This window comes from Musca autumnalis, unplaced genomic scaffold (assembly GCF_047663935.1).
Source record: "Musca autumnalis isolate F117 unplaced genomic scaffold, ASM4766393v1 scaffold_5, whole genome shotgun sequence".
NCBI classification, from domain to species: domain Eukaryota; kingdom Metazoa; phylum Arthropoda; class Insecta; order Diptera; family Muscidae; genus Musca; species Musca autumnalis.
In genome coordinates, this window is record NW_027412088.1 from 170,383,825 (window position 1) to 170,526,975 (window position 143,151).

A 143,151-nucleotide genomic window follows, 5' to 3' on the forward strand; every position below is an offset into this window, starting at 1 on the left:
TTGAATATGATCTCTGATGTTTTTTCAAGAAGGTCTGTAATCTTCTTGAGGAACACCCGTGATCTTCTAAAGGAATAATGGTGATCTTCTTGATAAAGACATGTGAAAAAATGAGTGATCTATTGAGGAAGATCGCTGATTCTCTTGAGGAAGGTCGTTGATCTGTTAAAGTTTTGTGATCTTCTTGAGGCAGATCTGTGATCTGATGACGATCTTCAAAAGAAGATCTGATATCTTCTTGAGGACGATCGATCTTTTTCTTGAGATCTCTGATCTTTTTAAGGAAGATCTATGATCTTCAGGGAGATCTGTGATCTTCTAGATCACTGAATTTCTTTATGAAGGTCTGTGATGTTCTTTAAAAAGATCATGTTCTTGAGAAAGATCAACGATCTTCTTGAGGAAGATTTCTAATCTTATTGAGGAATATTTCTGATCTTCTTGAGGAAAATCTGTTACCTTCTTGTAGAAGATCTGTGAACTTCTTTAGGAACATCTATGATTTCCAGAGAAAGATCGGTGGTCTTCTTATGGAAATCTCCGATCTTCTTCAGGAAGATCTGTTATCTTTTTGAGGAATATCAGCGATCTTCTTGAGGAACATCAATGATTTTCTTTAGGAAGTTTTTTGATCTTCTTATGAGAAGATCAGAGAATCTGCTTAAGAAAGATATGTGATCTTATTGAGTAGCACCGCCGATCTTGTTAAGGAAGATTGGTGATCTTCCAGAGCACGACTTGTGATCTTCTTAATGAAAATTTGTGATCCTATTGAGGAAGATCGGTGATTCTCTTCGTTGATCTTCTTGTTAAAGATCTGTGATCTTCTTGAGGAAGATAGTTGATATTCTCTAGGAAGATCGGCGATCTTCTTTAGGAAAATCGGTGATCTTCTTTATGAAAACGTGTGTTCTTATTGAGGGAGATCGGTGATTCTCTTGAGAAAGGTTGTTGATCTTATTGTTAAAGATCTGTGATCTTCTTGAGGAAGATAGTTGATCCTCTCTGGGAAGACCTATGATCTTCTTGAGGAAGATCTGTGATCTTCATAAGGAAGATATTTGAATTTCCGGGAGAAGCTCTCTTTTGTTAGTTCTCTGACCTTCTAGAGCAAAATCAATGATGTTCTTGAGAGAGATCTATTATCTTCTTGAGAAAGATCTGTGATTTTCTTCAAAGAAGATTTTTGAGAAAGATCGGTGATCTTTCTGAGGAAAAACTCTGATCTTCTTGTTGAAGATCTGTCCTCTTCTTGATGAAGATACATTATCTTTTTGGGGAACAACTCTGTTCATATTAAGGAAGATTTGTGATCTTTTTGCGAAAGACCTGTGATTTTCTTGAGGAAGATCTGTTATCTTCTCCAGGAAGATTTGTTGTCAGGAAGATTTGTTACCTTCTATAGGAATATCTGATATCTTCTTCAAGAAAATCTTTGGTAAGAAGATATCTTGTATTTTTTTAAGGTCTTCTCACGAACGATTGAAGTTTAAAATTTGATATTTTTGCAGGGTTCGTAAACACCGTGATGAAGCAAAGCAGACTGGTGTTCCTGTTCTCTTCATGAATGCTGGAGATACCTCAACGGGAACTCCATGGTTTTATTTATTCAAGGATGATATTGCAACGGCTTTCCTCAATGCACTGCAACCAGATGTCGCTGTAAGTGAACATTTTTCGATATAACCTCAAAACCTCTTACAATTCTCCATATTTGCAGTCACTGGGTAATCATGAATTTGATGCCGGTATCTCGGGAGTAATTCCATTCCTCAACAAAGTGGAATTTCCAATTGTGGCAGCTAATTTGGATCTATCATCTGTTCCTGAACTAATGGAGACGAAAAATTTATCCAACTCTACCATACTGGAGATTAATGGTACCAAGATAGGTGTAATCGGCTACATTACCCCAGATACCATGAAACTGACGAATTGCAAGCAGAAACTGTTCACCGATGAAATTGAAGCCATAAAGTAAGTAGAGGTCAGGTCATGAATTGTAATTTGATGCAATAGATTTTATGTTGCAGCCGAGAATCAGCCTTTTTAAGGGAACAGGGAGTTAACATTATTGTAGCCTTGGGCCACTCGGGTTATGACAAGGATATGGAAATTGCTGCCATGTGTCCCGATGTAGATTTGGTTATTGGTGGCCACACCAATACTTTTTTATATAATGGCCAACAACCGGATTTGGAGAGCATTGATGGTGCCTATCCCACTGTGGTAAATCAAACAAGTGGCAAACAAGTTCCAGTGATTCAGGCCTATGCCTACACCAAATATATGGGGAAGTTATATGTTAAGGTATGGGGATCCCAAGACACTCAATTTCCTAAATACTTAAAGCTAGATTTCTTCTTCTTTCAGTTCGACCATGAGGGCAATCTGTTGGACTTCCATGGATCGCCCATACTTTTGGATTCGCAAATACCTCAAGAGGAAGATGTCTTGCAATTATTGGAGGTTTATCGTCCCAAAGTCAAGGAGTTGGAGGATGATACTGTTGGCCACACCAAGGTACATTTGGAGGGCATTCGAAAGGTTTGCCGCCATCAAGAATGCAATTTGGGCAATTTGATAACCGATGCAATGGTCTATGCTAGGATTTTGGAAGATTTTGGAGGGGCATATTGGACAGATGCTGCCATAGCCTTTATGCAGGGTGGGAGTAAGTATGGAATAACAGTTTTAGGAACTATTTCTTACTAAAAAAATCTCCTCTATTTCTTATAGGTATTCGCAGTTCAATTGAAAAACGTTCCGATGGCTCAATCTTGGCAATAGACGTCGCAAGTGTATTGCCCTTCAAAAATGATTTATATGTCTGTCAAATTAGTGGCCGCACCCTAATGGGCGTTTTGGAACATTCAGCTTCAATGCATGAAACAGAATCGAAAGGAGGTTTCCTACAAATGGCCGGCATACACACCACCTATGATTACAATAATCCAGTGGGTAGTCGTGTGGTCAGCACTGAAGTCCTTTATACAATGTTATTGTTCCCTCGTACTTAGCAAATGGTGGTGATGGTTATACTTTTGTAGAGTCAAATGGTCCGAAACCACAACGTATGCAAGTGAAGGATGCTGCCGCCTTAAGTCAATATCTGAAAAAGCATGAATTCGTCTATCCCGTTGTAGAGGATCGTATTACGATAATTAAGAAAACTGCGGAAAATGGAAATGGGAATTAGTTCTAAGTAATTCTAGTCACGTTCAGAAATAAATATTAGAAAAATGTATAAAAAAAACAAAACCAAAAATAAAAAATAATAATCAATAGAAGACGATTCTTCTGGAAGATCAAGGATCTTCTCCTAGTTCTATTAAACGGTCGTGAATTTTCTCCTAGAAGATTATGAATTTACTTATAAAAAACTCGTGCATCTTCTCGTGGTTCTTCTCCTAGGCGACGGTGGGTGTTCTCCCTAAAAGATGGCGAATCTTCTCATAGAAAAATCTTTGGTCTCTTAAAAGATCGGGGATATTTTTCACGAAAAAGATCATAGATCTTCTCGTAGCAAAAACTTGATTTTCTCCTCGAAGATCGTGAATCTTTCCTCAGACGGTAGTGGATTATAAAAGATAGTGTATATTCCCTTAGGAGATCCATACCAAATCATGGATGTTCTCACACAAGATAAGATCGTGAATCTTCTCCTAGAAGATCGAGGTGCTCTCCTAACAGATCGCAAAACTTCTAATACAAGGGATAGATCTTCCCCCAGAGGATCGTGGATGTTCTTTTATTGGGCATCTTTTTGTAGAAAACCGAAGTTCTTTTCTTAGAAGATCGTGGATCTTCTCATAGAAGTGGAGATCTCCTCATAGAATATAGTTGTTGTTGTAACAGTGTTTTTATTATGTTTATATGTTCATTCCTCTGTTCAATCTGACTCTGGGTCTATCACCAGTTCCAGGAAAGTGGCTGCTTCGATTGGATGTAACCAAAGATCCACTGTTAGATGGGTAGGTTTGGCGGGGCAGTTAAAAAGGTGTTGTGTGTCGTGCGGGCCCATGCCGCATACTGGGCATATGTCTTGCACGGCGCGATTGATTTCCGCCCAATACGAATTTAGGCGACTGCAATATCCCGAGCATATTTGAGCCAAAACTTCTCTGGTTTGTCGTCGCGGCTGACGCTCCTCAGCTGCGATAGATGGAGGATGTACTCCGAGTACTTTATTCACACTATAATTGCTTAAGGCCTTGGCAACTGCGTCCGTGTGAATGCTATTCAATCCTGCTTGATATGCTTGTTGATCTAGGGGTTCTCTCCTGTATCGTTGGACCTCTCCCTCTAGAGCATGGTTATCATTCCTGATCTCCCTGAATAGGTCGGGCCTACCCACAAGATGGTGATTGGGATGGCTCACCCTATAACATCCAAGCAGGTACTGAAACGAAAGCATCTCATTGTGTTGCTTTACAGGAAGAATTTTTGCCTCCTCATGTAGATGGTCCACTGAAGATTTGAGGAGGCACCCTGTCGCTGTTCCCAGGGCGGCATTCTGGCAAGTTTGAATCTTTTTACAGTTCGTATCACACAATCTCGGGGACCAGACTGGAGCCGCATAGCTTACCACAGACCGACCTATCGCGTTATACGTGGCCAACAAGGTTTCTTTATCTGCAACCCAAGTGCTGACGGCCAGGGACTTGAGGACCTTGTTCATACTTTTCAACTTGTCGCAGATAGCTGTGGCGTGTGCGTACGACGTGAATGTAGTGTCGAATGTGACCCCTAAAATTTTAGGGCAGTTTGTGGTCGGAATTCTGCTACCGTCGACCACGACATTCAACTCACGTCCAAACTGCGCTGTCCATGTTGTGAACAGAGTGGCTGTAGATTTTGTGGCGGAAATCTGCATATTCCTCGAATGGAAAAAGGTGGTAAGATCGGTTAAATAGTTGTTCAGTCTCTCACAGATGTCATCAGGATAGGTACCCGACGCCAGGATCGTGCAATCATCAATGCCGTCTGAAGGGGGTGGAATACAGGAGAGGTAGAGGTTAAACAGTTCCGGGGATATCACCCCACCTTGGGGAACTCCCTGTTTCACTCTACGGGGTTTGGACTTCTTATTCCTGAATTCCACGTACGACTGGCGTCCACACATATAGTTGACTATCCACCGTTTCAAGCTTGGCCGGAGGGTTGTCTGCTCAATGTCCTCAAACAGCGTGGAGTGCCTGACTGTATCAAAGGCTTTTGATAAGTCAAGCGCCACCATCACTGTTCTATCGCACGGCTCTGGTTGAGTCCTTTACAGATATATGTGGTAATGGCGTGCAGCGCTGTTGTCGTGCTGTGCTGCTTACGGAATCCATGCTGATGTTCGGCAACTTGATAGCTATTTCTGATACTGGGGAGGGGCAAGGCCTCAAGTGTCTTTGCTACGGGCGACAAAAGCGAAATCGGTCTGTACGATTCACTTTTGCTGGCATCCTGCCTGGCTTCCGTAGTGGGACCGCCCTGCCTATTTTCCAGACTTCGGGAACAATGAGGGTGGCTAGCGACAAGTTGAAGATTTTGGTGAGATACTCGACTCCCGGCTCATCCAGCTGCTTCAACATTACCATGAAGATTCCATCAGGGCCCAACGCTTTGGATGATTTAGCGTTCCTGATGGCATTGGCAACATCATCCATTGTAAATTGTGGTGGTTCATCCTCGGCAGGAAGAGATCTGATGCGACGTAATACTCTTCTCTTCGCCCTGTCACTCTCGGGATGCTCGACAAACTGTCGATTGAAATTACTTGCGCACCTCTTCGGGTCGGTCAACGTAACGTCGCCAAACCTGACTGAGGCCCTATCTTCCCTTCTTCCAGGGTTCGAGAGTGACTTAACTGTTGCCCACAATTCACCTATACCGGCTGCAATGTTGCAGCTCTTCAGATGATTTAACCATTTGTACCGCTGATGCTCGCCGACCAGCCTGTTAACTTCCAGTGTCAGCTCCCTGACTCTGGGGTCATTGAGGTTGATACGACGAAGCTCATCACGCTCATTTGCTAATCCCGTCGCCTCTGCTGGGAAATTTGGTCTTACTTCGGGTATTCGACCAGCTGGGATATGGCGAGTAGCTGCAGCAGTGAATATAGTGGATCTTCTCATTGAAGATCGTGAATCTTCATCAAGTAGATCACGGATATTCTCATAGAAGGTCGTAGATATTCTGCTAGAAGATCGTGAGTCTTCTTCATAAAGATTGAAGTATTTTTCTTGAAGATCGTGGATCTCCTCTTAGAAGATCGAATATTTTCTCCCAGAAGATCATGGATCTTCACCTAGAATATCGGAGATCTTCTAGAAGATCGAGGATCTTATTCTAGATGATCGGGGATCTTATTCTAGAAGATCGGGGATCTTATTCTAGGATATCGTGGATCTTCTTCTAGAAGATCTGGGATCTTCTACCAGGAGATCGCGGATCTTTTCATAGAAGATCGTGGATTTCCCTCTAAAAGATGGTGGAAGTTGCCATAAAGATCGTGGGTCTTCCCATAGAAGATCGTGGATCTTCTCACAGAAGATCGATGATCTTCCCATAGAATACCTTGGATTTTCTCATAGTAGCTCGTGGATCTCCTCCTAAAAGTTCGAGAATCTCCTAGAATATCGGAGATCTTCTAGAAGATCGAGGATCTTATTCTAGAAGATCGAGGATCTTATTCTAGATGATCAGGGATATTATTCTAGAAGATCAGGGATCTTATTCTAGGAGATCGCGGATCTTATGATAGATGATCGTGGATCTCCCTCTAGAAGATGGTGGAAGTTCCCATAAAGATCGTGGGTCTTTCCATAGAAGATCGTGGACCTTCTCACAGAAGATGGATGATCTTCCATAGAATACCTTGGATTTTTTCATAGAAGCTCGTGGATCTCCTCCTAACAGTTCGAGAATATTCTCTTAGAACATCGAATATCTTCTCAAAGAAGATCGTAGGTCTTTTTCCTGAAGATTGTGTGTCTTCTCCAAGTAGGTCGTATATCTTCTCCTAGAAGATACAGGACCTTGCCATCGGGAAATCTTTCCCTAAAGATCGAGTATATTCTCATAGAATATCCACTTGTGGACCTTCCTCTAAAAGATCGTGGATCTTCTCCTAGAAGATAGTGAATCTTCTCGTAGAAGATCGTGGATCTTAATAAAGAAGACTGTGGATATTCTCCTAGAAGATCGTGGACCTTCTCGTAGAAGGTCGAGGATTTTAGTCTTGAATATCGTGCATCTTCCTTGGAAGATCGTGGATCTTCTCCTAGAAGATCGTGGATCTTCTTTTAGAAGGTTGCTGATCTTCCCCCAAAAGATCGAGAATTTTCTCTCAAAAGATCGCGGATCTTCTCTTAGAAGAACGAGGATATTCTCTTAGATGATCGAGGATGTTATTCTTGAATATCATGCATTTTCCCTTGGAAATTCTTATAGAAGATCGTGGATCTTCTCAAAGAAGATCGTGGATCTTCTCAAAGAAGATCGTGGATCTTTTCAAAAAAGATTGTGGATCTTTTCATAAAAGGTCGTGGACCTTCTCATAGAAGATTGTGGATCTTCTCATAGAAAATTGGAATCTTCTTCTGGAAGATCTCCATCATCTTCTTGGAGAAGATCTACAACCATGGTGGATCTTCTCATAGAACATCGTGGATCTTTTTTAAAAAGATCGTGTATCTTCAATCAGAAAATCGGGGATCTTCTCATAGAAGATAGTGGATCTTCCAACATAAAATCGTTGATCTTCTTATAGAAGACCGCTGACCTTCTCACAGAAATTCGGGATCTTCTCCTTGTAAGTCGGGTTTTTCCATGACGATTTTGGATAATCCTCTAGAAGATGTTGGATCTTTGCCTAGAAGATCGCGGATCTTCTCTTAGAAGATGCAAGATTTTTTCTAAGAAGGTCATGAATCTTCTTCTAGAAGATCAAGGAACTTCTCCTGAAAAATCGTGGATGTTCTCCTTGAAAGTCATGGATCTTCTGTTAGAGGATTGCTGATCTTCACCTGGAGGACTGCTGATCTTCTCCTGAAAAACCGAAGATCTTTTCTTAGTAGATTCTGGATCTTTTCATAGAAGATGGTTGATCTGCTTATAAAATAGAGTGGCTCTTCTTGAAAGGATCGTGGATCTTCTTACAGAAAATCGAGCTTCTGCTTATAGAAGATTGGGGTTCTTCTTATAGAAAATCGTGAATCTTCAAATGGAAGATCTTAGATCTTCATATAGAAGATCGTGGATATTCTCATGGAAAATCGTGGTTATTTTCCTAGAAGATGGTGAATTTTCTCATAGATGATAGTGGATATTCTTGGATTGTGGACCATCTCACAGAAAATCGGGCATCTTCCCTTTGAAGATGGTGTACTTCCTCACAGAAATGGACGATTGAGGATAAACCCCTGGAAGATTTTGTATCTTCAGAAAATCGTGGGTTCTCTCTTAGAAGGTCAATAATCTTCTCCTAGAAGATCAGGGATCTTCTACTAGAAGTTCGGGGATCTTCCCGTGGAAGATCAGGGATCTTTCCGTGAATCTTCTCATAGAAGATTGTGGATCTTCACCTAGGAGATAGCATGTCTTCTTCTAGGTGATCGTGGATCCTCTTATCGAAGTTCTTGGAGTTTATGCTCTTCTGTTAGGATATTGTGGATCTTCTTCCACAACAAATGGATTATATGAATATCGATGATATACTTACAGAAGAACAAATGAAGGCAAGGAATAAATGGAACGTCATCTATCCTCTCTTAGCATTGTATAAAAAATATACATATCTCTTAATAATAATCGTATTTGTTGTTGCCATTTGTAAATGTCAAAACAGATCAATTCCAATTTGTTAATGATGAAAACACGCACAATGGAAAAATAGAACTGCACAACTCAATTCAATGTTATTGTCAGACATCTTTATCAGTTTATCGTGATGGTGAATTATGTTTGTTTGTTTTTCATTTATAACAAAGTTTCGATTTTAATTAACAGCAAAATGGACATGAAATGTCAGAGATACTTGATGAAGATAAAACGATAAGCTGTCAACGTCAATAAAAGGAAGAAATTTGGAATTCGAACTAATTAAATTGTATAATGTGTTTATTTGTTTTTATGCGAAATTATTTATTGGATATTATGCGGACAGTACATGGCTGTGAAGTTAGAGAGCATTTAAGTTAAATGGGATTTAGGAAAACTCGGGGTTAAAATTGTCGATTCATTTCTGAACATATTAAAAAGTCTCATATTTTTCGAAAATTCAAGTTTTAGGGGGCAGATTTTAGAAACCCCGCCTAGTGGTCAGTTATTTTCTTCACCTGAGTGTACAGTACATTGTAAATACAGTACATATTTCCCATTCTTGTATAACAATACTATAAGCTTCTTTATGCTATGCCCACTGTTTTCCGCCAAACAAAATAATCTCAGCAATTAATTTGTAGACAATTGTCCAAAAAATATTGTATTATCAAAAATTTGAAAATGATGATGATGGTCTGAGGTTAAGGTTTAAGCGGCCCATAAAAATTTAACAAATGTTGTTCTCTTTTCGTTGTTGCTATTATGTTCTGTTTTTTCAAATGTTGAATTAGCCTCATTAAATTTTTTCATAATCAAACGTATCAGTCGAATTAAAGTCGCAGATCGATTTATAAGTGAAATTATTTCTGAAATTAAGAGTAGGAAATTGTATAATATTAAAAAAATATAATGAAAACCTATTTTACATTAACCGTGCTGGGTTTAATCCTGTGTTGTCTTTTGTTTGGCCAACTGCATGCCTTTCCAACCAAGGCACCTGCCGAAGTAGCTACAGAATTCATTATTCTACACAACAATGATATGCATTCACGTTTCGAACAGACCAATGCAAACAGTGGTAAATGTTCGGAAGAGTTGGCCAAGGAGAATAAATGTTATGGTGGATTTGCAAGAGTGGCACATTTGTAAGTTTGAAAAAAAAGAAAATGAAAACAAATTTAAAGGTGATAATGGATCTGCCAGAATACTTGTAAAAAAGGGACTATAGACAAGGAGAAGGAATGAAAGTAGAAAAAGAGGAAGGAGGAGAATCATTATAGGCATTCTGAAGGGGGTCTATGAAACAAAGTGGAAGGGTTCTTTATAGGCGTACTGAAGAGGAACTGGCGAGATTCGTTATAGACGATCTGAAAGGAAGCTTTTATAGGTGAGCTGAGGACAGTTTTGATGAACCTCATGGAGAGTGCAGACCGTCTATCTTAAACAAGCTGTAAGATACATCATTAGCAGCAGATTAGACAACACCTATGTTGACAGTTCGGTAGAAGTTATCACCAATTTCAAAAGTACGTTTTTACTTGATGTCGCAGTGGATAGTCTTAAAAAAACAAAGGCAGAGTGTCTTTATAAATGAGCTGGAGTAGATTGTATTTACACACAGCTTAAACAAAGTGTATGTTGACCGTTGAATATGAGTTATCACAAATTTTGGAAGTATGTTTTTCGTAACTTCATCGATTTTAAGATTTGATGACCTGAAGACAGTAGAGAATCTTTATTGGCAACCTAATGATTGCAAGGAGCCCTTATAAACCACCTGATATGATGAACCGCGAAAGTATATTGTACAGAATAGATAACTCGAAGGGTCATTTATGGTGTAAATCCGGGAAAGGGTTTTATATGGTATAACTGATCCACCGAAGGTTATGCTATAGTATACATGATCCACCGACGGGTCTTCTTTGTCATAGAAGACTCGTGGAAGGGCCTTCTAAAGTGTAGTTGACCCGCGGAAGTGTTTTATATGGTATATTGGACACGCGGAAGGATATTCTTAGGAATAGATGGCCCGCGGAAAGGTTTTCTATACAATAGATGAAACGTGTAAAGGTCTTCTATATCGAAGATGATACGCAGAAGGGTCTTCTATATCGAAGATGATACGCAGAAGGATCTAATGTAGCATAGATGACCCGCGGAAGGGTTTTTTATGGAATAGAAGACCCACGGAAGTGTCTTTTATGGTACATATGACCCGCGGAATTGTCTTCTATGATACAGGCGATCCACGGAATTGTCTTCTATGGTATAGATGATTCGCGAAGTGTTTTTTTAGTATATATGACCCGCGGAGATGTGTATTTCATGGTATATATGACCCGCGGTAAGGTTTATTATAGCATGGATCAACCGAGCAATTATCTGTTATGGTATACATGAGTACGGAATCTCAATGAAAGTCCTAAGTAAAAGGAGAGTCTTTACAGGCGAACTAATACGCTCATAAAGTTTTTATAGACTACCTGGTATGAGCGAAACTTTTTAGACGACCTGAAGAAAACATGGAATATATATAGGGGTCCAAAGCAATCAGGTAGCATAAAATCATGGAAACTTTATAGAGGTCCGAAGCATGCTGAAGGTCTTTATAGACGACCTAAAACACAAGAATCTTTAAGGAGTCCCGAAGCAAACAGAGCGTCTTAATAGACGACCTGAAGTCAGGATAAAATCTTTATATAGGCTCGAAGAAAGCAGATAGAGAGTAGAGGTGACCTGAAGCATAAGATTAAAATTTTTATAGATGCTCGAAGCGAGTATTTATAGACGACCTGAAGAAAGTATGAACTTCTTATGGAGGCCTGAAACAAACTGGTAGTCCTTATAGACGACCTTCAGCGAATATGGAATCATTTTAGTGGCCCGAATCAAGCAGGGAGTCTTTTTAAAGACCTAAAGCAATCGTCGAATCCTAAAAGAGATCTGTTGAAAGCAGGATTTTTTATAGACCCAAAGCAAGCAGGGAGTCATTATAGAAGACATGAAGCAACCATGGAATCTTTAAAGGTGACCTATTATGAGTGGGAAGTTTTTATAGGCGACCTGATACAAATGTGCAATCTAAAGTCGGCAGGTAGTCTATATAGTGGAGCTTAGGAAAACAGGGAGGCCTTAAAAGGACCTAGATAAAACAGGGAGTTTTAATAGAAGTGTGAAGCATGGTTGCCGTGTTTATTGGCGGCCTGAAGGCAGCACGTGGAAGTGTATTTCGTGGTATATATGACCCGCGGTAAGGTTTATTATAGCATGGATCACCCGAGAAATGATCTGTTATGGTACACATGAGTACGGAATCTCAATGAAAGTCCTAAGCAAAAGGAGAGTCTTTACAGGCGAACTAATACGCTCATAAATATTTTATAGACTACCTGGTGTGAGCAAAACTTTTTAGACGATCTGAAGAAAACATGGAATATATGAAGAGGTCCAAAGCAATCAGGTAGGATGGATACATGGAATCTTTATAGAGGTCCGAAGCATGCTGGGGGGTCTTTATAGACGACCTGAAACACTAGAATCTTTAAGGAGTCCCGAAGCAAACAGAGAGTCTTTATAGACGACCTGAAGTCAGGATAGAATCTTTATGTAGTCTCGAAGAAAGCAGAGAGTTTTTAAAGGTGACCTGAAGCATAACAATAGAATTTTTATAGACGCCCGAAGCGAGAAGCGAGTCTTTATAGACGACCTGAAGCAAATGTGGAGTCTTTGTAGACGATTTAAAGCCGGCAGGTAGTCTATATAGTCGACCTTAGGAAAACAGGGAGGCCTTAAATGCAGCTGGATCAAACAGGGAATCTTAATAGAAGTCTGAAGCATGGCTGGCGTGTTTATAGGCGGCCTGACGGCAGCAGGTAGTGTACATTGTCATGATTATGCAATCAGAGGATTTTGACTTATAGACGGCCTGAAGCAAACATGTAATCTTTACAGAGGTCCGAAGCAAGCAGTTAGTCTTTATAGATGACCTGAAGCAAAATTAGAATCTTAACAGACGATCGAAGCGAGCATGGAGTTTTTACAGGGGGCCTGAAGTAAACATGGAATCTTTATAGAGGCCCAAAGGACGCAGGTGATCTTTATAGACGACCTGAAGCAATTATGTTAACTTCAAAGCAAGTAGGCAGCCTTTATAGATGAACTGAAGCAAGCGTGGGATATTTATAGAGCTCTGGAGCAAGCAAGGATACTTTATATGTGACGTGAAGTAAGTATTCTATCTTTATAGAGCTCCGAAGGAAGCAGGATGTCTTTATAGGCGTCCTGAAGCAAACATGGAATCATTATAGAGGTCCAAAGCAGGCAGGGAATCTTTATACGTGACCTGAAGCAAGATTAGAAACTTTATAGAAGCCCGAATCTATTAGGGAGTCTTTATAGAAGACCTGAAGCAAGCAAGGAATCTTTATAAAAAAGTCCGAAGCAAGAAGGGGGTCTTTATAGAAGACCTAAAGCAATGAGGGAGTCTTTATAGAAGACCTGAAGCAAGCAAGGAATCTTTATTAAGGGCCGAAGCAAGAAGAAGAAACAGAATCAAGAAAAAAGTCGACCTGAAGCAGTCACGGAATCTTTATAAGGGTCAAAAGCCGGTAGGGAGTTTTTATAGGGGAGCTGAAGCAAACTTCAAATCTTTATAGAGGCCCGGAGGACGCAGAGGTCTTTATAGACGACCAGAAGCAAGAACGTCATCTTCGAAGCAAGTGGCAGTCTTTATGGACGAACTGAAGCAAGCATTGAATATTTATAGAGCTCCGGATTAAGCAGGGACACTTTATATGTGACCTAAAGCAAGTATTCCATCTTCATAGAGCTTCAAATCAAGCGGGAGGTCTATATAGGCGATTATCTTTATAGAGTCCCAAAGCAAACAGAGAGTCTTTATAGACGACCTAAGAAAGGTTCCATGAAAGGCCCGAAATAAACAGAGAGTCTTTATAGGCGACCTAAAGCAAGCATAAAATCAATAGGACGATCCGAAACAAGCAGGAAGTCTTTATAGACGTCCTAAAGCAATGATAGAATCTATATAGAGGCCCGAACCAAGCAAGGAGAATTTAAAGCAATGCCGTTCTTTGGTATTGTTGAAGTTACGAAGGTTTTCGGCAATTCACACACACACGACCCGAAGGCAACGAAAGAGCACACAAAAGAGAGCAAATGTTTTGATTTGTTTCTGTTTTGCAGCGTGCGTGCATACAACCTTACTAACACACTGTCAAAATATGTCAATATTCAGAATTTTTTGTGTCCTCTACTTGGTCGGCAGTGATTTAAAGGTGAACTGATACGAGTAGGAAATCTTTATAGAAGATCTGGAGCAAGCATGGAATCATCATAGAGGCCTAAAGCAAGCAGGAAGTCTTATAGATGAACTGAATAGAATAGAGCATGGATTCTTTATGGAAGACCTAAAGCAAGCGTGGAGAATGTATAGAGGCTCAAAACAAGTAGGAATTATTTATAGGTGATCTATTATTAGTATGGTCCACCAAAAGCAGGCAGGCAGTCTATATAGTCGAGCTTAATCAAACAGGTAGTTTTTTATAGACACCTAGATTCAACAGGTAGAATTAGTGGATGCCTGAACCATGCATGGAGTCTTAAGGTAACCTAAAGTAAATAAAGAGTCTTTTTACACCAACTTTAGCAAGAACTTTGTCTATATAGTAGAGCTTATCTAAGAAGGAGTCCTTAAAGAAAATTGGATCAAACAGGAAGTCCTAATAGACGCCTGAAGCCTACATGGAGTCTTTATAGAGGCCCTGAAGGAAATTAGGAGTCTTTATAGACGACATAAAGCCAACAGGTCACTTATATAAATTACGCAAGAAGGAAGACCTCCTGGATACCTTACGGCAAACAGGGAGTCCTAATGGAAGTAAAAAGTCTTTACAGGCTTCTTTATAAGAGGTAGTCGGTATAATCGAGCATAGAAAAACAATAAGTCTTAATGGATCAAACAAGAAGTCTTAATAAAAGTCTGAAGCATGAATGGAGTCCTCATAGGCGACCTGAAGGAAGGAATCTTTACAGACGACCTGAAGCCAGTTGGTAACATATATAGTCGATCTTAAGCAAGCTGAGGGGATTTCTATATAACTGAAGCACACAGAGAGTCTTTTTAGACACTTGGATGAAACAGGTAGTCTTAGTGGATACCTGATGCATGCATGGAGTCTTTATGGGCGACCTAAAAGATGAAATGACTCCTTATAGACGACGTGAAACAAGCAGGGAGCCTCTATAGAGACATCTGGACACCTGAATTAAGCAAGGAGTCTTTATAAGCCACCTACAGAGAGTATTTGAAGGGAGTCTTTGTAGATATCTGAAGTAAGTAGGAAATCTTTATAGGCATCTAGATAATACAGAGAGTCTTAAGGGATTCCAGAAGCTTGCAAGGATTATATATGCGATCTTAAGGAAGCAAAGAGGCTTTATAGAGGACTTGAAGAAATCAGGAAGTCTTTATAGACCATTGAAGGAAGCAGTGAGTATTTACAGACGAGCTGAAATAGAGAGTTTTCTTTTTCAATTCAATTTCAATTTATTTATAACAGGAACCTAGCCCATAGGGCCATGAGCGGTTCCAAAAACATCTATACATTAACAGAGGTTTTATAGGAATTATCACCAATTTCAAAAAGTACGTTTTTGCTTGTGGAGGAGCTAAGCTAAAGAGGATCTATTTACACTTATATATTTTTATTCCCTCTTATGTATTTTAATTTTAGAGTCCGCAAATATCGTGACGAGGCCAAGCATGGTGGCATGCCTGTAGTTTACTTGAATGCCGGCGATACTTCTGCGGGTACAGCATGGTATTTTAGATTCAAAGATGATATAGCAACGGCTTTTCTTAACAAATTATTACCCGATGCTGCTGTAAGTTTTTTCTCTCCCTCTGTTCCTTTTTTGGTTCGCATAAAAATTGTGTTTGTTTTCTTTCAGTCTTTGGGTAATCACGAATTTGATTCTGGTGTTCCCGGGTTATTGCCATTCTTGGATAAAGTAGATTTTCCCATTGTTGCCGCCAATTTGGATCTATCCAGCTCGCCCAAATTAAGGCATAGCAAACATTTACAAAATTCCACAGTTTTAGAAGTGAATGGAGCTAAAGTTGGTGTTATCGGTTATATTACGCCAGATACTTTGGATCTTACAATGACCAAGGAGGACCTTTTCACTGATGAAATCGAAGCAATTAAGTAAGTACATTATGAGACACGACCTTAATTTGTTATTATCTGATTTTCTTTTCTCCATCAGTCGTGAAGCAGAGAATCTAAAAGCCCAAGGTATAAATATCATCATTGCACTGGGTCACTCCGGTTATGAAAAGGATCAAGAAATTGCTGCCAAGTGTCCCGAGGTGGATCTTGTTATTGGTGGCCACACCAATACATTTTTATATAATGATCAACAACCCGATACGGAAAGTGTTGATGGACCCTATCCCACATTGGTGAATCAAACCAGCGGTAAGCAGGTGCCGGTGGTTCAGGCGTATGCCTATACCAAATACCTGGGGAAATTGCATGTCCAGGTAAGTGACACCTTTAAAGTTTAGGTACATATCAGAAAGGAAGCGGAGCGAGAAAACCAGCTGCATATGTACCTAGGCTTAGAATTACAGAAAAGAAGGGAGACTAAAAGAAAGCTTACCCCTTTTTAGTTCGACAAAGATGGCAATCTAATCAAATTCGATGGCACACCAATTCTCTTAAATTCCGAGGTGCCAAGAGAATCGGATGTTTTGGAACTATTGGAAGTTTATCGCCCGGAAGTGGCCAAATTGGAAAATGATGTTGTGGGCCACAGTAAGGTGTTCATTGATGGTCGCCGGGAGATATGTAATTCCAGAGAATGCAATCTGGGTAACTTGGTTGCCGATGCCATGGTACATGCACGAGTTATGGAAGATTTGGGTGGTACCTATTGGACAGATGCCGCTGTGGCTTTTGTACAGGCGGGAGGTAAGTTTTTCCCCAGAATGTAAAACATTATCTTCTATTAAATTTGTTTTTTGGTTCGTTTTAGGCATGCGCAATGGCATTGAACCCCGTTCGGATGGCACCATAACCGCCAAAGATGTTACCAGTGTCTTGTCGCACAACAATGATTTATATGTCTCGAAAATAAGTGGTAAAACTTTACTCGCCGCCTTAGAACACTCTGCCTCCATGATTGATCAAAAGGAACCCAATGGGTTCCTACAAATGTCCGGTGTCCATGTCACCTATGATTACAACAATCCAATTGGCAGTCGGGTTGTCAATGCTGAAATACGCTGTGCTGCCTGTACCATACCGGTGTATGAACCACTTGATGAAGATAAACATTACAATGTTATTGTTTCCCATTTCCTGCTACACAATGGTGATGGCTACACCTTCCACGAAGAGAATGGCAGTGAACCTCAACACATGAAAAATAAGGAAGTTGATGTCTTGACATTGTATTTGAGAAATCATGATTTTATTTATCCTGGCGTTGAAGATAGAATAACGATTATACCTAGGATGGAAGGTGAGCGCCGCAAGAGAGAACACGAATGAGATGTGTAAAATATAATGAGGTTAATTATGGAAGGAATAAAGAGAAGTTAAATATTGAGTAGATGTTTGTTAAAAGGCGATTATTTTTCCATGAAAGGTGGTCATTATCTATGGGAAAGTCGAAAAGAGTCTCCGCAGCCGACCTGAACGAATACAAGTACACTTTATAGACACTTGAAGCAAGCTGGTACTCTTTATTGACGCCTGAAGCCAGCAGGGAATCTTTATAATCGGACTGAAGCCAGCATGGGGGCTTTAATAGTCGATCTGAAGCACGCAGGGATTCTTTACAGACACATAAAGTCACATAAAGCTTGAAAGGCGTCTTTATAGGCACCAGAAAGAAGCATGTAATCTTTATGGTCGATCTGAAGTAAGCAGAGAACCTTAAAAGACGACTGAAAGAAGTAGGAAGTGTTTATAAGCAACCCGAAGGAAGAACGGAGTCTTTATAAACACCTGAAACAAACAGGAAGTTCTTATGGAGACCTGAAGGATGATGGAAGTCTTTACTAGAGACCAGAAGCTAACGGGGAGCCTTATAGACACAGACACCAGAAGCAAGCATAGAGTCTTTATAGACGTCCTGAAGTTAGTAGAGAGTATATATAGTCGAGCTGAAACAAGCATGGAGGCTTTCAGGTACCGGAAGCAAGTAGGAAGTCTTTATAGTCGATCTAACGGATGTTTAAAGCCTTTATAGACGCTAGAAGCAAGCGTGGGGTCTTTATAGACCCCTGAAGTACGCAGAGATTCTTTATAGCCAATCTGAAGGAATGGGGGTCGAGAAATGTGTCGATCTGAAGCATGCATGGAAGATTTATAGTTACCAGATGCAGTACGGAGTATTTATAGTGGATCTGAAGCAGGCAAGGAGTCTTTATAGTTTCCTGAAGCAGGTAGGAAATCTTTATAACCTACCGGAAGGAATGAGGTAGTTTTTATAGCCGACCTGAAGTAGGGGAAGCATGTATGGAGTCTTTCTAATCGATCTGACGCAAGCAGGGAATCTTTATAGACACCTGGAGCATGTAGGGAGTCTTTAGAGTCTACCAGAAGCAAGCAGAGATTCTCTATAGACACCTGCAGCATGTAGGGAATCTTAATAGACACCCGAAGAATGGAGGTAGTCTATATAGGCCACCAGAAGCAAGCACGGAGTCTTAATAGTCGATCTGAATCAATCAAGGAGACTTTGTAAAGGCCTGAAAGACGTAGCGTTGATCTGAAGCAAGCAGGGATTCTTTATAGACGTCTGAAGCAAGTATGGGGTTTCTATTGCCGCCCACAATCAAGCACGCAGTTTTTAGAATCGATCTGAAGCAATCCAGTAGACTTTGTGGAGGCCTAAGACATGTAGTGGGCGTTTACAGCCGATCAGAAGCAATCAGGGAGAATTTTTTGATGCCTAAAACAAGCACGGGGAATCGATCTTTGTAGGGTCTTTGTAGGGTCTAAGGCATGTAGTGAGCTTTTTTAGCCTATCATGGTCATGAGGGTCGAGGAATGTGTCGATCTGAAGCATGCATGGAAGATATATAGTTACCAGATGCAGTACGGAGTATTTATAGTGGATCTGAAGCAGGCAAGGAGTCTTTATAGTTTCCTGAAACATGTAGGGAATCTTTATAACCTACCGGAAGGAATGAGGGAGTTTTTATAGCCGACCTGAAGTAGGGGAAGCATGTATGGAGTCTTTATAATCGATCTGAAGCAAGCAGGGAATCTTTACAGACACCTGAAGCATGTACGGAGTCTTTAGAGTCTACCAGAAGCAAGCAGAGATTCTCTACAGTCACCTGAAGCATGTAGTGAATCTTTATAGATACCCGAAGAATGGAGGTAGTCTATATAGGCCACCAGAAGCAAGCACGGAGACTTATTAGTCGATCTCAATCAATCAAGGAGACTTTGTTAAGGCCTGAAAGACGTAGCGTCGATCTGAAGCAAGCAAGGATTCTTTATAGACGTCTGAAGCAAGTATGGGGTCTCTATTGCCGGCCAGAATCAAGCACGGAGGTTTTACAATCGATCTGAAGCAATTCGGTAGACTTTGTGGAGGCCTAAGTCATGTATTGAGCGTTTACAGCCGATCCGAAGCAAGCGGGGAGTAGTTTTAGGTGCCTAAAAAAATGTAGGGAGTCTTTAAAGGCGACCAGAATCAAACACGGAGTTTTAGAATCGATCTGAAGCAATCCGAGAGTCTATATAGCCCACCAGAAGCAAGCACGGAGTCTTAATAGTCGATCTGAATCAATCGAGGAGACTATGTAAAGGCCTCAAAGACGTAGCGTCGATCTGAAGCACGTAGTGATTCTTTACAGACGTCTAAAGCAAGTATGGGATCTCTATTGCCGTCCACAATCAAGCACGGAGTTTTTACAATCGATCTGAAGCAATCCGGTAGACTTTGTGGAGGCCTGTGGAGAAGCAAGCAGGGAGTATTTTTAGATGCCTAAAACTAGCACGGAGTTTTTAGAATCGATCTGAAGCAATCCGAGAGACTTTGTAGGGTCTAAGGCATGTAGTGAGCGTTTATAACATATCAGAAGCAAGCAGGTAGTATTTTTAGATGACTGAAACATGTATGGATCTTTATAGCCGACCAGAATCAAGTACGGAGTTTTTAAAATCGATCTGAAGCAATCAGGGAGTCCTTGTAGAGGCCTGAAGCATGTAGTGAGTCTTTAATCCTGCCCAGAAGCAAGCACGTAGTTTTTATAGTCGATCTAAAGCAAGCTGTAAGTCTTTATAGATGTCTGAAGCATGTAGGTTGTCGACCAGAAGCAAGCACGTAGTTTTTATAGTCGATCTGAACCAAAGAAGGAATTCTCAATGACGCCTGAAGCTGACCAAAAGCAAGCACAGAGTCTTTATTGTCGATCTAAAGAAAGCAGGTGTCCTTATAGGAGATCTGTAGGAAGTTAGGGTTTTTACAGTTACCTGAAACAACTAGGATGTCTTTATAAACATCGGAAGCAACCCCGCCGTGCTTCCAACGTTTAGTCTACTTAAAGCAAGCAATAAGCCTTCATAGACGACCTGAAGTTAACAGGGAGTCTTGATGAACGAACTAAAGGTAGAAACACAATGAAATACGCCGCTATTTTCACGCCCAGTTTCATGTAAAAGATTAAAGGTCAAGTACTACATAAGGTAGCAATTGAATTAGGTGGTACTTGGCCTTTAATCCTTTACATAAAACTGAGCGTGAAAAAAGCGGCGTATTTCATTGTGTTTCTACCTTAAAAGTTTCGTTTGTCATTCTCGCCCCCGATGGTCGCAGGTTAGACTATATCAGTATGTTGATTGTTGTATAAAAGAGGCTTTATGTTCGAATCACTACCCATATCCGTCCAAAATACCTAACAAAAGATTTACCAAATTATCACCATTTTCAAAAAGTACATTTTGCAGTTGAAATCACTTAAGAGATCGACGGGAAGTCTTTATAGCTCTTCTAGAGTTATAGGCCATCCTATAAAAACTCAAACTCTCCATTCGAACACTTCTTCCCAACATTTTTCTTCGAGTGCACAGTGTTTGTATCTCCAATTGTCCAGATGTTAGTGAGAGTTGTCTTGTTGTTGTTCTTATTGTCATCGTTATGCCATTGTATTTATTAGGAAAAACACTTGTTAATTGTAACAAACACAAATGCCGGACAGTTATCTTCCTCAGATCTGTCTTATTTATCTTCTAAATGGGGGCCACAAGTGTGTCAAGTAAGGCCATCAAACTGAGCAGAGCGAAAAAAAACGAAACCAATTTGTTTTGGTTTAGCTCTCCACCACCACCACCACCACCTTGTGAGGCTTGAAGAGACCGATAAATATCGCTCTAAATGGAATTGTTGTAGTTCATTTGCATTAATGTACTACCATTGTTGTTGTTCTTCCAGTTTGGCCTATCTTTTAAAGCGTATATCGTCTATTACTACAACGCTGAGCAATCTTCATGTGAGTAAATAAATGCTTCTTGAAAGTCGCCAGACGCCAACGTGACATTTGAAATAAACGAAATGCAATGCAACAACAATCAGAAGAAAAATTGTACATCAATGATAAGTCGTCGGCATTCCACGCAATTGCCAAGAAAAATAAAACGCCTACAATCCAGCATTCAACTTCGACGGCAATGGCAGTGATAAAGCCGAACTTGTAGTTTGGCTTGATAACACAACTATGCAACGCAATCATTGCCGCTATTATTTGTAAAGCGGGTCCATTATGGTTCCCATCATTTATTCATCTTACCAAACGTAGCTGAAGATAGATGAGTTTTCTTCAGGGCATTCGGTTATGTTTGGCATCTGATGTGTCTGGCAATTTGATGACAACATAAAAACACATTGAAGCAATAACAACAACAACAATAAAGCGAAAGGCATGTCAAACACTCCAAATGAACAACAAATAACTTAAAGTAGTTTTCGATAAAAAGCGGCAACAGGCCTCGGTCAGTGAATTACGAAGAAGTTTTGCGCAGAAAAATATTTTATAGTCAAGCAGAAAAGAGTATAGTCGATCTGAAAGAAGCAGAGAGTCTTCAAAAACGCATGAGGCCACCATAAAGTTTTTATACGCACCAGAATCGAGCACGGAATCTTTGTAGTCTATCCCAAGCATGCAACGAATATTTATAGTCATACTTACAGCCAACCTAAAGGAAGGAGGGAGTCGTTATAGTCGAGATGAAGCAAGCATAGAGGCTTTATAGGAACCAGAAGCAATTACGAAGTCTTTACAGACGATCCGAAAGAAACAGATGGTCTTGAAAAACGCCTGAATCAATGCCAAAGGCTTTATAGATACCGGAAGCGAGCAACGAATCCTTATATTCGATCTGAAGCAAGCAGGGTGTCTAACACAGGGAAGCTAACACCGAGTCATTGTAGTCGATTTGAAACAAGCAGGAACTCTATATAGCCACCAGAAGCTAACACGGAGTATTTATAGAAAATTTGAAGCAAACAGGGAGTCTTTATAGATATTCGAAGCTACCAAGGATCCCCTATAAGTGATCTGAAGCGAGCAGGGAGCCTTTATAGACACCAGAAGCTTACACGGATTCTTTATAAGTGATCTAAAGCGAGCAGGGAGTCTTTATAGACACTAGAAGCTAACACGGGGTGCATATAGTTGATCTGAAGCCAGAAGCTAACACGGAGTCTTTATAGTCGATCTGAAGCATGCAGGGAGCCTCTATAGACACCAGAACCTAACACGGATTTTTTATATGTGATCTGAAGCGAGCAAGGAGTCTTTATAGACACCAGAAACTAACACGGAGTCATTATAGTCGATCTGAAGCAAGCACGGAGTCCTTATAGACGATCTGAAGCATATAGGGAGTCGTTTTAGGGGACTTGAAAGAAATAAAGTGACTTTACATACACCAGAAGCAACACCGTATCCTTTAAGTTGATCTGAAGCAAGCAGGGAGTCTTCATAGACGCCTGAAACAGGTAAGGAGGTTTAATGGCCGAACTGAATGAAGGTGGGACTCTTTATAGTCCAGCTGATGGAAGCTGGGAGTCTTCAATGATGCCTGAAGCAACTAGGAAATGAAGGCAGGATTTCGACTTTATAGACACCAATATGAAACATGGCGTCTTTATAGTCGATCTGAAGCATACTGGAAGGCTTTAGAAATGCTTGAAGCCAGCAGGGTATATTTTTAGTGAATCATGTATTGTGTCTTTATAGACGCCTGAAAGAAGAATGGAGAATGGAGTTGAATCAACTCTTTATAGCCGACTTGAAGTCATTATTGCTAAACCGAAGAAAGCTCAAAGACTGCATAGTCGATTTGAAGCATGTGGGGAGTCTTTATAGCCAACCTGAAGGAGGAAGGGAGTCTTTGCAGTTGAGCTATATAGCGCGGAGTGTTTATAGTCGATAGAAGCAAGCAGGAAGTCCTAATAGACGACCTACATGAAAGAAGGACGGAGTCTTTACAGTCGATCTTAATTAAGCGCGGAGACTTTATAGTAGATCTGAAGCATTCAGGGAGTTTTAATAGACACCTAAAGCATTTAGGAAGCCTTTATAGCTGACCTGAAAGAAGGACGGAGTCTTTTTAATCGATCTGAAGCAATCAGACAGTCTTTACAGACGCCTGAAGCATGTATTGAGTCTTTATAGCCGACCTGAATGAAGAATGAAGTCTTTATAATCACTCTGAAGCAAGCGCCTATAGTTTATAGTCGATCTGAATCAAGCAGGGAGTCTTTATAGGAGCCTGAAGCATTTAGGGAGTCTTCATAACCTACATGAAGGAAGGAGGGAGTCTTTACAGTCGATCTTAAGTAAGCGCGATGTCATTACAGTAAGTCTGAAGCAAGCAGGCAGTTTTTACAGACGCCTGAAGCATGTATGGAGTCTTTATAGCCGACCTGAAGGAAAAATTAAAGACGTCTTTACTTTTCAACGATCGCACAACGAATGGCGTCTCTTTATTTTCTGCACATCAACTTAGCCTAGCGTACATTATTTTTATCTCATCTTATCTACTATGTTTATCTAAGTGTAATGCAACTATGTGTTAAAATACAACTATGCGTGTAAATACGACTGTGTGTTTCATTAAATATATTGGGTGTGTTCCTTATTCTGCTACAAAATGGAGTCTTTATAATCGCTCTGAAGCAAGCGCTTATAGTTTATAGTCGATTTGAATCAAGTAGTGTGTCTTTATAAGGGCCTAAAGCATGTAGGGAGTCTTCATAACCTACATGAAGGAAGAAGGGAGTCTTTACAGTTGATCTTAAGTAAGCGCGTAGTCTTTACAGTAGGTCTGAAGCAATCAAGCAGTCCTTACTGACGCCTGAAGCATGTAGGGAGTGTTTATAGCCGACCTGAAAGAAAAAGAGAATTTTTACGGCCGATTTGAAGCGAGCGCGGAGTCTTTATATTGGATCTGAATCAAGCAGGGAGTCTTTATAGGCGCCTGAAGCATGTAGGGAGTCTTCATAATCTACACGAAGGAAGGAGGGAGTCTTTACAGACGATCTTAAGTAAGCGCGAAGTCTTTAAAGTAAGTCTGAAGCAATTAGGCAGTCTTTACAGACGCCTGAAGCTTGCACGGAGTCTTTATAGCCGACCTGAAGGAAGAAGAGAGTTTTTACGGCCGATCTGAAGTGAGCGCGGAGTCTTTATAGTCGATCTGAAGCAGTGACTCTTTATAGCTGACCAGAAGGAAGGAAGGAGTCTTTATAATCGATCTGAAGCAAGCAGGCAGTCTTTACAGACGCCTGAAGCATGTATTGAGTCTTTATAGCCGACCTGAAGGAAGAATGGAGTCCTAAAATCGCTCTGAAGCAAGCGCCTATAGTTTATAGTCGATTTGAATCAAGTAGTGTGTCTTTATAAGGGCCTAAAGCATGTAGGGAGTTTTCATAACCTACATGATGGAAGGAGGGAGTCTTTACAGTTGATCTTAAGTAAGCGCGAAGTCTTTACAGTAGGTCTGAAGCAATCAAGCAGTCCTTACTGACGCCTGAAGCATGTAGGGAGTCTTTATAGCCGACCTGAAAGAAGAAGAGAGTTTTTACGGCCGATCTGAAGCGAGCGCGGAGTCTTTATATTGGATCTGAATCAAGCAGGGAGTCTTTATAGGCGCCTGAAGCATGTAGGGAGCCTTTATAATCTACACGAAGGAAGGAGGGAGTCTTAACTAAGCGCGAAGTCTTTACAGTAAGTCTGAAGCAATTAGGCAGTCTTTACAGACGCCTGAAGCTTGTACTGAGTCTTTATAACCGACCTAAAGGAAGAAGGGAGTCTTTACGGTCTATCTGAAGTGCGCTCGTTGTCTTTATATTCGATGTGAGGGAATCTTTATAGATGCTTGAAGCATGCATGGAGTCTTTATAGCCGGCCTGAAGGAAGAAGGTAGTCTTTATAGACGACTGATACATATAGGGAGTTTGTATAGCTGACCTGAGGGAAGAAGGGAGTCTTTACAGTTGAGATGAAGTAAGCGCGAATTGTTTATAGTCGATCTGAAGCAATCAGGAGTCTTTATAGACGACCTGAGTGTAGAGGGGAGTCTTTACAGCTGAGCTAAAGTATGTACGGAATTTTTATAGTCGATCTGAAGCAAAGCAGACAGTCCTTATAGGCGTCTGTAACATGTAGGGAGCCTTATAACCGACATAAAGGAAGGAGGGGGGTCTTTACAATCGAGCTGAAGCAAACGCGTAGTCTTTATAGTCGATCTGAAGCAAGCAGGAAGCCTCTATAGACGCCAGAAGCATGTATCGAGTCTCTATAGCTGACTTGAAGGAAGGAGGGTGCCTTTATAGCTGAGCTGAAACATACATAGAGGCTTTATAGACGACCGGAGGCGAGGACAGAGTCTTTTTAGGCGATCTAAAGCAAGCAAGGAATCTTCATAGGGAACCTGACTCAAACAGGGAGTCTTCATTGAAACAGAGAGCCTTTTTTGATACCCTGAAGTAGGTAATCTTTATAGATGAGTAGTTATAGTAGTTGAGTTATAGTGTATCTGAAGGAAGCAAGGAGTCATTATAGACACCTTAAATAAACAGAGAGAGTAGCTATGTGCGCAAGAAGCTTGCCAGGTGTTTTACGGACGACGTGAATGTCAATCTGAAACAGGGAATACGACTCTGGGTCAATCGACATTTTTTCTGTCCGTTAGTCACAGATTAGACCACGCGTATATTGTCACTTGAATCGAGAGACAATGTGCGTCAGTAGGTCGTCTTTATAGAAGATCGGAAGGAAGTTTTTTATAGCCAGTCAAAAGGGATTAATATAGAGGTGTAGAAGAAAGTTTTTAAAGACAGGGAAAATTGAGTCCTATAGACGTGATAAGGGGACACCATCACAGACCAGTAGTAAGATTCCCTAACGCATTTTTTAGTTACCGACAAAATCGGTATAATTAAAATACTTATAATTTCGGTAATTAACGAAATTTGTCGGTAAGATAAGCAGCCAGAATGAAGTTGTCACTAAGTCCTACCCATAGCAACAGTGTTGCCCACTTTTATTTATAATTTTCACTCATAATTTTGAGTTTTAATTTGACCGAATTTTATCGGTAACCAAAAAATGCATTAGAGAATCCTATCACAGATGTTGCAAGAAATCTTTTAATGTATCACCATTTTCGAAAGTACGTTTTTGTTTCTTGTATTGCCTATTTAGATCGACAAGTTGCCTTTATTGTATTGTTCTTTTCCAGGCGCTTCTTGCTAACTTGTGTTCCCTTCTTTGTGGAATATGGTTCCAAGTGCTAATATATATCCACGTTTTTCTATTGTTTTGAACTAAAATTTTTGTTTTGCTAGTGTGTTCCTGGTTGTATTGTTTTTTTTTTTTTTTTTGGATATTTCAATTTTGTTTCGAGTGTTCCACGGCTAGAATCAGTGCCTGTTTCTTTTCTAACGTCTGTCAGAGATCATTCTCGGATATGTTATCTATCCGCTTGCATGAGTTGCTGTCTTCTGATGTCTAGGTGTATTTATGAATCCTCTTGTGCGGCAGGATGATGACTGAAGACTGTCCACATTCCATTCCTATTGCGTGTGACAAGGGTCATTGTCCTAAAATCTTGTTGTTTTTAATTTTGTATTCTTAGAAGTCTTCATTCACCAAACCATGGCTGTAAATACAACAACCAAAACCACCACACATTCATATACCCTCATACGTACTTCACAGTTCATTCTGTCATTCATTCAATACTCTCGTTACTCTACTCTACTCACTATTTTTGCTCGGCGTTTTTATTGTTTACGAATGCCGATGTTTTGGATGTTGTTGATCTAGCTGAGGCTGCTGGTTGTCGGTGGCTGAGTTCCTGACCAACAAATAATTTACCGTCAGTTTGATTTGAGACATCGAACGCGCGCCATTCATATCGAAATCGAAAGTTTTCTTTATTTGGGAGATCGGAAATTGAAGTTTTGCGTGTAACGGAACGGAAAAAGAACTCGTGAGAATTATAACGAGGGTATTTGTCAATAGATGTGTTTTATGTTTATCTTTTAAGTAGTTTTTTTGTTTATATTTTCTCAACAAGAACTTTGTCGTCGTCACTAAACTTAAGAGAAGTGAGCCAAAATGGCTGAGTGATCTTCGAGTGTCTGGTCTATTTCAGCCGTTAATTAGCGTCTAATTTGCAAAGAATGCAAATCGTTTTTGTTTTGGATGTTTTGTGTAAAATTTAACACATAAAAATTAAAGAAGAAAAACCTAAAATTAGAAAAATGCACTGGGGAATTATTTTAGTTTATGGAAACTGATAAGTGGATAATGATTGAAAATTGCAGAAAATTTCTTAAGAAACTTTTCCCAACTGAAGTTGCGTGTCTATCACATTTGTTTTTTAAAGTCACATGTCACATGCAACCAAACAACAACAAAAGCAATTAGTTTTTAATAAATATACATACACTCTTACCAATTTAAAAAAAAAATCTAATCTGATGTTAACGAACTGACATTCTATTATCGCCTTTATTGCTGATTTACAATATCAGTTATTCAAGGTTTATTCGGATAACCGTAATATATATTCGATTAGGGGTGAGGGCTTATCAAAACTAAATTTAATTGAAATCTGATAAAGCTGATTACGTTTGAAAGAATTTTTTTATGGCAATGTGAAAAAAGAAATGTGTATTTAACGCATCTGCTGGATATTCGCTAAACGTGTCATTGACGAGCTTAAACTAGTTATCTTTGTAGATGAAAAAATTTCCTACAACACGAGTTTGGTAGTAGTTCGAACGAATTTGTATTCGAATCATCTTAGAGAAACAGGCTATTAAGCTGAAAGAAGTGCTTAAACTTGTCAGGCTCGGGCTAGACAACTTATCCGCTGCGACAATACATATATCCGCGTCGTAACATTTATTTGCTAAATATTCTGTAATCGCTTATGAGATTGACGAGCTGCAGTAGGAAATTATTTTAGACGAACTGAAGAACAAATATTGTTATGATGGATTTGCAACAGGTAGTCTTATATAGGCGGGCTGCAGCCGAAAATTGTTTATATGCAAACTGCAGCAGTGAGGATTTTATTGGCTAGCTGCAGCAGGAGCGCTTTAAACTGCGAACTGCAGTTTTTTATATGGAGTCTTTTATAGGAGAGCTGCAGCAGAGAGTATTAAGGTGAGCTGCAGCTAGGGGTCTGCAATAGGAAGTCTTTAATCGACGAGCTGCAGCAGGAAGACGCTAATCTGCCAGCTGCATCAGAAACTCTTTAATAGGCGAGCTGCAGCACGAAGTTTTTTTATGAAATCTTTTTAGGAGAGCTGCAGCAGAGAATCTTTTATAGAGAGTCTCTTAAGCAGGTGAACTGCTGCAAGAAGTTGCTTGTATGAGAGCTGTTGCAGGAAGTCTCAAGCGAGATGCAGGAGGAAATTTCTTATATGCGAGCAGCAGCAGGGAGTCTTTACAGACAATAGTAAAAATGTCTTTATAGATGAGTAGAAGGAAATCTTAAGAGACGGTCATAAGGTATAGACGAGCAGAAGATTATCCTTAGAGACGACCATGAGGGATCAGAAGTAGACACCTGAAGTAAACAGGGAGTCTTTATGACCACCTGTAGGAAGTAAGGGATCAGTATAGACACCAAGGATGATCATAAGGTAGTCCTTTTAGACGATCATAAGGGAACAGAAAGAGAAGAAGCAAACAAGTAGACTTCAGAAGCAGCTGAACAAGTGAACAGTCTTTATCGACACTTGAAGCAAACATGGAGGCCTTATAATCGGGATAACTAAAGGACAAGACTTCTAGACATCTGAAGGAAGTAAGGGATCTGTATGGACACCAGAAACATGTATATAGTCTATATCGACACCTGAAGCAAGTAGGGGGTGGAGCAAATAACAAGCAGGTAGTCTATATATTCCTGGAGACGACCCACATCGAGGTAAGGAATCTGTGTAGTTACCAGAAGCAAACGGAATGTCTTTATAGGACATCTACAGGGAGTATTTATAGACACGTGACGCAAGTAGAGTTTCTTTTGCTAAAGCAAGCAGGCGGTCTTTATAGATGGCATGAAGCAAATAAGGAGTCTTAGTAGACACCTGAAGCAAGTAGATAGTCTTTAAAAACAGCCGAAGCATGCCGGGCATGCCGGTTTTGGCTCTGAGCGCCTCATATATCTTTTATATTGTTCAACGCTTTCAAAAGTACGTTTTTTGTTTTATAATAATCAAGCATGGTGGAATAAGAAGGTGTTACATCAAATCATGCAAAACGTCATATTTGCTCACAATAATGCGTTTCTGTGAATTGCTTGTTTACATTTGGTATGTTCCAGAACTGCAAGAATCTACTAATTTTTACTATTTTTTCCGATAACATAAAGGAAAAAATGTTATCGTAGTAAAAAATAGTAGCTTCTTGCAGGTTCTGGAACAGAGCAATTTTTATGTAACTTTATTCACCATAATGCATTTTGACAACTGGTATGAAGATCAGCTGTTTTTGCCGTTGTATCTGTATTATTGTGCCATGTATGTAATCAAGGTTAATTTAGTAACTAGGTGTTTACAGCAGACAGTTTAACTGTTTTGGGACAACGCGTGTCCCAACGTGTCACTAAACGGACCGTATGTGCCGAGGGCTTTAAGCCCTCGTTGGGACACGCGTTGTCCCAAAACAGTTAAGCTGAAAACAGATACAACGTTTGATTAAAGTTTTGCGTTGGGCGTCGAGAAAAAAACAACAACAACAGGGCGACGATGCGTCAGCCACTTTGTTGTTTTTCAAAAAACTTGGCATCACTTACACTCTTTTAATGTGGTTGTTGTACCGCGACGCTCAACGCATCGTATGTGCCGAGCGCTTTAAGCTGAAAACAGATACAACGTTTGATTAAAGTTTTGCGTTGGGCGTCGAGAAAACAACAACAGGGCGACGACGATACCAAAGTCCAGCGTTTATCTGTTTGCCGGCATATATTTCAAATGAATTTGAATTTTTCGGCATCATGCCCAACAGTGTAAAAACGGCCAAAACGACACAAAACTTTACCCAAACGTTGTATCTGTTTACAGCTTTATAATAAGTTTTCATTTACGAAATCCACTCGATTTCAACTGTCAATTTCATAGCTTAATACTATGTTTACATTTACGAAATCCACTCGATTTCAACTGTCAATTCCTTTACGTATATGTACGTCAAATGAAAACTCATCTGAAATCGATTGGATTTCATTTGACGTTTAAGCAATGGAATGACAGTTGAAATCGAGTGGATTTCGTAAATGTAAACATAGTATAAAGGTCAAATGAAATCCAATGGATTTCAGATGAGTTTTCAGTTCAGGTATACGCAAAGGAATTGACAGTTGAAATCGAGTGGATTTCGTAAATGTAAACCAAGCATTAATTTTCTTTGGATGTCAAACGATTTTGTAGCGAGGAATGCACAAAAAATCTATCTGGTAATTTGTAATAATTATTAAATGAGAGAACAATTTTGATAGTTGTTTGCTGAGAACTTGCTATAGGTTGCTACAATTTTTTCCAGCAACATTTAGCAAGTTCGATCAGCTGTTTTTCAATCATCTGTTAATGGTCAGCTCTTCAATGTTTATTTCCTCAACCATATGGAGGGTATAATTAAATTTATTATTGATTTATTATTGATCAGCATAAAATTCTATGTCGATTTAACCATGTCCGTCCGTCCGTCTGTCTGTTGAAATCAAGATACAGCTCGCAATTTTAAAGATAGAGAGTCAATATTTGGAACATAAGTTTTTATTACTTGCAGGATGGTTGGTATTGAAAATGGGATATATCGGTCCACGTTTTGATGTAGCCCCCATAGAACGGTACTTTCCGATTTTCGGTATTTTTTAGGTTTTATCTTCATTATCCGACCAAAATGGCTGAAATTTGGTATTTAGTTATCGTTGGGTGTACAAAACTTTCCACCTGAAAATTGTTGGTATTGGTCCACGCCTTCATATAGCCCCCATAGAACGGGGCATGGTACAATAAAGTAGAGGTAGGCCAGGTATGAAAATCACTGAGAAATGCCACCCTGCAGCCATGGCTTAAAACGTCAAATGGCATGGTACAATAATAATGGTAGATGTACCTGCATAGCTATCCCGTATTACAAAAACATATGGAACTTAGAGCTTCACTTTTTATATGTTAAAAGTGCCATATAGTGTAAAAACATTTCTTTAGCTAGGCTCCAGAATATTCTTGTTGGAAAAGTGTTCCAAAAATAGCAAAAGTTCTTCACAAACTTATGACAGTGAAAAAATGTCATTCATTTATTTTCTACTTGGCAAGTTTGGCTAATCTGACATCGTGATTGCTGGTATCCGATTTGCAGATAAATGTCAGCAGAATTTTTGCAAAAATTGTAATTTTTACATTTCCGTACTTTTGGAACAAATTTATATTAATATCAATATTTGATAAATTGTTCATTCGTAAGTTTTGCTAAAAAAATCAACAATTTTATTTTGCCTCGCGAATACACATATTTTGTCCTTGTTTTCAATTTTAAGATATAGTGTTACTGCAGAAGTTTTTTGTTGGAACAATTCAGCGATACATCTACCTTTATGATTGCATAATGTCAAAAACAGTACAAATGTCATGTTGACAGATTAGGCCATAAAAAGAAAAAAATTGTAATCAGCTGTTAGCTGTGGCCTACCTTTACTTATTTCTACCATGGAACGGGGGCTCTGTCTGTTGAAATCAAGATACAGCTCGCAATTTTAAAGATAGAGAGTCAATATTTGGTACATAAGTTTTTATTACTAGCAGGATGGTTGGTATTGAAAACGAACTTAACGTTTTCTTACTTGTTGATTATTATTATTATTGTTTTTTATTTATTCTACTTAAAATTAGAGAACGTATTCACTACTTTGGATTTAATTTTCCTTTCACATATAGGCGCCAATTTTTTTTTTTTTTTTTTGGTAATTCGGTATTATACTGCTAAAGTTTGTTTCTAACATATGAGTAACCAGACAGACCAATTACATATTTGCACAATTCTAATAAAGAAGTTTTAGATGTATACTTTTGGGTAAACTGATATATTTCTTATTATTTTTCAAAACAAAAATGTATTTTGACAGCAAGAGAAGACATCAGCCGGGCTTACAGGGTCACTTGTTATGCATCATGATAATAATGGTCTGTTCCCGTACTTTATAAAGTGGTAAAAGTCGTAAAGGTCGTAAACGATTTTCATTTAAATCTTGCGTACGAGAACGCAAAATGTGTAAAAGTGGTAAAAATTGTAAAAACCTTTTAGTTCTGGAACAGAGCTAAGCTATGAGATTGTTCTATGCTCTACTTTCATCTGTTTCTCATAAACCAAACAGCTGTTTTCTTTGTTTGACGTACATATGTCAACAAATAGTTGTGAGAACTAAATAAATTAAAATAAATAATGCTGGACACTAGTTTCACTTTATCTGAATATTTTAAAATTGTTTTCGTCTTTTGTTTCAATATTTTTTGTAATTTCAGCAGACCTAAATTATTTTAATGCCTGTCAGCAACAGCTGACTAGGAAGTTTTTGTTTACTTTTATAGGTTATGTCATATGAAAAACCATACCATGGTGTGAATGCAAATAATATAAATATAATATTTTTTATACCCTCAGCCTTTAGGCTAAAGAGGGTATTTACACTTTGATACGACCGAAAATGTGCCTCATCGAAATAATGGTTTTAGACCCCAAGTATGTTTGTACGATATCCGTTTCAGACAATTTTGAGTAGATCTAGCAATGTCCGTCCGTCTGTCTGTCTGTCCGTCTGTCTGTCTGGCTGGCTGGTGCGCACGATAACTCTCGAACGAATCAATCGATTCGGTTCAAATTTTGGGTATCGAAATATTTTGTCCAGATTCGATTTAAGTTCGAAGATGGGCCATATAGGTCCACTCCTTCAGGTACCTCCCCCACAAATGTTCAAAAATCGTCGCAAAACTTGTGCGCACGATAACTCTTGTAGGGAATAACCGATTTGGTCCATACTTTGCACATCGTGTAATTCCTACCAAACTTAGATGAGGTTCCAATATGGACTCAATCGGTCCACTCCTTCGGGTACCTCCCACACAAAATTTCGGAAAAGTTCAGTTTAGGACCTGGTCTCGAATCGCTTTGATTTTTGTTTACTCAAGTTGTATTCGCTGTCCTCTATACGACGCTGTAAGTTTCATTAGGGGCAAGTCCATACTTCCTCAGAAAATAGCCTGAAAGTTACAAAAAACCCTATGACACCGTGGTAGTGGTTGGAGCGCATGATATCGAACGGACCTGCCGATTCGGTCCAAAATTTGGCTTTCGTAATATTTTGTCCAAACTTAGTTCAAGTTTAAAGATGGATTATATCGGTCCACTCCTTCCGGTACCTCCCCCCCAAAAGTTCGAAAATGTTCGGAAAATTTGTGCGTGCGATAACTCTTGAAGGACGTAACCGATTTGGTCCATACATTGCACATTACGAAATTTCTACCAGACTAAGATGAGGTTCCAATATGGACTCAATCGGTAAACACCTTCGAGTACCTCCCACACAAAATTTCGGAAAAGTTCAGTTTAGGATCTGCTCTCGAAACGCCTTGGTTTTTGTTATAACATTTTGTATTCACTGTCCCCTATACGAAGGTACAAGTTTCCTCAGGGGCAAGCCCATACTTCCTGAAAAAATAGCCTGAAAGTTGAAAAACAAACCCTTTGACACCATGTTTATGGGTGGAAGCGCAAGATAATTCTCGAACGAAAATGCCGATTCCGGCCAAAATTTGGCCTTCGTAATATTGTTTCCAAACTTAGTTTAAGTTCGTAGATGCCATATCGGTCCACTCCTTCAGGTACCTACCCCCACAAAAGTTCAAAAATATTCGGAAAAATTGTGCGCACGATAACTCTTGATGGGAGTGACAGATTTGGTCCATACTTTACACATTCTCATAATATCTACCAGATATAGATCAGGTTCGAATATGGAGTGGACAAATATACACTCCATCCCGTACCTCCCACACAAAATTTTTGATAAGTTCACTTTAAGACCTGCTATTAAATCACTTTGATTTTTGTTGAAGCAACTTACATTCGCTGCCTCAATTACGATGGTAAAAGTTGTTTTAGGGGCAAGTCCATACTTCTTGAGAAAACAGTCCGAAGGGTGTAAAAACTCCCTATGGCACCCCCATGGTCTATGTCGGTCCATTCCTTTAAGTACCTTTTCCGCAAAATTTTTGAACTTTAATCCTAATCAACATTTTTGTCGGTTCATACGACCAAAATTTTGAAACCCCCTAAATACATAAGTTTTTTTTTTGTGAAAAAAGTGTTTCAATTTGCACAGGCTGAGGGTATATCTCTGTCGGCAAAGCCGACTGATACTTTTTAACTTGTTGTTTATTTGAACATTACACGTAAGACCTCGTTACATTAGAAGCATTACATACTTGCTTAAGTCATTTCTCATAAAAGAAAAAAGAACGGTCGAGCCAAATTCGAACTAACAGTACGTTTAGACTATCCTCGATTTAGCAAATCCAGTGGATTTATGTTGTCACTTTCATACAATATATATCAAATAAATCGAGATAATGCACTTAGTCATCGTATAAGTGTATAGTCTAACCAAGCTTACGCAGCATCCTTGAGTAAGGTTTATGGAACATTTGGACCATTATAGAGAGAAGTATGTTGAAGTGTTGCAGCCAGGACAACAAACTTTATTGCATGATGTGTATAAACGAGTGGCCCTAAATATTGCGTCCCAGATCTCTGGAAGTATTAAAACTATAGCTACAATGGAAATCCTGGAACAGACCTTGAATGACCCTTATGCTTGGTTTACATTTACGAAATCCACTGGATTTCAACTGTCAATTCCTTTGCGTATACGTCAAATGAAAACTCATCCAAAATCCATTGGATTTCATTTGACGTTTAAGCAATGGAATTGACAGTTGAAATCTAGTGGATTTCGTAAATGTAAACCAAGCATTATAGTACGTATATGTCAAATCAAATCGAGTGGATTTAAAACTATGGTTTATTTGACGTGTACACTATGAAATTGACATTTGAAATCGAGCGGATTTATAAATGTAAACGTATTACTAAGCGAAAATGTTGCACTGTAGTGAGGAAAGTACCGTAATACTATGTTTACATTTATGTAAATGTAAACGAAGCATAAGGTGTTGTACGATAAAGTTCATCTTCGAACTTGATTTAAGTTTGAGAGAAATATTGCGACGTGCAAAAGTTGGGGCAATGTCCACTATCATTTCTATATAGCCCACTAACAAAATTATATCGTAAAGCTGGGTACACATTGTCAGTTTTGAATGTCGATATTTCGCAATTATCGATAACTGTCAAACCGTCCAGCAACCACAAAACATTTTGTGGTTGCATGATGAATGGCAAAAATGAAAGGCCACACTAGCAAGCAACAACAAAGCTGTCATTCAAAACTGACAATGTGTACCCAGCTTAAGAGTATGATTAGTATTTTCTCTCAGTCACTTCATGGTAGAACAATAAAAGGTAACAGCAATACGCAGCTGACTGAAGTGGGTTGTAACGTTAGTGTCAAATTCCATACGACATTTTATATATTTATACCCCGGTTACACTTAACCGAATTAACCCAGTGGGTTTGGATTTCAAGTGTCAGTTCCATAGCGCAAACGTCATCCTCTCAAAGTGGGTTAACCCGGCAAAAAACTAGTATAACCGCACTATTATTTCAATTTCGATGTACATTAAGTAAAAAATATATCATTCCGAAAAAAACTATTTTCCAGAAAGACTCCTTCATATCAATGATATGTAACCTCATCCAAGTCCGAACGACGAGCCGCACAATAAAATACCGCTTATAGAGGCGGTACAACGTTTGTTGATATGTGAGGTATTTTAAATTTGGAAAAAATAAAGCCCTAATAAACATGTTCTTCTTTGATTTCTAAAACAAAACATTGAACCAGCTTCTCCTTTTTCAATGAATTTCCAGCGACCCCAAACATTTTTGCAAGAATTCTACTTTCTGTGAGAAATTATGCATTTAGTGGAATGATGTGGAAATATTCAAATTGAAAATGTAACGAATTTTCACTCACGTTTCCCAAAATATTTAATCAAATGTGAAAAAATATTAGTTTTTTTTAAATTCAAATAATTTATTTCCTTATTTTGTTTACGTATACCTTTGACACTAACATTACAAACAAAAACAAATTTCTATGTGGTCGTTGTTGAGTTGTATTTACTTTACCTTGTATTTGTTCTACCTAGAGTTGGGCAATCTAGTTCCGATCGATCTTCCTAGTTCATTTTTCCAAAAGGAACTAATTCCTTAATATAGTTCCATAGTTCCAAATAGTTCTGAGAGCGATATAGTTCAATGAATCTTTCTCTTTCATCGTTCTTTCTATTTCCCTCATTCCAAATAGTTCCGAGAGCGATATAGTTCAATGAATCTTTTGACTTATATGCACGGTTGGAACTATGTGAACTTAAGGAACTATTTAAATGCAAAAGCCGGACATAGTTCCAATAGTTCCTTATCCGGAATAGTTCGTTCCGGAACTACACAACTCTAGTTCTACCATGCATTCACTTCTTATGTCATGTTCACACGAGCGTTTCAATTACGTTGTTCGCCTGTCGAACGACGTACACGAATAAACCCGTTTCCACGACACCATTCGTAATTAACAGACAAAATTTCCTTCATTTTTGTTTCCTTGTTTTCACGAAAATTTTAACCGAAAACACATAAAATATACATTAAATGAATAGGAAAATCAATAGACTTTCCTTCAAATATATCTTCTATATTTAACTACACACATTTCATTCATTTTTTCATAAATTCTGAATAATTTTGTATTTTCAATATATTTTTATATGTTTCTATTTCTAAAATTGAAGAGAGAGAGAGAGACATGTCAAAACAATATTTGTGTATACAGACTTTCAGGTATTTGTTTCCTGTTTGTTTCTGATTTTTTACGCGATTTTGAACTAATGGACAAGAAATGTGTGGAATTAAGAAGGAAACACAACCATCTTTCTTCTGCATCTATATAAAATGTTTAGTCCATTAATTTTCATTAATCTTTTTCCTTTTTTCTAAAAATTTTTGTGTTTTCAACAAATTTTTCAATTTTGAATTTAGACATGTCATAATTATTTTTTCCGACAAATTCTCTCATTTGTTAGGGATGGGACATACCTATTCGTCGTTCAGAGAGTATTTCTAATCGAACAACGTAGAAAAATCGTCGTTCGTTCGTAGAATTTTGTGTGGGGAAATAAGTAATTAATTCGTAGTTATGGGTCGAACAACGAATAGAGAACGAACGACGTACCGTGGAAACGGGCTATTACCCCCAGTTTTTGTAACTTATTTTTGTTCGTTCGTCTATATTCGTAATAATTTAAGAATTCATAGCTCAGCCCCCAGATGACATACACATCTAATTTTTCGTATACCCGTTCCATATATCGTTAAGGATTCCTCATTTAAAAATCAGCGCTCTACATTTGCGCTAAAGCGAGTAAATCGATCTACAAAATTTGACAATTCGTGTGAGAAGAATAAATGTTTTTACAAAAACTGGGGGTTAAACGTCGTACACAATAAGACAATACATTTATAGGACGATTAAGGGCATTGTCTCGATTTATTTGATATACATTGTATGAAAACTACAACTTAAATCCACCGGATTTGCTAAATGGAGCATAGTCGAAATGGGATATAAAGCTCTTAAGGCCTGCGTACATAAGCTGCTCTGCCTGATTGCCTTGCTTTGCTGCTTCAATAAAAAATAAAAGAACAAAGAAGGCCGACCCAATTTCCAACTGATGGCAACCCAGTTCGAAATTTCGTCTTTATTCTATTATTTTTATTACGTCAGAAATGAAGCAGGTAAGCAAGGCAATCAGGCAGAGCAGCTTATGTAGCGAGGCCTTAAAGGCCTGAGTACATAAGCTGCCATGCCTGATTGCCTTGCTTTTCTGCTTCATTTCTGACATAATAAAAATAAAAGATTAAATAAGGCCGAGCAAATTTCGAACTGGGTTGCCCTTTTCGTTTTTATTCTTTTATCAGAAGCAAGCAAGGTAAGCAGGCAAGGCAGTTTATGTACTCAGCTCTTTAAGGCCTGCGTACATAAGCTGCCTCGCCTGGCTGCCTTGCTTTCCTGCTTCATTTTTGACATAACAAAAATAAAAGAATAGAGAAGAAAAGGGCAACCTAACTCGAGATTGGTTCGACCTTCTTTATTCTTTAATGTTATGTCAGAAATGAAGCAGGAAAGCAAGGCAACCAGACGAGGCAGCTTATGTACGTAGGCCTTTAAAGGGCTGAGTGCATAAGCTGCCTTGCCTGCTTACCTTGCTTGCTTCTGATAAAAGAATAAAAAAGAAAGGGGCAACCCAGTTCGAAAATTGCTCGGCCTTTTGTATTCTTTTATTTTTATTATGTCAGAAATGAAGCAGGAAAGCAAGGCAATCAGGCAAGGCAGCTTATGTACTCAGGCCTTCAGAGCTTCATATCCCATTTCGACTATGCTCCATTTAGCAAATCCGGCGGATTTAAGTTGTAATTTTCATACAATATATTTCAAATAAATCGAGATAATGCCCTTAATGGTCCTATAAATGTATAGTCTAAACCTAGCTCCCACTTTCTTTATGGGGATTTATTTGACGTACACACAATGAAATCCAGTGGATGTTTTAAACCCGGTTATGTGTAAAAGTACTAATACTGAGTAAACCTAACAGGAAAGGTAAACGAACATACGTAATGCAATTTCATTTACCGTTTTCTGTCACCTGGGGCTGGATTCTTGTTCTATGAAAATTTGAAATGAAAAATATTCTCTTTATAATTTTTTTCATTTAACAGTTTTCTCCTTTATAATGGCCCCGGCACATACGGTCCGTTTTGTGACACGTTGCGCGTTGAAAACAACAACCACATGAAAAATGTGTAAGTGATGCCAAGTTTGTTATCTGATTTTTCATGTGGTTGTTGTAGCGCGACGCTCAATGCGCCGTATGTGCCGAGGCCTTAAAAGTTTTCATTTCACATTTTCATAGCCCCTGCTCTTGATTTGTATTATTTCAACGTCTTTAAATTTCCTCTCCTACCCTCGAATACGATTTTTTGTTCAATCCGGTTAATATAAATCACAATAAATTATTTGCAATTGTTATTATTTATACTGTGTGACAAAATTACAATTGTTAATTATTTTTAAAGACATAACATTTATTATTATTATCGTGAAGCCCCCAACAAAGGGGAATTCAATTACAAACAGATATAACGGCTACAATTGAAAAAAAAAAACTTTTCGGAAAAATAATAGAACACATGTGAATTATTTATGACATTATTATGGGGAATTTTACATGAACAATTAACAGTTCAAAGCTTGGCGTTTTTAAATTGTTTGTACACAAACTAATAAATGTAGTAGTGAATGAATTTTTTACGAAGATGAAACAATTATGCCTTACAATGTAACCAGAGTCTAAAATTTTCTATCATAAAACAGGAATTTTTCCGAAATATTTTTAAAATGGCAAAAGCGAATACAGTGTAAAGATTCCAAAAAAAAAAAATTAACTGAAAATTGTCAAGTCAGCACAATGAACTGTTTTATTTGACGTAATCATTATGGAATTGACATTTGAAATCGAGTGGATTTTGTAAATTTAATACCCAGTTTAGACTATGCTTGGTTTAGCAAATCCAGTGGATTTAAGTTGTCATTTTCATATAATATATTCAAAGAATCGGGATAATGCACTTAATCATCGTATAAATGCACAGTCTAAACCAAGTATAAACATAGTATAACGTTGAACAAATGGGAAGAACATTTTCGCTTTTAAACGCCGTTTACATCAGGTTTAACTGTCTTTATGAGGATTTATTTGACGTATGCGCTATAATTTCATGAAATTAGATCGAGTTTCCCACTACAGCAACTTCATAAAATTACTTTATTATGGAACTCGATCTAAGAACGCCTTTAGTGTGGACCGGGACTATGTAATTGACATTTGAAACCCAGTAGTGTTATTATTTATGTAAATAAATGTTCTTTCAAACTTCACTAAATTACTTGTCTTTTAAGAAGTAATTATGTATTTGCAATAATTTTACCACTTCAAATAATGAATATGTCTAGTTATTTGTCCTCTTTTTCTCACACAACAAATGTCAAGATAATGTCCAATTCTGGCAACTGGTTCGTTACCATTAGCCGCCCCAAAATGGAATATACCACATTTATACAAACCAACATCTTTTTTTCTGAAATCTCAACAAGAACAACTATCAGTTGTCAATAATATTGCGATAACGCATTTCAAAATTGCTATTTTTCTCAGTTTATCGTCATTTTATATTGTTTATTTGACATATGGACAAACATGTGTAGCTGTATGGGTGCTGAATACTTTTTATTGGGTTTTAAATTGAGTGTTTACACTTGTCACGCACGGCAACCCCTACTTAAAATCCATGTATGGCATCCCTAGCACCCTTCGCCCTTTTCTAATGTTCGATGCTGTAAGCGAAGGAGAGAAGAAGAAGTTAGTCTGTAAAAGTCCGTCGAGAGATTCGGTAACCATCGCACACAAGATGCTCAAGCACCACGGTCGTCGTTAAATAAACTATTTACTTTTGTGTTTTTAATATTCTTAATTTGTTTTTTTAATATTCAATAAATATTATTTCTTTTTAAACTGTAACAAAAGTCTTTTCGTGAGGAAGGCCTACAAACATTCGACATCCAGACTGTCTTTGACATTTATTTTCAGAAGTGGCATAGTCTTGCATGACGTATTTTTTTTTTGCAAGAAAAGAATTCGCCTCGTAAAGAAATCATTATGTGTTCGTATGTGTGTTGTATGTAAAAAAAAACTCCTCGTGTGTGCTGTGCGAAAAGAAAGAAAACGAAAAAGAGATCTAGAACATTCGGACGTTACAAAAAGTAAATGATCATCACCATACAGAAGAAGTTGGTGACGAATGTGTTTATGATGGTTAGACGTTTCAAACCAGCGAGAACATCATAGGTTTGATCAAACAGACTCGACGATGCATGTTATGTGTTATATGTTGTTAGTGTAAATGTTTTTTTTGTATCGACGTCAACGCAACAACGACGGTTATGTTGCAGTTTTTTGTGCAAAAAATAATAAGCTCGGTAAATAAGAAATAGAAAGACGAAATAAGAAAAAGACGTAAAAAAAATTCTGTGACGAGGGCAGAATAAAAATTATAAGAAATACGACATAAACGAAAGTGAAAATGATTAAAATAAACGATTTAAGAGTTGAACAATTAAAAGACCTTTTAAAAGAACGAGAATTACCGCATACGGGATTAAAAGCTGAATTGGCTCAACGTTTAACCGAAGCAGTAAAAAGTGACGAAATATTTCTTTCTGCTGGAAGTTCGGAATATAATTCTGCAACATCTGACGTAATGGCTGACGATAGTGCCAAGATGTTGCAAAATCAAATGGAAATGTTAACAAATATGATGAAACAATTAATTTCAGTTGTTCAAACGAATGTGACAAATCAAAGTAATGTAAATAAGAATGAGTGTCAATCGACACAATCGTTGAATAATGTTGTTCAAGTTCAAAACAGTACGGTCGAAAACTCTAATGACAATATTCGTGATGTTGCCTCTTTATTACCGGAATTTAACCCATTAGCTGATACCTCACTAAACGCGAAACAGTTTATAAATCGCATAGAAATGTTAAAAGCAGCCTATAAGTGGTCAGATAAGACAATATTATTTGTGGTACAACAAAAGCTGTTAGGTTCGGCTAAACTGTGGATTGACTCACAGGAAATCTTTGTGTCGTGGGAACAGTTTAAGAACAAATTTTTGATAGATTTTCCTTGTGATGAAAATGCGGCAAGTGTGCATATTAAACTATCAAATTCGTATAGGCTTGCAAACGAAACTCCACAAGAATATTTTTATAAAATGATGGCTATCGGAAACAGAGGAAGTCTGCGGGAAGAAGACATAGCTCATCATATAATTAACGGTATAAACGACAACGATTTGAGAAAAGTGATTTCTAAGAACTACCAAAAATTAAATGATTTGTTGCGAGACATAAATATGTACTGTGAATATAATGGTGTTAAAAACGAACACACATACAATCGGAATAGAAACACAGATGTAAACGCGAAATTCAAAAACGAACATAGAAACACAACGAATTACCAAAGTAATAAGGAAAACAAACCGAAAATAGAAAAACCGAGTGCTCGTGATATTGAATGTTATAACTGTCGTCAGAAAGGGCACATTTCAATCAAATGTCCCGAAGCCCAAAGAAAAGAGAGATGTGTTCATTGCAACAAAACAAATCATAAGAGCGAAAATTGTTATAGAAAACGACAAAACGAAGCAAAATTGAATGTGAATAAAATAACGGACAAAAACCAAAATGAGAACGTTGTTAAAATAATTAAAGTCAACGGTAAAGAACATTCTTCGTTTATTGATTCGGGTAGTCCAATAACTTTGATTCGTGCATCTCTGATTGAAAATATGGACAATGTAGAAAAGTGCTTTAGGCCTTTAACCGGTTTTGCGGGAGGAAAATATGTGTGTACCGCGAAAGTAAATACATCACTAGATATCGATGGTCGCGTTCTAAATTCGGATCTTTTTGTTGTAAAAGATGAACTCTTACCCGAAGATATTTTGCTCGGACGAGATATATTGTGCCGCGAGGGAAATAAATTCGTAATTAAAGGTGATGAATGCTGGTTGGAAGCCGATGATAAAATCAACATAAGTGATGAGGTAAAGCCAGACGAATTATCAGAGCTGAAAACGATAATCTCCAGTAACCGTAAGTGTTTTGCTTTCAATATTTCCGAATTGGGTAGATGTACCATAGCAAAGATGACGATACAGCTAAAAACGGACGAGCCAATAAATCTGAAACCATATCGTATACCCTTCGCAAAACGAGCTATTGTATCTGACATTGTAAACGATTTGTTAAAATGCGAAATTATTCGACCATCAAATTCTCCGTACGCCTCTCCAGTTGTTTTGGTGGAGAAAAAGAATGGCGAAAGTAGACTATGCGTGGACTACCGGCTTTTAAATAGTAATACAGTAAAGACGCCATATCCTATGCCCATTTTGGAAGAGCAATTTGCTCAGCTAGCCGGAAATAAGATATTCACTATACTCGATATGAAAATGGGTTATCATCAACTGGAAATTGACGAATCTTCGAAAAAGTATACCGCATTTGTAACGACGGACGGTCACTACGAATACAATCGCATGCCATTTGGATTGGTTAATGCTCCAGCGTGTTTCCAAAGGATGATTGACCAGATTAAAAAGGAAATGAATAGAGGGGAAATGTTAGCGTATTTAGACGATCTTATACTTCCAAGTAAAACGATAGCTGAAAATCTGAAATTAGTCGACAAATTTTTGAAGATATTGGGAAAATATGGATTGACATTGCGACTCGATAAATGTAGTTTCCTGCAGAGAGAAATAAATTACCTAGGGCACATCGTAAATGGTGACGGCATTAGGCCAGGAGAACAAAAGATAAGAGCCATCAAAAATTTTAAAGAGCCTACTAATGTGACCGAAGTAAGACGATTCCTGGGACTTACAGGATTTTTCCGTAAATTTGTACCGGATTATTCAATGATTTCGAAACCTCTCACATTATTGACGCATAAAGCTGAAAGGAACAAATTTAGATGGGAAAAATCACAACGAACGGCGTTTGAAACCTTGAAGGAAAAGTTGATTAACGCGCCAGTGTTGGTATTATATGATCCGAATGCAACTCATGAATTACATACAGACGCAAGTTCAATAGGCTTAGCCGGAATCTTACTTCAATCAACGGATGATAAGCAGTTTCAACCCGTCTTCTATTTTAGTCGACATTGTACGGAAGATGAACAACTATATCATAGTTATGAACTCGAAGTGTTAGCAGTCGTTGAATCGTTAGAGCGTTTTAGAGTATATTTGCTAGGAAAACATTTCCGACTTGTAACAGATTGTTCAGCAGTAGCAAAAGTACGCGAAAAGAAGGAGCTGAAATCAAGAATTGCGAGATGGTGGATGAAACTATTGGAATTTGATTTTGAAGCCGTACATCGGAAAGGCAGCCGTTTAGCTCATGTAGATGCTTTAAGCAGGTCACCAGATGAACCATCGAAGGACGTGGAACCAGCCGGATTTGTTTTTATGGTCGACGAAGACGTTAATGATTGGGTTTTGACAATGCAATTGCAAGATACGAGAATAAATCATATCATGGCCGTTTTAGCAGGAAAATTGACATCGCCGGAAAAGAATCAGTTGCGGGCCGACTATGAAATATGTAATCATCGATTGTATCGTAAAGTGGGTACAGAATTGCGGTTCGTTGTCCCAAAAGCAGTAAGATGGAGAATAGTTAAATATTTCCATGACGAATTAGGACATTTTGCAACCGAGAAGACGATCCAGCGTATTCAAAAGCTATTTTGGTTCCCTAAAATGAGGAAGTACGTAAAGGAATATATACAGTCATGCATAACCTGTTGTTATAACCGTAATCAAGGAGGAAAACCGGAAGGACGTATGCATTTTGAGCCGCCAGAGCCGATACCGTTTTATACGATCCACATAGACCACTTAGGACCTTTCGTACGTTCTAAAAGAGGAAATACTCATATTTTGGCAATATCAGACGCGTTTTCTAAATTTTTAATTGTAAAGGCCGTTAAAAGTACAAAAACCGCTCCCGTGATAAACGTTTTAAATGAGATGACTGGATATTTTGGAACTCCTAAGAAAATTATAAGCGATAGAGGGACAGCGTTCACCTCAAAAGTTTTTGAAGGTTATTGCAGCGAACATAATATTCAACATATAAAAAATGCTGTACGTACTCCACGCGCAAACGGCCAAGTGGAAAGGGCAAACGCTATTATACTGAATTACCTGAGAACGACAACAGATGATCCGAAAAATTGGGACACTAAATTAAACGAATTTCAATGGATATCAAATTCCCAATCAAACTCAACAACCGGTTTTACCCCGAACGAATTAGTCTTCAACTTTGAAATAAACGACGTAGTCCAAAATCATTTAGTTAATGCTATTCAAAACGACGTAGATAAAAATGATGACGAAGTATCACCCGAAGAAAAACGAATTATCGCTCAGGAGAACATTGCAAAGCAACGAGAGAAATGGAAAGTCCGATTTGATAGTAAACACTCTACTCCACGTAAATATGCCGAAAATGATATTGTAGTAATCCAAAATGAACCAGGAGCCACAGGCGAATCACGAAAACTTGAACCAAAGTATAAAGGACCGTATATAATATCAAAAGTACTACCGAATGATCGATACTTAATTGAAGATATACCTGGACTCCTGACGACGACGAGAAAGTTTTGTTCTGTCTACGCCTCCGAAAAACTCAAGCCTTGGTGTAGATTGTATCCAGAAATTGATGCTACAGACAGCGACGACGAAACTCAAATCGAGGACGATTTGCTGTCAGGATTGGCCGAGTTGTCACGCACGGCAACCCCTACTTAAAATCCATGTATGGCATCCCTAGCACCCTTCGCCCTTTTCTAATGTTCGATGCTGTAAGCGAAGGAGAGAAGAAGAAGTTAGTCTGTAAAAGTCCGTCGAGAGATTCGGTAACCATCGCACACAAGATGCTCAAGCACCACGGTCGTCGTTAAATAAACTATTTACTTTTGTGTTTTTAATATTCTTAATTTGTTTTTTTAATATTCAATAAATATTATTTCTTTTTAAACTGTAACAAAAGTCTTTTCGTGAGGAAGGCCTACAAACATTCGACATCCAGACTGTCTTTGACACACTTTATTTAGATTAGATTAGTTTTAAATGAAGTTTATCAGTTATAATTTCTGTGTATTTTTGTTGTTGTTTTTTTAACTTGTCTTTCCCACCTTTTTGCGAAATATATAGTTGATATTGTTTTTTGAAAAATCATTTTATTAACTACAATACATTGTATATTGCTGTTCAACGTTAAATGTCTAGAATTCAGAAAACATGTGTTTTAACAATTAGACATATTTGTTTGATTATGTTTAACATAAGGGATAATCGAGCATGTTGACAATGAAGGCTAAACAAAATAAAAACACATGCTGGTTTGTTTTTAATCTGCAAGGTCAAAATTGAGACATTTTGAATTTCATGTCACATATTTTTAAAGCCTGTCATTTAAAATGCCCAATTTTATTGAATACCCATATGTCAAATAAAACACAACAGGTGTTTCAGGTTCCGGTGGAAATGTACCCTAATACATGTCATTAAAAAACAGCTGTTTTTTATTGGACAAAAACAATTTGTTTACCATGGCGCCTAAAACATTTGTTTTGGTCAAATAGATCATTTATTTTACAGATATTTAGTGGAGTTGACAACTTAAATGGTGCGTTTTTGAAACATGCTTGGTGTAAATTCGCTATAAATGTTACTATTTGTCATTGAAGAAAATTTCCGCTCACATATTTCATGATTGCCTTTGTAGAATAGTAAAAAAAGGAAGACAGAAACATAGCAAATATGACAACCATCAATAAATGTCATGTTCGGCGTTTTAATATGTCCCATTAAATACGACATATTTTGCATATATTGCATGTTTTGCAAACACAATGACACATACATAAATTTTAACATACATATATGGAACCCAATTTTCTTGGCGATGTTTTTTTGCAAATAAATTAAAGCACTTATTTTTTGGAAAGATTTTTATATAGACGAACTTATGGAAAAAAACTCTATGCAGATGATCTGAAGAACGGGAAATATTTCAAGATTATTATTAGCTATATTCCTTTACGAGCAAAAATCTTCAAGTTTTACCACTTTTTACTCGAAAAGCGTTCCTTTACTTTAGACACACTACAATTCATATGGGAGCAATTTACAACTTTTACTACTTTTGCCGGTTTTACTATTTTTAAATGTAATGGGTACTTTAGACGATATGTATTTTACATATGTGTTGTCACTTTCTATATACAAAATGTATACGCAAAGTGACAACCCATATGTAAAATACATATCGTGTAAAGTACCCATAAAGTAACAGACCAATTATAGGTCTTTACGATAACCCAAAAATTTGTACAAATTCGTACAAATACTGAATGCTGTTCGATAACAAAATTATCCAGCAAAAGAGAGCGAGTTTTTGGAGAGTTTTGTGACTGAGAACTTGCAAATTTTTGCTCGGAAAATTTGTCCCGCAAAAATTTGCAAGTCTGATCAGCTGTCTTTTAATCACCTGTTCAATGTAAACAATGCTAAGTTTACATTTACGAAATCCACTCGATTTCAACTGTCAATTCCATAGCTCAAACGTCAAATGAAATCTCATCTGGATTTCATTTGACGTTTAACCTATGGATTTGACAGTTGAAATCGAGTGGATTTCGTAAATGTAAACCAAGCATAACTCCAAATGATAACATTTTTGACCAAGAAAATTTCACAATTGCACATTTTTTTAGATTCTAAAGCGTTGTGGATAGGATTAAAGCACTAAATAAGTAAACTGAAATTTTAAAATTTATGTTTTTGTTCCGTTTGGTTTAAAATATCAAAAGAAACAAAAACAAATTTCATACGTTTTCGGAAACAGCTGACTTTCTTGCAAGTTTTTGCAAAATGCTGTTCGATAACTTTCTGCAATTTTTCTTGCTTGAGAGATTAAAATTCACTGAGAGAGATTGCTGGAACTGATTGAGTAATTATTGCTGGGAAAGTTATCGTACACACCTTATTATTATAAATTATTCGGGTTTCGTCTAAAACATAAAACTCGATTTTCGAAATCGACTTTACTTATCCCAAGCCGACTTTACTTATCCCTAAAGGCATGGGTACATAACAATTACAAAGGTAAATGCCTCAGCCCAGCTGATCGAATCTAAAACGTCAAAAAACTAGGAATTCGCCATGAAAAATCAAAACAAAAAACCATATGATTCGGTAAGTAAAAGATAGCATGTCTACACTTTATAGACAAACACAAACGATAAAAAGAGACAACAAGAGACCATTTGGCGAAAATTTTGACAGTTTAGATTGCAAAAAAAAGTTGCTTTGTTGTAGCAATTCGCCGATGCATCTACCTTTGTAAGTGTACCATGGTACATAAGCACTCTCATTGCCTGGCTTGATTTCTGATATTATAAAAAAAATAAAGAAGGTTGAGCAAATTTCGATCTAGGCTGACCTTTTCTTCTTTATTCTCTTATTTTTAGTATGTCGGAAATGAAGCAAGACAATGGAGTCAGGCAACGAGGCTGCTTGTCTACCCAGGCCTCGGCACATACGGTCCGTTGACTGACACGTTACAACAATTACATGAAAAATTCTAGAACGAAGTTGGCATCACCTACACATTTTTCATGTGGTTGTTGTTTTTAAAGCGTGACGCGACTCACAACGGACAGTATGTGCCGGAGCCATAATCCATGATTCAGAGAATTCCACAACCAACGCTTCAGAGAACTGCCCAATCCCTCTGATGTCTGGGAAGGAGTAAAGAATTTCAGTAACATTCCTGCTGGTCGAATACCTGAAATAAAATCCAATTTCCCAGCCGAGACGACGAGACTAGAACAGGAAGCCGAAAACGTTTCAGTAAAGTTGGGCGGCAATTCTGGCAAAAAGAATAAAAGAGCAAGGGCAAAATAGACCGAATTTGTCTTTATTCTTTTATCAGAAATTATGTGTTTACGGCTTGAGCGTGACGAGCTTCGTCGTACGAACCCTGAAAACCCAAGACTTAGGGAACTCACTCTTGAAGTCAAAATGCCAGTAGGTGAACAAAATTGGAATCATTTGGTCTAGCCACTCTAACCTGAAGCCATATAACATTGGTAGAGAATTAAGGAAATTGTGGACAACGATTAAATCACTCTCAAACCCGGAAAGAAAGGATTATTAGAACGGCGTTGTAATAACAGATCCGGCAGCTCATAAAGCACCCAGACAGTGAAAGGGCTGACTTTCTTGTTCCGGAAAAGGGTCTAGTTCGAAACTGGCTCAGCCTTCTTTATTCTTTTCTCAGAAATGAAGCGGAGTAGGGAACTCACTCTTGAAGTCAAAATGCCAGTAGGTGAACAAAATTGGAATCATTTGGTCTAGCCACTCTAACCTGAAGCCATATAACATTGGTAGAGAATTAAGGAAATTGTGGACAACGATTAAATCACTCTCAAACCCGGAAAGAAAGGATTATTAGAACGACGTTGTAATAACAGATCCGGCAGCTCATAAAGCACCCAGACAGTGAAAGGGCTGACTTTCTTGTTCCGGAAAAGGGTCTAGTTCGAAACTGGCTCAGCCTTCTTTATTCTTTTCTCAGAAATGAAGCGGAGTAAAAAATCCAGCAGCTTATGTACCTAGACCTTAGGATGTTGCAGACGTCATCCGAACGGTGTCGCAAGAAGAATGCTTAAACAACTGGATAAACTCGGAGTTGAGTATTTGACAAGTGTCCTCAATCTATCGTTAGCCAACCATATTGTACCAGAAGCCCGAAAAGTAGCCAGACAAGGATGCCAACAGATGCGGACAGTCGCCAGTAACGAAAATTTAGAGCTACTAGAGGCTCTCGCCCTATTGAAGGCCTTTGATACCGTCAACCATGCCAAACTATTCGAGGACATAGATAAGACTTTTCTTCAGACGCGTTTGAAACGTTAAAAAACACCAACTATTCATTTGATCGCCAGTCGCTTGTTGAATTCCGAAATTAGAAGTCTTAAGGGGTGATTACATAAGCTAGCTTGCTTTCCTGCTTCATTTCTGACATAATAAAAATAAAAGAATAAAGAAGGCCGAACAAATTTCGAACTGGGTTATTCTTTTCTTTTTTATTCTTTCATCAGAAGCAAGCAAGGTAAAAAGGCAAGGCAGCTTATGTACTCACCCCTTTAAGGCCCCGGCAGGCTTTCTTGTTACACTTCATTTCTGATAAAAGAATAAAGAAGGCCGCGGCAATTTCGAACTAGGTTGACCTTTTTGAGATAGTCCTCTTTATCGTTTTATAAAGCCGTATTTATATCAACCTGTGTAAACAATTGTATAGACAGAGTGTAAATTTGGTTTGAGGTTATCAAGGCATATTCAACTATCAAATTTACAAAAACAACTTTGTTGTTATAGAAAATTAAATGTCAAAGAAAATATTGAATAATGGGGTCGTTCTAAAAAATTTCGCAGGAAAAACATAAATACATTTTGAAAATCCTCTAACATAGAATAAATTTGAATTAAAATATAAATATAAAGCATTCAGAACTGTCGTAGGTCATTGTTATTACACGTTTACTTTAAAAAAGAAGTATTTTATGGTAGCAAATTTCGAAGTTTCAAATTTCATGAGTATACCCTATTACACTTTGAAAACCAAATTTACAAAAAAGGTAAAAAATAGAGCTGATTGTCACTTCTACCTTATATAAAAATTCCTTGGAGCTTATAATCCAATGGCACCTTTACCCTGCGTTTACAAAAGACAGGACAGTTGACTTCATGTATTGATTGTCTAAAACCCAAAACTTGCCTCTGTGACGTAGGCGTCCAGACAACTGCTTCCAGCTGTCCATCATTCTCTCACAGACAGTCGTGTTAAAACATTTTTGTAAAATAAGTGAGATAAAAATTGAAATGTGTTGAAAACAAATATAGCTTTGTTCCAGAACTAAAGAGTTTTTAAAATTTTTACCAATAAAATCACGACACGGCTGCTATAAAATTAAAGCTTACTGTTGTCCACACTGTAAACGATATAATAATATGCAAAACTAATTGTTCTCATGATTTATTAATTTTGGATAATTATTTATGGAGTTGTTAAATATTTTAAACAGAAACAAATCAGTCATCAATTATAATTATGCAATTATTTATAATTTCAATATGCTGACGTTATAGTTTACAAATAAAGAAACCACCAACACACATTGTTTGTATTGCCAATTTTGGAAATTAAATCTGGAATCAATCATCTGACAATGGAGAATAATAAACAAACACAGAGAGAGGTAATGTATTATACAACAAATTGCAATGAATCGTCAACGAGTAACGTCATGTTTACATTAGAGCATTTTGCCGGGTTAACTTCCTTTATTGGGATTTATTTGACGTATACGCAATGGAATTGGCATTTGAAATGCAGTGGTTATATTAAATCCAGTTATATGTAAATGTACTATAACGTTCCTTATAAATAGAAAGAAACGTTAAGTCTAAGGTTACATTTACATCGGGCAATAAAAATCTGTTTAAAAGGACATGTGTTTTATTTGATGTATGGTTTTGCTAAAAGATCTGTATGGTGTAAATGCACTATAAGCTGCAACTTTCCATTAAAATATCACTTTAGAAAATGAAAGAACACTTCCTGGAGATATCCTTTTTTCAACAACTCACAAAAGTTGTTGTATTGGTTTAACCAGGACAGGTATTTAAACAGTTACCTGTGTGTTTTATAAGAGGATTTCCCCGAAGGGAATTCCCCCTTCCACGACAACTGTTCTGGGTAACACTTGAAATGCCGCACATGAGTATCGTTATTCTAGATTTAATCTCCTAGACTAAATTGGATAACGGTTAACATCATCATCATCAACATATTTCGATACTCATTAACATTCATTCGTCTACAACATTCTGTGTTTAACGGTCAGTCGCGTCATCAGATTTGATCTTACCTTCAAAAAATTCATATAAAACAAAAATAAAATCAAGACCAAACTGTTGTTGCCGTTGTGAAGTATTTTAGTGAGTGTGCGTTCATTATGAGATAATATTCAATTAAAAATAATTATTTTTAATGCCTAATTTAAACAAAACCGCTTATCTAAAGTAATCTTCGTTGACGACTTCAAAGAGAAAATTTTCGTTTTGCAATTGAATATTAATAATCAAAATCTATTGATTCCGAAATATATGTATGTAGGTGGATGATGTCAAATTTTATTGTTCATAAAACACTTAAGCATAAAAATAAACTATTATTAATCAATTTTTAATGGGATAGACTCGTTTTGGTTTTACCCTATTGAGCCAAAGCGTGACATAAACTGAAATCAAATGCATCACAGCCATCAACCGGTTTTATGGTAAAATTATGATAAAGATTTTTGGGTTTCAAGTTTCAAATTTAAGATCATTAAATAATGTGTTGTTTATTAAAATCAAAGATTTAAACAAATACTAGATTATTTGAAATCCCATAACAGTATAATAGGTTGGGTAGAAACAAATGATAAACTGATAAATAAGTGAAATCTCGCTGGGAAAATCTCTATTCCCTATGGAAACCTCTATTCAGCCAGGCTGAATTGACGAACTCCTATTGAAACCTCTATTCAGCCAGGTTTAATTGAAGATTTCCTATGCAAACCTCTGTTCAGCCAGGCTGAATTGAAGATTTCCTATGGAAACCTCTATTCAGCCAGGCTGATCTCTATTTCCAAGGGAAACCTCTATTCAGCCAAGCTGAATTGAAGATTTCCTATGGAATAGCCAGGCTGAATTGAAGACTTCCTATAGAAATCTCTATTCAGCCAGGCTGAATTGAAGATTTCCTATAGAAATCTCTATTCAGACAGGCTGAATTGAAGATTTCCTGTGGAAATCTCTATTCAGCCAAGCTGAATTGAAGATTTCCTATGGAAATCTCTATTCAGCCAGGCTGAATTGAAGATTTCCTATGGAAATCTCTATTCAGCCAGGCTGAATTGAAGATTTCCTATGGAAATCTCTATTCAGCCAGGCTGAATTGAAGATTTCCAATGGAAATCTCTATTCAGCCAGGCTGAATTGAAGATTTCCAATGGAAATCTCTATTCAGCCAGGCTGAATTGAAGATTTCCAATGGAAATCTCTATTCAGCCAGGCTGAATTGAAGATTTCCTATGGAAATCTCTATTCAGCCAGGCTGAATTGAAGATTTCCTATGGAAATCTCTATTCAGCCAGGCTGAATTGAAGATTTCCTATGGAAATCTCTATTCAGCCAGGCTGAATTGAAGATTTCCTATGGAAATCTCTATTCAGCCAGGCTGAATTGAAGATTTCCTATGGAAATCTCTATTCAGCCAGGCTGAATTGAAGATTTCCTATGGAAATCTCTATTCAGCCAGGCTGAATTGAAGATGTCCTATGGAAATCTCTATTCAGCCAGGCTGAATTGAAGATTTCCTATGGAAATCTCTAGTCAGCCAGGCTGAATTGAAGATTTCCTATGAAAACCTCTATTCAGCCAGGCTGAATTGAAGATTTCCTATGAAAACCTCTATTCAGCCAAGCTGAATTGAAGATTTCCTATGGAATAGCCAGGCTGAATTGAAGACTTCCTATAGAAATCTCTATTCAGCCAGGCTGAATTGAAGATTTCCTATAGAAACCTCTATTCAGACAGGCTGAATTGAAGATTTCCTGTGGAAATCTCTATTCAGCCAAGCTGAATTGAAGATTTCCTATGGAAATCTCTATTCAGCCAGGCTGAATTGAAGATTTCCTATGGAAATCTCTATTCAGCCAGGCTGAATTGAAGATTTCCAATGGAAATCTCTATTCAGCCAGGCTGAATTGAAGATTTCCTATGGAAATCTCTATTCAGCCAGGCTGAATTGAAGATTTCCTATGGAAATCTCTATTCAGCCAGGCTGAATTGAAGATTTCCTATGGAAATCTCTATTCAGCCAGGCTGAATTGAAGATTTCCTATGGAAATCTCTATTCAGCCAGGCTGAATTGAAGATGTCCTATGGAAATCTCTATTCAGCCAGGCTGAATTGAAGATTTCCTATGGAAATCTCTAGTCAGCCAGGCTGAATTGAAGATTTCCTATGAAAACCTCTATTCAGCCAGGCTGAATTGAAGATTTCCTATTAAAACCTCTATTCAGCCAGGCTGAATTGAAGATTTTCTATGAAAACCTCTATTCAGCCAGGCTGAATTGAAGATTTCCTATGAAAACCTCTATTCAGCCAGGCTGAATTGAAGATTTCCTATGAAAACCTCTATTCAGCCAGGCTGAATTGAAGATTTCCTATGGAAACCTCTATTCAGCCAGGCTGAATTGCAAATTTCCTATGGAAATCTTTATTCAGCCAGTCTGAATTGCAAATTTCCTATGGAAATCTTTATTCAGCCAGTCTGAATTGCAAATTTCCTATGGAAATCCTTATTCAGCCAGGCTGAATTACATATTTCCTATGGAAATCTTTATTCAGCCAGGCTGAATTGCAAATTTCCTATGGAAATCTTTATTCAGCCAGGCTGAATTGCAAATTTCCTATGGAAATCTTTATTCAGCCAGGCTGAATTGCAAATTTCCTATGGAAATCTTTATTCAGCCAGGCTGAATTGAAGATTTCCTATGGAAATCTCTATTCAGCCAGGCTGAATTGAAGATTTCCTATGGAAATCTCTATTCCGCCAGGCTGAATTGAAGATTTCCTATGGAAATCTCTATTCAGCCAGGCTGAATTGAAGATTTCCTATGGAAATCTCTATTCAGCCAGGCTGAATTGAAGATTTCCTATGGAAATCTCTATTCAGCCAGGCTGAATTGAAGATTTCCTATGGAAATCTCTATTCAGCCAGGCTGAATTGAAGATTTCCTATGGAAATCTCTATTCAGCCAGGCTGAATTGAAGATTTCCTATGGAAAATGTTATTCAGCCAGGCTAAATTGCATATTTCCCTAGGGAAATCAATATTCAGTAGATTTTCTGTGTTGAAGATTGAAGAATATCCCAATGAAATTTGAACCTCCGATAATAATTTCCAAAAAAATTGTTTTTTTTTTAATTTCCCATTTCAGCATCAACATCTCCCCCAAGTATCAGATGTTGAAAATGGCAGCGGTTCGATTCTCAACATTGACCTTCCTCGGGTTGGCTCTCATTTGTTCTGTACCCTTCAGCAATGCCAATCCCATTAAGCGAGCCGCTGATGGCGTCACAGAATTCATAATTTTACACAACAATGATATGCATGCCCGTTTCGAACAGACCAGTGTGGATAGTGGCAAGTGTACCAAGGAAATGGCGAATACCGATAAATGCTATGGTGGCTTTGCCCGTGTGGCCTATGAGTAAGTTAAGCTGAGAATACTCTTAAATAGATTCTTAAAAATTCCTATATGAATTTTCCAGGGTACGCAAATTCCGTCAGGAAGCCAAGAATGGTGGTCCACCTGTTTTGTATTTGAATGCCGGCGATACCTATACTGGTACTGCCTGGTTCTATGTCTTCAAGGATAATATTACCTCTGCCTTCCTGAATAAATTGCAACCCGATGCCATTGTAGGTACCTCCGAAACTTAATCTCAACAATTTATATTAAACAATTGCTTCTCTTTTCCAGTCCTTGGGTAACCATGAATTCGATGAAGATGTTGAAGGGTTGATACCATTCCTGAATAAGGCTGAATTTCCCGTTTTGACTGCAAATTTGGATTTGTCCAATCAACCGGAATTGAGAACAGCCAAGAATCTGCAAAACTCCACAGTTTTAGATGTAAATGGGGTTAAGGTTGGTGTCATTGGTTACCTAACCCCAGAGACCCAAAATCTTACCAAAGCCAAGGATATCATATTCACTGATGAAGTAGAAGCCATTAAGTAAGTAGTTACGGAAGGTATTCATAGTAAGAGGTTTTAATCTTTTTCATTTTACAGCAAAGAAGCCGCCCGCTTGAAGTCTGAAGGCATTAACATCATCATTGCCCTGGGCCATTCCGGTTACATGAGAGATCAGGAAATTGCTGCCCAATGCCCCGATGTAGATTTGGTAATTGGTGGCCACACAAATACCTTCTTGTACAATGGAGAACAACCCGATGCGGAACGTATTGATGGTCCCTATCCCACAGTGGTGAATCAAACAAGCGGCAAGCGAGTTCCAGTGGTTCAAGCCTATGCCTATACCAAATATTTGGGAAAATTGCATGTCCAAGTAAGAAGACAATTTAGAAACCTCTGGAATCCCCTACTAATCTTTTGGTGTACTTTCAGTTTGACAAAGATGGCAACCTCTTGGAATTCGATGGCACACCCATCCTTTTGAATGCCTCGGTGCCTCGCGAAGATGATGTCTTGCAATTGTTGGAAACTTATCGTCCTGCCGTCGAAGCCTTGGAAAATGATATTGTCGGCCATACCAAAGTCCATTTAGAAGGTCGCTCGGAAATCTGCCGTTCTGAGGAATGTAATTTGGGTAATCTGGTTGCCGACTCCATGATCCATGCTCGTGTTTTGGATGATTTGGGTGGTGCCTATTGGACTGATGCTGCTATTGCTTTTATTCAGGGTGGTGGTAAGTTCGGAGGCTAGCAAAGTTATTGGAGATAACAAGATAAATTGAACACCATAACATAGATAAGTTATCCGTATCACATGTAATCAGAATAATGTAGATAAGTTATCCAAGTTATTTCGATAAAGTAGGTAAATTATCCAAGTTAAAACTTAGATAATTTATCCAAGTTATTTGAATAACGAACAGTTGAATGATCTACGGTATTTGAATAACGTGGACAAGTTATCCAAGTTATTTAGATGACGTAGATAAGTTATCCACTTAAATAGATGACGTAGATAAATTATCCACGTTATTAGGATAAAGTGGATAAGTAATTAATGTTAAATGGATAAAGCAGATAAATCTACGTTATTTTGATAACGTGGACAAGTTATCCAAGTTACTTGTATGACGTAGATAAGTTATCCACTTAAATAGATGACGTAGATAAATTATCCAAATCATTTAGTTAAAGTGAATAAGTAATTCGTGTTAAATGGATAAAGCAGATAAATTATCCACGTTATAAAGAGAATGTAGATAAATAATTCATGCTAATTGGATAAAGCAGATAAGATATCCACGTTATTTAGATTACGGAGATAAGTTATTTGCCTTATTTAGATAACGTAGATAAATTATTCACGTTTTAAGACAATATAGATAAACTATCCACGTTGTTTAGATTACGTGGATAATTTATCCACGTTTCTTAGACTACGTGTATAAGTTATCTACGTTATTTGGATAACGTAGATAAATTATCCACTTTATTAAGATAACATATATACATTTTCCTCATTAATTAGATAATGTAGATAAATTATCCACGCTATTTAGATAACGTAAAAAAAATTATGCTCGTTAATTAGATAACGTAGATAAGTTATCCACGTTATTTATATAACATAGATAAATTATCCACGCTGTTTAGATAACGTAGATTAGTTATCCACGTTAACTATATAAATTAGGCAAATTATCCAAGTTAATTAGATAACGTAGATAAGTTATCCACATTATTTATATAACATAGATAAATTATCCACATTATTTATATAACATAGATAAATTATCCACGTTAATTAGATGAAGTATATAAGTTATCCACGTTATTCAAATAACAATGATGAATTATCCTCGTTAATTAGATAACGTAGATAAATTATCCACGCTATTTAGATAACGTAGATAAATTATCCACGCTATTTAGATAACGTAGATAAATTATCCACCTTGTTTAGATAACGTAGATTAGTTATCCACGTTATTTCTATAACATAGATAAATTATCCACGTTAATTAGATAAAGTATATAAGTAATTCATGTTAAATGGTTAAAGCAGGTAAATTATCCACGTTATAAAGACAAAGTGGATAAATAATTCATGCTAATTGGATAAAGCAGATAAGATATCCACGTTATTTAGATTACGGAGATAAGTTATTTGCCTTATTTAGATAACGTAGATAAATTATTCACGTTTTAAGACAATATAGATAAACTATCCACGTTGTTTAGATTACGTGGATAATTTATTCACGTTTTTTAGACTACGTGTATAAGTTATCTACGTTATTTGGATAACGTAGATAAATTATCCACTTTATTAAGATAACATATATACATTTTGCTCATTATTTAGATAATGTAGATAAATTACACACATTGTATAGATAACGTAGATAAATTATGCTCGTTAATTACATAACGTAGATAAGTTATCCACGTTATTTATATAACATAGATAAATTATCCACGTTAATTAGATAAAGTAGATAAATTATCCACGTTATTTAAATAACAAAGATGAATTATCCACGTTAATTAGATAACGTAGATAAATTATCCACGCTAATTAGATAACGTATCCACGTTAATTAGGTAAAGTATTGTTACGGAATTAGATTTAACTAATCTCCGTGTAGACGTTGTTTTATTCCCCGATACGATTTGTACCAAATAAAACAGGGTTCGTTTTAGATTACGTTTCTACAATGCTTTATTTACTTTATTACACTTATTCAGAACCGACTTTAATTACAAAGCACACAGCTAGTCTCTAGTTAGCACGCAGCAATTCTTTAACCGATCTGTTCAGTTCAACGCTTAAAACACAACTCAACTCGTCATTGCCAGTTCCCCTGTATTTATATCCCAAAGTCTCCCTGTTCGAGAGTCCTCTAGAAAATGTCTGGCAACGAATATGTACAACGAACACACAGACGCACATTCGCACTAAGCGAACAACCAGACTCACATACATGGGGGATGATCAATGACGTAATTACAACAACAAATAAATGCAAGAAAAGAAGTAACAAACTAAACGATAATTACATGATTATGGCAAAACAAACAAAAGAACATTAACAAAAGGAAATGTAACGACTAGAATGATGAAGAGAGTTCTACATGGTAGTTGTTGTTGCTTAAATAAAATAACTGCGTAATAAAACGTTACGTTACAATTCAAATTTTTAAATTAACGGAAATTAAACTAAATTAACTTAAACCTATCAGTTACATTCGTAACAGTATATAAGTTATCCACGTTATTTAAATAATAAAGATAAATTATCCACGCTATTTAGATAATGTAGATAAATTATCCACGCTATTTAGATAACGTAGATAAATTATCCACGATGTTTAGATAAAGTAGATTAGTTATCCATGTTAACTATATAAATTAGGCAAATTATCCAAGTTAATTAGATAACATAGATAAATTATTCACGTTATTTATAAAACATAGATAAATTATCCACGTTAATTAGATAAAGTATATAAGTTATCCACGTTATTTAAATAACAAAGATGAATTATCCACGTTAATTAGATAACGTAGATAAATTATCCACGCTAATTAGATAACGTATCCATGTTAATTAGATAAAGTATATAAGTTATCCACGTTATTTAAATAACAAAGATGAATTATCCACGTTAATAAGATAACGTAGATAAATTATCCACGCTATTTAGATAACGTAGATAAATTATCCACGCTATTTAGATAACGTAGATAAATTATCCACGCTGTTTAGATAACGTAGATAAGTTATTCACGTTAACTATATAAATTGGGCAAATTATCCAAGTTAATTAGATAACGTAGATAACTTATCCACGTTATTTATATAACATAGATAAATTATCCACGTTAATTAGATAAAGTATATAAGTTATCCTCGTTATTTAAATAACAAAGATGAATTATCCTCGTTAATTAGATAACGTAGATAAATTATCCACGCTATTTAGATAACGTATCCACGTTAATTAGATAAAGTATATAAGTCATCCACGTTATTTAAATAACAAAGATGAATTATCCACGTTAATTAGATAACGTAGATACATTATCCACGCTATTTAGATAACGTAGATAAATTATCCACGCTGTTTAGATAACGTAGATTAGTTATCCACGTTATTTATATAACATAGATAAATTATCTACGTTATATAGATAATGTAGATAGCTTATACACGTTAATTAGATAACATAGATACAATTCCCGCGTTATTTAAATTACACACGTTATTTGGATAACATAGATAATTTATCCAAGTTAATTAAATAACGCAGATAAATTGTATACGTTATTTGGATAACGTTGATAAATTATCCACGCTAATTAGATAACATAGATAAGTTATCTACGTATTTTTGATAACGTAGGTAATTTATCCAAGTTAATTGGATAACGTAGATAAATAATCCAAGTCAATTATTCACGTTATTTAGATAACGTAGATAGATTGTCCATGTTATTAAGATAACGTAAATACATTATCTGCGTCATCTAGATAACGTTTATACATTAACCACAATGTTTAGATAACGTAGATAAATTATCCGCGTTATTTGGATAACCTAGATAAATGATCCTAGTCAGCTAGATAACATAGATAATTTATCCACGTTATTTGCATAACGTAGATAAATTATCCAAGTTAATTAGATAACATAGGTAAGTTATCCATGTTATTTGGATAACGCAGGTAAATTATCCACGATATTTAGATAACTTAGATAAATTATCGGCGTTATTAAGATAACATATATACGGTAACCACAATATTTAGATAATGTAGATAAGTTATCCACCTTATTTGGATAACGTAGATAATGATCCCAGTCCATTGGATAACGTAGATAAATTATCCACGTTATTTAGATAACGTAGATAAATTATCCACGCTATTAAGATAACGTAAATACATTATCCGCGTCATCTAGATAACGTTTATACATTAACCACAATGTTTAAATAACGTAGATAAATTATCCGCGTTAATTGGATAACCTAGATAAATGATCCAAGTCAATTAGATAACATAAATATATTATCCACGTTATTTACATCACGTAGATAGATTATCCACGCTATTAAGATAGCGTAAATACATTATCCACATTATTTATATAACTTAGATAAATTTTCCACATTATTTAGATAAAGAAAAGAAGTTGTCCACGTTATTTAGTCAATGTAGTTAAATTATCCACTTTAACGAAATAACATAGATAAATTATCTAATTTATATAGATAACGTAGATAAATTATCCACGCTATTTAGATAACGTAGATAAATTATCCACGCTGTTTAGATAACGCAGATTAGTTATTTACGTTAACTATATAAATTAGGCAAATTATCCAAGTTAATTAGATAACGTAGATAAGTTATAGACGTTATTTATATAACATAGATAAATTATCCACGTTAATTAGATAAAGTATATAAGTTATCCTCGTTATTTAAATAACAAAGATGAATTATCCTCGTTAATTAGATAACGTAGATAAATTATCCACGCTATTTAGATAACGTATCCACGTTAATTAGATAAAGTATATAAGTTAACCACGTTATTTAAATAACAAAGATGAATTATCCACGTTAATTGGATAACGTAGATAAATTATCCACGCTATTTAGATAACGTAGATAAATTATCCACGCTGTTTAGATAACGTAGATTAGTTATCTACGTTAACTATATACATTCGTCAAATTATCCAAGTTAATTAGATAACGTAGATAAGTTATCCACGTTATTTAGATAACGTAGATAAGTTATCCACGATATTTATATAACAAAGATGAATTATCCTCGTTAATTAGATAACGTAGATAAATTATCCATGCTATTTAGATAACGTGTCCACGTTAATTAGATAAAGTATATAAGTTATCCACGTTATTTAAATAACAAAGATGAATTATCCACGTTAATTAGATACTGTAGATACATTATCCACGCTATTTATATAACGTAGATAAATTATCCACGCTGTTTAGATAACGTAGATTAGTTATCCACGTTAACTATATAAAGTAGGCAAATTATCCAAGTTAATTAGATAACGTAAATATATTATTCACGTTATTTAGATAACGTAGATAATTTATCCACGTTATTTATATAACATAGATAAATTATCCACGTTACTTAGATAAAGTAGATAGCTTATACACGTTATTTAGATAATGTAGATAAGTTATCCACGTTATTTATATAAAATAGATAAATTATCTACGTTATATAGATAATGTAGATAGCTTATACACGTTAATTAGATAACGCAGATACAATTACAGCGTTAGTTAGATAACATAGATATGTTATCCACGTCATTTAGATAATGTAGATAAATTATCCACGCTAGTTAGATAACGTGGATAAGTTACCCACGTTATTTAGATAACGTACATAAGTTATCCACGTTATTAGGATAACTTACATAATTTATCAAAGTTAATAAGATAATAACGTAGATAATTTATCCAAGTTGATTAGAAAACTTAGGTAAATTAGACACGTTATTTGGATAACGTAGATAATTTATCCAAGTTAATTAAATAACGCAGATAAATTGTCTACGTTATTTGGATAACGTTGATAAATTATCCACGCTAATTCGATAACATAGATAAATTATCCAAGTTAATTAGATAACATGGATAAGTTATTCACGTATTTTTGATAACGTAGGTAATTTATCCAAGTTAATTGGATAACGTAGATAAATAATCCAAGTCAATTATCCACGTTATTTAGATAACCTAAATAGATTTTCCACGTTGTTAAGGTAACGTAAATGCATTATCCGCGTTATCTAGATAACGTTTATACATTAACCGCAATGTTTAGATAACGTAGATAAATTATCCGCGTTATTTGGATAACCTAGATAAATGATCCTAGTCAATTAGACAACATAGATAAGTTATCCATATTATTTGCATAACGTAGGTGAATTATCCAAGTTAATTAGATAACATAGATAAGTTATCCATGTTATTTCGATAACGTCATTTAGATAAATTATCGGCGTTATTTAGATAACGTATATACGGTAACCACAATATTTAGATAACGTAGATAACTTATCCACCTTATTTGGATAACGTAGATAATGATCCCAGTCCATAATAATAGATAAATTATTCACGTTATTTAGATAACATATATAAATCAAATAAAGTCAATTAGATGACATAGATAATTTATCCACGTTATTTGGACAACGTGGATAAATTTTCTAAGTTAATTAGATAACGTAGATAAGTTATCCACGTTTTTTGATACCGTAGGTAATTTATCCAAGTTATTTGGATAACGTAGATAAATTATCCACGTTATTTAGACAACGTAGATAAATTATCCGCGTTATTTAGATAACGTATATACATTAACCACAATATAATGAAAACGTAGAAAAGTTATCCCCCTTATTTGGATAACGTAGATAAATGATCCAATTCCATTAGATAACATAAATAAATTATCCACGTTATTTACTTCACGTAGATAGATTATCCGCGCTATTAAGATAACGTAAACACATTATCCACATTATTTATATAACTTAGATAAATTTTCCACATTATTTAGATAACGAAGAGAAGTTGTCCACGTTAGTTAGTCAATGTAGATAATTTATCCACCTTAGCGAAATAACTTAGATAAATTATCTAATTTATTTAGATAACATATATAAATTATCCACGTTATTAAGACAACGTAGATAAATTATCAACGTTATTTAGATAACGTAGATAAGTTATACGAGTTATTTGGAAACACAGATAATTTATCCAGGTTATTTGGATTTTTTGTTCGTATAATCTAAATAACTTATCTAACCCATAATTTAATTCAACCTTTTCAACCTCTAATGATGTATCCATCTTCTCCCCCTCTCTTTAGGTATTCGCAACTCCATTGAAAAACGTTCCGATGGTTCCATCCTTGCTGCCGATGCTGTTGGCGTGCTGCCATTCAACAATGATTTGTATGTAACGAAAATATCGGGTAAAACATTACTTGGAGCTCTGGAACATTCCGCCATAATGCATGAACGTGACTCCAGTGGTGGTTTCCTACAAATGTCCGGTGTCCATGTAACCTATGACTATAACCGTCCTGCCGGTAATCGTGTCGTTAGCGCCGAAGTACGTTGTGCTGCTTGTAGTGTACCGACCTTTGAGCCATTGGATCAAACGAAACATTACAATGTAATTGTACCTTTCTTCCTTTTGGATGGTGGTGACGGTCATACTTTCGTAGAGGCAGGTGGTGCCGAACCCATACGCATGACCAAACTGGATTCGGATGCTCTGATAGAGTATTTAAGACGTCATGATTTTGTTTATCCTCAGGTTGAGGAACGTATTACCATCATTAAGAAGGATGAGAGTGGCAATGGCGAGGACGGTGGTGGCGATGGAGCTTTTGCTGTTGTCAGTTCAGGATTGTTGCTGGTGCTGTCATTGATTTCACTCAGATTATTCAACTAGAGGCCATTCATTACTGCGTATTAGAAGAATAGCCAAAGAAAAAACTCAGGAAACTAATTTCAGTTGTATTGTTGTTATGTTCTGATTGTCTATAATGTATTTTTTGTAAATTAAGTTTAATTAAAAAAGTGAAATAAAACAACGTTTTTTGAAAGTCTATTTAATTCTGAGAAGTTCGTATAACTGGATTTAGTTAATCCAGTGGGTTTCAACTGTCAAAACCATTGCCTATGGACAAATAAATCCTCATAAAAGTGGTCAAACGGCATAATGTAAGGTTGACACTTCACGAATTCCTCTCGATTTCAACTGTCAATTCCATTGCTTAAACGTCAATCCAATGAATTTCAAATGAGATTTCATTTGACGTATACACAAAGGAATTGACAGTTGAAATCCACTCAATTTCGTAAATGTAAACTTAGTATAAAGCTCTAATGTAAACATGGCGTTATCCTCGTCCAAATGATTTAATAATACCTTTACATGTAACCGGATTTAATAAACCTACTGGGTTTTTAATGTCAAATAAATCCTCATAAAGGAGGTTAACCCGGCAAAAAAAAAACAATAATATAACCAGGCTATAAGAATTTTGTATACGTTACCTCAGACTAAGTTTATACCGTTCTTTATTACCACGATAATGATCATTTCGTTTGTCCTAAAATGTATGGAAATATCTTTGAAAGAAAATGAAAATAGCTTTATTATGATGATTATAAACGCCAGTGTAAAAGTTCCCTAAGGGATGTAAAGGTGCAAAATGCTTGCTTTATCCAAGTTATCCAACTGACACTGGAACTATAACCACGCCACCACGCCTTTAAAATGAAACATTTAAAATGAAAACATTATCCACGTTATCCAACTGGCCCAGGAAATTTATCCACGCTTTCTAAATACTTAAAAATCTTTATCCACGTTATACAAATGGCTTGAAAACATTATCCAAGTATTCTAACTGACTCAGAAACGCTATCCACTAAATGGTTTAAAAAGTTATCCAAGTTATCCAACTAGCACAGGAACTTTATCTACGCCTTTCAAATAATGTAAAAACTTTATCCAAGTTATTCAAATGACACAAGAACTTTATCCACACATTCCAAATAATTTAAAACCTTATCCACATTATCCAAATGTCTTAAAAACATTATCCACGCCTTTCAAATAATTTAAAAACCTTATCCCGTTATCCAAATGTTTTTTAAAACATTATCCAAGTTATCCAACTGGCACAGGAACTTTATCCATGCCTTCTAAATAATGTAAAAACTCTATCCACGTTATCCAAATGGCTTAATAACATTATCCAAGCTATACAACTGGCACAGGAACTTTATCCACGCCTTCAACATAATGTAAAAACTTTATCCAAGTTATTCAAATGACACAGAAACTTTATCCACGCCTTTCAAATAATTTAAAAAACCTTATCCACGTTATCCAAATGTCTTAAAAACATTATCCAAGTTATCCAACTGGCAAAGGAACTATATCCACGCCTTCCAAACAATTTAAAAACGTTATCCCTTTATCCAAATGACTTAAAAACATTATTCAAGTTATCCAATTGAAGCAGGACCTTTATTCACGCCTTTCACATAATGTAAAAATTTTATCCAAGTTATTCAAATGGCACATAAACTTTATCCACGCCTTTCAAATAATTTAAAAAACGTTATCCACGTTATCCAAATGTCTTAAAAACATTATCCACGCCTTTCAAATAATTTAAAAACCTTATCCAAATGTTTTCAAAACATTATCCAAGTTATCCAACTGGCACAGGAACTTTATCCACGCCTTCTAAATAATGTAAACACTCTATCCACGTTATCCAAATGGCTTAATAACATTATCCAAGTTATACATTGGTACAGAAACTTTATCCACCCTTTCCAAATAATTTAAAAAATTTACCCCGTTGCCCAAATGGCTTTAAAACATTATCCAAGTTATCCAACTGACACAGGAACTTTATCCACGCCTTCCACATAATGTAAAAACTTTATCCAAGTTATTCAAATGACACAGAAATTTTATCCACGCCTTCTAAATAATTTAAAAACGTTATCCAAATGACTTAAAAAGATTATCCAAGTTATCCAACAGGAACGGAAACTTTATCCACGCCTCCATCATAATGTAAAAACGTTATCCAAGTTATTTAAATGACACAAGAACTTTATCCACCCATTCCAAATAATTTAAAACCTTATCCACGTTATCCAAATGTTTTAATAACATTATCCACGCCTTTCAAATACTTAAAAAACTTCATCCCGTTATCCAAATGTTTTAAAAGCATTACCCAAGTTAACCAACTGGCACAGGAACTTTATCCACGCGTTCTAAATAATATAAAAACTCTATCCACGTTATCCAAATGGCTTAATAACATTATCCAAACACAGAAAATTTATCCACGCCTTCCAAACAATTTATCAACGTTATCCCGTTATCCAAATGGCTTAGAAACATTATCCAATTGGCACAGGAACTTTATCGACGCCTTCCACATAATGTAAAAATTTTATCCAAGTTATTCAAATGACATAGAAACGTTATCCACGCCTTTCAAATAATTTAAAAACTTTACCCACATTATCCAAATGGCTTAAAAACATTATCCAAGTTATCCAATTGGCACAGGAACTTTATCCCCGCCTTCTAAATAATGTAAAAACTCTATCCACGTTATCCAAATAGCTTAAAAACATTATCCAAGTTATACAACTGGCACAGGAACTTTGTCCATGCCTTGCAAATAATTTAAGAACTTTATCCACGTTATCCAAATGGCTAAAAACATTGTCTAAGTTATCCAACGGGCACATGAACTTTATGCACGCCTTCTAAATAATGTCAAGACTTTATCCACGTTATCCAAATATCTTAAAAACATTATCCAAGCTATCCAACTGGCAGAGGAACTTTATCCACACATTCTAAATAATTGAAAAACTTTATCCAGGTTATCCAAGTGGCTTTAACATATTATCAATGTTATCCAACTGGCACAGGAACTTTATCCACACCCACCAAATAATTTAAAAACTTTATACACGTTATCCAAGTGGATTAATAACATTATAAAAGTTATCCTAATGGTACAAAAACTTTATCCAAATTATACAAATGACACAGAAACTCTATCCACGGCTTCTAAATGATTTAAAAACTTTATCCACGTTATCCAAATATCTTAAAAACATTATCCAAGTTATACAACTAGCGGAGGAACTTTATCCCCACATTCCAAATAATTGAAAAACTTTATCCACGTTATCCAAAAGGCTTTAAAACATTATCCATGTTATCAAACTGGCACAGGAACTTTATCCACGCCTACCAAATAATTTAAAAACTTTATACACGTTATCCAAATGGCTTAATAATATTATAAAAGTTATCCGACTGGTACAAAAACTTTATCCAAACTATACAAATTACACAGGAATTTTATCCACGCCTTTCAAATAATTTAAAAACTTCATCCACTTTATCCAAATGGCTAAAAACATTGTCCTAGTTATGGAACTAGCACAGGTACTTTATCCAAGCCTTCTAAAGAATTTAAAACTTTATCGACGTAATCCAAATGGCTTAAAAATATTATCTAAATAAAACTCTATCCAGCCTTCCAGATAATTTTAAAACTTTATCCACGTTGTCCAATTAGCTTAAAAACATTATCCAAGTTATCCAACTGACAGAGGAACTTTATCCGCATATTCCAAATAATTGAAAAACTTTATCCACGTTATCCAAATGGCTTTAAAGCATTATCCATGATATCCAGCTGGCACAGGAACATTATCCACGCCTTCCACATAACTTAAAAACTTTATCCACTTTATCCAAATGACTTAAAGCATTATCCGCGTCATGCAACTGGTACAAAAAATGTATGTACGCCCCCAAATAATTTTAAAACTTTATCCACGTTATCGAAAATGACTTAAAAGTATTATCCAAGTTATTCAACTAGCATAAGAAATATATTCACGCCTTTTAAAAAATTGAAATACTTTATTCACGTTATCCAAGTGGCTTATAACATTATAGAAGTTATCCAACTGGCTCAGGAACTATATCTACCCATCCCAAATAATTTAAAAATTTTATCCAACTTATCCATTTGGCACAGTAACTTTATCCACGCATGCGTAATACTTAAAAACTTTATCCACATTATCCAAATTACTTGAAAATATTATCCAAGTTATCCAACTGGCCCATGAACTTTATCCATGCCTGTCAAATAATTTAAAAGACTTTATCCACGTCATCCTAATGGCGTAAAACATTATCCAAGTTATCCAACTGACATAGAAATTTTATCCACGCATTTTAATTAATTTCAAAACTTTATCAACGCTATCCAGTTGACTTAAGAACATCATCCTAGATATATAAGTGGTTCAGGAACTTTATCCACGCTTTTTAAATACGTAAGAAACTTTATCTACCTTATCCAAATGGCTCAAAAACATTATTCAAGTTTTGAAACTGACACACGAACTTTATTCACGCCTTTCAAACACAATAAAAACTTTATCCACTTTATCAAAATGGCTTAAAATTGTATCCGTTATGCGAATTGCTTGAATATGTATAAAAGTTAACCAACCTACAAAGAAATTGTATCCTCATTATCCAAAAAGATTAATGACTTTATCCACATGACTCATTTTTTTTTAATTTCTTTTCAGATTTTTTATTAAATTTAATCTTAAATAGAAAATCTACAAACGTTTTCATTGCATCGTAATCATTATCCTAAATACTACAGTTTTGGGAAAAACATTGAGTTTCAGCCATTATCCTTCCGCTTTAAACAATGGGATAACTGCACTCCAAAGCAATGCCACAGAAATTGTTGCCACGCGGCAAGCGGAAATAACCCTCCTCACCCCAGACCTTGTCCCAACTGTTCTTGACAATCCAATAATCCTGACCATTTTCACTGCCATAGCCAACAACGAGTACCGAGTGATTTACCTCACCCTTGTTACATTCTTCGTCGGAATAAATACCACTCTCGTAGAGCAACAACGATTCCAAACCATTGACGGAACAGGCCAAAGGGCCCAATGTGGCAATTACCTTTTTCATTGTAACTTCATCCTTGGGTTCAATTTTGGCAAACCCGCTAATTTCGGCACCCTTCAAATCGGTCTTATAACGGCAGGTATCCTTCTTGTCCACATAGGGATAACTGGCACCTTTGGCTACACCTTGTTGGGTGGTAATAAATTCGAAAGCATATTCTTGGAAACCACCATCACAACCAGCCAAACCCATATCTTCTTTGCCACAATCGATGAGATTTTGTTCGGATAATTCAACCAATTTACCGGTTTTGCGGAAGTAGTGACCCTCAATGGCACCAGTGGTGGCAAATGACCAGCAGGAACCGCATTCTCCTTGGAATTTGACGGGGGTAACGCCACCCTTTTCACGCCAATCAAAGGAGTCGGGGACTTTGGCACCGGCCGGAGGAGCAGCCTTTTGACGATGTCTCTTGGCAGCATTTCTAAGGAGGGAAAAACATTTTCCTTAATTTCTTAAATTATAAAAATCTGCAATTACTTACTCTCCCTTGCTGGATTTCCGGTTACCGGTAAGTTTTGACACAAATTCCTCATGGGTAAAATCTGCAAAAGCATTGATACCAGTTTTGAAGCTGGATTTGCCGGCTTCAAATAATTTATTTTGTTTGTCCACCAAGTTCAGGCGATCCTTGAAAAGACCTTCATGCAGAGACTTTTCAGCAGCGTTGGCATATTTGCGGCCAGTTTTTGTCTATGAAATGAGTGGACACGGTTATTCTAATCCTTCTTAGGTTGCACAATGTCCCTCAAATTGTTTACTTACAGCGAATTCACTAAAATCCCGAACATTATTAACAATGGGAAGTTCCTTAAATCTGGAAGCTAAAGATGCCACACCGCGATTTAGGGTATTGCTGATACTGTTACTACCTCTATTGCCGAAGTTACCAAGACCACCAAATTGGGCAAAGGCCAAGGCAAAGCACAATGGCAAAAGGAACAAACTTAACTGCATTTCTGTTCACACGCTATTCCTGCTGCTCTTGTTAAAAATTCCCCGAACACCTGTTGCGCACACGAAAAACAGAAGAAAGTTACAAACATATTGAACCAAATGTTATTTAAATTCGATTTGAGTTTTTAGATTCCGTATCGCAAAATCATTTGGCGTCACCAGCTAGCTAGCTGTCTATTGTATAATAGACTGATTAAGAAATTAAGCGGACAACCGGACCAACTAACCTTTCGTATGTAATGACCGATAATATTTGCACGCCGTCTTGAACAGCATCTTTTATAGATTCGTTAATTACCGATTCGTGTTTATTAATTAGCTTGATTTGATTTGTGGTCAACAACAAACTAATCGGCTAGCGCTACTGTTTCGCCATTGCTCCAACTATCTGCCATGAATTTCTCCTACTCCACACACACCCTGCAATAGGGAGGAGGGGGAAGAACCTAAAATAAAATATGAAATGACAAACGCCACCACTATTCATAATGATATTCAAATAGATCCTCATCATCATCATTCATGCAGTGGTTGTAACATATTGTGCGCACAGTGGTCTGAAATTGAAATTTGACACATCCTTAATTGAGTTCGATTAGTTTATTAATATTACCAAATAACATACAAAATTGCAATTTTATGTGTTAAACCTTTTCAACGTTATATAAATTGAATGGAAGCTTTTTAAACGTTATACCAACTCATCTTGAAAGCTTTAAAATTCTCCAAAAATCTAAAAAAAACTTTAGCCACGAATAAAAATTACCATAAAGGTTTGAGTCACGGATTAAAATCACTGAAAAGCTTTACCTAAATTGGGAGAAAGCTTTATTATACTATGTTTCCATTTACGAAATCCACTCGATTTCAACTGTCAATTCCATTGCTCAAACTTCAAATGAAATCCAATCGATTTCAGATGAGTTTTCATTTAACGTACACACAAAGGAATTGACAGATGAATTGAGTGGACTTCGTAAATGTAAACATAGTATTAGTGTTATAACAGTCACTAACAAGCTTTTTCACTTTATACATATGTATAACGTAAAGCTTTACACCTATTATCCAAATGGAGTGAAAGCTTTATACGAAAGGCGGTGAATACTTTGTCCACAATGACAGTGGAACTTTATCCACGTTATCAAGATAATAAAGAAAAACTTTATCCACTGTATCCCAATAACTTAAGCGGGGTACACACGATCAGTTTTAACTGTCAGTTTTGCTCAAATAATCGGTTGCTTGTCAGTGTGGCCGTTCATTTTTGTCAGTCATCAGGCAACCACAAAATATTTTGTGGTTGCTGGACAGTTTGACAGTTATCGATATTTCCGAAAAATCGACAGTCAAAACTGATCGTGTGTATCTCGACTTAGAAGCATTATCCACGATACCAATAAGATTAACAAGCTTTATCCACGTTATCCAAATGGCTCAAAAACATTATCGAACCTCAACATGTTTACTCACAGCGAATTCACCAAAATCCCGAACATTATTAACGATGGAAAGTTCCTCAAATCTGGAAGCTAAAGATGACACACCGCGATTTAGGGTATTGCCAAGTTATCCAACTGGCACAGAAACTTTATCCACGCTCTGCAAATAATTAAAACGTTATCCACATTATCCAAATAGCTTAAAAACTGTCCAACTTATCCTAACACAGAAACGTTATCCACGCCTTCCAAATAATTTAAAAACCTTATCCACGTTATCCAACTGGCATAGCAACAACATCCACGCCTTCCTAAAAAATTAAAAATTTTATCTACATTATCCAAATGGCTTAAAAACAATATTCAATTATCTAACTGACGCAGAAACTTTATCCACGCCTTCCAAATAATTTAAAAACTTTATCCACGTTGTCCACATGGCTTAAAAATATTAGCCAAGCTATCCAACTGGCACAGGAATTTTATCCACGCCTTGCTAAATATTAAAAACTTTATCCACACCTTCCAACGTTATCCAAATGGCTTCAAAACATTATTCAAGTTGTCCAACTGGGAAAGGAAGTTTATCCACGCCCTACTAAAAAATTAAAAAAAATTATCCACGTAATCCACATGGCTTAAAAACATTATCCACCTTACACAGGAACATTATCCACGCCTTCCAAATAATTTAAAAACTTTGTCCACATTATCCAAATGGCTTAAAACATTATCCAAGTTATCCAACTGGCACAGCAAATTTAACCACGCCTTCCTAAAAAATTAAAAACTTTATCCACATTATCCAAATGCAAAAAAAATTATCCAACTGCAACAGGAAGTTTATCTACGCCTTCCTAAAAAATTAAAAACGTTATCCACGTAATCCACATGGTTTAAAAACATTATCCAACTTATCCACATTATCCAAATGGCTTAAAGACATTATCTAAGTTATCCAACTGGCACAGGAAGTTTATCCACACCTTCCTAAAAAATTAAAAAACGTATCCACGTTATCCACATGGCTTAAACACATTATCCAACTTACACAGGAGCTTCATTCACGCCTTGCAAATAATTTAAAAACTTTATCCACGTTACCAAAGTGGTCTAAAACATTATCCACCTTACACAGGAACATTATCCACGCCTTCCAAATAATTTAAAAAACTTTATCCACATTATCCAAATGGCTTAAAACATTATCCAAGTAATCCAATTGACGCAGGAAGTTTATCCACGCCTTCCTAAAAATTGAAAAAAAATTATCCACTTTATCCACATGGCTTAAAAACATTATCCAACTTATACAGGAACTTTATCCACGCCTTCCAAATAATTTAAAAACTTTATCCACATTATCCAAATGGCTGAAAAACATTATCCAAGTTATCCAACTGGCACAGAAAGTTTATCCACGCCTTCCTAATATATTAAAAATATATCCACGTTATCCACATGGCTTAAATACATTATCCAACTTACACAGGAACATTATCCACGCCTTCCAAATAATTTTAAACCCTTATCCACATTATCCAAATGGCTTAAAAACATTATCCAAGTTATCGAACTGGTATAAGTAGTGTACCCACGTCTTCCTAAAAAATTATCCACGTAATCCACATGTTTTAAATACATTATCCAACTTACACAGGTACTTAATCAATGCCTTCCAAATAATTTAAAAACTTTATCAACGTTATCCAAATGTATTAAAAACATTTTGCAAGTTATCCAACTGTCACAGGAACTTTATCCACGTCTTCCAAATAATATAAAAACCTTAGCCACGTTATCCAACGCCTTCCAAGTTATTTAATAACTTTGTCCACGTTATCCAAATAGCCAAAAATATTATCCATGTTATCCCAACTGGCACAGGAGCTTTATCCATTCCTTCCAAATAGTTGAAACCTCTTATCCACGTAATCCAAATGGCCTAAGTATCCAACTGGCATAGGAACCTTATCCGCGTTATCCAAATGGCTTAAAACATTATCCAAGTTGTGCAACTGGCGCAGGAACTTTATCCACACCTTCCAAGTAAATATGAAACTTTATCCACTTCATCCAAATTTCTTAAACACATTATCCAAATTATCCAACTGCCACAGGAACTTTATCCACACCTTCCAACTAATTTAAAAACTTTATCCACATTATCCAAATGGTCTAAAACATTATCCCAGTTATCCAACTGACACAGCAACTTTATCCACGCCGTCCTAAAATATTAAAAACATTATCAACATTATCCAAAAGGCTAAAAACATTATCCAACTGACACAGGAAGTTTATCCACGCCTTCCTAAAAAATTAAAAAAGTTATACACGTAATCCACATGGCTTAAAAACATTATCCAACTTACACAGGAACTTTATTCACGCCTTCCAAATAATTTAAAAACTCTATCCACATTATCCAAATGCCTTAAAGACATTATCTAAGTTATCCAACTGGCAAAGGAAGTTTATCCACGCCTTCCTAAAAATCTAAAAAAGTATCCACGTTATCCACATTACTTAAACACATTATCCAACTTACACAGGAACATTATCCATGCCTTCCAAATAATTTAAAAACCTTATCCACGTAATCCAAATGGTCTAAAACATTATCCAACTTACACAGGAACTTTATCCACGCCTTCCAAGTAATTTAAAAACTTTATCCACATTATCCAAATGGCTGAAAAACATTATCCAAGTTATCCAACTGGCACAGAAAGTTTATCCACGCCTTCCTAATATATTAAAAATATATCCACGTTATCCACATGGCTTAAATACATTATCCAACTTACACAGGAACATTATCCACGCCTTCCAAATAATTTTAAACCCTTATCCACATTATCCAAATGGCTTAAAAACATTATCCAAGTTATCGAACTGGTATAAGTAGTGTACCCACGTCTTCCTAAAAAATTATCCACGTAATCCACATGTTTTAAATACATTATCCAACTTACACAGGTACTTAATCAATGCCTTCCAAATAATTTAAAAACTTTATCAACGTTATCCAAATGTATTAAAAACATTTTGCAAGTTATCCAACTGTCACAGGAACTTTATCCACGTCTTCCAAATAATATAAAAACCTTAGCCACGTTATCCAACGCCTTCCAAGTTATTTAATAACTTTGTCCACGTTATCCAAATAGCCAAAAATATTATCCATGTTATCCCAACTGGCACAGGAGCTTTATCCATTCCTTCCAAATAGTTGAAACCTCTTATCCACGTAATCCAAATGGCCTAAGTATCCAACTGGCATAGGAACCTTATCCGCGTTATCCAAATGGCTTAAAACATTATCCAAGTTGTGCAACTGGCGCAGGAACTTTATCCACACCTTCCAAGTAAATATGAAACTTTATCCACTTCATCCAAATTTCTTAAACACATTATCCAAATTATCCAACTGCCACAGGAACTTTATCCACACCTTCCAACTAATTTAAAAACTTTATCCACATTATCCAAATGGTCTAAAACATTATCCCAGTTATCCAACTGACACAGCAACTTTATCCACGCCGTCCTAAAATATTAAAAACATTATCAACATTATCCAAAAGGCTAAAAACATTATCCAACTGACACAGGAAGTTTATCCACGCCTTCCTAAAAAATTAAAAAAGTTATACACGTAATCCACATGGCTTAAAAACATTATCCAACTTACACAGGAACTTTATTCACGCCTTCCAAATAATTTAAAAACTCTATCCACATTATCCAAATGCCTTAAAGACATTATCTAAGTTATCCAACTGGCAAAGGAAGTTTATCCACGCCTTCCTAAAAATCTAAAAAAGTATCCACGTTATCCACATTACTTAAACACATTATCCAACTTACACAGGAACATTATCCATGCCTTCCAAATAATTTAAAAACCTTATCCACGTAATCCAAATGGTCTAAAACATTATCCAACTTACACAGGAACTTTATCCACGCCTTCCAAGTAATTTAAAAACTTTATTTAAACATTTTTAAAATTATGCAACGTGCACAGGAACTTTATTCAAATAATATAAAACCCTTTTCCACGTTATCCAAATAGCCTAAAACATTATTCAAGTTATCCAAATGGCTTAAAATTAAATAATATCCAAATTATACAGCCCGCAAAGGAAATTTATCCACGCCTTCCAAAAAAATAAAAACAATATCCGAGTAATCCAACTGACGCAGAATATTATCCACTCCTTCCAAATAAATTTAAAACTTTATCCACGTTATTCAAATGTCTTGAAGGCATTTAAATGTTTTAAAACTTTACTTTTTGTTTTAAAACTTTATTATCCAAACAACAATTTTTTAGATTTTTTTCTTTCAGATTTTTTTTTTTATTAAATTTGAATTTAATAATTATCCCAAATTCTTGGGTTTTAAGAAAAAAATTGGGTTTCAGCATTTATTCTTCTTTTGTTAAACAATGGGATAACTGCACTCCAAAGCAATGCCACAGAAATTCTTGCCGCGTGGTAAACGGAAGTAACCCTCCTCACCCCAGGCCTTGTCCCAACTGTTCTTGACAATCCAATAATCTTGACCCTTTTCACTGCCATAGCCAACAACGAGGACCGAGTGATTTGGTTCACCCTTGTTACATTCTTCATCGGAATAAATACCACTCTTATAGAGCAACAACGATTCCAAACCATTGACGGAACAGGCCAAAGGACCCAATGTGGCAATAACTTTTTTCATTGTTATTTCATCTCCTTCATTAATTCTGGCAAATCCTTTTATTTCAGCACCCTTCAAATTGGGCTTATAATGACAGGTATCCTGTTTATTTAAATAGGGATAACCTTCCGACTTGGCTACACCTTTTTGTTTTGCAGCAAATGCGAAAGCATATTCTTGGAAACCACCATCACAACCAGCCAAACCTGTATCAATTTTGCCGCAATCGACGAAATTTTGTTCGGATAAATTAACCAATTTTCCGGTTTTGCGGAAGTAATGACCCTCAATGGCACCCGTGGCTGCAAATGACCAGCAACTGCCGCAATCTTCTTGGTATTTGACGGGAGTAACACCACCCTTTTGACGCCAATCGAAGGAGTCGGGGATTTTGGCAGCGGCCGGAGGAGCAGCCGTTTGGCGATATTCCTTGGCTATAGTTCTAAGGAAGGAACATTTTTTATGATAATTTATCATATAATAAAGATTTCCAAAAACTTACTCTCCCTGGCTGGTTTTTTTGTTACCGGTAAGTTTTGACACAAATTCTTCGAAGGTATAATCAGCAAAAGCATTAATAGCAGTTGCGAATGTCGTTACACCGGCTTCCAGCAATTTGTTATGTTGGTCCACAAAATTCAGGCGATCCTTGAAAAGTGTTTCACGCAGGGTTTTTTCAGCAGCATCGGCATATGTCCTGCCAGTTTTTGCCTATGAAATAAGTGGGCAGGTTTATGATAAGTCTTCTTAGGTTGCACAATGTCCCTCAAAGTGTCTACTTACAGCGAATTCACCAAAATCCCGTACATTATCAACAAGGGGAAGCCCCTTAAAAGTCGAAGCTATGGTGTCCACACCACTACTTAGGGTATTGGTGAAACTGTTACCGAAGTCACCAAAACCACCAAATTGGCAATAGGCCAAGGCAAAGCACAATGGCAAAAGGAACAAACTTAACTGCATTTCTGTTCACAGGCTATTCCTGCTGCTCTCGATGAAAATTCCCCGAAGATCTGTTGCGCACACGAAAAACGAAATCAGAAGAAAGTAAAAAAATATTGAACCAAAATTTATTTAAATTCAATTTGCAAAATCAATTGGGCGCCACCAACTAGCTAGCTGGTTAGCTATTGTATAATAGACTGTTTAAGAAATTTAGCGGACAAGCGGATCAACTAACCTTTCGTATATAATCACAGATAATATTTAGAATTGTTCTTGAACAGCATCTTTTATAGATTCGTTAATTACCGGTTCGTGTTTATTAATTAGCTTTATTTGATTTGTGATCAACAAATAACTAACCGGCTACCGCTTCAGAGCTACTGTTTCGGCATTGCTCCAGTTCTACACCACGAATTTCTACTCCTCCACAAACACCCTACAATAGGCAGGATGGGAACGAAGTTTCTAGAGGGATGCCTAATTATGACTGTATCAATACTGGATAGATAACTAAAGTTTACACGGAGAACCCAAACAACGGGCCAGCAACGCGAACCGGGTCAGCTATATCCAATTTAACCGATCGATGAATCTTAAGACCCACTTACACCAAACAGATAGTATACAATGACAAGTGTCATTTAAGTTGTCAGTTCCATTAAATATCTGACAAATAACTGGGTGACGTAGGGGATGGAAGATACCAAGGAACGGTCCTGACCGGTTTTAACATGGCAAAGCCCAGGATTTATCTTGGTCCCTCTTTCATCTCAAATGGACACTTACCTCCCCGTGGTGTTACCTGGGGAACTGCCTTTAACCCCCGTTAAAGGTAGTGAGCTAACATATGCCGCGCGTTCACCCATAAGAACGTTAAAAACTTGGGTTTGGGCGTCGGGTTAGTAACCCTCCGCTAGAAAAAACAGCCTACTATAAAAAAAACGAAAGAAAAGAAAAACAAACCGCTCTAAAGTTGACGAACCCCGCAAACGTTTTAAGAACCATGATCTGCGAATCTGCACCTGGAATGTTCGCAGCCTTTATAGAGAAAGTTCAGTCTTCGCATTGGCAGACGTACTTGAAAATTACAAGGCCGATATTACTGCCATACAGGAAATACGATGGATTGGGAAAGGCGTCACAACAACATCTAAGGTGACGCAAGCTCCTGTATTATAGCTGCCATGACGTAAAGCATGAGTTTGGTTGCGGATTCGTAGTTAGTCGGAGACTAAAACATTTGGTATCCAGCTTCACCCCAGTGAATGAAGGACTTGCTGCAATTCGAATAAAAGCTAAATTCTTCAACATCAGCTTTATTTGCGCTCATGCTCCCACTGAAGAAAAGGACGAACAGACCAAAGATATATGTATTTTACTAGCGCTTAGAAGAAACATATGACCGTTGCCCTGCCCATGACATTAAAATTATTCTAGGCGATGTTAATGCCAAAATTGGAAAGGAGAATATCTTTGGCCCAAAAGTCGGGAAATTCAGTCTCCACAGCGAAACATCTGACAAAGGTATGAGGCTGATAGACTTTGCAGCTGCAAGAAATATGGTAGTTAGCAGTACCAGATTTAATCATCTCGATATTCATAAGGGCACCTGGCTGTCTCCAGATCAGAAAACATGAAATCAAATTGATTATGTTGTGATAGATGGAAGACATTCATCGAGCGTGTTGGATGTACGATCGTTCCGAGGCGCAAACATTGATTCGGACCACTACCTTGTTGCAGCAAAGGTACGCACCCGCTTAAACGTAGCAAGCAAAGTACGAACAGACACAAGACGAAAGTTAGACATCGGTAAGCTGCAATCACAACAGAAAGCCACAGCATATTCCACTCAACTAGCCCAATTGCTTAATCAAAGCTCTCCTCATCCCGATAATCATATCAGCGCAATGGCAAAGCATTGCCCACTCCATGCAAACAGCCGCAAAATCCATACTTGGATACCAGAGACCTCCACCAAGGAATCCATGGTATGATCAGGAGTGTCGTGCTGCCACCGAAGAGAAAAATGCGGCATATAGGGCTACTTTACAATCCGTAGCAACGCGTAGCGCACGAGAGAGATACAGGGAGAAAAGGAGAGAGGAGAAACGTCTTTTCCGCAGGAAAAAGAGAGAGATGGAAAAGCGGGAGTGTGACAAAATCGAGATGTACAGGAGCCAGAATGAAGGCCGAAAATTCTACCAAAGAGTCAAGCATCAAACTGATGGCTTTGGTACAGGCACATAATCCTGTAGAGACCAGCAAGGTAATTTGGTAACTGATACAGATAGTGTACTCAGGATATGGAAAGAACATTTTTCAAAACTGTTGGTATCCAATAGCAGCGAAGACGACGAAGATACCACAGTCCCAATCCCAGAAGATGGTATTGAATGTATACCGCCCAGTCAAGATGAGGTAAAGACAGCAATAAATCGGCTAAAGAATAATAAGGCAGCAGAAGCCGATGGCTTGCCAGCCGAGCTGTTCAAAACCGGAGGCGACACGCTGATAAGGTGTATTCATCAGCTAGTTAGCACCATCTGGCAGGAAGAACGAGTACCCGACGATTGGAACCTGAGTATCCTGTGCCCCATCCACAAGAATGGAGATAAGACTGTACGCTCTAACTATAGGGGCATAAGTCTACTCCCTATTACCTACAAGATCGTGTCAGGGATATTGTGCGAACGACTAAAGCCTATGGTCAACGAGATAATTGGACCATACAAATGCGGCTTTAGACCTGGCAAGTCCACCATTGACCAGATATTTACCCTGCGGCAAATCCTGGAGAAGACCCAAGAGATGCAAATCGACACCTACCACCTTTTTGTCGATTATAAAGCAGCCTTCGTTATACCTTCCTTGGTATCCCCGCAAAGCTCATCCGGCTTTGTAAAATGTCTTTAACTGACACGAGGTCCTCAGTTAAAATAGGAAAGAACCTCTCCGAAGAGTTTGGTACCAAAAGAGGTTTCAGACAAGGAGACAGCCTTTCGTGTGATCTCTTCAACATCCTGCTGGAAAAGGTTATACGAGAGGCAAACGTCAAAAGAAGTGGCACAATCTACACCAATAGTCACATGTTACTTGCTTATGCTGATGATATAGACATCATGGGCCGATTAGTAAAAGAAGTAACTGATACCTTTATAAAGGTCGAAGGAGAATCTGCTAAAGTGGGTCTGTCGACGCGCAATGCATCCATTGAGCTCGGAACGACTGTGGAAGTTGATTCCTACAATATTGATGTAGTAAAATACTTCGTCTACCTCGGCACCGCCATAAACACAACAAACGACATCAGTTGTGAAATAAAAAGAAGAATTGTATTGGCCAACCGATGCTACTTTGGCTTAAGTAAGCACTTTAAAAACAAAGCCACATCTCGTCAAACAAAAATAACGTTCTACAAAACACTGATACTACCCGTGCTGATGTATGGCTCCGAAGCCTGGGTACCTGTGCAAGCAGACATGGCAGTGCTTGGTGTGTTTGAGAGAAAAATTCTTCGAAAGATCTACGGACCAATCTGTGTTGACGGTGAATATCGACATCGCATGAACCACGAGCTGTATCTGCTATACAACGACATCAATATAGTTAAACGTATCGAGATGCAGCGATTGCGTGGGCTAGGCCATATCATAAGAATGAGCGATGATGAACCCGCTAAAAAGGCGTATAATTACGAACCGCTTGGCGGTGCACGCAGAATTGGCAAGCCAAGGAATAGATGGCGCAAACAAGTGGATGATGAGATGAAAAAGCGCGGTATTCCAGAGTGCGAAGCAACAAATAGAGAGAAATGGAGATATTTTCTTAGTTCGGCCTATGGAACAAATGTTCTGTAATGGGCCAGCTAAGTAAGGCGGCCATCAGATCATCTGCCTTTTCATATGTATGTTGTCACTTTGGGTATACTAATATACAAAACAGCTGATGTCATACATGTGAAAAAGCAGATGGTCTGATGGCGGCCTAAGTAAGTAATTAATCACTAAAAACGCATTTTTATGGAACCAGTGAACATTTTGTTTATATTACGTTTAGATTTACGAAACCCACTGAATTTTAAATGTCAATTTCATTGCGTATATATCAAATACACTGCCGCTCACTTGAATAGAACCCTCCTGCAACATTTTATTCAACCTCCATTTTTTCCGAATTATACAAGATATGAAGTTTTTAACTTTTATTATATTTTGCGTCATGTGTTTGGAGTAAACTTAGTCATTCATTTGCATTAAAATCCAATTTATATAAGAATTATACAAGAAATACTAAATTAAGTCAAAAATTGGAGTACAAAATTTGGCTCATTTGAATAGAACCCCCCTTTAAAACTTGGGAATGCAGAAATATTGTGTTAGAATAGCGATGCATATTCACTCTATATTGAAAACGAAGTACTTTCAGAAATATTCAGTAAAAGTATATCCCTCCTGATTAAGGGTACACCCGCACATCCTGCTTTGGCAAGGATTCTTTAAATAATCAGGTCTAATGCTTGCTTATTTCTGTCAACCAGTTTATTGTTGGAAGCGTACTGTCTCCTAGAGTCGTATATTTTACGCATAAGTCATTCCCATACAGTTTCGAGAATATTTACCACTGTAGAATATGGTGGCTTCTCCAGGATATCCGCATTTCTATTCAAATCTTTAAGATTCGATGACCCGAAGTGTACAATAGTTTATAAAATCGTGATGAAATTTCTACTCGGGCGATCCGAAAATGTTTCTCAATGCTTGAAATGCCTGTTTTAGAACTCCTTTGTAATTTGTCGTGCGCATTTAAGGTGAAAGAAATTAACGCCCAAGTCCTTCATAATTATTAAGGACTCTCTTCATTAAGTAAACAATTGCATAACTATATAACTATTATTATTATCGCGTCTATCGAATGAAAGACCATCTTCTAAATTGTTTCTGTAGCGATGAATGAGTTTTTATTGTGCTGGAACGCATTAATAATTATCAAGGACTTGGGCGTCAATTTAGTTCAGCCTAAATGAGCACGACAATTTACAAACGAGTTCTAAAACAGACATTTCAAGTATTGAGAAACATTTTCGGATATCCCGAGTGGCAATTTCATCACGATTTTATAAACTTTTGTACACTTCGAGTCATCGAATCTTAAAGATTTGAATAGAAATGCGGATATCCTGGAGGGGCCACCATATTCTACAGTGGTAAATATTCTCTAAACTGTATGGGAATGACTTATGCGTAAAATATACGACTCTAGGAGACAGTACGCTTCCAAAAACAAACTTGTTGACAGAAATAAGCAAGGTTTTTTAGGCATTACACCTGATTATTTAAATAATCCTTGTCAAAGTAGGATATACGGATGTAACCTTAATCAGGAGGGATATCCTTTTACTGAATAATACTGAAAGTACTTCGTTTTCAATATAGAGTAAATATGCATCGCTATTCTAACACAATCTTTCTGCATTCCCAAGTTTTAAAGGGGGGTTCTATTCAAATGAGCCAAATTTTTTGCTCCAATTTTTTACTTAATTTAGTATTTCTTGTATAATTCTTATATAAATTGGATTTTAATGCAAATGAATGACTAAGTTTACTCCAAACACATGACGCAAAATATAATAAAACTTAAAAACTTCATATCTTGTATAAATCGGAAAAAAATGGAGGTTGAATAAAATTTGGCAGGGGGGTTCTATTCAAGTGAGCTGAAGTGTATATCCTGAAGCTTTGTTGTTAATAAACTCACTGGAACTTTTTCATTTACTCTTTTACTAGCCAAAGCGAAGAAAGGAAGCAACGAGATGATTGAGTTCAGGTGTGAACAGAATGAAATACGCCGCTTTTTTCACGCTCATGTCCCAGGCACAAACGGCGCGTTGAGCGTTGCGTTACAACAGCCACATGGAAACTTCAAGAACAAACTTGGCATCACTTACACATTTTTCATGTGGTTGTTGTTTTCAACGCGCAACGCGTCTCACAACGGTCCGTAAGTATTTGGCCCATCAGTTTCATGTCAAAGATTAAAGGCCAAGTACTACCTAATTCAAATGCTGCCTAATTAATATTGTTACGAATGTAACTGATAGGTTTAAGTTAGTTTAGTTTAATTTCCGTTAATTTAAAAATTTGAATTGTAACGTAAAGTTTTTATTACGCAGTTACTTTATTTAAGCAACAACAACTACCATGTAGAACTCTCTTCATCATTCTAGTCGTTACATTACCTTTTGTTAATGTTCTTTTGTTTGTTTTGTTTTGCAACAATAATGTAATTATCGTTTAGTTCCTACTTCTTGTATTTCGTGTAGTTGTTTGTTGTTGTAGTTACGTCATTACTGTGCTTGTATGTATGTGAGTATGGATGTTCGCTTAGTGCGAATGTGAGTCTGTGTGTTCGCTGCACAGATTCGAGTTGTTGCCATATTTCTAGATATTTCTAGACCAAGGAGATTTTGGGTATAAATAGAGTTACGAATGGCAACATTGAGGAGTTGTGTTTTAAGCGTTGAACTGAACAGATCGGTAAAAGAGTAGCTGCGTGCTAACTAGAGACTTGCTGTGTGCTTAGTAATTAAAGTCGGATCTGAATAAGTGTAATAAAGTAAATAAAGCATTGTAGAAACGTAATCTAAAACGAACCCTGTTTTATTTGGTACAAATCGTATCGGGGAATAAAACAACGTCTACACGGACATTAGTTAAATCTAATTCCGTAACAATATGAATTAGGTAGTACTTTGCCTTCAGTCTTTTAGATGAATCTGAGCGTGATAAAGCGGCGTATTTCATTCTGTTCACACTTGAACTAAATCATTGTGTTTCTACCTTTCCGGCTTTAATAGCACGGTTACATTAGAGTTTTTTTTTTGCCGGGTTAACCCACTTCATTAGGATTTATTTGACGTTTGCGCTATGGAATTGACATTTGAAACCCAGTGGGTTTATTTAATCCGGTTAAGTGTAACCGAGGTATAAGACCTCTTGTTTCATTAATTTAGTTTCCAAAACCACTGTATCCATTCTCAAAAACAAAACAAACAAAAAAAAACAACAAATTACCTACTATTATTGATGATGATGATTTGTTTAATGTTTTCATTTGTATTTGATTTGTAATTTTGTAACTGACAGTAAAACAACAAACAAATATACAAACGAACAAACAGATTCTAAATTAGTTGTTTAGACTTGATCTTGGCATTTGCAGTTAATGACCGAACCTGTTTGTCGGATTACGTTACCTGTTCGTTATTGATTTTGGAGAACACCCACAAATTCTAATGAAAAGAAAACAGACAGACAGTATCGACAGATCGATTTGAAAAAAAAACGAATTAGCATTTCCTTAAGACAAATTGGAATTAGCATTTCCAATAAAACAACAACGACATGAAATATCGTTCAGTTTTGACCGTATATTCCGTTAATCTGTTCAATATATTTTTGATATCTAGTTAAAGTTTATTAGATAGTAGGGAAATAAATTCTGTTATGTGACAATAAGTTTGAGAATTTTCAATAACAAATTAGGTTTATAGCATTACTTGTAAATATTAATTAACGTTTACATTAGAAGTTTTTGGTGGGTTAGCCTTCTTTATGAAGATTTATTTGACGTTATACACAATGGAGTTAACATTTGAAATGCAGTAGATATACTAAATGCAGTTATATATCGTCACCATAAATGCCGGAAGACGTAACCCACAAAAATAAAACTTTACAGGAGAAACAAAAAACGTTACAAAATAAAAACGGTGTTATAATATATGGAAAATTTTTAGTATCGTGTTTTAAGATAGAGAAGAAATATATTTTTTCAGAATGTAAGAAGCTGTGTGGGTTAGGTCTTTTGGTATTGTATTTTTCTGAAATGCTAAAAGACGTAACCCACAATTTATGAATATACATTTGAAGAAACTAGTATAAATGAAAAATTATAAACAAATTAGACCTGGTTTATTGGCCTACGCGGTTAAGCGAACTTTAAACTAGCAATCTGACGGTGTTGGGTTCAATTCCAAGTCTTAACGTTGATATTTCAATGCACCACAATTAGATGAACTGTCTATTCCGACCATCACTATAATTACTTATAATTTCAATTGTATTAGACGATATTAAATCTGGAATATTATATTTGTTGTTGTATTTAAGTCAATTTATGGACAAAATATAGTTCATATGAATTAAGTGATCTGTAACAGTTTAAATGTAACTTCTAATTGTCATAAGGAATGTTGTCATAAAAGTAATGACAATCACTTGGAATTAAGCGTTTTAAGTCTTGCAGGTGTTAAAATTTCTTTTTTGAAACTTTTAGCCTTTGTGTGTACATCTGAGGAGTATGCACTGCCTCAAAATTTCCGGAACTTCCCTATGGTAGAATCTGGTAGTCGTATTTGATATCAGTTTTAAAAAAGATTATACTGCTAGGATCAAAAGCCATTGCTCGCAGTGACTGTAGGATTTCCTGTCTTTTTGTATAAGTAAACCAATAAAGAAAATTTGCGTTTTTCTCTGGACCTATTTGATTACTACAATCAGTTGATCTCTATTAAACCATGGTCTGGTTGACAAGACCATCTTTTGCAAACTGACAGCCTAATCGTATCCGTCTTCAAAGAATACATCTTTGTACTAGAACGACGTCAATTTTGAGCATATACACGTTTTCGTATCAACGCCCCAAATTTTGAATATTTCCGTTCGTTCTTTCTCTTGGAAAGATGAACAATATCGAGACGAGCATTGCCTTCCGAATAACCACTTCCTTTTGTACGGTTAACATATTGTTTTCCATATGTGCGTTTTAGATGTTTATTTAAATCAGGGCATAGGTCTTCTGTCATCATCTTCAATTATTTCAATTATGGATTTTTTCTGTAAGACCAGTAAAAATCGTCTAAAGTCAAAGTTATTGCTTTAAAAATTAACTAAAAGAATGGTCTTTGTGATTTTTGAAAAAAAAAACGAGACCATTCTTGAGATGTCGTCACCTAAAGGCCTGCGTAGATAAGCAGCCTTGCCTCGTTACCTTGCTTACTTCTGATAAAAGAATAAAAAAGAAAAGGGCAACCCAGTTCGAAATTTCCTCGGCCTTCTTTATTCTTTTATTTTTATTATGTCAAAAATGAAGCAGGAACGCAAGGCAATCAGGCAGAGCAGCTTATGTACGCAGACCTTAAGAGTCAAATTACGCATATGGAGAAATAAGACGAGTTAGAGACAAAACTGTTAAAGTAACTACACCATGCGATAGGTATTTCCATAAGCTTTCATACGTTACCCATTTTGTAGTAATCGGTTCAGTAGAACAGGGTCTAACCCGGTTTTGAACCTGGATTTTCGGGTCAAATAACCGGTTAACCGAATCCGCCCCCTTGGAAATTATACATTAACTCAATAAGCCCTCCCTCTGGCATTATAATTGCTGCAAAAATCAAAGAATACATTAGCTTCGTTCCAGAACTAAAAAGTTTTTACACATTTAACACATTTTGAAAATTTTTCCCCGAAATGCGTTCCCGTACACCAAAAAAGTTGCAAAATGTTCACTTCTCTTTGAACAAAAATGGCGCTGAATGGCTTTCTCTTTAGAAACTTTTTACACGACAAATTTAAGCGAGCAAAAATGTGCAACATGTTTGCCGGCTTCCGATTCGCTGACACGCCGACTTTGACATCCAGATTTTTTTGACGTTTCTGCCATTTTTCCATCCCGTACAGTTTTGAAAAATGTGTGCGTTGAACTCATTTTTGACAGTTTTCTCTTTTGAACATTTTACCATTAAAAAAGTAATGGAACGAAGCTATTGTTTGTGTTCTATGAAAATTACAGTATGCTGTTACGTCTATTGGCATTTCTTGAATAGGATCGTTACTTTTAAACTTAGAAGCTTGAAATTTTGCTAGAGCATGTATTTTAGCTTAATATATCAGATTCTATCAAAAAACGAATTTCGATTTCCGTGTCGGTTACGTCTTCCGGCATTTATGGTGACGATATAAACGCCGTTTGCACTAGAGCTTTTATACGGGTTAACATTCTTTATGAGGATTTATTTTGGCGTATACGCAAAGGAATTGACATTTTAAACCAAGTGTGTTTATTAAATCCGGTTATATGTAAACGTACTATATGTTCCGAGGATTGTGGTGGAAATGAAAAAGAAATGCTCTGTTCCAGAACCTGCGACAATCTACAAATTTGTACTACGATAAAAAATTTCCTTTATAATGTTACGTTTATATATAACCGAATTTAAAAAAAACCCACTGGGTTTCAAATGCCAATTCCTTTGCGTCAAAATTCATTATTGTGAATAAAAAGACATACAAAATGTAAACAAGCAATTCACAATAATACATTAGGTCTGTACGATAACCCAAAAGTTTGTACAAATTTGCACAAATTTTTACAAAATGCTGTTCGATAACAAACTTCTTCAGTAAAAGAGAATTGAGAAGTCTTGCAAGTAGTTGCAAGAACTTGTAAAAACTTTTTACTTGCAAAGTTGTCGAACAGGCATATTATTGTGACCAAATTTGACGTTTGGTATGATTTGGTGTAACACCTTCTAATTCCACCATGGCCCATTCGATCGAATTTGAAACGTCAGAAGAAGTTGTTGTAAGTTTAATTCGTCTCAAAAAGCATACGGCAATTTAAAAATTTATTGTTTAATATTGAAAATGTTAGCACATTATGCTACTAATGCTAACTAATGAGCAAGTAAAGAATTGTTTTTATCGTTAATACATCGTAAATATTAAGGCCTCGACACATAAGAAGCATGGCATTCCTGCTGAAGTCATATCTGATAAAAGACTAAAGACCAAGTTCGACCTAATTCAAATGTGGTTCTGACATTTCTTTATTCCATTCCCAGAAATGGCTTCAGACAGAAAACCAGCCGCTTATGTGTCGAGGCCTTTAGTCTTGGTGGCTTAAAATCAGATTTGTATATCAAAGCAAATTAAGGGTTTATTTCACTGTGTCGAAAGAAAATGAATACGAATGAAAAACACCTAAACTTTGGCTTTCATGGCAATATTGTGATTTTGTGTTTGCTTCAAAACAACTACAAAATTTAAAAATCATACAGGAGTTTAGTAGTTATTCTTTTGTTTTCATTTTAGTTCGACATAGTGAAACAGGTTGTTAATTTTAAATTATTTTTATTGTAGCAATTCACCGATGCGTCTACCTTGTTTCTTGTGCCACCTTGCAACTTTAGTCGTGTTCCTTTACGTGCCTGAGGTTACCAGTTTTTCCACTTTTTACCCGCAAAGCGTTCCCTTACTTTTAAAAGCATACAATTTATATGAGAGCAGTTTACCACTTTTACCATTTTTTGCCACTGTTACCATTTTTTAAAGTAAAGGAACAGACCATTTTTGTATTTTCTAGAAACAGAGTTGTATACGAGGATTTATGCCGGATTTAAATCAAATCCACTCACTACGAGGATTTATTTTTGTATGGGAAATCTGGTAGATTTTAGCCGGATTTAGCAAATAAAACCTGATAATGAGCTAAATCCGGCTAACGATGTCATATCTAAATGGCCTATTAAATTTGTTGAAACATTTGGCCTGTTCCCGTACTTTATAAAGTGGTAAAAGTCGTAAAAGTTGTAAAAGTCGTAAACGATTTTCATATAAATTTTGTGTAAGGGAACGCAAAATGTGTAAAAGTGGTAAAAATTGTAAAAACTTTTTATTTCTGGAACAGAGCTATTGATGGCAATACCATACGGATACGTTTACATTAGTGCCATTTATCAAGCTAATAGCTATTGCTCTGAACCTATTAGAATCTACTTTTCCAAATTTTAAATTTTTTTTTTTGCTTTTAAAATTTGGTCTGTTCCAAAAATACAAGAATCTACTAATTTTTACTATTTTTTTCGATAACACAAAGGAAAAAACGTTATCGTAGTAAAAACTAGTAGCTTCTTGCAGGTTCTGGAACAGACATTTTGTTAACAAATGCAAAAATATCAGATTCTGGCAGGTTTTTGGAACAGATATTAATTAATTTTGATTTGAGGTAAACATGCATAAACCCAGTAAAAAGTTTGCATCCACGGATGCAGTTGAATTACTACAAGTGTACAGTACAAGTGACGTTGGAGTACATCTTTTTCTATAAATTCACGTATGAATTTTACAAGGGAGCGGGCAGCTAGGATGCACCCCATTTTGCTTCCACAGCACACAGCTAGGTTGCACTCCATTTTCGATCCAAATCACTTCTTTTGATGTAGTGTTTCGGATTGAATTTAAAGGCACTCTTCAGATTGCATTTTTAGTCAGTCTAAAGATGCAATAAAAATGCAAGCCATTGCGAAATATCCCAGAATAAATAAAATGCATTTATTTTTTGTGTAAAACAATAATACAAAGAACTTTATTATATAAACACAAATTAAAGAAAAAGTTTCCATTAAATTCAATCACATTTAAGTTGAGACTTAGCATTAGAAATGTATACACTCTCTCTTATTTTTAGAATAAATGATTTCGCCAGCGGTGCGTAGGGATCATGATGAAATAATAAGGTGGCGTAAAACGACCAGCTGATTGGTTTCAATCTGTCAAATTTTTTGTTATTGTTAATGAATTGTATGAAAACGTAAACAAACATTTTGACATATTGAAGAATTTTCAGCCAAAAAGTAGTTGTTGTTGTGCTACTTACGTGACCTGTTAAATAGATCTTGGTAGGGATCAACCAACTGTTTTTTTTTTGTAGGGATCTCTAAAGCAACTGTTTATAAATTGTATCCAACGGAGTGTATTTTTCATAACTCCGTGTGGACTGCATCGAAGGATGTTGTGAAATCATAACTCCACATGCACAACTTCCAAAAATGTTTGCTGGGTAGTTAATATTGTAGTAAATTCGAGTGTAATGGCACGGTTACACTACAGCTTTTTGCCGGGTTAACCCACTTCATGAGGATTTATTGCTTAATCTGGTCAAATTTGAGCAGATTTGCCATACATTAAAAATTAAATCCTCCCACGACTGGGTTTATTTTAAATCCGGCACAAATCCACCAAAAATACAGTGTTGTATTCGGTATTTGTGCAAAAAAATCCAACTCTACTCAAAAAGTACCAAAAGTTGCAACTGTTTTTGCAACAGAGTTTGTCGTGTTTTACACCTTTACGATTGGTCGCATGAGATTTTATGGAGTTAATAATTCAAAACTTATTTGAAAATCATAAAACATTTATTTTTTTACATTAGACACTTTTTTAACAAAAAGTACGCTTGATACTATGATACAAAAATGTATCCCTGTATGTAAAATATATCAATATGAGCTAAGAGGGGACGATATCTTATACGAGAAATTGTAAAAGTGTAAAACGCGACTTTATTAGTTATTTTGTATGTATACGTAAACAAACATCAGCTGACAGTTTATATCCTCGAAAAGCTAAGTGTAACCAGGGCCCTATTCCACGAAACAACTTATCGCTTTTCATTTTGCACTTATCAAAAAGTAGTTATTTTGAAAAGTGATAACCCTTTTTTGTTCCACAAAATTACTTTTCAATTTCCCTTGCACTTAGCAAATTTCTCTATCACTGTTCTTTTAGCACAGTTGTTGTGCTCTCTTGCTCAATTTGTCAGCCATCTTGGTAAGTCTCTCAGTTCTCTTGCAAAGTGTGAATGATATTTGTTCCACAGAACGTTTTATCATCTTTGCATTATTTTTTACTTGGCAATAATAAATAAGACATGTAAAATTGAGACGAGCGAAAAAATGAAAAGAAACTGATATTATTAAAAATAAATAAAATAAAATTAAATTAAATAAATTAAACTGAAATAAAATGAAACAAAATAATATAATATAAAATAAAATAAAATAAAATAAAATAAAATAAAATAAAATAAAATAAAATAAAATAAAATAAAATAAAATAAAATAAAATAAAATAAAATAAAATAAAATAAAATAAAATAAAATAAAATAAAATAAAATAAAATAAAATAAAATAAAACTAATAAATAAAATTAAATAAAATAAATTAATATGAAATAAAAATAAAATAAAATAATTTTAATAAAGATTAAATAATAATTAAATGAAATAAATTAAAATAAGATCAAAATAAATCAAATGAAGTAAAATAAAATGAAATAAATTAAAATATAAATAAAAATAAAACAATATAAAATGAAGTGAAATAAAAGAAAATTAAGTGAAATAAAGTAAAGTAAATTGAAATAAAATAAAGTTAAAAAATAAATAAAATAAAGTAAAATAAAACAAAAAAAATTAAGTGAAATAAAATAATCTAAAATAAAATGAAGGCAAATACAAATAAAATACAATAAAATTAAGCGAAATAAAACAAGTAAAAAGCGTTATGTTCGGCATAGAGTAATTAGTTTTCTTTCTCCACAAAGTGGAGAAGTTACTTGCCAAATTATAACTAATTCGTTCTAGAAATGTATCTAAAAACCTTAAAATAGCTGAAATCGGACGGTACTGCTATATGGGGGCTGTAAAAAACGTAGACCTATATCCATAATTTTTTGTGGAGACGTTTCTTGGTGATTGACTGAATTATACCTAATTCGGCCTGGAAATGTAGCTAATAACGCCAAGGTAGCTGAAATTGGGCAGTATATGGGAGCTATAATAAAAGATGGACCTATGTCGGTGAGTTTTGGAAGCATATTATAACTAATTCGTTCTGAAAATTTAGCTAAAAACCTTAAAATAGATGAAATTGACGGCACTGCTATATGGGGGCAATAACAAAGCTCATCTTCCAACTTGATTTAAGACACGTGTGAACAGCATTTCATCCCTCTATCTCAACTCGTTCGGAAGATAGCGTGATTACAACAGGCGGATGGACGGATGTGGTTAAATCAACTTAGAATTTTACGCTGATCAAAAATATATGTATATACCTTATAGGGTCGCAAATGATTATTTCGATGAGTTACAAATGAAATGACAAATCTAATATACCCTCCATATTATGGTGGAGGGTATAGTAATAAATAAAAATAGTCTCTCAAATAGAGTTTAGTCTAAATGTAAAATCGAGAAACATCGATTTGTGAGGTTGTTCGCAGGGTGGAAGTTCGGAATGGGGTTGTTCGTAGGGTGGAATTTCGGATAGTGAGAGTTCGAAGTAGGATGGTTGATTCAGGGGGTAGAAGTTCGGAAAAATCTTTACAATTTCTTGTCATAACCGTGTTTTCACTATTTCCGAACAAAATCTCGCTTTAACAATGTACATTGGCAAAGAGAACGTTTACCTCGCAAATTTAAGGCAAACTTATCAAAATTTGATCTGCAAAATCAAAATGCAGAGTTTTCTGTGGAACGAAAGAGCAAATTTTTTTGCAAAATCTTAGCAAAATACGCTTTGCCGTTACAACTTTTCACTTAGCAGAAATAACGTTTGTGGAACAGAAATCAAAAAAAGAGCTACATTATTTTGAAAAGTAAGCAAACTCACTTTATAATTAGCAACTTATCACTTATCAAAAAATAATGGTTCTGTGGAACACTTAACTTTGAGCATTGTCAAAAATATTGATAAGTGCAGAATGAAAAGTTGATAAGTTGTTTCGTGGAATAGGGCCCAGCAAAGATTAACCCACTGGATCTATTAAACCTAGTGGGTTAACCTTCAATAGTGTAACCGGGGTATAAGGTCATGTTTATATAGGGTGTTTTTTTTAAAGCCGATAGAACTTGAAATTGCAAAAAATAACACAAAAAATTAAATTGTAATCAATATTTTTTTTTATTCGAAAGATCAATACGTGACATTAACATTTGAAAATGATTTCGGGCATATGGGCACCGCGGCTGTTCTTGACGAAGTGCATTCTGGACGTCCAATTTTTGGCCACTTTTTCGAGCACTGCTGGCCGTATGTCACGAATAACACGAACAATGCTGGCCTCCAAGGCATCAATTGTTGCTGGTTTATCAGCATAAACCAGTGAATTCACGTAGCCCCACAGGAAATAATCGAGAGGTGTCAAATCGCACGACCTTGGAGGCCAATTGACAGGTCCACTTCTCGAAATCAACTTATCGCCAAATTTTGATTTCAATAAGTCGATGGTTGCGTTCGCCGTATGGCACGTAGCGCCATCCTGTTGAAACCACATCTCCTCCGGATCAATGTCATCCATATTTTCAAACAAAAAATCATTGATCATGGTGCGGTAACGATCTCCATTGACCGTAACGCGAGCTCCGGCCTCATTTTTGAAGAAATAAGGTCCGATGGTGCCACCAGCGTGAAAACCGCACCATACGGTGCATTTTTCTGGATGTAATGGAGCCTGTAGGGTCTCTTGTGGATTGGTCTCACTCCATATGCGGCAATTTTGCTTATTAACAAACCCGTTCAGTCAAAAATGCGCCTCATCGCTGAACACAATTTTGCGATAAAACAACGGGTCATTTGCCAACTGCTTTAGAGCGAATCGACGACTGATTTTCAAAGTAAATTTTGATAATTTCGTAGCGTTGTTCAAACGTGAGTCTATTCATGATGATTTGTCAGAGTATACTGAAACAAATAAAAAAAAGTTTCATCAAAATTTAATTTTTTGTGTTACTTTTTACAATTTAAAGTTCTATCTAACTTAAAAAAACACCCTTTATTATAGCCAGGGTTTAAAATGCTAACGCCATATTAGCAAAAGTACCGAATATTTGCAGCTTTGCCTGCTAAAATTTCTTCGAAATATGTTTAGCAGCAATGTACAACAACAACATGTAGCAACAAATTTCACAAAAATATTGCTAGCGATGCTGATGTTATTTAATATTGTTGCTTTAACAAAAAAGCAGCGGATACGCATGCTCATATTTTGCAGTACACATGATCAACACATATCAGAAAAGAGAATAAGCAACAAAGTTTCAACGGCTTAGCCATGTTTTCAGCAAACAATTGTTTTCGAGATCAGGGTATTCTTTAGTCCCGGTCCACACTAGAGTAAATTTCATTAACAAATTTCATGAAATTAGGTGTTCTTAGGCCGAATTCCCCATTACAGCAATTTCATGATTTTACTCTACTGTGGAACACAATCTTGAGGCTCATAATTTCATGTTAAAATTTCAGTGAAATTATTCTAGTGTGGCCCGGGACTTAGGTTCTACTATATGATGGAGGCATTTTGACATTAAATGACACCTAACCCTAATCACTAAAAACACCCTTAGATGCTAATTCGTTGTGACGAATGGTCAGCCGACTGCTAAATATGTAGCGTGGTTGGCGATTATGCCTAACGAAAAAAAGATTAGGCGTAAAAAACGAAATAAGCAAAAATGTACAAAAATAAATATGCGTTCGGTTGCTTATTTAGCCGTGTGTGTCAATATTGTGTAGCAATCGAAGTGTACAGCTAATGCTAATGTTTTTAGATGCTGGCTTTTAAACCTTGATTATAGCCTTTTGCAGGGTTAACCTTCTTTTTGAGGATTTATTTGAAATATAAGCAATGGAATTGACATTTAAAAGCCAGTGGGTTTATTAAATCCGGTTATATATAAACGTACTAAAAATGCCGTTTAAAGAATAATAACAACACACATTTTACGTCAAACCAAATCAATATAGCGCCCCAGAATGTGGAAGTACCAGTGGGTTTGGATTTCAAATGTCAATTCCATAGCGCAAACATTAAATAAATCCTCTCGAAGTGGGTTAACCCGGCAAAAAACTCTAGTGTAACCGTACTATAAGTCTATGCAATGGAATTGGATTTATTAATCCGTTTATATATAAACAAACTATTATTGAAAAACAAACAACATTTGTAGCGATCTTCTAAGTCGCCGAATATATTTTATTAAAAAAGGTACGTATGCGTTTTTGTTTTCTTTTGCAATATTGAATAATAAATGTTTTTATTACTTATTTTTGAAAGAAGAAATTGATTAATATACAAATATAACGAATATACAAATATAACAGGATTTCAAAATCAATTCAATATGTATATTTGCTATAGCAAAACGAAAACGATTTAAAACAGCTGGCTCTTAAAATTGACCCGTATGTTTAACTTTTTTTCAGCAACAAATTTTGTCTTGACAAATTAATAATTATTATGCATTAAGACGAGTAGCTGTGAATCACCGACTTTTGAATTAGCAACAGGTTGCGAGATTAGTGATAAGGTGGTCGGTTTGTTTTCCAAAACAAAGTGTAATATTTCATATAATATTGTATTAAAAATACAAACTAACTGGATTTTAACCTAGGGGTATGCTGGTAAAAAGCGGTTTTTTGACTGTATAGATAGATTAGTTTTTATTTTTAAATGTGAGAACAGTATAGAATATAGGCACGTTTTGACAGTGCAGTGCAAAATTTCAATTTGCTTATTTTAATGTATGAAAACATTTGTCGACCAACACTTATACCCCTTTGCGCTTTAATGGATTTAATAAACCCACTGGGTTTCAAACGTCAATTCCATAGCGCAAATGTCAAATAAATCCCCATATAGAAGGTTAATCCGGCAAAAAGCTCTAATGCAAACGCCGTGTTTGCTTCGTTTCAGTAAATTTTAATGATAAAAGTGTCAAAAGAAGAGAATATTAAACATACAAATTTTTCCAAAATGTAAGCGAACGGACAAATGGCAGAAACGTCAAAAAACTGGATCTAATATCAAAGTCAGCCAATCAGCGCCATTTTTATTCAAAGAGAAGTGAATATTTTGCAACTTTTTTGGTGTACGGGAACGCATTTTGGGGGAAAATGTGTAAAAACTTTTTAGTTCTGGAACGAAGCTTTGTCTTACAGCTTGTTTCTGTACGTCGAAACGAAAATGTGTTCGAATGGAACACGCCCAAACTTTAAGCGGGGTACACACGATCAGTTTTGACTGTCGATTTTTCGGAATTACCGATAACTGTCCAACCGTCCAGCAACCACAAAATATTTTGTGGTTGCCTGATGACTGACAAAAGTGAACGGCCACACTGGCAAGCAACCGATTATTTGAGCAAAACTGACAGTCAAAACTGATCCTGTGTACCCCACTTTAGTTTTCGAAATATATTTACCTTTGTTTTTGCTTAAAAAAACAAATTTGTAAAACACATACGAGTTTGGTAGTATTTTGTACACATTCATTTTCTTATCGGCATACACATGGTACAATAATTTGGAAGGTAGGTCAGGTTCAAACAATTTGTGAAAAAAGGCCTTGGTGTATTTGCTTATTCTGTCAGAATTACCATAACTGAATATCAGGGTTTAAAAGCCAGCATCTAAAAACATTAGCATTAGCTTTGTTCCAGAACTAAAAAGTTTTTAAAATTTTTACGACTTTTACACATTTTACCCGAAAACCCGTTCCCGTACACAAAAAAGTTGTAAAATATTCACTTCTCTTTAAACAAAAATGGCGATGAATAAAAACTGTGAAATAAAAGACGAAAATTGATTTTTTATGTTTCTTTTTGACATTGCTGCCAGATATACCATTTTTCCGTTCCTTTACCTTTCTGGTAAAAATGTTCATGAGAGAGCAACTTTGACACTTTTCTCTTTTACCACCCTTACCATTAAAAAAGTAAAGGAACAAAGCTAATATTGACACACACGGCTAAATAAAGCTTTGTTCCTTTACTTTTTTAATGGTAAGAGTGGTAAAAGAGCAAAATGTCAAAATTGCTCAAAATTGCTCTCTCATTAACATTTTTACCAGAAAAGTAAAGGAACGCAAAAATGGTAGATGTGACAGCAATGTCAAAAAGAAACATAAAAAATCAAATTTCGTCTTTTATTTCACAGTTTTTCATTTAGTTTTGTCAGCGTTCGACTCAAAAGTCGAAAAATCAGTTCTGCCATTTTTTACCTGCAGAAATTTTGCTGGTAGCCTGTGGTAGAAGAGAAAGCCATTTTCGGCCTCTCTCCACTCTCACTCTCTTAAAAATTGCTTCCAGTTTTGCCACTTTGCGGGGTTAAGGAACGCTTTGCAGGTTAAAAATGGTAACAAATGGCAAAAATGGTAACCTCAGGTAAGTAAAGGAACACAGCTTAAGCAACCGAACGCATATTTATTTTTGTACATTTTTGCTTATTTCGTTTTTTACGCCTAATCATTTTTTCGTTAGGCATAATCGACAACCACGCTACATATTTAGCAGTCGGCTGACCATTCGTCGCAACGAATTAGCAACAGAGTGTGTTTTTGTGATTAGAGTTGCCAACGCAGTAATAAAAAAGGTGTCATTTAATGTCAAAATGCCTCAATCATATGGTAGGACCTAAAGAATACTAATTATTATTGTTTAAAAATAAAAAATAAATATATTGAAGGGCTTCACCAAAAATTCACATGACCTTTGAACGAAAAATTGAAATTAATTATATCGTGATTTTTAATAAGGGTAATGCTAAGTTTGCATTTACGAAATCCACTCGATTTCAACTGTCAATTCCATAGCTCAAACGTCAAATGAAATCTCATCTGGATTTCATTTGACGTTTAACCTATGGATTTGACAGTTGAAATCGAGTGGATTTCGTAAATGTAAACCAAGCATAAGTAAGGGTGAATTACTCTGAATTAATAAACAATATACGATACGCCGACGACACAACATTAATTGCCACTAGCCTATACGGTCTACAGAAACTGGTTAACTCGCTTACTCAAAAAAGCGAATTATACGGTCTTAAGATTAACATTAAGAAAACGAAATATATGGTAATAAGTAGAAAAAATTACCAAAACAACACATCATTGAAAATAAAAAATGACGAAGTAGAACGGGTAAGGAGTTTTAAATATCTTGGCGTCCTTATAAATGACCAATGGGATGCCTCGAGAGAGATAAAATGCCGAATAGAAATAGCTAGGCAATCCTTTTTTAACCATCGCAAAATATTAACAAGTCATGACGTCAACATTACAACAAAAATGCGCTTCATAAAATGTTATGTATGGTCCACTCTACTATATGCTGCCGAGACATGGAAAATAAAAGCTTCGTTCCCGTACTTTTTAATGGTAAAACTCGTAAAAGAGAGAACTGCAAAAAATCTGTTCTCACACACAAGTTTTTTGAAATAGTTCGGGAACGGAAAAATGGAAAATACGTCAAAAAAACTGGAACAAATGTCAAAGCCGGCGTATCAGTCAATCAGACGCCGGCAACCATGTTACTATTTCTTTACTCGCCCAAATGTGTCGTGTAAAAAGTTTTTAAAGAGAGCATCATTCAGCGCCATTTTTGTTTAAAGAGATGTGAACATTTTACAACTTTTTTGGGTACGGGAACGCTTTTTCGAGCAAAATGTGGAAAAGTCGTAAAAATTGTAAAAACTTTTTAGTTCTGGAACACAGCTAAAGTCAATAGACGAACAAAAATGGAACGCATTTGAAATGTGGATTTATCGCAGAACACTGAAAATTCCTTGGACTGACCGAGTACCAAATGAAGAAGTCCTGAGAAGAATGAACACTAAACGACAACTTCTTGATGTCATAAAAAGTAGGAAGATATCCTATATGGGACACATAATGAGAAACGAAAAGTATTCTGTCATCCAGAGCATAATTAAATGTCAAATTGAGGGAAAAAGGCCAAGAGGAAGAAGAGAAATCTCCTGGATAAAAAACATTTTGGAGTGGACAAATCAACCAGATGAAAGAAGCCTTATCAACGCTGCGAGGAATAGAGAGATCACCATTGCTGAATATATACCACAACATATTCATAAACATATATCTATATATACAGCTAAAAATGATTAATTTGTTATTGTATGATCGCCAAAATCCGAATGCGGATCGGCAAATAAAGAAGAAGAAGATTTTTAATGCATTACACTGGTAACCCTGATCTCAAAAACAATTGTTTGCTGAAAACCTGGCTAATGCTTGGTTTACATTTACGAAATTCACTCGATTTCAACTGTCAAATTCATAGGTTAAACGTCAAATGAAATCCAATGGATTTCAGATGAGATTTCATTTGACGTTTGAGCTATGGAATTGACAGTTGAAATCGAGTGGATTTCGTAAATGTAAACTTAGCATAAGCCGTTGAAACTTTGTTGCTTATTCTCTTTTCTGATATGTGTTGATCATGTGTGCTGCAAAATATGTGTATGCGTGTCCGTTGCAATTTTATTATAGCGAGAATATCAAATAGCATCAGCATCGCTAGCAATATTTTTGTGAAATTTGTTGCAACATGTTGCCATTGTTCATTGTTGCTAAGTCCCGGGCCACACTACAGTAATTTCACTGAAATTTTGATATGAAATTGAACGGCGTCCATAGTAGAGTAAAATCATAAAATTGCTGTAGTGGGGAATTCGATTTAAGAACACCTAATTTCATGAAATTTTTTAATGAAATTCACGCTAGTGTGGACCGGTACTAAACATATTTCGAAGAAATTTTAGCAGGCAAAGCTGCAAATATTCGGTGCTTTTGCTAATATGGCGTTAGCATTTTAAACCCTGCTGAATATGCAACAGGTTGTACTGTTTATTTGATATTTTGGATCATGAACTAAAAACGCGAAAAATTAATGGGAGGCTAAGTTTTTTTACCGAGTCAGCTTCTGTATATGTTCAAATGTTTATTTCATCACAATGTTGTCATAAATATAAATAATAAATGTTGTAATAACAATTTTCATTTCGACTGAATTTTAATATGTATAAAATATTTTGTCATATTTTTCAAAGCATTACACAATTTGTGTATACTGATTTGAAAGAATAAGCAAACCAATAGAAAAAAATTGTAATCAGCTGTTTGCTATGCCCTACCTTGTAATGATTCTACCATGGGCATACAGAAACAGGCTGTTATAGTACGTTTACATATAACCGGTTTTAAGAAACCCAGTGGTTTTCAAATATCAATTCCATTACGTACACTTTAAATAAATCCTCATGGAGAAGGTTAATACCCCGTTAGCACTTAACCGGATCTTAGATCGAAGTCCATACTAAAGTAATTTTATGAAATTACTGTAATGGAGAACATGATCTAGTTCTAATTTCATGAAATTATTTTATTGAATTGGCTCTAGTGTGAACAGGGACTTTTAGTACGGTTACATTAGAGTTTTTTGCCGGGTTAACGCACTTCATGAGGATTTATTTGACGTTTGCGCTATGGAATTGAAATTTGAAACCCAAACCCACATGGTTAATCCGGTTAAGTGTAATCGGGGTACTAGATTTACAAAGCTTACTGAATTTTAAGGATAATAGTACCTGCGGTAAAAGTACCCACTGGATTTCAAAAGTCAATTGCATTGCGTTTACACCAAATAAATCGTCATTAGGGAGATTAACCCGGCAAAAAGCCCTAAAGGTGTGAACATAATGAAAAACGCCGCTTTTTTCACGCTCAATTTCATTTCAAAGATTAAAGGCCAAGTACTAGCTAATTCTAATGCTGTCTAATTAATTTGAATTAGGTAGTACTTTGCCTTTAGTCTTTTAAATGAGCGTGATAAAGCGGCGTATTTCATTGTGTTTCTACCTTAAGATTTTTATCCCAGCAAAAAGTTTGCATCCGCGGATGCAGTTAAATCACTAGAACAATTGCCGCTGGAGTACATCTTTTCCTATGAATTCACCTTTGATTTTTACAAGAGAGCGCACAGGTAGGATGCACTCCATTTTCAATCCAAATCACAGCCTTTGATGATTTGGATTGAATTTAAATGCAGTCTAAAGATGCTATAAAATGCAAGCCATTGCAAATATCCCAAAATAAATAAAATACAATGCTTATTCGTGTAAAACAAGAATATTAACTTTATTACATTTACACATATTAACTTTATTACATTAACACAAATTATACAAATTGTCCATTTAATTTAATCGTAACTGAGTTTACTTCCTCTGCTCTGCATTTTCTGACACCGCAATTGATTTTGCTCCATCATCCAAATGGTTTTTCATTTTTCCTCCTACTCCAGCTCAGATTGACAAAATAACTCCAACTCCACTTCAAAAATAATTTGCGTCTCGTGAATGAATACAATTTTCGTATCTTTATTTTGTATTTCTTTATTTTTTTTAAACAAATGCTTATAATTTTAGATACTCTCTCTTGTGTTCAGAATAAAAGACTGCGACTGTAGGGATAAAAAAATTGGCTTGCTTGGCTAGGGATCTTTAAGCGAGTGCTTCTAAAATGTATCGAACGGAGTGCATTTTTCATAACTCCGTGTGGACTGCATCGAAGGATGTATTGAAATCATAACTCTGCATTGCACTACTTCCAAACTGTTTTGCTGGGATAATATATGCTCTGTTCCAGAACCTGAAAGAAGCTACTATTTTTTACTACGATAACATTTTTTACTTTATGATATCGAAAATAATTGTAAACATTAGTAGATTCTTACAGTACTGGAACAAAACTATAGTTTTGGCAGGATAACCTTTTTTATGAGTATTTGTTTGAGGTATAAGCAATGGAATTGACATTTGAAACCCCGTGTGTTTCTTAAATCCGGATACATGTAAACCTACTATTAGACATGGCATAAATTCCGTTGCGTATTCCAATTGTCATTTGAATTCCAGGGAATTTCGTAAAGCTAAACGGACTATTAAACGGAATTTGCATTAAAGCTTTTTGCCGGGTAATAGTAGGTTTATATATAACCGAATTTAAACAACCCACTGGGTTTCAAATGTCAATTCCTTTGCATATATGTACGTCAAATAAATCTTCATTAAGAAGATTAATAGTACGATTATATATAATCGGATTTAATTAACCCACTGGGTTTCAAATGTCAATTCCATTGCTTATATTTCAGATTAATCCTCATAATGAAGGTTAACCCTACAAAAGGCTGTAATATAAACATGGCTTTACCCTGCAAAAGGCTATTATAGTACGTTTATATATATCCGGATTTAACAAACCCGCTGGGTTTCAAATGTCAATTCCTTTGCGTGTACGTCAAATAAATCCTCTTTAATACTATGTTTACATTTACGAAATCCACTCGATTTCATCTGTCAGTTCCATTGTGTATACGTCAAATGAAAACTCATCTGAAATCGATTGGATTTCATTTGACGTTTGAGCAATGGAATTGACAGTTGAAATCAAGTGGATTTCGTAAATGTAAACATAGTATAAGAAGGTTAACCACAGAAAAAGGCTATAATATAAACATGGCCTTAACCTTCTTTAAGCGGTGTTTACACTAGCCATCAATGTCATATGAGATGTCAAATTTGCTACCTGTGAATGTTGTACACATAAGGTCTGTTCCTTTACTTTTGAAAATGGTAAAACCGGCAAAAGTAGTAAAAGTTGTAAACTGCTCTCATATGAATTGTATGGTGTCAGAAGTAAAGGAACGCTTTTCGAGTAAAAAGTGGTAAAACTTGAAGATTCTTGAACGTAAAGAAACAGAGCAATAGTGTGATCACTATGAAAAATTGCATCTATCAAAATGATGTGACAACTCGTATGTACATTTTTCATTTAGAGAGCGCTCTATTCGGCTACGTATATTCCATGGTGGAATAAGAAAGTGTTACATCGATAACAATAATCGGGCCATTTACCACACTAATGGTCTGTTCCTTTACTTCTGAAAATGGTAAAACCGGCAAAAGTAGTAAAAGTTGAAAACTGCTCCCATATGAATTGTATTGTGTCTGAAGTAAAGGAACGCTTTTCGAGTAAAAAGTTGTAAAACTTGAAGATTCTTGAACGTAAAGGAACAGGGCTTAAACGTCAAAATAACGCATTACACTATGTTTACATTTACGAAATCCACTCGATTTTAACTGTCAATTCCTTTGCCTATACGTCAAATGAAAACTCATTTGAAATCGACTGGATTTCATTTGACGTTTGAGCAATGGAATTGACAGTTGAAATCGAGTGGATTTCGTAAATGTAAACATAGTGTTACTGTGAGTTGCTTGTTTACTCTTATGTTACACGCTAAAACTTTCATACGAAACTTTCCCATTATTTTGGCGTTCATAGATCGAGTTCCATACAAAAGTAATTTTATGAAATTACTGTAATGGGGAACTCGACCTAAGAACGCCAAAATAATGGGAAAGTTTCGTATGAAAGTTTCAGCGTGTAACATAAGAGTTACTTTTGTATGTAATTTTATTCACAATGTCTGTGTTTAGACACACGGAAAGTAAATTCAGTTTTTAGGCAATAGGGGGTAGGAAAGAGTATTGAGGAGCTCTTTCCTCTCCGCTCTCTCCCAAAAACTCAATTTACTTTCCCGAGAAATTTGTGTGTCTAAACACAGACAATAATACATTTTGCCAACTAATGTGATAATCAGCTGTTTTTGCCGTTGTACCTTTATTATTGTGCCATTGTATATTCGTATGTATGTAGTTGAGAAATTAATTGTTGGAAGAAAACAATTTTACCAATTTTATGAGGATTTATTTGACGTTTGCTTTATGCAATTGACTTTTGAAACCCAGTGGGTATATTAAATCCGGTTAAATGGAAACGGGGTATTACATATAGTTCATTGCTTTATAAGCTAATCTAAGGCCATGTTTATATTATAGCCTTTTGCAGGGTTAAGGAATTGAATGGGGGGTTTATATTGTGGCTTCCAGAGCCAATTTTCTGTCCTGACCACCAGTTGGAAACCAGAAAATTGTAAAATTTGTTCTACAAAGAACTGACCTGGGACATATGGAGTAGACCAAAATGATCGTGAGGACTCCCTCTTTCATTTGGCGTTGAGACTTTTATGTACGTTTTTATATTGTGGCTTCCAGAGCCAATTTTCTGTCCTGACCACCAGTTTATATTATAGCCTTTTGCAGGCTTAAGGAATTGACATTTGAAATCCAGTGGGTTTGTTAATTCCGGATATATGTATATGAACGTACTACAAGAAGGGGTTGCCCTTTGCGATGTACGAATGCACACGTACAAATTTTTCGGTAAAATAAATTGAGTTTTTGGGAGAGAGTGAGGATGAAAGAACTCTTCACTGAATTCGGACTATTAGGTGTGTTCGTTTACTCAATAATTTGTACAAATTTGTATAAGTACAGTAAGTTCTTGTAAACGACTACACACCCAGCAAAAACATTTGGAAGTAGTGCATTGCAGAGTTATGATTTCACCACATCTTTCGATGCAATCCACACAGAGTTATGAAAAATGCACTCCGTTCAATGCAATTTTGAAGCACTCGCTTAAAGATCCCTAAAGGTATCCTATATGGGACACATAATGAGAAACGAAAAGTATTCTGTCATCCAGAGCATAATTAAATGTCAAATTGAGGGAAAAAGGCCAAGAGGAAGAAGAGAAATCTCCTGGATAAAAAACATTTTGGAGTGGACAAATCAACCAGATGAAAGAAGCCTTATCAACGCTGCGAGGAATAGAGAGATCACCATTGCTGAATATATACCACAACATATTCATAAACATATATCTATATATACAGCTAAAAATGATTAATTTGTTATTGTATGATCGCCAAAATCCGAATGCGGATCGGCAAATAAAGAAGAAGAAGATTTTTAATGCATTACACTGGTAACCCTGATCTCAAAAACAATTGTTTGCTGAAAACCTGGCTAATGCTTGGTTTACATTTACGAAATTCACTCGATTTCAACTGTCAAATTCATAGGTTAAACGTCAAATGAAATCCAATGGATTTCAGATGAGATTTCATTTGACGTTTGAGCTATGGAATTGACAGTTGAAATCGAGTGGATTTCGTAAATGTAAACTTAGCATAAGCCGTTGAAACTTTGTTGCTTATTCTCTTTTCTGATATGTGTTGATCATGTGTGCTGCAAAATATGTGTATGCGTGTCCGTTGCAATTTTATTATAGCGAGAATATCAAATAGCATCAGCATCGCTAGCAATATTTTTGTGAAATTTGTTGCAACATGTTGCCATTGTTCATTGTTGCTAAGTCCCGGGCCACACTACAGTAATTTCACTGAAATTTTGATATGAAATTGAACGGCGTCCATAGTAGAGTAAAATCATAAAATTGCTGTAGTGGGGAATTCGATTTAAGAACACCTAATTTCATGAAATTTTTTAATGAAATTCACGCTAGTGTGGACCGGTACTAAACATATTTCGAAGAAATTTTAGCAGGCAAAGCTGCAAATATTCGGTGCTTTTGCTAATATGGCGTTAGCATTTTAAACCCTGCTGAATATGCAACAGGTTGTACTGTTTATTTGATATTTTGGATCATGAACTAAAAACGCGAAAAATTAATGGGAGGCTAAGTTTTTTTACCGAGTCAGCTTCTGTATATGTTCAAATGTTTATTTCATCACAATGTTGTCATAAATATAAATAATAAATGTTGTAATAACAATTTTCATTTCGACTGAATTTTAATATGTATAAAATATTTTGTCATATTTTTCAAAGCATTACACAATTTGTGTATACTGATTTGAAAGAATAAGCAAACCAATAGAAAAAAATTGTAATCAGCTGTTTGCTATGCCCTACCTTGTAATGATTCTACCATGGGCATACAGAAACAGGCTGTTATAGTACGTTTACATATAACCGGTTTTAAGAAACCCAGTGGTTTTCAAATATCAATTCCATTACGTACACTTTAAATAAATCCTCATGGAGAAGGTTAATACCCCGTTAGCACTTAACCGGATCTTAGATCGAAGTCCATACTAAAGTAATTTTATGAAATTACTGTAATGGAGAACATGATCTAGTTCTAATTTCATGAAATTATTTTATTGAATTGGCTCTAGTGTGAACAGGGACTTTTAGTACGGTTACATTAGAGTTTTTTGCCGGGTTAACGCACTTCATGAGGATTTATTTGACGTTTGCGCTATGGAATTGAAATTTGAAACCCAAACCCACATGGTTAATCCGGTTAAGTGTAATCGGGGTACTAGATTTACAAAGCTTACTGAATTTTAAGGATAATAGTACCTGCGGTAAAAGTACCCACTGGATTTCAAAAGTCAATTGCATTGCGTTTACACCAAATAAATCGTCATTAGGGAGATTAACCCGGCAAAAAGCCCTAAAGGTGTGAACATAATGAAAAACGCCGCTTTTTTCACGCTCAATTTCATTTCAAAGATTAAAGGCCAAGTACTAGCTAATTCTAATGCTGTCTAATTAATTTGAATTAGGTAGTACTTTGCCTTTAGTCTTTTAAATGAGCGTGATAAAGCGGCGTATTTCATTGTGTTTCTACCTTAAGATTTTTATCCCAGCAAAAAGTTTGCATCCGCGGATGCAGTTAAATCACTAGAACAATTGCCGCTGGAGTACATCTTTTCCTATGAATTCACCTTTGATTTTTACAAGAGAGCGCACAGGTAGGATGCACTCCATTTTCAATCCAAATCACAGCCTTTGATGATTTGGATTGAATTTAAATGCAGTCTAAAGATGCTATAAAATGCAAGCCATTGCAAATATCCCAAAATAAATAAAATACAATGCTTATTCGTGTAAAACAAGAATATTAACTTTATTACATTTACACATATTAACTTTATTACATTAACACAAATTATACAAATTGTCCATTTAATTTAATCGTAACTGAGTTTACTTCCTCTGCTCTGCATTTTCTGACACCGCAATTGATTTTGCTCCATCATCCAAATGGTTTTTCATTTTTCCTCCTACTCCAGCTCAGATTGACAAAATAACTCCAACTCCACTTCAAAAATAATTTGCGTCTCGTGAATGAATACAATTTTCGTATCTTTATTTTGTATTTCTTTATTTTTTTTAAACAAATGCTTATAATTTTAGATACTCTCTCTTGTGTTCAGAATAAAAGACTGCGACTGTAGGGATAAAAAAATTGGCTTGCTTGGCTAGGGATCTTTAAGCGAGTGCTTCTAAAATGTATCGAACGGAGTGCATTTTTCATAACTCCGTGTGGACTGCATCGAAGGATGTATTGAAATCATAACTCTGCATTGCACTACTTCCAAACTGTTTTGCTGGGATAATATATGCTCTGTTCCAGAACCTGAAAGAAGCTACTATTTTTTACTACGATAACATTTTTTACTTTATGATATCGAAAATAATTGTAAACATTAGTAGATTCTTACAGTACTGGAACAAAACTATAGTTTTGGCAGGATAACCTTTTTTATGAGTATTTGTTTGAGGTATAAGCAATGGAATTGACATTTGAAACCCCGTGTGTTTCTTAAATCCGGATACATGTAAACCTACTATTAGACATGGCATAAATTCCGTTGCGTATTCCAATTGTCATTTGAATTCCAGGGAATTTCGTAAAGCTAAACGGACTATTAAACGGAATTTGCATTAAAGCTTTTTGCCGGGTAATAGTAGGTTTATATATAACCGAATTTAAACAACCCACTGGGTTTCAAATGTCAATTCCTTTGCATATATGTACGTCAAATAAATCTTCATTAAGAAGATTAATAGTACGATTATATATAATCGGATTTAATTAACCCACTGGGTTTCAAATGTCAATTCCATTGCTTATATTTCAGATTAATCCTCATAATGAAGGTTAACCCTACAAAAGGCTGTAATATAAACATGGCTTTACCCTGCAAAAGGCTATTATAGTACGTTTATATATATCCGGATTTAACAAACCCGCTGGGTTTCAAATGTCAATTCCTTTGCGTGTACGTCAAATAAATCCTCTTTAATACTATGTTTACATTTACGAAATCCACTCGATTTCATCTGTCAGTTCCATTGTGTATACGTCAAATGAAAACTCATCTGAAATCGATTGGATTTCATTTGACGTTTGAGCAATGGAATTGACAGTTGAAATCAAGTGGATTTCGTAAATGTAAACATAGTATAAGAAGGTTAACCACAGAAAAAGGCTATAATATAAACATGGCCTTAACCTTCTTTAAGCGGTGTTTACACTAGCCATCAATGTCATATGAGATGTCAAATTTGCTACCTGTGAATGTTGTACACATAAGGTCTGTTCCTTTACTTTTGAAAATGGTAAAACCGGCAAAAGTAGTAAAAGTTGTAAACTGCTCTCATATGAATTTTATGGTGTCAGAAGTAAAGGAACGCTTTTCGAGTAAAAAGTGGTAAAACTTGAAGATTCTTGAACGTAAAGAAACAGAGCAATAGTGTGATCACTATGAAAAATTGCATCTATCAAAATGATGTGACAACTCGTATGTACATTTTTCATTTAGAGAGCGCTCTATTCGGCTACGTATATTCCATGGTGGAATAAGAAAGTGTTACATCGATAACAATAATCGGGCCATTTACCACACTAATGGTCTGTTCCTTTACTTCTGAAAATGGTAAAACCGGCAAAAGTAGTAAAAGTTGAAAACTGCTCCCATATGAATTGTATTGTGTCTGAAGTAAAGGAACGCTTTTCGAGTAAAAAGTTGTAAAACTTGAAGATTCTTGAACGTAAAGGAACAGGGCTTAAACGTCAAAATAACGCATTACACTATGTTTACATTTACGAAATCCACTCGATTTTAACTGTCAATTCCTTTGCCTATACGTCAAATGAAAACTCATTTGAAATCGACTGGATTTCATTTGACGTTTGAGCAATGGAATTGACAGTTGAAATCGAGTGGATTTCGTAAATGTAAACATAGTGTTACTGTGAGTTGCTTGTTTACTCTTATGTTACACGCTAAAACTTTCATACGAAACTTTCCCATTATTTTGGCGTTCATAGATCGAGTTCCATACAAAAGTAATTTTATGAAATTACTGTAATGGGGAACTCGACCTAAGAACGCCAAAATAATGGGAAAGTTTCGTATGAAAGTTTCAGCGTGTAACATAAGAGTTACTTTTGTATGTAATTTTATTCACAATGTCTGTGTTTAGACACACGGAAAGTAAATTCAGTTTTTAGGCAATAGGGGGTAGGAAAGAGTATTGAGGAGCTCTTTCCTCTCCGCTCTCTCCCAAAAACTCAATTTACTTTCCCGAGAAATTTGTGTGTCTAAACACAGACAATAATACATTTTGCCAACTAATGTGATAATCAGCTGTTTTTGCCGTTGTACCTTTATTATTGTGCCATTGTATATTCGTATGTATGTAGTTGAGAAATTAATTGTTGGAAGAAAACAATTTTACCAATTTTATGAGGATTTATTTGACGTTTGCTTTATGCAATTGACTTTTGAAACCCAGTGGGTATATTAAATCCGGTTAAATGGAAACGGGGTATTACATATAGTTCATTGCTTTATAAGCTAATCTAAGGCCATGTTTATATTATAGCCTTTTGCAGGGTTAAGGAATTGAATGGGGGGTTTATATTGTGGCTTCCAGAGCCAATTTTCTGTCCTGACCACCAGTTGGAAACCAGAAAATTGTAAAATTTGTTCTACAAAGAACTGACCTGGGACATATGGAGTAGACCAAAATGATCGTGAGGACTCCCTCTTTCATTTGGCGTTGAGACTTTTATGTACGTTTTTATATTGTGGCTTCCAGAGCCAATTTTCTGTCCTGACCACCAGTTTATATTATAGCCTTTTGCAGGCTTAAGGAATTGACATTTGAAATCCAGTGGGTTTGTTAATTCCGGATATATGTATATGAACGTACTACAAGAAGGGGTTGCCCTTTGCGATGTACGAATGCACACGTACAAATTTTTCGGTAAAATAAATTGAGTTTTTGGGAGAGAGTGAGGATGAAAGAACTCTTCACTGAATTCGGACTATTAGGTGTGTTCGTTTACTCAATAATTTGTACAAATTTGTATAAGTACAGTAAGTTCTTGTAAACGACTACACACCCAGCAAAAACATTTGGAAGTAGTGCATTGCAGAGTTATGATTTCACCACATCTTTCGATGCAATCCACACAGAGTTATGAAAAATGCACTCCGTTCAATGCAATTTTGAAGCACTCGCTTAAAGATCCCTAAAGGCACAAGCCAATTTGTTGATACCTACAAAATATGTCGCAGTCTTTTTTTTTCAAATACAAGAAAAAGCGTCTAAAATTCTAAGAATTTGTTTAAAAAAAATAAAGAAACACATACTAAAGTTGCGAACAGCGCGGTAGTTCACGAGACGGAATTTAGAAATTAGTTTTGGAGTGGAGTTGGAGTTAATTTCGATATTTGAGCAGGAGTGGAAGGACAATATTTATAAAAACTCTTTAGATGACGAAGCAAAATCAATTGCGATGCCATAAAATGCAGAGCAGGGGCTCAATTCTGTTTCTATGAAAATGTGAAATGAAAAAAATTATAAAGAAAATAAATGTCAAATGAAAAAAAACTATAAAGGAAATATTTTCAGTTTCAAATTTTCATAGAACAAGAATCCAGCCCCAGAGGAAGTAAATTCAGTCACGATTAAATGAAATGTGTTAGGGCCATTATTACATGTGTTCTTTTACTATCTGATGGATTTGAAAATGCAAAATAAACTAATTTGGAGGTATTAAAAATATATGTATGCTCTGTTCCAGAAATTGCAAGAAGCTACTATTTTTTACTACGATAACATTTTTTTCCTTTATGTTATCGGAAAAAATAGTAAAAGCTAGTAGATTCTTGCAGTTCTGGAACAGACCAATAATTTTCACATTGAAAATTAATGACAAGAAGCACCTCCTTAAAATTCAATCATCACTTTTAACTTTAAGTTAACCGGAACGCAATAAATCTCTTCGGTAAATCGAAACTATAACAAAACTGTGGCTTCCAGAGCCAATTTTCTGTCCTGACCACCAGTTGGAAACCAGAAAATTGGAAACTTCGTTCTACAAAAAACTGACTTGGAAAATATGGAGTATGCCAAAATGCTCGTGAGGACTTTTGTGTACGTTTTTATATTGTGGCTTCTAGAGCCAATTTTCTGTCCTGACCACCAGTTGGAAACCAGAAAATTGGAAACTTTGTTCTACAAAAACTGACCTGGAACATATGGAGTATGCCAAATTTCTCGTGAGGACTCCCTCTTTCATTTGGCGTTGAGACTTTTGTGTACGTTTTTATATTGTGGCTTCCAGAGCCAATTTTCTGTCTTGACCACCAGTTGGAAACCAGAAAATTGGAAACATTGTTCTACAAAAAACTAACGTGGAACACATGGAGTATACCAAAATGCTCGTGAGGACTCCTTCTTTCGTTTTATGTACAGTCTGTTGTGTACGTTTATACATTGGAGCTTATTTTTTAATTAATAAATAAATTAAATTTTTATATTCGTAGCTAGTTTTCGTCCCACAGTTGGAAAAAACGTATTAAATGCACATTTTGGGCGTTCTGTGTCACCCTGTATTTTTCGATAACTTTTGTTATAGTTGCTAACTTCACGCAGGTTCAGTCTTGACCATGGCGGAATAAGAAGTGCTCTGTTCCAGAACTGCAAGAATCTACTAATTTTTACTACTTTTTCCGATAACATAAAGGAAAAAATGTTATCGTAGTAAAAAATGTTAGCTTCTTGACCTGCGTGAAGTTAGCGACGTCGCTAACTTTCGATAACACAGTGTTATCGAAATTCACAGGGTGAAACAGAACATCCAAAATTCACATTTAGTACTATTTTTCAACACTGCTGACGAAAAAAGTTAACGACGAATATTATAATTAAATAATTTAATAAAATTATGAATGGAAAACTCCAAAAATCATAAAGCTAATTATAAATAATAAAACTTAGTAATTTTCAAGAGTTTAATGTACATCAACGTTACTAAACCATATCAAATTACGCATAGTTTTGAACTTAGATTTGACCGGTGGTCAGGACAGAGTATCGCCTCTGGAATCTTTCCTATACAAACCTCGTCCAAACTGAATACATGGAATTAAAGACAGAGTCCCATAGAACATTTCCTCATACCAGGAATATTCAATTTCAGTTTTTTGTAGAACAAAGTTTCCAATTTTCCGTTTTCCAACTGGAGGTCAGGGCAGAAAATTGGCTGTGGAATCTTCCCTATACAAACCTCGTCCAAACTGAATACATGGAATTAAAGACAGAGTCCCAGAGAACATTTCCTCATACTAAGAATGTTCAATTTCAGTTTTTTGTAGAACAAAGTGGTCGATTTTCCGTTTTCCAACTGGAGGTCAGGACAGAAAATTGCCTGTGGAATCTTCCCTATACAAACCTCGTCCAAACTGAATAAATGGAATTAAAGATAGAGTCCCAGAGAACATTTCCTCATACCAGCAATGTTCAATTTCAGTTTTTTGTAGAAAAAAGTTGTCGATTTTCCGTTTTCCAACTGAAGGTCAGGACAGAAAATTGGCTGTGGAATCTTCCCTATACAAACCTCGTCCAAACTGAATACATGGTATTAAGGATAGAGCCCCAGAGAACATTTCCACATACCAGAAATGTTCAATTTCAGTTTTTTGTAGAACAAAGTTGTCAATTTTCCGTTTTCCAACTGGTGGTCAGGACAGAAAATTGCCTGTGGAATCTTCCCTATACAAACCTCGTCCAAACTGAATACATGGAATTAAAGATAGAGTCCCAGAGAACATTTCCTCATACTAGGAATGTTCAATTTCAGTCATTTGTAGAACAAAGTTGTCGATTTTCCGTTTTCCAACTGGTGGTCAGGACAGAAAATTGGCTGTGGAATCTTCCCTATACAAACCTCGTCCAAACTGAATACATGGAATTAAAGATAGAGTCTCAGAGAACATTTCCTCATACCAGGAATTTTCAATTTCAGTTTTCTGTAGAACAAAGTTGTCGATTTTCCGTTTTCCAACTGGAGGTCAGGACAGAAAATTGCCTGTGGAATCTTCCCTATACAAACCTCGTCCAAGCTGAATATATGGAATTAAAGATAGAGACCCAGAGAATATTTCCTCATACCAGGAATGTTCAATTTCAGTTTTTTGTAGAACAAAGTTTTCGATTTTCCGTTTTCCAACTGGTGGTCAGGACAGAAAATTGGCTGTGGAATCTTCCCTATACAAACCTCGTCCAAACATTCCTGGTATGAGGAAATGTTCTATGGGACTCTGTCTTTAATTCCATGTATTCAGTTTGGACGAAGTTTGTATAGGGAAGATTTCACACCCAATTTCCTGCCCTGACCTCCAGTTGGAAAACGGAAAATCGACAACTTTGTTCTACAAAAAACTGAAATTGAACATTCCTAGTATGAGGAAATGTTCTCTGGGACTCTGTCTTTAATTCTATGTATTCAGTTTGGAGGAGGTTTGTATAGGGAAGATTCCACATCCAATTTTCTGTTCTGACCTCCAGTTGGAAAACGGAAAATCGACAACTTTGTTCTACAAAAAACTGAAATTGAACATTCTTAGTATGAGGAAATGTTCTCTGGGACTCTATCTTTAATTCCATGTATTCAGTTTGGACGAAGTTTGTATAGGGAAGATTTCACACCCAATTTTCTGCCCTGACCTCCAGTTGGAAAACGGAAAATCGACAACTTTGTTCTACAAAAAACTGAAATTGAACATTCCTAGTATGAGGAAATGTTCTCTGGGACTCTATCTTTTATTCCATGTATTCAGTTTGGACGAGGTTTGTATATGGAAGATTTCACAGGCAATTTTCTGTCCTGACCACCAGTTGGAAAACGGAAAATCGACAACTTTGTTCTACAAAAAACTGAAATTGAACATTCTTAGTATGAGGAAATGTTCTATGGGACTCTGTCTTTAATTCCATGTATTCAGTTTGGACGAGGTTTGTATAGGGAAGATTCCACAGCTAATTTTCTGTCCTGACCTCCAGTTGGAAAACGGAAACTCGACAACTTTGTTCTACAAAAAACTGAAATTGAACATTCTTAGTATGAGGAAATGTTCTCTGGGACTCTGTCTTTAATTCTATGTATTCAGTTTGGAGGAGGTTTGTATAGGGAAGATTCCACATCCAATTTTCTGTTCTGACCTCCAGTTGGAAAACAGAAAATCGACAACTTTTTTCTACAAAAAAACTGAAATTGAACATTCCTAGTACGAGGAAATGTTCTCTGGGACTCTATCTTTAATTCCATGTATTCAGTTTGGACGAGGTTTGTATAGGGAAGATTCCAGAGGCGATACTCTGTCCTGACCTCCAGTTGGAAAACGGAAAATTGGAAACTTTGTTCTACAAAAAACTGAAATTGAAAATTCCTGGTATGAGGAAATGTTCTCTGGGACTCTGTCTTTAATTCCATGTATTCAGTTTGGACGAGGTTTGTATAGGGAAGATTCCACAGCCAATTTTCTGTCCTGACCTCCAGTTGGAAAACGGAAAATCGACAACTTTGTTCTACAAAAAACTGAAATTGAACATTCCTAGTACGAGGAAATGTTTTCTGGGACTCTATCTTTATTTCCATGTATTCAGTTTGGACGAGGTTTGTATAGGGAAGATTCCACAGCTAATTTTCTGTCCTGACCTCCAGTTGGAAAACGGAAAATCGACAACTTTGTTCTACAAAAAACTGAAATTGAACATTCCTAGTATGAGGAAATGTTCTCTGGGACTCTGTCTTTAATTCCATGTATTCAGTTTGGAGGAGGTTTGTATAGGGAAGATTCCACATCCAATTTTCTGTTCTGACCTCCAGTTGGAAAACGGAAAATCGACAACTTTTTTCTACAAAAAAACTAAAATTGAACCTTCCTAGTATGAACAAATGTTCTCTGGGACTCTGTCTTTAATTCCATGTATTCAGTTTGGAGGAGGTTTGTATAGGGAAGATTCCACAGACAATTTTCTGTCCTGACCACCAATTGGAAAACGGAAAATCGACAACTTTGTTCTACAAAAAACTGAAATTGAACATTCCTAGTATAAGGAAATGTTCTCTGGGACTCTATCTTTAATTCCATGGACGAGGTTTGTATAGGGAAGATTCCACACCCAATTTTCTGCCCTGACCTCCAGTTGGAAAACGGAAAATCGACAACTTTGTTCTACAAAAAACTGAAATTGAACATTCCTAGTATGAGGAAATGTTCTCTGGGACTCTGTCTTTAATTCCATGCATTCAGTTTCGACGAGGTTTATATAGGGAAGATTCCACAGGCAATTTTCTGTCCTGACCACCAGTTGGAAAACGGAAAATCGACAACTTTGTTCTACAAAAAACTGAAATTGAACATTCCTGGTATGAGGAAATATTCTCTGGGACCCCGTCTTTAATTCCATGTATTCAGGTTGGACGAGGTTTGTATAGGGAAGATTCCACAGGCAATTTTCTGTCCTGACCACCAGTTGGAAAACGGAAAACCGACAACTTTGTTCTACAAAAAACTGAAATTGATCATTCCTTTTATTAGAAAATGTTCTCTGGGGCTCTGTCTTTAATTCCATGTATTCAGTTTGGACGAGGTTTGTATAGGAAAGATTCCACAGGCAATTTTCTGTCCAGTTGGAAAACGGAAAATCGACAACTTTGTTCTACAAAAAACTGATATTGAACATTCCTATTATGAGGAAATGTTCTCTGGGGCTATATCTTTAATTCCATGTATTCAGTTTGGACGAGGTTTTTATAGGGAAGATTCCACAGCCAATTTTCTGTCCTGACCTCCAGTTGGAAAACGGAAAATCGACAACTTTGTTCTACAAAAAACTGAAATCGAACATTCCTAGTATGAGGAAATGTTCTCTGGGACGCTATCTTTAATTCCATGTATTCAGTTTGGACGAGGTTTGTATAGGGAAGATTCCACAGCCAATTTTCTGTCCTGACCTCCAGTTGGAAAACGGAAAATCGACCACTTTATTCTACAAAAAACTGAAATTGAACATTCCTGGTATGAGAAAATATTGTCTGGGACTCTGTCTTTAATTCTATGTATTCAGTTTGGACGAGGTTTGTATAGGGAAGATTCCACAGGCAATTTTCTGTCCTGACCACCAGTTGGAAAACGGAAAATCGACAACTTTGTTCTACAAAAAACTGAAATTGAACATTCCTAGTATGAGGAAATGTTCTCTGGGCCTCTTTCTTTAATTCCATGTATTCAGTTTGGACGAGGTTTGTATAGGGAAGATTCCAGAGCCAATTTTCTGTCCTGACCTCCAGTTGGAAAACGGAAAATTGACAACTTTGTTCTACAAAAAACTGAAATTGAACATTCCTAGTATGAGGAAATGTTCTCTGGGACGCTATCTTTAATTCCATGTATTCAGTTTGGACGAGGTTTGTATAGGGAAGATTCCACAGCCAATTTTCTGTCCTGACCTCCAGTTGGAAAACGGAAAATTGGAAACTTTGTTCTACAAAAAACTGAAATTGAACATTCCTAGTATGAGGAAATGTTCTCTGGGACTCTATCTTTAATTCCATGTATTCAGTTTGGACGAGGTTTGTATAGGGAAGATTCCAGAGTCGATACTCTGTCCTGACCTCCAGTTGGAAAACGGAAAATTGACAACTTTGTTCTACAAAAAACTGAAATTGAACATTCCTAGTATGAGGAAATGTTCTCTGGGACTCTATCTTTAATTCCATGTATTCAGTTTGGACGAGGTTTGTATAGGGAAGATTCCAGAGCCAATATTCTGTCCTGACCTCCAGTTGGAAAACGGAAAATTGACAACTTTGTTCTACAAAAAACTGAAATTGAACATTCCTAGTATGAGGAAAAGTTCTCTGGGACGCTATCTTTAATTCCATGTATTCAGTTTGGACGAGGTTTGTATAGGGAAGATTCCACAGCCAATTTTCTGTCCTGACCTCCAGTTGGAAAACGGAAAATTGGAAACTTTGTTCTACAAAAAACTGAAATTGAACATTCCTAGTATAAGGAGATGTTCTCTGGGACTATATCTTTAATTCCATGTATTCAGTTTGGACGAGGTTTGTATAGGGAAGATTCCACAGCCAATTTTCTGTCCTGACCTCCAGTTGGAAACCGGAAAATTGGAAACTTTGTTCTACAAAAAACTGAAATTGAACATTCCTAGTATGAGGCAATGTTCTCTGGGACTCTATCTTTAATTCCATGTATTCAGTTTGGACGAGGTTTGTATAGGGACGATTCCACAGCCAATTTTCTGTGCTGACCTCCAGTTGGAAAACGGAAAATCGACAACTTTGTTCTACAAAAAACTGAAATTGAACATTCCTAGTATGAGGAAATGTTCTCTGGGACTCTATCTTTAATTCCATGTATTCAGTTTGGACGAGGTTTGTATAGGGAAGATTCCAGAGTCGATACTCCGTCCTGACCTCCAGTTGGAAAACGGAAAATTGACAACTTTGTTCTACAAAAAACTGTAATTGAACATTCCTGGTATGAGGAAATGTTCTCTGGGACTCTGCCTTTAATTCCATATATTCAGTTTGGACGAGGTTTGTATAGGGAAGATTCCACAGCCAATTTTCTGTCCTGACCTCCAGTTGGTTTGTATAGGGAAGATTCCACAGCCAATTTTCTGTGCTGACCTCCAGTTGGAAAACGGAAAATCGACAACTTTGTTCTACAAAAAACTGAAGTTGAACATTCCTAGTATGAGGAAATGTTCTCTGGGACTCTATCTTTAATTCCATGTATTCAGTTTGGACGAGGTTTGTATAGGGAAGATTCCAGAGTCGATACTCTGTCCTGACCACCAGTTGGAAAACGGAAAATTGACAACTTTGTTCTACAAAAAACTGTAATTGAACATTCCTGGTATGAGGAAATGTTCTCTGGGACTCTGTCTTTAATTCCATATATTCAGTTTGGACGAGGTTTGTATAGGGAAGATTCCACAGGCAATTTTCTGTCCTGACCACCAATTGGAAAACGGAAAATCGACAACTTTGTTCTACAAAAAACTGAAATTGAACATTCCTAGTATGAGGAAATGTTCTCTGGGACTCTATCTTTAATTCCATGTATTCAGTTTGGACGAGGTTTGTATAGGGAAGATTCCAGAGTCGATACTCCGTCCTGACCTCCAGTTGGAAAACGGAAAATTGACAACTTTGTTCTACAAAAAACTGTAATTGAACATTCCTGGTATGAGGAAATGTTCTCTGGGACTCTGCCTTTAATTCCATATATTCAGTTTGGACGAGGTTTGTATAGGGAAGATTCCACAGGCAATTTTCTATACTGACCACCAATTGGAAAACGGAAAATCGACAACTTTGTTCTACAAAAAACTGAAATTGAACATTCCTAGTATAAGGAAATGTTCTCTGGGACTCTATCTTTAATTCCATGTATTCAGTTTGGACGAGGTTTGTATAGGGAAGATTCCACAGCCAATTTTCTGTCCTGACCTCCAGTTGGTTTGTATAGGGAAGATTCCACAGCCAATTTTCTGTGCTGACCTCCAGTTGGAAAACGGAAAATCGACAACTTTGTTCTACAAAAAACTGAAGTTGAACATTCCTAGTATGAGGAAATGTTCTCTGGGACTCTATCTTTAATTCCATGTATTCAGTTTGGACGAGGTTTGTATAGGGAAGATTCCAGAGTCGATACTCTGTCCTGACCTCCAGTTGGAAAACGGAAAATTGACAACTTTGTTCTACAAAAAACTGTAATTGAACATTCCTGGTATGAGGAAATGTTCTCTGGGACTCTGTCTTTAATTCCATATATTCAGTTTGGACGAGGTTTGTATAGGGAAGATTCCACAGCCAATTTTCTGTCCTGACCACCAGTTGGAAAACGGAAAATCGACAACTTTTTTCTACAAAAAACTGAAATTGAACATTCCTAGTATGACGAAATGTTCTCTGGGCCTCTTTCTTTAATTCCATGTATTCAGTTTGGACGAGGTTTGTATAGGGAAGATTCCAGAGCCAATTTTCTGTCCTGACCTCCAGTTGGAAAACGGAAAATTGACAACTTTGTTCTACAAAAAACTGAAATTGAAGATTCCTAGTATGAGGAAAAGTTCTCTGGGACGCTATCTTTAATTCCATGTATTCAGTTTGGACGAGGTTTGTATAGGGAAGATTCCACAGCCAATTTTCTGTCCTGACCTCCAGTTGGAAAACGGAAAATTGGAAACTCTGTTCTACAAAAAACTGAAATTGAACATTCCTAGTATAAGGAGATGTTCTCTGGGACTATATCTTTAATTCCATGTATTCAGTTTGGACGAGGTTTGTATAGGGAAGATTCCACAGCCAATTTTCTGTCCTGACCTCCAGTTGGAAAACGGAAAATTGGAAACTTTGTTCTACAAAAAAATGAAATTGAACATTCCTAGTATGAGGAAATGTTCTCTGGGACTCTATCTTTAATTCCATGTATTCAGTTTGGACGAGGTTTGTATAGGGAAGATTCCACAGCCAATTTTCTGTGCTGACCTCCAGTTGGAAAACGGAAAATCGACAACTTTGTTCTACAAAAAACTGAAATTGAACATTCCTAGTATGAGGAAATGTTCTCTGGGACTCTATCTTTAATTCCATGTATTCAGTTTGGACGAGGTTTGTATAGGGAAGATTCCAGAGTCGATACTCCGTCCTGACCTCCAGTTGGAAAACGGAAAATTGACAACTTTGTTCTACAGAAAACTGTAATTGAACATTCCTGGTATGAGGAAATGTTCTCTGGGACTCTGCCTTTAATTCCATATATTCGGTTTGGACGAGGTTTGTATAGGGAAGATTCCACAGGCAATTTTCTGTACTGACCACCAATTGGAAAACGGAAAATCGACAACTTTGTTCTACAAAAAACTGAAATTGAACATTCCTAGTATAAGGAAATGTTCTCTGGGACTCTATCTTTAATTCCATGTATTCAGTTTGGACGAGGTTTGTATAGGGAAGATTCCACAGCCAATTTTCTGTCCAGACCTCCAGTTGGAAAACGGAAATCGACCACTTTATTCTACAAAAAACTGAAATTGAACATTCCTGGTATGAGAAAATATTGTCTGGGACTCTATCTTTAATTCCATGTATTCAGTTTGGACGAGCTTTGTATAGGGAAGATTCCACAGGCAATTTTCTGTCCTGACCACCAGTTGGAAAACGGAAAATCGACAACTTTGTTCTACAAAAAACTGAAATTGAACATTCGTAGTATGAGGAAATGTTCTCTGGGCCTCTTTCTTTAATTCCTTGTATTCAGTTTGGACGAGGTTTGTATAGCGAAGATTCCAGAGGCGATACTCTGTCCTGACCTCCATTTGGAAAACGGAAAATTGACAACTTTGTTCTACAAAAAACTGTAATTGAACATTCCTAGTATGAGGAAATGTTCTCTGGGCCTCTTTCTTTAATTCCATGTATTCAATTTGGACGAGTTTTGTATAGGGAAGATTCCAGAGGCGATACTCTGTCCTGACCTTCAGTTGGAAAACGGAAAATTGACAACTTTGTTCTACAAAAAACTGAAATTGAACATTCCTAGTATGAGGAAATGTTCTCTGGGACTCTATCTTTAATTCCATGTATTCAGTTTGGACGAGGTTTGTATAGGAAAGATTCCACAGGCGATACTCTCTCCTGACCTCCAGTTGGAAAACGGAAAATTGACAACTTTGTTCTACAAAAAACTGAAATTGAACATTCCTAATATGAGGAAATGTTCTCTGGGGCTCTATCTTTAATTCCGTGTATTCAGTATGGACGAGGTTTGTATAGGGAAGATTCCACAGCCAATTTTCTGTCCTGACCTCCAGTTGGAAAACGGAAAATTGACAACTTTGTTCTACAAAAAACTGAAATTGAACATTCCTAGTATGAGGAAATGTTCTCTGGGACTCTATCTTTAATTCCATGTATTCAGTTTGGACGAGGTTTGTATAGGGAAGATTCCAGAGGCGATACTCTGTGCTGACCTCCAGTTGGAAAACGGAAAATTGACAACTTTGTTCTACAAAAAACTGAAATTGAACATTCCTCGTATGAGGAAATGTTATCTGGGACACTATCTTTAATTCCATGTATTCAGTTTGGACGAGGTTTGTATAGGGAAGATTCCACAGGCAATTTTCTGTCCTGACCACCAATTGGAAAACGGAAAATCGACAACTTTGTTCTACAAAAAAACTGAAATTGAACATTCCTAGTATAAGGAAATGTTCTCTGGGACTCTATCTTTAATTCCATGTATTCAGTTTGGACGAGGTTTGTATAGGGAAGATTCCACAGCCAATTTTCTGTCCTGACCACCAGTTGGAAAACGGAAAATCGACAACTTTTTTCTACAAAAAACTGAAATTGAACATTCCTAGTATGAGGAAATGTTCTCTGGGCCTCTTTCTTTAATTCCATGTATTCAGTTTGGACGAGGTTTGTATAGGGAAGATTCCAGAGCCAATTTTCTGTCCTGACCTCCAGTTGGAAAACGGAAAATTGGAAACTTTGTTCTACAAAAAACTGAAATTGAACATTCCTAGTATGAGGAAATGTTCTCTGGGACTCTATCTTTAATTCCATGTATTCAGTTTGGACGAGGTTTGTATAGGGAAGATTCCACAGCCAATTTTCTGTCCTGACCTCCAGTTGGAAAACGGAAATCGACCACTTTATTCTACAAAAAACTGAAATTGAACATTCCTGGTATGAGAAAATATTGTCTGGGACTATATCTTTAATTCCATGTATTCAGTTTGGACGAGGTTTGTATAGGGAAGATTCCACAGCCAATTTTCTGTCCTGACCTCCAGTTGGAAAACGGAAAATTGGAAACTTTGTTCTACAAAAAACTGAAATTGAACATTCCTAGTATGAGGAAATGTTCTCTGAGACTCTATCTTTAATTCCATGTATTCAGTTTGGACGAGGTTTGTATAGGGAAGATTCCAGAGTCGATACTCCGTCCTGACCTCCAGTTGGAAAACGGAAAATTGACAACTTTGTTCTACAGAAAACTGTAATTGAACATTCCTGGTATGAGGAAATGTTCTCTGGGACTCTATCTTTAATTCCATGTATTCAGTTTGGACGAGGTTTGTATAGGGAAGATTCCACAGCCAATTTTCTGTCCAGACCTCCAGTTGGAAAACGGAAATCGACCACTTTATTCTACAAAAAACTGAAATTGAACATTCCTGGTATGAGAAAATATTGTCTGGGACTCTATCTTTAATTCCATGTATTCAGTTTGGACGAGCTTTGTATAGGGAAGATGCCACAGGCAATTTTCTGTCTGACCACCAGTTGGAAAACGGAAAATCGACAACTTTGTTCTACAAAAAACTGAAATTGAACATTCGTAGTATGAGGAAATGTTCTCTGGGCCTCTTTCTTTAATTCCTTGTATTCAGTTTGGACGAGGTTTGTATAGCGAAGATTCCAGAGGCGATACTCTGTCCTGACCTCCATTTGGAAAACGGAAAATTGACAACTTTGTTCTACAAAAAACTGTAATTGAACATTCCTAGTATGAGGAAATGTTCTCTGGGCCTCTTTCTTTAATTCCATATATTCAGTTTGGACGAGGTTTGTATAGGGAAGATTCCACAGGCAATTTTCTGTACTGACCACCAATTGGAAAACGGAAAATCGACAACTTTGTTCTACAAAAAACTGAAATTGAACATTCCTAGTATAAGGAAATGTTCTCTGGGACTCTATCTTTAATTCCATGTATTCAGTTTGGACGAGGTTTGTATAGGGAAGATTCCACAGCCAATTTTCTGTCCAGACCTCCAGTTGGAAAACGGAAATCGACCACTTTATTCTACAAAAAACTGAAATTGAACATTCCTGGTATGAGAAAATATTGTCTGGGACTCTATCTTTAATTCCATGTATTCAGTTTGGACGAGCTTTGTATAGGGAAGATGCCACAGGCAATTTTCTGTCTGACCACCAGTTGGAAAACGGAAAATCGACAACTTTGTTCTACAAAAAACTGAAATTGAACATTCGTAGTATGAGGAAATGTTCTCTGGGCCTCTTTCTTTAATTCCTTGTATTCAGTTTGGACGAGGTTTGTATAGCGAAGATTCCAGAGGCGATACTCTGTCCTGACCTCCATTTGGAAAACGGAAAATTGACAACTTTGTTCTACAAAAAACTGTAATTGAACATTCCTAGTATGAGGAAATGTTCTCTGGGCCTCTTTCTTTAATTCCATGTATTCAATTTGGACGAGGTTTGTATAGGGAAGATTCCAGAGGCGATACTCTGTCCTGACCTCCAGTTGGAAAACGGAAAATTGACAACTTTGTTCTACAAAAAACTGAAATTGAACATTCCTAGTATGAGGAAATGTTCTCTGGGACTCTATCTTTAATTCCATGTATTCAGTTTGGACGAGGTTTGTATAGGAAAGATTCCACAGGCGATACTCTCTCCTGACCTCCAGTTGGAAATTGAAGATTCCTAGTATGAGGAAAAGTTCTCTGGGACGCTATCTTTAATTCCATGTATTCAGTTTGGACGAGGTTTGTATAGGGAAGATTCCACAGCCAATTTTCTGTCCTGACCTCCAGTTGGAAAACGGAAAATTGGAAACTCTGTTCTACAAAAAACTGAAATTGAACATTCCTAGTATAAGGAGATGTTCTCTGGGACTATATCTTTAATTCCATGTATTCAGTTTGGACGAGGTTTGTATAGGGAAGATTCCACAGCCAATTTTCTGTCCTGACCTCCAGTTGGAAAACGGAAAATTGGAAACTTTGTTCTACAAAAAACTAAAATTGAACATTCCTAGTATGAGGAAATGTTCTCTGGGACTCTATCTTTAATTCCATGTATTCAGTTTGGACGAGGTTTGTATAGGGAAGATTCCACAGCCAATTTTCTGTGCTGACCTCCAGTTGGAAAACGGAAAATCGACAACTTTGTTCTACAAAAAACTGAAATTGAACATTCCTAGTATGAGGAAATGTTCTCTGGGACTCTATCTTTAATTCCATGTATTCAGTTTGGACGAGGTTTGTATAGGGAAGATTCCAGAGTCGATACTCCGTCCTGACCTCCAGTTGGAAAACGGAAAATTGACAACTTTGTTCTACAGAAAACTGTAATTGAACATTCCTGGTATGAGGAAATGTTCTCTGGGACTCTGCCTTTAATTCCATATATTCAGTTTGGACGAGGTTTGTATAGGGAAGATTCCACAGGCAATTTTCTGTACTGACCACCAATTGGAAAACGGAAAATCGACAACTTTGTTCTACAAAAAACTGAAATTGAACATTCCTAGTATAAGGAAATGTTCTCTGGGACTCTATCTTTAATTCCATGTATTCAGTTTGGACGAGGTTTGTATAGGGAAGATTCCACAGCCAATTTTCTGTCCAGACCTCTAGTTGGAAAACGGAAATCGACCACTTTATTCTACAAAAAACTGAAATTGAACATTCCTGGTATGAGAAAATATTGTCTGGGACTCTATCTTTAATTCCATGTATTCAGTTTGGACGAGCTTTGTATAGGGAAGATTCCACAGGCAATTTTCTGTCCTGACCACCAGTTGGAAAACGGAAAATCGACAACTTTGTTCTACAAAAAACTGAAATTGAACATTCGTAGTATGAGGAAATGTTCTCTGGGCCTCTTTCTTTAATTCCTTGTATTCAGTTTGGACGAGGTTTGTATAGCGAAGATTCCAGAGGCGATACTCTGTCCTGACCTCCATTTGGAAAACGGAAAATTGACAACTTTGTTCTACAAAAAACTGTAATTGAACATTCCTAGTATGAGGAAATGTTCTCTGGGCCTCTTTCTTTAATTCCATGTATTCAATTTGGACGAGGTTTGTATAGGGAAGATTCCAGAGGCGATACTCTGTCCTGACCTCCAGTTGGAAAACGGAAAATTGACAACTTTGTTCTACAAAAAACTGAAATTGAACATTCCTAGTATGAGGAAATGTTCTCTGGGACTCTATCTTTAATTCCATGTATTCAGTTTGGACGAGGTTTTTATAGGAAAGATTCCACAGGCGATACTCTCTCCTGACCTCCAGTTGGAAAACGGAAAATTGACAACTTTGTTCTACAAAAAACTGAAATTGAACATTCCTAATATGAGGAAATGTTCTCTGGGGCTCTATCTTTAATTCCGTGTATTCAGTATGGACGAGGTTTGTATAGGGAAGATTCCACAGCCAATTTTCTGTCCTGACCTCCAGTTGGAAAACGGAAAATTGACAACTTTGTTCTACAAAAAACTGAAATTGAACATTCCTAATATGAGGAAATGTTCTCTGGGACTCTATCTTTAATTCCATGTATTCAGTTTGGACGAGGTTTGTATAGGGAAGATTCCAGAGGCGATACTCTGTGCTGACCTCCAGTTGGAAAACGGAAAATTGACAACTTTGTTCTACAAAAAACTGAAATTGAACATTCCTCGTATGAGGAAATGTTATCTGGGACTCTATCTTTAATTCCATGTATTCAGTTTGGACGAGGTTTGTATAGGGAAGATTCCACAGCCAATTTTCTGTCCTGACCTCCAGTTGGAAAACGGAAAATCGTCAACTTTGTTCTACAAAAAAACTGAAATTGAACATTCCTAGTATAAGGAAATGTTCTCTGGGACTCTATCTTTAATTCCATGTATTCAGTTTGGACGAGGTTTGTATAGGGAAGATTCCACAGCCAATTTTCTGTCCTGACCACCAGTTGGAAAACGGAAAATCGACAACTTTGTTCTACAAAAAACTGAAATTGAACATTCCTAGTATGAGGAAATGTTCTCTGGGCCTCTTTCTTTAATTCCATGTATTCAGTTTGGACGAGGTTTGTATAGGGAAGATTCCAGAGCCAATTTTCTGTCCTGACCTCCAGTTGGAAAACGGAAAATTGGAAACTCTGTTCTACAAAAAACTGAAATTGAACATTCCTAGTATAAGGAGATGTTCTCTGGGACTATATCTTTAATTCCATGTATTCAGTTTGGACGAGGTTTGTATAGGGAAGATTCCACAGCCAATTTTCTGTCCTGACCTCCAGTTGGAAAACGGAAATCGACCACTTTATTCTACAAAAAACTGAAATTGAACATTCCTGGTATGAGAAAATATTGTCTGGGACTCTATCTTTAATTCCATGTATTCAGGTTGGACGAGCTGTGTATAGGGAAGATTCCACAGGCAATTTTCTGTCCTGACCACCAGTTGGAAAACGGAAAATCGACAACTTTGTTCTACAAAAAACTGAAATTGAACATTCCTAGTATGAGGAAATGTTCTCTGGGCCTCTTTCTTTAATTCCTTGTATTCAGTTTGGACGAGGTTTGTATAGCGAAGATTCCAGAGGCGATACTCTGTCCTGACCTCCATTTGGAAAACGGAAAATTGACAACTTTGTTCTACAAAAAACTGTAATTGAACATTCCTAGTATGAGGAAATGTTCTCTGGGCCTCTTTCTTTAATTCCATGTATTCAATTTGGACGAGGTTTGTATAGGGAAGATTCCAGAGGCGATACTCTGTCCTGACCTCCAGTTGGAAAACGGAAAATTGACAACTTTGTTCTACAAAAAACTGAAATTGAACATTCCTAGTATGAGGAAATGTTCTCTGGGACTCTATCTTTAATTCCATGTATTCAGTTTGGACGAGGTTTGTATAGGAAAGATTCCACAGGCGATATTCTCTCCTGACCTCCAGTTGGAAAACGGAAAATTGACAACTTTGTTCTACAAAAAACTGAAATTGAACATTCCTGGTATGAGGAAATGTTCTCTGGGACTCTGCCTTTAATTCCATATATTCAGTTTGGACGAGGTTTGTATAGGGAATATTCCACAGGCAATTTTCTGTACTGACCACCAATTGGAAAACGGAAAATCGACAACTTTGTTCTACATAAAACTGAAATTGAACATTCCTAGTATAAGGAAATGTTCTCTGGGACTCTATCTTTAATTCCATGTATTCAGTTTGGACGAGGTTTGTATAGGGAAGATTCCACAGCCAATTTTCTGTCCTGACCTCCAGTTGGAAAACGGAAATCGACCACTTTATTCTATAAAAAACTGAAATTGAACATTCCTGGTATGAGAAAATATTGTCTGGGACTCTATCTTTAATTCCATGTATTCTGTTTGGACGAGCTTTGTATAGGGAAGATTCCACAGGCAATTTTCTGTCCTGACCACCAGTTGGAAAACGGAAAATCGACAACTTTGTTCTACAAAAAACTGAAATTGAACATTCCTAGTATGAGGAAATGTTCTCTGGGCCTCTTTCTTTAATTCCTTGTATTCAGTTTGGACGAGGTTTGTATAGCGAAGATTCCAGAAGCGATACTCTGTCCTGACCTCCATTTGGAAAACGGAAAATTGACAACTTTGTTCTACAAAAAACTGTAATTGAACATTCCTAGTATGAGGAAATGTTCTCTGGGCCTTTTCTTTAATTCCATGTTTTCAATTTGGACGAGGTTTGTATAGGGAAGATTCCAGAGGCGATACTCTGTCCTGACCTCCAGTTGGAAAACGGAAAATTGACAACTTTGTTCTACAAAAAACTGAAATTGAACATTCCTAGTATGAGGAAATGTTCTCTGGGACTCTATCTTTAATTCCATGTATTCAGTTTGGACGAGGTTTGTATAGGATAGATTCCACAGGCGATACTCTCTCCTGACCTCCAGTTGGAAAACGGAAAATTGACAACTTTGTTCTACAAAAAACTGAAATTGAACATTCCTAATATGAGGAAATGTTCTCTGGGGCTCTATCTTTTATTCCGTGTATTCAGTATGGACGATTTTTGTATAGGGAAGATTCCACAGCCAATTTTCTGTCCTGACCTCCAGTTGGAAAACGGAAAACTGACAACTTTGTTCTACAAAAAACTGAAATTGAACATTCCTCGTATGAGGAAATGTTCTCTGAGACTCTATCTTTAATTCCATGTATTCAGTTTGGACGAGGTTTGTATAGGGAATATTCCACAGCCAATTTTCTGTCCTGACTTCCAGTTGGAAAACGGAAAATTGACAATATAGGGAAGATTCCACAGCCAATTTTTTGTCCTGACCTCCAGTTGGAAAACGGAAAATTGGAAACTTTGTTCTACAAAAAACTGAAAATGAACATTCCTAGTATAAGGAGATGGTCTCTGGGACTATATCTTTAATTCCATGTATTCAGTTTGGACGAGGTTTGTATAGGGAAGATTCCACAGGCAATTTTCTGTCCTGACCTCCAGTTGGAAAACGGAAAATTGGAAACTTTGTTCTACAAAAAACTGAAATTGAACATTCCTAGTATGAGGAAATGTTCTCTGGGACTCTATCTTTAATTCCATGTATTCAGTTTGGACGAGGTTTGTATAGGGAAGATTCCACAGCCAATTTTCTGTGCTGCCCTCCAGTTGGAAAACGGAAAATCGACAACTTTGTTCTACAAAAAACTGAAATTGAACATTCCTAGTATGAGGAAATGTTCTCTGGGACTCTATCTTTAATTCCATGTATTCAGTTTGGACGAGGTTTGTATAGGGAAGATTCCAAAGTCGATACTCTGTCCTGACCTCCAGTTGGAAAACTGAAAATTGACAACTTTGTTCTACAAAAAACTGTAATTGAACATTCCTGGTATGAGGAAATGTTCTCTGGGACTCTGTCTTTAATTCCATATATTCAGTTTGGACGAGGTTTGTATAGGGAAGATTCCACAGGCAATTTTCTGTGCTGACCTCCAGTTGGAAAACGGAAAATCGACAACTTTGTTCTACAAAAAACTGAAATTGAACATTCCTAGTATAAGGAAATGTTCTCTGAGACTCTATCTTTAATTCCATGTATTCAGTTTGGACGAGGTTTGTATAGGGAAGATTCCACAGCCAATTTTCTGTCCTGACCTCCAGTTGGAAAACGGAAAATCGACCACTTTATTCTACAAAAAACTGAAATTGAACATTCCTGGTATGAGGAAATGTTCTCTGGGCCTCTTTCTTTAATTCCATGTATTCAGTTTGGACGAGGTTTGTATAGGGAAGATTCCAGATCCAATTTTCTGTCCTGACCTCCAGTTGGAAAACGGAAAATTGACAACTTTGTTCTACAAAAAACTGAAATTGAACATTCCTAGTATGAGGAAATGTTCTCTGGGACGCTATCCTTAATTCCATGTATTCAGTTTGGACGAGGTTTGTATAGGGAAGATTCCACAGCCAATTTTCTGTCCTGACCTCCAGTTGGAAAACGGAAAATTGGAAACTTTGTTCTACAAAAAACTGAAATTGAACATTCCTAGTATAAGGAGATGTTCTCTGGGACTATATCTTTAATTCCATGTATTCAGTTTGGACGAGGTTTGTATAGGGAAGATTCCACAGGCAATTTTCTGTCCTGACCACCAGTTGGAAAACGGAAAATCGAAAACTTTGTTCTACAAAAAACTGAAATTGAACATTCCTGGTATGAGAAAATATTGTCTGGGACTCTGTCTTTAATCCTATGTATTCAGTTTGGACGAGGTTTGTATAGGGAAGATTCCACAGGCAATTTTCTGTCCTGACCACCAGTTGGAAAACGGAAAATCGAAAACTTTGTTCTACAAAAAACTGAAATTGAACATTCCTAGTATGAGGAAATGTTCTCTGGGCCTCTTTCTTTAATTCCATGTATTCAGTTTGGACGAGGTTTGTATAGGGAAGATTCCACAGCCAATTTTCTGTGCTGCCCTCCAGTTGGAAAACGGAAAATCGACAAATTTGTTCTACAAAAAACTGAAATTGAACATTCCTAGTTTGAGGAAATGTTCTCTGGGACTCTATCTTTAATTCCATGTATTCAGTTTGGACGAGGTTTGTATAGGGAAGATTCCAAAGTCGATACTCTGTCCTGACCTCCAGTTGGAAAACTGAAAATTGACAACTTTGTTCTACAAAAAACTGTAATTGAACATTCCTGGTATGAGGAAATGTTCTCTGGGACTCTGTCTTTAATTCCATATATTCAGTTTGGACGAGGTTTGTATAGGGAAGATTCCACAGGCAATTTTCTGTGCTGACCTCCAGTTGGAAAACGGAAAATCGACAACTTTGTTCTACAAAAAACTGAAATTGAACATTCCTAGTATAAGGAAATGTTCTCTGGGACTTTATCTTTAATTCCATGTATTCAGTTTGGACGAGGTTTGTATAGGGAAGATTCCACAGCCAATTTTCTGTCCTGACCTCCAGTTGGAAAACGGAAAATCGACCACTTTGTTCTACAAAAAACTGAAATTGAACATTCCTGGTATGAGAAAATATTGTCTGGGACTCTGTCTTTAATTCTATGTATTCAGTTTGGACGAGGTTTGTATAGGGAAGATTCCACAGGCAATTTTCTGTCCTGACCACCAGTTGGAAAACGGAAAATCGACAACTTTGTTCTACAAAAAACTGAAATTGAACATTCCTAGTATGAGGAAATATTCTCTGGGCCTCTTTCTTTAATTCCATGTATTCAGTTTGGACGAGGTTTGTATAGGGAAGATTCCAGATCCAATTTTCTGTCCTGACCTCCAGTTGGAAAACGGAAAATTGACAACTTTGTTCTACAAAAAACTGAAATTGAACATTCCTAGTATGAGGAAATGTTCTCTGGGACGCTATCTTTAACTCCATGTATTCAGTTTGGACGAGGTTTGTATAGGGAAGATTCCACAGCCAATTTTCTGTCCTGACCTCCAGTTGGAAAACGGAAAATTGGAACATTCCTGGTATGAGAAAATATTGTCTGGGACTCTGTCTTTAATTCTATGTATTCAGTTTAGACGAGGTTTGTATAGGGAAGATTCCACAGGCAATTTTCTGTCCTGACCACCAGTTGGAAAACGGAAAATCGAAAACTTTGTTCTACAAAAAACTGAAATTGAACATTCCTAGTATGAGGAAATGTTCTCTGGGCCTCTTTCTTTAATTCCATGTATTCAGTTTGGACGAGGTTTGTATAGGGAAGATTCCAGAGCCAATTTTCTGTCCTGACCTCCAGTTGGAAAACGGAAAATTGACAACTTTGTTCTACAAAAAACTGAAATTGAACATTCCTAGTATGAGGAAATGTTCTCTGGGACGCTATCTTTAATTCCATGTATTCAGTTTGGACGAGGTTTGTATAGGGAAGATTCCACAGGCAATTTTCTGTCCTGACCACCAGTTGGAAAACGGAAAATCGACAACTTTGTTCTACAAAAAACTGAAATTGAACATTCCTAGTATGAGGAAATGTTCTCTGGGCCTCTTTCTTTAATTCCATGTATTCAGTTTGGACGAGGTTTGTATAGGGAAGATTCCAGATCCAATTTTCTGTCCTGACCTCCAGTTGGAAAACGGAAAATTGACAACTTTGTTCTACAAAAAACTGAAATTGAACATTCCTAGTATGAGGAAATGTTCTCTGGGACGCTATCTTTAATTCCATGTATTCAGTTTGGACGAGGTTTGTATAGGGAAGATTCCACAGCCGATTTTCTGTCCTGACCTCCAGTTGGAAAACGGAAAATTGGAACATTCCTGGTATGAGAAAATATTGTCTGGGACTCTGTCTTTAATTCTATGTATTCAGTTTAGACGAGGTTTGTATAGGGAAGATTCCACAGGCAATTTTCTGTCCTGACCACCAGTTGGAAAACGGAAAATCGAAAACTTTGTTCTACAAAAAACTGAAATTGAACATTCCTAGTATGAGGAAATGTTCTCTGGGCCTCTTTCTTTAATTCCATGTATTCAGTTTGGACGAGGTTTGTATAGGGAAGATTCCAGAGCCAATTTTCTGTCCTGACCTCCAGTTGGAAAACGGAAAATTGACAACTTTGTTCTACAAAAAACTGAAATTGAACATTCCTAGTATGAGGAAATGTTCTCTGGGACGCTATCTTTAATTCCATGTATTCAGTTTGGACGAGGTTTGTATAGGGAAGATTCCAGAGGCGATACTCTGTCCTGACCTCCAGTTGGAAAACGGAAAATTGACAACTTTGTTTTACAAAAAACTGAAATTGAACATTCCTAGTATGAGGAAATGTTCTCTGGAACTCTATCTTTAATTCCATGTATTCAGTTTGGACGAGGTTTGTATAGGGAAGATTCCACAGCCAATTTTCTGTCCTGACCTCCAGTTGGAAAACGGAAAATTGACAACTTTGTTCTACAAAAAACTAAAATTGAACATTCCTAGTATGAGGAAATGTTCTGTGGGACTCTATCTTTAATTCCATGTATTCAGTTTGGACGAGGTTTGTATAGGGAAGATTCCAGAGGCGATACTCTGTGCTGACCTCCAGATGGAAAACGGAAAATTGGCAACTTTGTTCTACAAAAAACTGAAATTGAACATTCCTAGTATGAGGAAATGTTCTCTGGGACTCTGTCTTTAATTCCATGTACTCAGTTTGGACGAGGTTTGTATATGGAAGATTCCACAGCCAATTTTCTGTCCTGACCTCCAGTTGGAAAACGGAAAATCGACGACTTTGTTCTACAAAAAACTGAAATTGAACATTCCTAGTATGAGGAAGTGTTCTCTGGGGCTCTATCTTTAATTCCATGTATTCAGTTTGGACAAGGTTTGTATAGGGAAGATTCCAGAGGCGATACTCTGTCCTGACCTCCAGTTGGAAAACGGAAAATTGACAACTTTGTTTTACAAAAAACTGAAATTAAACATTCCTAGTAAAAGGAAATGTTCTCTGAGACTCTATCTTTAATTCCATGTATTCAGTTTGGACGAGGTTTGTATAGGGAATATTCCACAGCCAATTTTCTGTCCTGACTTCCAGTTTGAAAACGGAAAATTGACAACTTTGTTCTACAAAAAACTGAAATTGAACATTCCCAGTATGAGGAAATGTTCTCTGGGACTCTATCTTTAATTCCATGTATTCAGTTTGGACGAGGTTTGTATAGGGAAGATTCCAGAGGCGATACTCTGTCCTGACCTCCAGTTGGAAAACGGAAAACTGACAACTTGGTTCTACAAAAAACTGAAATTAAACATTCCTAGTAAAAGGAATTGTTCTCTGAGACTCTATCTTCAATTCCATGTATTCAGTTTGGACGAGGTTTGTATAGGGAATATTCCACAGTCAATTTTCTGTCCTGACTTCCAGTTGGAAAACGGAAAATTGACAACTTTGTTCTACAAAAAACTGAAATTGAACATTCCCAGTATGAGGAAATGTTCTCTGGGACTCTATCTTTAATTCCATGTATTCAGTTTGGACGAGGTTTGTATAGGGAAGATTCCAGAGGCGATAATCTGTCCTGACCTCCAGTTGGAAAACATAAAATTGACAACTTTGTTCTACAAAAAACTGTAATTGATCATTCCTAGTATGAGGAAATGTTCTCTGGGGCTCTATCTTTAATTCCATGTATTCAGTTTGGACAAGGTTTGTATAGGGAAGATTCCAGAGGCGATACTCTGTCCTGACCTCCAGTTGGAAAACGGAAAATTGACAACTTTGTTTTACAAAAAACTGAAATTGAACATTCCTAGTATGAGGAAATGTTCTCTGGAACTCTATCTTTAATTCCATGTATTCAGTTTGGACGAGGTTTGTATAGGGAAGATTCCACAGCCAATTTTCTGTCCTGACCTCCAGTTGGAAAACGGAAAATTGACAACTTTGTTCTACAAAAAACTAAAATTGAACATTCCTAGTATGAGGAAATGTTCTGTGGGACTCTATCTTTAATTCCATGTATTCAGTTTGGACGAGGTTTGTATAGGGAAGATTCCAGAGGCGATACTCTGTGCTGACCTCCAGATGGAAAACGGAAAATTGGCAACTTTGTTCTACAAAAAACTGAAATTGAACATTCCTAGTATGAGGAAATGTTCTCTGGGACTCTGTCTTTAATTCCATGTACTCAGTTTGGACGAGGTTTGTATATGGAAGATTCCACAGCCAATTTTCTGTCCTGACCTCCAGTTGGAAAACGGAAAATCGACGACTTTGTTCTACAAAAAACTGAAATTGAACATTCCTAGTATGAGGAAGTGTTCTCTGGGGCTCTATCTTTAATTCCATGTATTCAGTTTGGACAAGGTTTGTATAGGGAAGATTCCAGAGGCGATACTCTGTCCTGACCTCCAGTTGGAAAACGGAAAATTGACAACTTTGTTTTACAAAAAACTGAAATTAAACATTCCTAGTAAAAGGAAATGTTCTCTGAGACTCTATCTTTAATTCCATGTATTCAGTTTGGACGAGGTTTGTATAGGGAATATTCCACAGCCAATTTTCTGTCCTGACTTCCAGTTGGAAAACGGAAAATTGAAAACTTTGTTCTACAAAAAACTGAAATTGAACATTCCCAGTATGAGGAAATATTCTCTGGGACTCTATCTTTAATTCCATGTATTCAGTTTGGACGAGGTTTGTATAGGGAAGATTCCAGAGGCGATACTCTGTCCTGACCTCCAGTTGGAAAACGGAAAACTGACAACTTGGTTCTACAAAAAACTGAAATTAAACATTCCTAGTAAAAGGAATTGTTCTCTGAGACTCTATCTTCAATTCCATGTATTCAGTTTGGACGAGGTTTGTATAGGGAATATTCCACAGTCAATTTTCTGTCCTGACTTCCAGTTGGAAAACGGAAAATTGACAACTTTGTTCTACAAAAAACTGAAATTGAACATTCCTAGTATGAGGAAATGTTCTCTGGGACTCTATCTTTAATTCCATGTATTCAGTTTGGACGACGTTTGTATAGGGAAGATTCCAGAGGCGATACTCTGTCCTGACCTCCAGTTGGAAAACGGAAAACTGACAACTTTGTTCTACAAAAAACTGAAATTAAACATTCCTAGTAAAAGGAAATGTTCTCTGAGACTCTATCTTTAATTCCATGTATTCAGTTTGGACGAGGTTTGTATAGGGAATATTCCACAGCCAATTTTCTGTCCTGACTTCCAGTTGGAAAACGGAAAATCGACAACTTTGTTCTACAAAAAACTGAAATTGAACATTCCTAGTATGAGGAAATGTTCTCTGGGACTCTATCTTTAATTCCATGTATTCAGTTTGGACAAGGTTTGTATAGGGAAGATTCCAGAGGCGATACTCTGTCCTGACCTCCAGTTGGAAAACGGAAAATTGACAACTTTGTTCTACAAAAAACTGAAATTTAACATTCCTAGTAAAAGGAAATGTTCTCTGAGACTCTATCTTTAATTCCATGTATTCAGTTTGGACGAGGTTTGTATAGGGAATATTCCACAGCCAATTTTCTGTCCTGACTTCCAGTTGGAAAACGGAAAATTGACAACTTTGTTCTACAAAAAACTGAAATTGAACATTCCTAGTATGAGGAAATGTTCTCTGGGACTCTATCTTTAATTCCATGTATTCAGTTTGGACGAGGTTTGTATAATGAAGATTCCAGAGGCGATACTCTGTGCTGAACTCCAGTTGGAAAACGGAAAATTGACAACTTTGTTCTACAAAAAACTGAAATTAAACATTCCTAGTAAAAGGAAATGTTCTCTGGGACTTTATCTTTAATTCCATGTATTCAGTTTGGACGAGGTTTGTATAGGGACGATTCCAGAGGCGATACTCTGTCCTGACCTCCAGTTGGAAAACGGAAAATTGACAACTTTGTTCTACAAAAAACTGAAATTGAACATTCCTATTATGAGGAAATGTTCTCTGGGACTCTATCTTTAATTCCATGTATTCAGTTTGGACGAGGTTTGTATAGGGAAGATTCCAGAGGCGATACTCTGTGCTGAACTCCAGTTGGAAAACGGAAAATTGACAACTTTGTTCTGACCTCCAGTTGGAAAACGGAAAATTGACAACTTTGTTCTACAATTGAACATTCCTAGTATGAGGAAATGTTCTCTGGGACTCTATCTTCCAGATTCCACAGGCGATACTCTCTCCTGACCTCCAGTTGGAAAACGGAAAATTGACAACTTTGTTCTACAAAAAACTGAAATTGAACATTCCTAATATGAGGAAATGTTCTCTGGGACTCTATCTTTAATTCCGTGTATTCAGTATGGACGAGGTTTGTATAGGGAAGATTCCACAGCCAATTTTCTGTCCTGACCTCCAGTTGGAAAACGGAAAACTGACAACTTTGTTCTACAAAAAACTGAAATTAAACATTCCTAGTAAAAGGAAATATTCTCTAAGACTCTATCTTTAATTCCATGTATTCAGTTTGGACGAGGTTTGTATAGGGAAGATTCCAGAGGCGATACTCTGTGCTGACCTCCAGTTGGAAAACGGAAAATTGACAACTTTGTTCTACAAAAAACTGAAATTGAACATTCCTGGTATGAAGAAATGTTCTCAGGGACTCTATCTTTAATTCCATGTATTCAGTTTGGACGATGTTTGTATAGGGAAGATTCCACAGCCAATTTTCTGTCCTGACTTCCAGTTGGAAAACGGAAAATTGACAACTTTGTTCTACAAAAAACTGAAATTGAACATTCCTAGTATGAGGAAATGTTCTCTGGGACTCTATCTTTAATTCCGTGTATTCAGTATGGACGAGGTTTGTATAGGGAAGATTCCACAGCCAATTTTCTGTCCTGACTTCCAGTTGGAAAACGGAAAATTGACAACTTTGTTCTACAAAAAACTGAAATTGAACATTCCTAGTATGAGGAAATGTTCTCTGGGACTCTATCTTTAATTCCATGTATTCAGTTTGGACGAGGTTTGTATAGGGAAGATTCCAGAGGCGATACTCTGTGCTGACCTCCAGTTGGAAAACGGAAAATTGACAACTTTGTTCTACAAAAAACTGAAATTGAACATTCCTGGTATGAGGAAATGTTCTCAGGGACTCTATCTTTAATTCCATGTATTCAGTTTGGACGAGGTTTCTATAGGGAAGATTCCACAGGCAATTTTCTGTCCTGACCACCAGTTGGAAAACGGAAAATCGACAACTTTGTTCTACAAAAAACTGAAATTGAACATTCCTGGTATGAAAAAATGTTCTCTGGGACTCTATCTTTAATTCCATGTATTCAGTTTGGACGAGGTTTGTATAGGGAAGATTCCACAGCCAATTTTCTGTCCTGACCACCAGTTGGAAAACGGAAAATCGACAACTTTGTTCTACAAGAAACTGAAATTGAACATTCCTAGTATAAGAAAATGTTATCTGGGACTCTGTCTTTAATTCCATGTATTCAGTTTGGACGAGGTTTGTATAGGGAAGATTCCACAGCCAATTTTCTGTCCTGACCTCCAGTTGGAAAACGGAAAATCGACAACTTTGTTCTACAAAAAACTGAAATTGAACATTCCTAGTATGAGGAAATGTTCTCTGGGACTCTATCTTTAATTCCATGTATTCAGTTTGGACGAGGTTTGTATAGGGAAGATTCCAGAGGCGATAATCTGTCCTGACCTCCAGTTGGAAAACGGAAAATCGACAACTTTGTTCTACAAAAAACTGTAATTGATCATTCCTAGTATGAGGAAATGTTCTCTGGGGCTCTATCTTTAATTCCATGTATTCAGTTTGGACAAGGTTTGTATAGGGAAGATTCCAGAGGCGATACTCTGTCCTGACCTCCAGTTGGAAAACGGAAAATAGACAACTTTGTTTTACAAAAAACTGAAATTGAACATTCCTAGTATGAGGAAATGTTCTCTGGAACTCTATCTTTAATTCCATGTATTCAGTTTGGACGAGGTTTGTATAGGGAAGATTCCACAGCCAATTTTCTGTCCTGACCTCCAGTTGGAAAACGGAAAATTGACAACTTTGTTCTACAAAAAACTGAAATTGAACATTCCTAGTATGAGGAAATGTTCTGTGGGACTCTATCTTTAATTCCATGTATTCAGTTTGGACGAGGTTTGTATAGGGAAGATTCCAGAGGCGATACTCTGTGCTGACCTCCAGATGGAAAACGGAAAATTGGCAACTTTGTTTTACAAAAAACTGAAATTGAACATTCCTAGTATGAGGAAATGTTCTCTGGGACTCTGCCTTTAATTCCATGTACTCAGTTTGGACGAGGTTTGTATATGGAAGATTCCACAGCCAATTTTCTGTCCTGACCTCCAGTTGGAAAACGGAAAATCGACGACTTTGTTCTACAAAAAACTGAAATTGAACATTCCTAGTATGAGGAAGTGTTCTCTGGGGCTCTATCTTTAATTCCATGTATTCAGTTTGGACAAGGTTTGTATAGGGAAGATTCCAGAGGCGATACTCTGTCCTGACCTCCAGTTGGAAAACGGAAAATTGACAACTTTGTTTTACAAAAAACTGAAATTAAACATTCCTAGTAAAAGGAAATGTTCTCTGAGACTCTATCTTTAATTCCATGTATTCAGTTTGGACGAGGTTTGTATAGGGAATATTCCACAGCCAATTTTCTGTCCTGACTTCCAGTTGGAAAACGGAAAATTGACAACTTTGTTCTACAAAAAACTGAAATTGAACATTCCCAGTATGAGGAAATGTTCTCTGGGACTCTATCTTTAATTCCATGTATTCAGTTTGGACGAGGTTTGTATAGGGAAGATTCCAGAGGCGATACTCTGTCCTGACCTCCAGTTGGAAAACGGAAAACTGACAACTTTGTTCTACAAAAAACTGAAATTAAACATTCCTAGTAAAAGGAATTGTTCTCTGAGACTCTATCTTCAATTCCATGTATTCAGTTTGGACGAGGTTTGTATAGGGAATATTCCACAGTCAATTTTCTGTCCTGACTTCCAGTTGGAAAACGGAAAATTGACAACTTTGTTCTACAAAAAACTGAAATTGAACATTCCTAGTATGAGGAAATGTTCTCTGGGACTCTATCTTTAATTCCATGTATTCAGTTTGGACGACGTTTGTATAGGGAAGATTCCAGAGGCGATACTCTGTCCTGACCTCCAGTTGGAAAACGGAAAACTGACAACTTTGTTCTACAAAAAACTGAAATTAAACATTCCTAGTAAAAGGAAATGTTCTCTGAGACTCTATCTTTAATTCCATGTATTCAGTTTGGACGAGGTTTGTATAGGGACGATTCCAGAGGCGATACTCTGTCCTGACCTCCAGTTGGAAAACGGAAAATTGACAACTTTGTTCTACAAAAAACTGAAAGTGAACATTCCTAGTATGAGGAAATGTTCTCTGAGACTCTATCTTTAATTCCATGTATTCAGTTTGGACGAGGTTTGTATAGGGAATATTCCACAGCCAATTTTCTGTCCTGACTTCCAGTTGGAAAACGGAAAATCGACAACTTTGTTCTACAAAAAACTGAAAGTGAACATTCCTAGTATGAAGAAATGTTCTCTGGGACTCTATCTTTAATTCCATGTATTCAGTTTGGACGAGGTTTGTATAATGAAGATTCCAGAGGCGATACTCTGTGCTGAACTCCAGTTGGAAAACGGAAAATTGACAACTTTGTTCTACAAAAAACTGAAATTAAACATTCCTAGTAAAAGGAAATGTTCTCTGGGACTCTATCTTTAATTCCATGTATTCAGTTTGGACGAGGTTTGTATAGGGACGATTCCAGAGGCGATACTCTGTCCTGACCTCCAGTTGGAAAACGGAAAATTGACAACTTTGTTCTACAAAAAACTGAAATTGAACATTCCTAGTATGAGGAAATGTTCTCTGGGACTCTATCTTTAATTCCATGTATTCAGTTTGGACGAGGTTTGTATAGGGAAGATTCCAGAGGCGATACTCTGTGCTGAACTCCAGTTGGAAAACGGAAAATTGACAACTTTGTTCTGACCTCCAGTTGGAAAACGGAAAATTGACAACTTTGTTCTACAATTGAACATTCCTAGTATGAGGAAATGTTCTCTGGGACTCTATCTTTAATTCCATGTATTCAGTTTGGACGAGGTTTTTGTAGCGAAGATTCCACAGCCAATTTTCTGTCCTGACCTCCAGTTGGAAAACGGAAAACTGACAACTTTGTTCTACAAAAAACTGAAATTGAACATTCCTAGTATGAGGAAATGTTCTCTGGGACTCTATCTTTAATTCCATGTATTCAGTTTGGACGAGGTTTGTATAGGGAAGATTCCAGAGGCGATACTCTGTCCTGACCTCCAGTTGGAAAATGGAAAACTGACAACTTTGTTCTACAAAAAACTGAAATCGGACATTCCTAGTATAAGGAAATGTTCTCTGGGACTCTATCTTTAATTCCATGTATTCAGTTTGGACGAGGTTTGTATAGGGAAGATTCCAGAGGCGATACTCTGTCCTGACCTCCAGTTGGAAAATGGAAAACTGACAACTTTGTTCTACAAAAAACTGAAATTGGACATTCCTAGTATAAGGGAATGTTCTCTGGGACTCTATCTTTAATTCCATGTATTCAGTTTGGACGGGGTTTGTATAGGGAAGATTCCAGAGGCGATACTCTGTGCTGACCTCCAGTTGGAAAACGGAAAATTGACAACTTTGTTCTACAAAAAACTGAAATTGAACATTCCTAGTATGAGGAAATGTTTTCTGGGACTCTATCTTTAATTCCATGTATTCAGTTTGGACGAGGTTTGTATAGGGAATATTCCACAGCCAATTTTCTGTCCTGACCTCCAGTTGGAAAACGGAAAATCGACAACTTTGTTCTACAAAAAACTGAAATTGAACATTCCTAGTATGAGGAAATGTTCTGTGGGACTCTATCTTTAATTCCATGTATTCAGTTTGGACGAGGTTTGTATAGGGAAGAATCCAGAGGCGATACTCTGTCCTGACCTCCAGTTGGAAAACGGAAAACTGACAACTTTGTTCTACAAAAAACTGAAATTAAACATTCCTAGTAAAAGGAAATGTTCTCTGAGACTCTATCTTTAATTCCATGTATTCAGTTTGGACGAGGTTTGTATAGGGAATATTCCACAGCCAATTTTCTGTCCTGACTTCCAGTTGGAAAACGGAAAATTGACAACTTTGTTCTACAAAAAACAGAAATTGAACATTCCTAGTATGAGGAAATGTTCTCTGGGACTCTATCTTTAATTCCATGTATTCAGTTTGGACGAGGTTTGTATAAGGAAGATTCCAGAGGCGATACTCTGTCCTGACCTCCAGTTGGAAAACGGAAAATTGACAACTTTGTTCTTCAAAAAACTGAAATTGGACATTCCTAGTATAAGGAAATGTTCTCTGGGACTCTATCTTTAATTCCATGTATTCAGTTTGGACGAGGTTTGTATAGGGAAGATTCCAGAGGCGATACTCTGTCCTGACCTCCAGTTGGAAAACGGAAAACTGACAACTTTGTTCTACAAAAAACTGAAATTGGACATTCCTAGTATAAGGAAATGTTCTCTGGGACTCTATCTTTAATTCCATGTATTCAGTTTGGACGAGGTTTGTATAGGGAAGATTCCACAGCCAATTTTCTGTCCTGACCTCCAGTTGGAAAACGGAAAACTGACAACTTTGTTCTACAAAAAACTGAAATTGAACATTTCTAGTATGAGGAAATGTTCTCTGGGACTCTATCTTTAATTCCATGTATTCGGTTTGGACGAGGTTTGTATAGGGAAGATTCCAGAGGCGATACTCTGTCCTGACCTCCAGTTGGAAAACGGAAAACTGACAACTTTGTTCTACAAAAAACTGAAATCGGACATTCCTAGTATAAGGAAATGTTCTCTGGGACTCTATCTTTAATTCCATGTATTCAGTTTGGACGAGGTTTGTATAGGGAAGATTCCAGAGGCGATACTCTGTGCTGACCTCCAGTTGGAAAACGGAAAATTGACAACTTTGTTCTACAAAAAACTGAAATTGAACATTCCTAGTATGAGGAAATGTTCTCTGGGACTCTATCTTTAATTCCATGTATTCAGTTTGGACGAGGTTTGTATAGGGAAGATTCCAGAGGCGATACTCTGTCCTGACCTCCAGTTGGAAAACGGAAAACTGACAACTTTGTTCTACAAAAAACTGAAATTGGACATTCCTAGTATAAGGAAATGTTCTCTGGGACTCTATCTTTAATTCCATGTATTCAGTTTGGACGAGGTTTGTATAGGGAATATTCCACAGCCAATTTTCTGTCCTGACCTCCAGTTGGAAAACGGAAAATCGACAACTTTGTTCTACAAAAAACTGAAATTGAACATTCCTAGTATGAGGAAATGTTCTGTGGGACTCTATCTTTAATTCCTTGTATTCAGTTTGGACGAGGTTTGTATAGGAAAGATTCCAGAGGCGATACTCTGTCCTGACCTCCAGTTGGAAAACGGAAAATTGACAACTTTGTTCTACAATTGAACATTCCTGGTATGAGGAAATGTTCTCTGGGACTCTATCTTTAATTCCATGTATTCAGTTTGGACGAGGTTTGAATAGGGAAGATTCCAGAGGCGATACTCTGTCCTGACCTCCACTTGGAAAACGGAAAATTGACAACTTTGTTCTACAAAAAACTGAAATTTAACATTCC

At 36.4% G+C, this 143,151-nt stretch overlaps 4 protein-coding genes and 1 pseudogene across 6 annotated transcripts; 3 read left to right on the top strand and 2 right to left on the bottom strand.

Annotated features, from left to right (window-relative positions):
- The window catches only part of LOC141387374 (protein 5NUC-like), a 6,698-nt pseudogene extending 3,408 nt beyond the window's left edge, over positions 1 to 3,290 (top strand).
- Positions 3,291 to 9,723: 6,433 nt separating this feature from the next.
- LOC141386835 (protein 5NUC-like) lies at positions 9,724 to 17,393 on the top strand. Its single transcript, XM_073955743.1, has 6 exons — positions 9,724 to 9,959; positions 15,570 to 15,720; positions 15,787 to 16,043; positions 16,105 to 16,381; positions 16,511 to 16,811; positions 16,876 to 17,393. The coding sequence occupies exons 1-6, from the start codon at positions 9,724 to 9,726 to the stop codon at positions 17,391 to 17,393; spliced, it is 1,740 nt and encodes a 579-aa protein (XP_073811844.1).
- A 9,702-nt stretch (positions 17,394 to 27,095) lies between these two features.
- On the top strand, positions 27,096 to 64,847 carry LOC141386975 (protein 5NUC-like). The gene is made up of 7 exons (XM_073955952.1): positions 27,096 to 27,377; positions 55,391 to 55,663; positions 55,725 to 55,875; positions 55,937 to 56,193; positions 56,251 to 56,527; positions 56,587 to 56,887; positions 64,102 to 64,847. The coding sequence occupies exons 2-7, from the start codon at positions 55,416 to 55,418 to the stop codon at positions 64,689 to 64,691; spliced, it is 1,824 nt and encodes a 607-aa protein (XP_073812053.1). The 5' UTR covers positions 27,096 to 27,377; positions 55,391 to 55,415; the 3' UTR covers positions 64,692 to 64,847.
- A 4,543-nt stretch (positions 64,848 to 69,390) lies between these two features.
- Positions 69,391 to 71,135, bottom strand: LOC141406487 (procathepsin L-like). Of its 2 annotated transcripts, XM_073992017.1 has the most exons (4): positions 70,997 to 71,135; positions 70,578 to 70,819; positions 70,297 to 70,505; positions 69,391 to 70,236 (listed from the first exon to the last, which is right to left on the bottom strand). In XM_073992017.1, exons 2-4 carry the CDS (start codon positions 70,767 to 70,769, stop codon positions 69,534 to 69,536), a joined length of 1,104 nt encoding a protein of 367 aa, XP_073848118.1. In that variant the 5' UTR covers positions 70,770 to 70,819; positions 70,997 to 71,135; the 3' UTR covers positions 69,391 to 69,533. The 2 variants fall into 2 exon arrangements, with proteins under 2 accessions (XP_073848118.1, XP_073848117.1); XM_073992016.1 differs by lacking the exon at positions 70,997 to 71,135 and having other exon boundaries at positions 70,578 to 70,842.
- Positions 71,136 to 76,545: 5,410 nt separating this feature from the next.
- Positions 76,546 to 85,481, bottom strand: LOC141406488 (digestive cysteine proteinase 1-like). Of its 2 annotated transcripts, none has more exons than XM_073992020.1 (4): positions 85,425 to 85,481; positions 77,705 to 77,934; positions 77,424 to 77,632; positions 76,546 to 77,363 (listed from the first exon to the last, which is right to left on the bottom strand). In XM_073992020.1, the coding sequence occupies exons 2-4, from the start codon at positions 77,882 to 77,884 to the stop codon at positions 76,661 to 76,663; spliced, it is 1,092 nt and encodes a 363-aa protein (XP_073848121.1). In that variant the 5' UTR covers positions 77,885 to 77,934; positions 85,425 to 85,481; the 3' UTR covers positions 76,546 to 76,660. The 2 variants fall into 2 exon arrangements, with proteins under 2 accessions (XP_073848121.1, XP_073848120.1); XM_073992019.1 differs by lacking the exon at positions 85,425 to 85,481 and adding an exon at positions 85,122 to 85,173.
- Positions 85,482 to 143,151: the final 57,670 nt, after the last annotated feature.

Bases quoted from the DNA above. Each gene is read 5' to 3' on its own strand.
- LOC141386835 (XM_073955743.1), top strand. From the start codon at position 9,724: ATGAAAACCTATTTTACATTAACCGTGCTGGGTTTAATCCTGTGTTGT. The intron at 15,721-15,786 runs GTAAGTTTTTTC...GTTTTCTTTCAG, and splicing joins AATTATTACCCGATGCTGCT to TCTTTGGGTAATCACGAATT. The intron at 16,382-16,510 runs GTAAGTGACACC...ACCCCTTTTTAG, and splicing joins TGGGGAAATTGCATGTCCAG to TTCGACAAAGATGGCAATCT.
- LOC141386975 (XM_073955952.1), top strand. From the start codon at position 55,416: ATGTTGAAAATGGCAGCGGTTCGATTCTCAACATTGACCTTCCTCGGG. The intron at 55,876-55,936 runs GTAGGTACCTCC...TCTCTTTTCCAG, and splicing joins AATTGCAACCCGATGCCATT to TCCTTGGGTAACCATGAATT. The intron at 56,528-56,586 runs GTAAGAAGACAA...GTGTACTTTCAG, and splicing joins TGGGAAAATTGCATGTCCAA to TTTGACAAAGATGGCAACCT.
- LOC141406488 (XM_073992020.1), bottom strand. From the start codon at position 77,884: ATGCAGTTAAGTTTGTTCCTTTTGCCATTGTGCTTTGCCTTGGCCTAT. The intron at 77,633-77,704 runs GTAAGTAGACAC...CTTATTTCATAG, and splicing joins GGGATTTTGGTGAATTCGCT to GCAAAAACTGGCAGGACATA. The intron at 77,364-77,423 runs GTAAGTTTTTGG...TTCCTTCCTTAG, and splicing joins AAAAAAACCAGCCAGGGAGA to AACTATAGCCAAGGAATATC.
- LOC141406487 (XM_073992017.1), bottom strand. From the start codon at position 70,769: ATGCAGTTAAGTTTGTTCCTTTTGCCATTGTGCTTTGCCTTGGCCTTT. The intron at 70,506-70,577 runs GTAAGTAAACAA...CTCATTTCATAG, and splicing joins GGGATTTTAGTGAATTCGCT to ACAAAAACTGGCCGCAAATA. The intron at 70,237-70,296 runs GTAAGTAATTGC...TTCCCTCCTTAG, and splicing joins CGGAAATCCAGCAAGGGAGA to AAATGCTGCCAAGAGACATC.